This window comes from Leptonotus elevatus, chromosome 3 (genome assembly GCF_054856555.1).
Source record: "Leptonotus elevatus isolate MCC_2025b chromosome 3, RoL_Lele_1.0, whole genome shotgun sequence".
Taxonomy (NCBI): Eukaryota; Metazoa; Chordata; class Actinopteri; order Syngnathiformes; family Syngnathidae; genus Leptonotus; species Leptonotus elevatus.
In genome coordinates, this window is record NC_141241.1 from 10,219,175 (window position 1) to 10,363,353 (window position 144,179).

The following is a 144,179-nucleotide window of genomic DNA, read 5'->3' on the forward strand; positions in this document are numbered from 1 at the left end:
ACGATTCAAAAGGTGATTTCTGATAAAACTGTAAAGGGTATTTTTGCAGGTTGAGTATGGCTTTGACAACAATGGCATCTGGACGTGAACCTTTAGACTTTTGGCTCAACTATAGCTGATCATGGTCATAAAAAGTATGAAAAAAAATGATTGGCTTGTGACTAATTACCCGTTTAGTGTCGCTGAAAGTTGTTAAACAGACCGTTGGCTTTAAATAGCTGAAAGAAGGAGTGGGATTAATTAAGCAGAAACGTATTCTTCTAGCCTGCCAAGTGTCTTTCTTACAGTGTGTAAAAAGAGCGCGGGGCGATGGCGTCTGGGTACCTCCGGCGGGGAGACGCTAATGACCTGAGGAAAGGACGCTCTCCTTCACTCAACCCACTACTTCTTCTTGGCTGGATGATGATTGAGTGAAGGAGGAAATGGGGAGTTGCAGCAATAAAAAGAAGGCCAGTCAAAGTATTTATGAGTTGACGGTGGCTTCTTGGAAAAGCATCACCTTCCCCTGTGGAACATGACACAGTGTCAACTCTGATTAGCTGGGAGGAAAAAAAGCTCTGGAAAAACAGTGCCTGTGTGTCCGTTCACATACACAACAAATGTAAACATTTGTCTGCTGCATGTAACGCACGCACGCACGCACACATGATCTGTCTGCCCATTCTCAAGTATATAGAAATATCTGTCCATTCAACTTACACAATTACGTAAACTACCAGTCCACTCTCCACATACACATATTGGGCCCTATTTTTGTTCCCAGCACAAGTCAAGCATGGGTGGAGTTTAAGTTAAAGATTTCAATATCTTTATTATCTTTAAACCAAGAGCACCATCTACAGGAGTAAAAACATATCGCAAGTGATTCATGAAGCTTCATTTTCCCGTCACTAGAGTCCTATGTTGATGGCCTTGTGTCTATGGACCAAAACTGCCACAATTAAAAATAAAATGAATGAATAAATAAATAAATAAATGACTAAAAATGAAAATAAAAACAGATATACAAAAATAAAATAAATAAAATTAAATACAAAAAATAAATATAAATGGAATTAAAAAATACAATTATATATATATATATATATATATATTACATCCATAAATAAATAAAAGTAAAAATAAATACAAAAATAAAACGAGATTCAAAAGTAGATACAAAAATAAATATAAAGAAATTAAATATCAATCAATAAATAAAAATGTTCACATTTACAGTATTTATTTCATGCTGCACACGCTCTGTCAGGATGAAATGTTATTCAAATGAGGGGGAGGTCCTAAGCGTGTCTTGGATCGAACATGGGTGGAGTTTAAGTTAAAGATTTCAATATCTTTAAAGATTTCAATATCTTTATTATCTTGATTACATTTTTGAATCATATTTTTTTATATCCATTGTTATTTTCACTTTTAGTCATCTATTTGCAAACCACCATTGAGAACCGCACAGGAAAATCGTCTTTTAATCTACGTCGACATGTCGCGTGTTGGGTAAAAGTGGCGAGCGGCTCAATTACGAGCGCGTGTGTACGAGGCAATGCGTGATTCACCGCCATGACTGTGCTGCGACGTGCCCGCAGCCACGGGCCTAATGGCATGCTAATTAAAAGCACTGCGCTGCGGGCACTGACAGCCACACTGGCAGACAAGTGTGCTGGCTGCACAGGTTCCACTCGCCGTAATGAGGCCCACACACACACACTTACAGTGATACTGATAGTGATAGGCTGGACTAGTGTACCAGGAAGACAGCTGGAGAACAAGAAAAACATGGACAATTGAATATGAATCTGGTCCTCATTTACGATGGACAGTCTGTTCACATGTGGGAATAATGTAAACATGTCTGTCCATTCACATACATCTGTAAACATACTATAAACATATGTCTAGGCTAGTCCCATGCATTTTGTTTTGTTATATCTGGCCATCCATTCACACACCCACAGCAGATAATGTAAATTGATTTCTGAATGATATTCGATGGCATCTGCACACACATCTGCAGAGCTCGCAATCTGTCTGCTATTACACTACCTGTGCCAATCCTTAGACGTGGTTCAAGCTGGTTCAAAGTTTAGTCTACTTTCAGCCACCAAATTGTCAAGGTGGGGCAAGGGATGTCAAAGCAAATGTTCTCGGCACGCCGGAATGCCCAGCATGGCACAGAGCCATCTCCCGCGAATCCCCAACACGCTATACGAGGCTCGCACCGGCACGGAAATCAAGATGTGCCACTTTTTACACTGGAGCGCAGCTGCGCCGTCTCGGAATATATTGCCTCAGGTGTGTGCTTGTGAATAGCCTGTTTACATTATGCATGCATATTAATGCACAGACAAATGATCCTATTTAGTGGGATAGTTGTAATTATGAACGTCAATGGACAGTTTACATAATGCAAGTACGGGAATGGACGGACAGATGCCTCTATAGAGTGCGTCCTCATTGAGTTTCGCGTATTTACGGCATCGTGCTCCTTTTACCTCCTACCTTGTAAATGTGCTGCTGATCAGCCCCTCCGCTCGGCGCGCACCAGCCGCCGCCGTCACGACCGGAAGATTTACGCCCCGACACGCTCCTCGAATCCTGAGATGACGCGGCGGCTGCCAGGAAGTCCAGATTGTCGGACAAGAGCGCACCCATTTAACAGCCTTGTGGGCTTTAACGGCCCCCGCTGATGCACTGAGAACACAAGCAAAAGGAGAACATTGATTGACCACTTGGACGGGGCCGAGGCGCCATAACTTCAAAGTGTGGCCTGATTGCCTTTTATCCCAACTACATTAGGTGGGCCTTTGGCCGTGCAGCTATCCCGGCGAGTGGGGAAATCGAGGAGGTGATGCTGCTTGCTGGTGATGTGACGGACTTGGCACGCCACCAAACGTAATCCATCCCAATGCTAACCTCGCCTTAATGCTTCTGTTGGAGCAACTAAGCAATATGCTGAGTTTGGCACAGTCGATGCCTAAAGTGGAAAACAAAACCATCAGCGATCATTCATAAACCATAACAAGACATACAAGATGTGCATAACAATTGCTCTCATTTCTAATCCTCTCCGCCATTGGTGGGTGGTAGTTTTATTTTGTCCAATCACATTTTGTCCTATGTGTTACCATTGCTAAGGGCATTTAAGAATCGGTGGTGCTGGCTGATGTAACTTGAACTATATTAGCAACGAATCCCTTTCTGTTGCACCTCAACCATTCCTGTTTCTGTTCAAACTAAAATGAATAAAATGACAACTCATCTATTGTGAATTTCTTGCCAGCCATATTAGATCATCCTACTCGTATTGACATTAGCCACTGAATGGCCGAATCAACTCGAACGGGTTACTCACTATATTTCTGCTGAAAAAACATATCATAATCCAACAAATGAAAAATCCAATTGGATCAAAAATTGTGAATGCAGTGAATTCATATAATTTGTTTACAAAGCCATATTCACTTAAGTAGTATAGCGTGGTAGTATACATGGAAGCGTTCACGCAGTCGATCAACACATAAAAAGCTTAACCTTTTTTGTTTATTACAACTTATTTTAACCTCCAGGAACCCAGGCCGTACCCTGGCCAATGGCAGCACCCCTACTAACACCAAACGTTTAAAGAATGTCAGTAAGTTGGTTATTTAAAGGTTAGTTAGAACCAAACCAAAAAAACAAGAACGTTGATAACGTTGTATTCTCGTTATGTGGATACTCGGTTAAGCATAACGTACTCTAGACGTTGAGGGAACGATATATGTTTCAATGTTTTGCGCAATTGTAGTATTTAAATATTTTAAGGGCAGTTTACATGGATTTACAATATTTAGAAATAATAGATATTGCAGTTTTATAGTAGTGTTAGCTATTTAATTTAGCGAGATTGTTGGAGAGTAGAGAAAATGAGTGTCAACTGGTGCAAATCTAAGCACTACTAAGAATCTACAAGACAGTACGACATTTGTAGGGTGAAAATGTTATTGTAATTTTTTGTACAATAATTAATTTGTAAAAATTTGAGCTGTTTTAAAGTTTGTAGGGAATGTAAATAAAAAGAGAAACATTTAGAGAACGGTTAAGGAACGTTAGCGCAAACCAACACGTAACGTCCAGAGAGGTAAAGAAAAACTTTGCATGGAGCGTCCAAATCGCAGCCAAACGTAGCCTTCAGAAAACGTTCCCAGCAAACCAATAATTATTTGTAGGGTAAAGGATGTTTTTTTCCCTCTTTGATCAATTTTAAATCCATCTACGTTGCTATTAACCTCATCCTAGCTAACGCTAAGCAAGTTCATCAGGACCGGTGTCAAGTTTGAAAACTCTTTTCTTTTGTCGCTAGCAAGGCGTAAGCCGGCCAAATACTCCCATAACTACGTCTGCTCGAATGAACCGCATATATATACTTAGCTTTCACGACTCCCAATGTAGATGCGTCACGCGTAGGGAAACGTAATAAGGCCCAACTGAACAGTCCTCTCTGACAATAATGTGTTATGCCGCGTTCCGATTCAAATGGGAAAAGTCGGATTCAGTGTTCGTTTTCAACAGCCAATTCGCGACTCAATTCGAGTCACCACCCATCCGTGCGCTGCCCTAGCATATCAACTATAACTTAAAGAGATACTTGACTCATTGAGCCATTTTCAGTACTAATAAGGTCATATTTTGTCTAGAATTAATTTGATAACGTCATCAATTTTCATGGATAATTAATACCTTGAAAAACACATTTTTTCCACTTGAAGAGGACATCCCTGTGCTGAGGAAATAAGTAATGACCAATCATGGTGCACCTGTTTTGATTGGTCGTTACTTATTTCATCAGCACAGGTGATGTAATCAAATGAGCTTTTATAGGTATCGGTTGTTGTTGGCTTCTTCAAGCCGTGATCTCCAACTCTCACTGGAGCGGTTCGCGGCCGAGTGTGAAAATCAGCACCTCCAAATCTGAGACCATGGTTCTCAGTCGAAAAAGGGTGGAGTGCCCTCTCCGGCTCGGGAATGAGATCCTGCCCCAAGTGGAGGAGTTCAAGTATCTTGGGGTCTTGTTCACGAGTGAGGGTAGGTTGGAGCGCGAGATCGACAGGCGGATCGGTGCAGAAGGATCTGAGCCGAAAGGCAAAGCTCTCAATTTAATGGTCGATCTACGTTCCTACCCTCACCTATGGTCACGAGCTGCGGGTCGTGACCGAAAGAACAACATCCTGGATACAAGCGGCCGAAATGAGTTTCCTCCGCAGGGTATCCGGGCTCTCCCTGAGAGATAGGGTGAGAAGCTCGGTCCTCCGGGAGGGACTCCGTGTCGAGCCGCTACTCCTCCGCGTTGAGAGGAACCAGTTGAGGTGGCTCGGGCATCTGGTTCGGATGCCTCCCGGACGCCTCTCTGGAGAGGTGTTCCGGGCATGTCCCACCGGCGGGAAGCCCCGGGGACGACCCAGGACACGCTGGAGAGACTATGTCTCGCCTTGGGATCCCGTCGGAGGAGCTGGCTGAAGTGGCTGGGGAGAGGGAAGTCTGGGCTTCCCTGCTAAAGCTGCTGCCCCCGCGACCCGACCCCGGATAAGCGGTAGATGATGGATGAATGGATAGTATTAAGTTCTCACATTAATTATAGACCAAATATTATCTTCTTTCTGTTGAAAATAGCTTAATGAGTCAAGTATCCCTTTAAATTCCAAAGTCTGTCTGCATTTGATAAAAAAAATGAAATGTTTTTAGGCCTGGGCACGCACTGTGCTTTGTAGTTTGCACGCCACTGGTTCAGAAGGTAAAAACTCAGCGAACTCTTACCTGTCCTTGCACATTTCATCGTCTGATGAAGACGTCTGCGGTGTGCTGGAGTGTTTTGTTGATTCCAGAGTTGAGGGAGAGAGAGAGAGCGTGTAGGGGTGTGTGTGTGTGTGTGTGTGTGTGTGTGTGTGTCACAGAGTAGAGCACAAAGGCTGCGGAGGAGGTCATAAATATGAGTGATGGGGAAAGCCCTTTGTAAGGTGAAATAAGGGCCACTCAACTGTCTTATTATCATTCACTCCTCTGATGTGTAGCTCTTTCTTAAGTGTCAGCACTTCTGCGCTCTTTACAAGTAAAATGTTCAAAGTGCTGTCAAAGTACAAGCGCATATTAATTGCGCAGCACTTTTCTTTTTAATCAACACATTTGCTTGTCGCTCTCTACTTTTTATTTTTATTTCCATCCTGCGTGGATGTTTCATGTAATTGTGCATTTTTGGGGAGGATTCAATTATTGTTGGGAGTTTTCCTCGCTTGACCGAGCGTGTTATTGTTACACGCCAGCCATTTGTGTGCACTTTACGGCGCTGCGCAACGAGGTTACGCCACCGCGGTAATTTCCTCTGGCAATGATGCTCGTCGTATTACATGGCTCCGCCGGTAAAGATGTGTTTTTCCACGAGAGTGCTGGAAAATACAAATCTTAAACACAAGTGGTACTCGGTGGAGCGTACCGACCCCGAGACAAGCAGCGACAAATTGAATCCGTCTACTGTAAATACTAACGTACGTACATTCGACCAGGAAATGTGTGCTATTTAGAGGATGAAAACAACTAAAGAACACACAGGAGCGAGGAGACCTCCGCCAAGGCCAAGCTGTTACCAACAACAACAAAATATTCATGCTTGAAATTCGTTTGTTAGTAAGCCTTGTTTACTAAATAAATTCCTCATTCGACACATTTAACTAGAAATCCTCCCAAAGTCAAATGAATTCTGACACATTTGACATGTAAACTAAGTAAAGATTGAGTGGGAACTTTAATGGATTATTTATATTCACATTTCTGTTCGGTTGAGTTTGCTATTCCAGAAGAATTTGAACGTTTAACCGCGACAAGAATGGATTGTTTCTATTGTCATTATTTCTTCTAGTAAATAGTCCAAAAAAAAAAGAACAAATCAACGGTACACCATGAACAGATAATTATTCTATTATTTTCATATTTTGGAAGAAAAAAAGAAGAAAACAACTACTACTTCAATAAGAATACTTTTAAAAGGAGGACAAATTAGATGTTGAACGGGAACAGGTTAGTTGTATTTCCATTCATGCCTATGGGGAAAACATTGAGAACAAATTGGTTGAACAGCAACAGGAAGATTTTTTTCTATTTGAACAGGAACAAATTAGTTCCAATTCCATTAGTCCCTCTGTCCATGATTTCTCATATAGGGGAAACTGGAAATTAGAACTGAGTGAAGGTTGAACAGGAACAGGAATTAATTATTTTTATGTTCATAATTTCTCATGGAGGAAATTTTGAAATGAGAACAAGTTGATACTTAGCTGTATAAGACCAAGAACAGATTGTTTATGTTTAAACAGGAAGAGCAATGGATTATTTCTATTTTCATTACACCTGACTAGGTAACCTCAAAATGAGAGTCAAAGATACAACAGGAACAAGAACTGATTTTCTATTGGAAAAGAACAAGATCGAAATTGATAATTTTGTCATTATTTTTGCTGCACGTTTGAAAAGAAACAACAACAAATTGACGGTTGAACAGAAACAGGAAGATATTTACATTTAAACAGAAACAGTACAATGTTGTTGTTTTTTTAATGGGAAAATGTTAAAATTAGAACCAATCAACAAGAAGAACATGAATAGTCCAATTGCCATTAATTTTCAAAGGGCAAATGAAAATCATAATTATAATTTCAAAAATTTCGGACGAGAAAAAAAAAATCTAATTAACAGGATTGTTCTTTTTCCAACAGTTCTCATGGAGAAAATGAGAACAAACAAAGAGGTCAACAGAAACAGAAGATGTCTTTTTCAAAATTTTTCTTTGTCCAAAATTTTCCCGAGAGGTAATTTTTAAATAACAACATACAGTATGGCAGAACATGAATCGTGGGAGTGGTCCAGCTGCTTTATTAGGCTAACACAGAAAAAGTCATCCTCTCTTCTTTGCTTGACCTTCTCACTTGTGAAGCGCCTAAAACTGACCGTGACTCTCATTAGGTTTAAATAGAGAGTGCCAAGTAATACATAGCAGGAAGTGTTTTTATTTCAGGAAGTAAAAAGCAACCCCCGCAGTCACAGACACACGGTCCCCGTCCTTCATCAACCAGTGAAGGTCTCATCTTATCTGCGGCTGCTGCTTGCCTCTTCATTAATCACTCCCGGGCCCAATCCAATGGTGACTGATGGCTGACGCGGCCTTGTCCGGGCCATCCCTCAGCTACCGGGAGTCACTCTGGGCTTGAGGTAGAGGGTGGGGTTCAGTTAAAAAAAAAAAAAAAGGGGGGGGGGGGGTATGGATCGTGAAGGGGATGGGTGTGCCTGTATAAATAAAGGTGTGCCATATAAGGGCTGCTTTTTTTGAGGCAGCAACAACATCAACACATTCCGTTGACGAGGGGCGTGGCTACCTGCCGGACGGAATAACCTTGGCTCATGAACTTGAATCGTTCACTTGAATCATTCCAGATTGAATTGTTTGCAAATGGAAACAATAGTTGGGTTTCTATCCACCCATTTTTATACGAATTTTCAAGAAATGTAAAAATAAAACTGAATAAAAACGCTAGAAATTTGAAAAAGGGCCCAAAATCCGCAAAAAAGTTTTTACACTTAGAGGGGTGGATTTTGAAGCGTATCGAAAAAAAGGAAAATGTGAATTTTGGCTATGGAAACAGGTTTTGCGAATAACCGCTGGCAAGACCGGATACACGTCGCACGTTTTGACCGGATATTACGTCACACGTACGTTTGTAGTCCCAAAGCAATGTCGGATTATGATAAAGTAAGGTAGGATGACAAAACAGAAATCTTTTTGGAATTAATTAAAGAAACGAATATGTATGCTATTTTTGATGGAAAACAGCAAAGAAGCACTACGGTTTATCAAGAATTACAAAATAAAATTCATACGACGTCATCGCACGGCGCAGTTGCTTCTTGTTTTAAATTACTGGTAGATCACATCTTTGTGGTGTATACCGCCACCTACAGCGAGAGTCCCCTCTCAATATGGAAACGGACATAAGTCGCATGTCCGTTTTGCGCATTTTCAGTAAATTCGTTTAAAGAATTTGAAACAATTGGATGGAAACCTGACTACTGTTTCCTAATGAATGGAAATTGAAATCATCTGTTCCTCCAGAACAAAAATAAAAAATATATACAGTACAATATCGAGTTTTTGACCACTTGATCGGTATTTCTTTGCTTGCTATGCTGGATGGAGGTTGAGATGGGGAGGAAAGCTAAACTTGAAATGGAAAGACTGTTTTTTTTTTTTTACGTTGGCAATCAAATGTATCTATTCAAACACTCAATAAGCAATGGTTAAAAAACATTGTGTTGACCTCCAACATGGTGGCCGAAGACGAAATAAGTGAAAATACACTGTAGTTATGCAAAACTATAACAATGTGTTTGCTAGAAAATCACATCTTAGCTGTCAAATGAAGAGGCTATAGCTATCCTGTTAGGCTAACGCTATCAGGCTATCACCTGTATGGTCTTTATTTATCTACACCAATCATTTTCCTACCTCTCCTGAGGTCTTTGCTTCGTTAGAACAGTAATCAGCCATTTTTAATGCCTCTTTGTTTTTAACATTAGGCAAACGCAATAGAGGGACGATTTCTCCAAATCACAAACACAACAATTCTCATGCTTACCTTTTACTTCTTTTTTCTTTTCTTCTCCTTTTTCAATAGTATTAGCTTCCTAGTAACACTATTTCTTGATTCAGTTTCTTAGCGGCCATACTAAGCGCTAATTTACAGCAAAAAAAAAACAAAAAGCCTGACACACAAGCAGTACGAGAAAAAGCACAATTGAGCCTTCTACATACATGCCATAACTACTAGTAGAAGTAGAGTATGTGAACCTAGGCAATATTTTTTTATTTATTTTTTTCTTCTAGGCAATATTTCTTAGAAAATTTGCTCCATGAACCGGGGAGTTTATGAACAGCCTAAAGTGTTCCATTCCAAAAGAATGAAATAATAAATGCAAATCATGGCAGCAGGATCTGGCAAATGAATCGTTTGCTCTCGTTGATGCAGGATACAAATGGTCCCCCAAAAAGATGAAACAAATCAAGCTGAGGGAGCAAGTCAATCCATAGTAATCAGTGGCACCGCATTGAGTTCACCGCTTAACGAGCTTCACCAATCAGCAGCGCATTTGTTCTACTACCACGCACACACACACACACACACACACACACACACACACACACCCACACACGTATACAGCGATGATGGAGGCAATGAGACTGAAGTGTTGTAATTACATATGAAGGGTGGGCAAGGGGCTATTTTTGTGTCACACTCACCTGTTTGATGTCACCCTCCCTCCCCGTGATTGGCCCTCAACATTGCAATTATTTGACAAATCAAGCGGGTCAAAGTCGTTCCTTGTGGACGTGCTGCATACATAATGCGTACACCCACACAAGTGAGTCTGTTGGTTCCGGGTCCATTAAATCGAGGTTCCACAGTAGCCTACATGCTTTTCATTGGCCGCAAAATTTGAAGCCACATTGATCACGAGATTTGAGATATTTTTTCCTGTCACAAGATTCATTCTTTTAATTGGTCACAGCTTTAAAAGGAACCCCGACTGTAATGACAAGTTTGCTCTATATTATTTATTTGGTTTGGTTGTAAATTTTTCAAAAATCATTTACAGTTTAATCCATTTTGCAGAAACTTTATTTGGACGTACGCAGCCTTTGTTATTTATGCCAATCAGTGCGTAGTGATGTAGAATGGCGGCTGGCTCTCTGCCGAGCAAACCTCGTAGCGTTCCTAAAGAAACTATATGTGATCCGGAGAGTCACCCTCCCCCACACCGTGCTCTCGTCATTCACCAGACTTTTTCAAGAGTTGTGATCGTCCCTTTAGGAACGCTACAGAGGCTTACCTTGCTTTCTTGCTCGGCAGGGAACCAGCACTGAATGTGTTGCAACATAAATAACAATGGCGGTATGAAAACGTATTAAACTCGAAATGATTTTAGAAAAATGTATCTCATAGTGATGTTAGTAACAACCAAAAAAGTAATATAAAGCAAGCTTGCCATTCCAGTCGGCGTTCCTTTTAAAGATAAGTTATTCATTGGTCAGAAAATTTCAGTATAAAAAACTTAAATAAAAAAACAACATGCGGCATCTGCTTTTTATGTGCATGACAGTATTGCCGATGGCAGACCGTCGATGCAAATTCACCGCACTTAGACGCGAGGTGAGGACAGAGCTTCCTTTCCTAATGGAAATGAATAATGAGCCATTTGGCAAAAGAGACAGCGCTTTGCCCAAACATTTCAAATCTGCCCGTTCTATTAGTGATTCATAGCACAGATGACTTTTAAAATCTTTACCAACTAGGGAAACCCACACACGGGCTTCTGGCGTGCTGGCGTCTGGAGGCTGTTTGGGCATCACAATGAGGGCTTAGTTTGTTTTTGCTGTAATTGATGCTTTGCCCGTGTGGTGGCCCGGCATTGTTTGTTTATGCTAATGACTGCGATGACCTCTTTGCTCCGCAATCTCGCTGCAAAATGGCAGCCGCTGCTGTGGGGAAGAAGCAGCCGTTGCCTTCCCTTCAATGCTTCCTCGCTTTCTTTCGTCACAGGTCAGGAGGAAGCGATCAACAGCAAACAGAATGAATGATGGCCATCGTAATTGCTGGATAGAAGGTTGAACAGGAGCAGTTTAGTTCAATTTCCATGATTTCTTGGAAGGAAAATTGAAAATGAGGACAAATCAAAAGTTAAACAGGAACATAATGGAATATTTCTTCTTCAACTGGAACAATGACAGACTGTTTATATGTGAACTACAACAAAGACAAATGCTTTTTCTATTTCTGTTATCTCGTACGGGCAAAATTTGAGCCAGATTATTTGTACCTCATTGTGATGCAATGGCAATCATTGGAATATTGAAGAGGAATAGATTGTTTCTTTTTCCTTTGGTTGGAAACAAATCTAAGGTTGAATAGGAAGGGATTAATTCAATTTCTTTTGCTGATGATGGACAACATTTGACGTGAACTAGTGAAATGGTGAACAGAAACATGATTCAAAAAGGGAAGCAAAAGTGAATCTTGGAATCTCAGTAAAGCGACTCAGGACAGCAATCCAATCCCTCATGCTAATTTCTAAATATGACAATAATAAAAGCAATATATCCAATGGATCATTACAATAATAACCGGAAATCGCAATGGTTACAAACAAATCAACAGCATGGTGTCGGGGTCGTCATTCATTCAAATGGCTACGGCCGCTAATAGCTATTGAACAACTGCCGCTTGTTGCAGAGCCGCATTTGATTACACAGAATAAATCCGATCAAACGTCACATTCGGACGACACCATTGGCACTAAATGAACGTGAGAGGTGTGATACGATTTCATAGTAAAAATGTAGTGCTTTTCAAACTATGTGGGGGTTTGCAAACCCTAGCTTGGGGTTCCACATTATTATGTTGTATCATTTTTCAAAACAGTACTTACATAGTGGGACCAACAAAAAAACAAACATACTAAACCAATTACTCTTCCCCAAAATAGCTTTGACTTACTTAAAAGCTCTGATACGATTGCAAAATATCAATATTGCTAAATATTGAGTTCAATTTAATTTGATTAAATTCATTTTCTATTAAACAGATCATGAATATTTCAGTTAAACATGAAAAAAAATGTTCCTTGACATTTAGATGTATGAATAGTAATTATGTTTATTTAGAGTTAGGATTATAAAGGCAGGCCCTTAAAAAAATGTCAGGAGTCACAAAAAGGTCAACTTTGCAGGTGTCAGCGAACTTTTCACTCCAAGTCTACAATATTTTTCACTTTTCTTTTCATACTCAACAGGAAATTGGTTGGAAGCTAGCGTGTTGCCGGGGGTAGTAGCGGGCGTACAAAGCCGATCCACAGGGTGGATTATTGCCCGCGGACAGAAAGAAAAAAATCTTTCAACAGTAACATTCTCTTTTCAGCTCTCACTCTTGGATGCTTATTTTTTTGTAAATGTCACTTCTATAGGGCTGAAGTGCTTTTTAGTTTAAGTAAATGGTCTGACTGTGAGTTTTTTGTTTGCCGTTCCCTCCGGCAGCACCCTCCCTTGGACATATTGATCCGAAATGGCTATTGGCATTAGCCCTCTGTATAAACACTCTCCTACCGACTTCTATTCTCCACTGGGCCGCTCAATGGAGAGACAAAATCCTTAGCGGCTTTTTCTCTCTCCATCATTTAGCTCCGAGCCGACGCCTTTAATGACCACCGCCGCTGGGCGCACAGGAGGGGGAAACTAGGAAATGTTACGAATTGTATAAGGAATTTATATGTGCTTCTGTCGACTGCAGACTGAGAGGTGTGAGGGAATTATTGTTTGGGATTTGCTCCTGTAGTCTTGAAACTGAGAAAACCATGCTGCATTGAATGCATTAATCGGAAAGAGAGACGTTAAAAAACAAAAATGGAGGAGAAATAGCATTTCCTGTATTCATCTTTGGTATTCACTAAACACAAAGAAGACAAAGAATAAACATTTTCACTCAAATAGAAGTGTGCAATGGTCAACCTAGCTGGCTAATGCTAATGCTAACTGAGTATGAAAACTAGCATGAATAACGTGACTCACCTCCAGCTCACTTTTCTCCAAATTCTTCTCCGGCCGCCCCGCACTGAATCTTAGTTGGGTTCCTTGCTGTAGTGCTTGTTCACGTGGAGTTCCGGCGGATTTGTTTAACGTGTGAGAAGTGTTGTTCTAGACCTCAAGTGCCTTGAGTTTACTTCTGTTGTGACTTAGCACGATATAAATAAACCAGACTTGAAACCACAATAGCAAGTGTAACATTTTGTCCTCACCGTCGCCATAACAACAGCCTGAAGTGGAAAAACACAGATGCAATGATGCTGTTAGGATCAGGGGTTAAGGTTCAAATTATGTTAAAGGTTTGTGTTTGGGGTTACGGTTAGAATTAGAAGTTGCATTGCAGGGTAAGGTTTAATTTTGGGATGTAGGTAATGGAATGATAGTTGATATTATGGTTTGGAGGTTAGTGGTTAAAGGGTTGGAGTTTAGGTAAGGGATTTGCAGGGAAGTTATGGATTATGGGTTAGTGCTCGGGATCGGGGTTAGGTCCATGGAGTAAGGCACTGATTTAAAAAAAGACCTTTTATATAGTAAAAAGTCTAAAAACACAAAAATGAAGGGAGAGGTGGGGGGATAAAAAAAAGAAGGAAAACAGGGGGGGGGGTATTTATGGGTATTGGTTAGTGGTAGGGATTTGTATTAGGGTTAGGTTAGATTTAGGGTTTAGGGTTAAGGTTTAGGGATTAAAGCCAAATTTCACTCTTATAACCAAGATTCAATGCACGTTCCTAACCTGAGTTTTGGAATGAATTTAGGGAGCCCAGTGATTTTTTTCCCCATATATCATTTCTTTATTTAGTAATTGATTTATTTGTGTATTAATCTATTAGCTATGTATTTAATATTAAATAATGCACAGTTCTTGTGGTGAGCTGTATGATAAACGGAGGAAGGTTCCGGCTGGCTCAGTGCTCCTTTGTTTTCTGTTTGTTTGGAATATAGGGCAGTACAGTTTGGGTGCTCTTATCCGACACAGTTTGTGTGCTGCTGTTTCGCAGGAGTTTTTTACGGCAGCCGGGGTTCAGGAGGCCTTTCCTGGGTAACGTGTGTGCTCCCGTCATGCCTCTCGCCGACAGGGGTACATAAGAGGGGTCGAGGCAGTTGTGGAGGAGCGAGTGCTCGGATGAAGAACGTTTGGGGGGGAGTGGCTCGGCCAGGAGGCTCGGCTCGCTGTCGCTGTCAGGCGTGGCGCGGCCACTCTTGTCATCTGGTAGGTCCTCCTGCTCCTCTTCGTCGTCGTCGTCGCAGCACAGGGCGTGGTAGAGGATCTTGTCGCTGAATCGAACCCTCTCTCTCGTCTTGTGGCTGTGCGTGGAGCTGCTGGCCTCCTCGCTAGATGAATCCGGCGTGATGATCCGCGGGCCGTTGGGGATGGGAAGCCCGCCGTTCATTTGTGAGTAGACTGAAGCGGTGGCGGCGGGGCCTAGGGTGGGCGTCTGGGTGGGTATTGTCCCTCGGCCCGGGGGCGCTCGTGGGTAGTAGCCCATCGGCGGCTCGCTAGGCGTGCGGGCACAAGCCCCACTGGCCGACTCCAGGTAACCGCAAAACTCCCAGCTGTCGGACAGCACGTCGGCGTTGAGGAAGTCGAGGCGGAAAGCTTCCCCGAGGCCGCGCTCGCTGCTGGACGTACTGCTCGCCGTCGCCACCGTCCAGTCATCCGGATCCAGGTCAAAGTCAAAGTCTGACGTCAGTTTGTCGATCTGGCCCACCACCTGGAAAGACGAAGAGCAGAACAGGGAGTAAGGCATCGGAAGTTTTTAGCAAGTCTCAAGATACTGCGGCAAAAATGATGTCCTGTCGAGCTCCACAAATGACTTGCAAATCGAGTCAAGGAAATCAAAAAGCAAGTCATAGTATCTTGTTCAGTCATTATTGTAAATGACATTGGTGTTTAGTGGAGTTTACCATGGTAAATTACAGTACATGGTGATTAATTTAAGGTACCAAAATGATTATTTTGAGCTAAAGAGCAAATGCTAGTTCCGGCTATTCATTTTCTATATTGCTTAGCCTATTCAGGGTCCCTGTGAATTGGAACTTATCCCAACTAACGTTTGGGTAAGAGGTGGACTACAACGTGAACTGGTCACCAATCAATCATTGGGCACATATAGAAGCAGACTGCCATTCAAACACACAGTGTTATAGTCAAGACCACACCAACCAAAACTAAGACATTATCAAGACAAGAGTGTATCGTGACCAAGACAAGACCAAGACTGTAAATACCAAAGACAACTCAAGGAATTGATTAGACTAAGGTCACATATCTTGTCATTGTTGATGTAGCCGCCACTCTGGCCCGCACTGTGGTCAATCTGTGTTTACCCTCACATGGCTTCACAGCTTTGCACAGCTTGGCCCACCAGCAATCTGGCGCGCTAAAATTGTGCTATGTATGTTAAGCTACAATTTATTCCTTCGCTAATGTCCCAACACATTTACAAATGGCATGAACAGAGGACTCGCTCGGGGTGGTGGTGGTGGTGAGCAGGAACGGGTTCCCACTCGTGATAAATGAATCATAATAGCAGGTGGAGCTGAATATGAGAGAGAAGCACTCTTGTAATGACGTACCGCATGGAATCCATTTCCCAAATCACTACTCGAGCCGGGCAGGAGAAGCTCTCCGGAGACTTTTTACATTACTGACCATCACTCCGCGTCACGCCGTCATGTCAGAGACGAGGCAGCCGCGAGTGGCCTCTTTCATTCTGACCCTCAATTACACAGCCCAATCATCTCTGACAGGTGTCGAGGTACAGTAATAAACCCTCGGCTGACGCTGCTCGGCCTGCTTCTCCATTAAAGCGACTCTCTGAGAGTGGCGGAGTGACCTGACTCTGAGTTGATCAGGTGCATTGACCATGGTTGACTCTTGACAGTTGGCACTGGAGAGGGAAAAAAAAAATCACATCTGGCTTAACATCGAATGTGCTTGATGGAATTTTAATGATAATTCTCGCGCACAATCACGAATATTATTGTTCTCGGCGGCTTCCGCATCGACATAATTTACAGCAGAAAAGAATGTCATAAAAGATTATTGACTACCATTCTTTTACTATATTGCTTAACTGTGTTGCAAATGAAGTCTCTTCAGTCACCAGGAAATGCTGTCAATGCTTCATAAACTTTATAGAGTGACGGCTTCATAAAGTCCACGGGGGGAATATACAGAACACTGAACCCCAGCCTCCAGCTGCACGCCACAGATTTAGCATTGGGAGGTAAACAAAACGAATGACATGTCTACTTAGCTTGCTGGAGACATTTTAACCACTTGGCCCACCTTTAGTAACCCTTCGTTCCATTGAGGACTGTGGACATTTCAATTGAGACTGCTGCAGTAGGGTGTGTCTGGTTGCTTTCACAAATACAGTAGAAGATCAAGTCAGGTCAGAGTCAAAGCATTTTCAGAAAGTTTAGTTGTAGTGTCTTCGTTATCTTTACAAGCCCCATTTGGGTCTCCCCAATAAGCTGATTGTTTGACAAAAAGTCGTCCCATCTGTAGCCAAGCATTTTTCTCAGGGACTTGAAACAAAGGAGCCAGGTAAGCTAGTAAATGTAAAAAAAATTCACAGCCATAAATCAAGTATTGGACATTTGTCAAGACACACCTGACACTCTGGTTCACGTATTCGTTTGCGCCCCCTGGCTCTAATACATTATCTGTTGATGCCATTAGCACCATCACCAGAACAGTGTGATGTCTTTGCCAAGGGACGTGAACATACCGTTTTCCAAGCTTATACTGCCTATTAATACAAGGCTGGCAAACATTCAAATGCCTCTCATTGCCTTGATTTCGGTCTTCTAAGACACTCCACTGACTGCACACATATCATAGCATCGATTGATCGATATATTTGGCAGCCACAGTTAAAGTAAATATCTAAGAACCGACAGATGCACACACTTTCTGTGGGAACATCCTGACTTTCTAAAACATTTGGGAGGTCACATTCAATAGGGTAAATAAAATACTGATTAAAAAATAAGGGCTCTGTTAGCTTGCCATGCTAGTTAGCTAGCATAACTAACTAGGTGTGATTTGCCTGCCACTCGTCATCAAAAAGTAGTAGTAGTCAGTGTTTTAAGTGGGCCGGAACGCAACTTGCAAAGAACGCACTGTCAGCATTCAGGTACGCTTGACAATACATATTTTCTGATCAAAAAAAGCTGTTCTGGTGTGCGCCGCTCATCCACAAACTTACATATAGTACGGAAGTCCTGCGCTCATCACATCACCATGCGCACGCTTAATCCAGTTACCGTATATAGATAAGCGCATACGTCATTCAAGTCGGCCGCTGTAAACGTGATGCTAGCAGCTAGCCCAATGCTAGCAGACCCTAACGCGTGGGTACAACCATAACTCTTGCCTCTGGGGGGCCCTGAGGTGTTGCGCTTGCTCTGTTCCGGCGGGGGTCGACGGCTCCCCTCTTTGGTGGAGATTTTCATGCATGCCAGATCCACCACACCAGCATCTACCGAAACTCAGACACAATCTGTTTCCTCCTCAGGTTATTGAATCGGTGGAGGCTGGTGTCTGCGGATCTCACGCGGCTTCGTCTGTCCTTCCTTCCTTTTCTCGGTCTCTCCTTTGGTCTCTTGAGGCCTCCCTGATTTTATGTTTTTTGGATTTGTTGGGGTCTGGATGTTTCTTGGGCTGGGGAGGAGTTCTGGTGGGGGGTGTCTGGTCGGTGCTGGATTTCACCTTCCTTGGTTTTCTTCGGTCCCCTCGGGTCTCCTGGTGTTCGGTTTAGGTGAACGGTATGAGATTTTTTCTAATAGGTTTTCTGGTGAGCTAACAAATACACGCACGCACGCACGCACGCACGCACGCACATACACATACTCACCCACACACACACACACAAAAAAAAAAAAAAAAAAAAAATATATATATATATATATAAAAAAAAAAAAAAAAAAGCAATGATGATGACATTTCCGAATGAACAATACTGAGCTCTTAAAAAAAAAAAAAAAAAAAAAAATGAAAGCGAAGGACACAAGAAAAAACAACCGCTGTGAAATGTAAACTTCTGCAAGTCACGATTCACGATACTGGGATAATACTCGGAATGGTTGATGTAAACGATGAAGTTCGTTCTTTGCTAGGCACTCACTATCCCATACAGGGATCCTGGATTAAAACACCCACTGGTAAGTGTTTTAGGTGGAAACATTTGCATAATTTGTCAGTAACAGCCTAATTACGGAGCATTAGTGACCAGAATTGTCCCAAGCACAAGTCCTACCTCCATCATTTGTCAGAAAACTTGTTTCTCTCCCTGATCCAATGTGAAAATGAACAGATTGTGCACTTTTTTTTTGTACATGGAATACTTCAAATGCTTTAATTGCTGAGCAGAGATGCATAATTTACGACCACATGAACGCTGAGTGTTTTCATTTCGCGATGGATTGTCATTGAGAGCACAAGGCTGATTGAAGGTGCCAAAATGTCAAGTGTGTGTTGTGGCAAAGCGGTGCGATTCCAGTTCAAGTGCTCTATCGTCCTCAAACATCCAATGGATGCTGATCACAAAGGCAGAGGTTAACTCTTGTTTGAAATGCTTCGACATCATACGCTTCCCATGGAGCAGGCCAACAAAGGAGCGGCATCATGGACACTACAACGTCCGGTACGATTTTCGCTGGGGGCTTCTTTCGTTTGTCTTCCGAAGGCTTTTTCCGCAAAGGTTTTACCTATATGACATTTTAAAAACAGTAAGAAAAAAACTAAAATAAACTCCATTAAGGATTCATGGTTGCAAAGTGGTGTGATGGAAAAGCAAACGAAGATCTATTAGTAGCTGCGAAAAAGCAAATCTTTGCTTTTGTTAAAGCCTGCCTGAGGTGTCAAAACCACAGGATATTAAGCATGTGGAAATGTGATCACGTGTAATACTGCACAAGTCTATGAATATCATTATGGGGAAATCTTTACTATTATATATTATGAACGTGTGGATTCAATGGTTTGGAGTTGTTGTTGTTTTTGTCATGTCTGACTGGATTAAATGGCCGTACACTAAAATAATAATAACAATATAATAATAATAATAATAAAAGAAAACCCTCCTTTGGATTTACTTAATTCGAACATGCACATCAGTTGCAAATAATTCAAATGTAGTTAACTGACATTTCAACCTGACTGATATTTAGATTTTTAAATTTTATCACTGATTTCAAAAAGATTGAACACCCACCTGTCCAAATATGTGAATCCACCATTCGAGAATTGGGATTATGTGGGAAAACACTGTATATTTCCAGCTTTTCGTAGGCCAGAGAAATTGGCCCGACCTTCACAATAGTAGTTACAGCCTCCAGGCTAACCCCCAAGCAAAGCAAATTTGTATATAAAAAACAAAATGTGCATTGAGTTCTTCTTTTTAAACAGGCACAGCTTGTATAGTAACGTGTTATTTGCTTGGTCAACAAATGGCTTGTATTCCCTCCCTAAATGAAAAAAAAAAAAACTTCAACATGCTGTAGTGGATCCTTATGAAGCGAATATTACATTTCCCAAGTTAGGGCTTAATGTTGAATACTTGAGCATTTATCGGCAAATTAAATGGCCTCTGCTGGCAGCGCAGTTGGTACATGTGTAAATAAATCAGGTGTGAGTTGCCAGGATAAATGAAACGTAACGCCCTCGTTGAATGCTTCAGAAAAAAAACCACACCATAGGAGTGAACTTCATTACTGTGTTCGAGTGGCCCCGCGCCATCTGTTCCAGCACTACGCGTCATTTTCACAGATTCTGTAGTGCTCGCTTGTTAATTATAAAGCATCCGGCGTCTAGTGCCTTCTTTGTTTGGTTCCTGGGGAAGAAAATATGGAGAAAAATGCATTTGCTGGGGGCCATTCGAACACATCGGCATCATTATTTCTCGCTCGGTGTGTCGAAGGATGGGGCGCTGCACCTGCAGTTGATTTCCACCATGATTGCCTACAATTGTGAAAATATACTACAGTATTTGCAAACAGTAGTTAAGTACACTTCTATAGAAGCGATTTCTCAGGTGAAAGCAAGAAATTGTGGAGTGTAGTTCAAGCATCGTGGTCTGGAGTAGTGTGGAGCCAGAACACTAGTGGTGCAACGGATCATCATTGATCCGTGGTCGGTTCGGATCAGGCCCCACGGTTCGGATCACGCCATTGCACATTCACAGTCCATTTTGACATGTCAAGGAAGCTGAAACATACTCAACGGTAACTTCACATTAAAGTTGACCAAATGCAGTAATACATTGACGGCAAAGCAAGTAGTCTTAGTACACTTTTACTTTGAAGTTCGCCCACGTCGTGACGTGATGGCTAGCTTGACTTCCCTTTTAGACGCTACTTTATCATAGTTGATTGACATTGTAGTTGCGACCAACATCAACACAACGCTATCCCGAACTCATATTTATTTGCTAATTTAGGACGCTAAGAAACCACTAATTAATTACGCTGTAATTGTATGACACAACAGAAGTCTCCGACGTAAGTGGCTAGCGGCTAGCTGTTAGCATGACCAACGACTGTCTTGAGTGTCTGGCTGCCGCCTGATAAGTAAGTTTGCTTGTAAGCTTACTTGAATTCTTTTTCAATATTCTGGACCAAGGCTACTTTTTAATTCACTCTCCACGTTTAAAGGAAGCAAAGTGCCTTAAATTGCACGTTGAGGTCTTTTCATTATTATTATTATTATTTTGAAAAAGATAAATAGAACTTTGTCTTCATTTATTTTATAAAACACTTTTGCCCATTAAACAAAGAAAAACATTCAACTCAAAATGTCAAACGTAGCTGTTTAGATTATAGGAACACAATTTTCAGCCATTAATACCTTGTTATTTTACACACGAACCATTTAAAAATAAGAAAGTTTATGCCTTATATTGCACTTAAAAAATGTGTTGTGTTAAGGGAAAAGGCGTTTGACAAAATAAATGAAGACACTAAATCCTACACGGCTATATTTGACATTTTGAATTGATATTTTTTTTTTTTTATGGAAAAAGTGCTTTAAAAAATTGGTACTACTTACTTATTTTTTGGGGGGGAGTTTTGGCTGATCCGAAAAACTATCCAATCCGTGACTCAAATCCGTGATCCTATCCGAACCGTGACGCACCACGACAGAACACTGCTGTTAAATTTTGGCATACATTTTCAATGTATTTTTTATGTTCAGAGTTTAGCTTCCTGTCATTTTCTTCGGCCCCCCATTTTTTTTTATGAATAAGTAACAGTGCTTTGGAATTTAGGGGAGGGGCCAGCAGGGGTTTGAGAAGCAAGTGCAGCCTATAGTGTCTGTCAGTATATACAGCAATCTGACACTCCTATTTTTTCAACAATACAATGTAAAATGTACCCAGTTTTGATAGGGTCACAGGTGAGCTGGAGCCTCCCCAGCTGGCTTTGGGCGACAGGTGGGGTACACCCCCGGACGAGTCGCCAATCAATACCACAAGGGCACATATCAATAAACAACAATTCACAATCACATTCACACCCAAGGGCAATTTAAAGTCTTAAGTGAACTTAATATGCATGCTTTAAAATGTGAGAGGAAGCCGGAATAGCAGAATCCAATATGCAGTGTCACTTTTTTAAACACACTGCTGTATTCCCAACACAACCATAGGTCTCGGCTATCCTCATTCGCATTCTTGACATGTGAATAGAGCACTCACATAGTGCTGTTGTGATTTATCTCATCCCCCGGCAGCTCATTTATCATCCCCGACTTTTTCGCCACAAAAAACAAACAAACAACAAAAGACAAAAGTCCTCGCTTTTGAACACCTTTCTTTCCAACTGCATTTTGGGAGCGTTTTTGAGCGACAGATGATGTCATTGGATCTTATTGCATTCTCTTCTGTTGTGCGGGAGAGAAAACAAAACAAAAGAGACTGAATACAAAAAAAGACAGATTGTATTCACAGTTTGTTCTTTTTTATTTTCCAGCCACATGTAATGACAATAACTCAAACGTTTTGCAATTTAGCATCACCTATTTGTTCAGTACACAAGGTTCAAATGTGGTCTTACTGACAACAATCCCCAGCGAGTTAAGCAGTAAAATCCATCAGTTTTCATCCATCTCAGGGGGCGGCCATTTTGCCACTTGCTGTTGAGTGAAAATGACATCACAGTTGCTCAGGTGTTAATAATAACCAATCACAGCTCAGCTTTAGATTGGTCGTTTTGAGCAACTGTGATGTCATCTTAAGTTCACAGCAAGTAAGTGGCAAAATGGCCGCCCCCTGAGATGGATAAAGGCTGGATTTTGCTGCATAACTCATATTCCACAAATGTAATATTATTGTCAAGAAATGTTTAAGGTTGACTTCCCCTTTATGAATTGGTCGAACCCCGGAATCAAATCTCGTTGACTCCTTTGAGCATGAGTTAAGAAGCCCGTGACGTGATTTAAGTCATTTTAATGGTTTGCGATGCAGACGACGGGCGCGAGCACGTGTACGAGGTGTCCCTTTGAAGTGCTTAGGGTCGTAATGATCCTGTCACGAGCATCTTTTATAAGCCTTAAACTTCATTAGGACGTGTGCATGCTGCCCTTTTCATCTCCAAAAGCTCGTCTCGGGCTCAAAGTGTTAAACTGCGATGTGATGCCCGCGAGGACAAGTCGCTGATCAAAAGCATCATTAGGGAATCTCGCTGCTTAATGGGCCTCGTTTATCCCTCTGGGGGCTTTATAGGAAGGGAAGGTGGGCTTCTGGAGTCATTAAAGAAGCAACTTTTTAATAGCATTTTTGCCGAGAGGTTACGTTACTGCAATCGCAGAAGGAATAGAATTGGTCTTCTGGATGCGAGATGATCATTTATTCATGGTTCTCCTTCATTGCTTTTATCTAGGAATCACTAGGAAGGAAAAAAAAAAAGAAGAAGATCATGTCACGCTAGAGCATCGCTTCCTCCACATAGCCATGAGATTACACCTGAATCTTGTAAGGTCACATGCCGGGAGCAAAAGGACTGGTCTTCGTGGCCTCGCCTCTCAGTTTACCAACAGGATGTTTCCCAATAAAGCCAGGTGAGTCTGAAACCACGGTAGAAAATGATGAGGTGATTCTGTGCGCTTGGTGTACCTGCACTGGGAAGAATCTTTTCGGAAGGGGGAAAAACATTGCTAAATTCATAGAGTTGTCATAGAGTATCTAACGAACGCTAATGCAGTACTAAAGTCATAATTACAGTAAATATTTGTATGAAAAACACTCATAGCCTAAAATATTGTTTCCAGACTTATGCTAAGGAAGTTAAAGTATGTTATTCAGTAATACTTACATGAACTTGATTGGTAGTGTTTTAACCAATCAATTTTTAGAGTGTACCATCCATCCATCCATCCATTTTCTTTACCGCTTATCCATTTTAGGGTTAAAGGGATCTGAAGCCTGTCCCAACAGACTACATCCGGTTTAAAAAAACAAACAAAAAACATTGCTCGTACAGTTTGTCTGTATTCACTTTTGGTTACAGGTTGACTACTGAATTAATTCCATTTCCGTCGTTCCCTATGGGATCAGAGGTCGAGATGTTGAGGTCCAGTCTCGACTGCTAATAATATATTTAAGCTAGCCTCCAACAAGGTGAAGGTACCTTACCATATAGTCGTAATGCGATTTACTCGTATTTATATATTTATTTATTTTAGGGATGCACGATAATATCGGCCAATTCAACGTCAAACAGATAAACCAGATAACAGAAATCTGGCGATAATTAGCGGCAATTATCAACCACTTTGACGTCACACAGATAAACCAGATAATAAAGAAATCCGCCAATAATAATAGACATTCCACGTTGGACTATCTCTAGTGGTTGTCGCTCAAGTTGTGCCCTACTTCGCCTATTTTAGTGTCGCATACTTGTGACATCATAATGCGCGTAACCTTGTGTTGACAGACACCAGTCGCCAGTGTGGGTTTTTCTTTACTGTGTCTCCCTAAAATGTTACCCTCGCAGTTTTTTTGTTGCATTTTTAAAACATGACTGTTTTGTTTTGGCAAACTCAAAATGAGTTACCGGTTGTCATCTTGACAAGCAGCAAATACACACAGGGGAAGAAAAAGAGGGCAGGGCTCATGGGGAAGAGGCAGGAAATAATTGACAGCAAAAAATTATAATTTTAATTAATAATTATCGGCTGACTTAGCGGTTATCAACATTGGCACTTTCTAAATTATTGGTTTATCGGTATCGGTTGAAAATATCATTGCATCCCTAAATTTTTTTTTTCTATTTTAGAAAGCATGACTGTACAATTCAGAAGGATTTTATGCCGGTCAAACAGATTACTACGGGATCAGAGGTCCTTTGACGCAATGCTAGCAAAGCGCCGGAATGCGCCAGTGAAACCATTTTGCGTATCAGCGCAAGTTATTTATTCGTTTTGGGAAAGCCCGCAGTAAGTGAAACATTAGTGCGGGTTGGCTAGCTGACTCGACAGAGACCAGATAACGTGTGTGTGCTTCCAGGTCGTCACTAAAGGTCGAGTGATTTAGTGGCGTAGTAAAGCTGCTTTCATTACATCCAGGTCTACTGAGGGTGACTGATTGTTTGCAATGCAGCCACAGAGACGCCGATAACGCCAGCCACATTCGTTCTGTCGTTTGTGTGTGCGCTGACCCGCAATATGAACATTTTGTTTATTCCTGTTTTTTTTTTTTTTTTCGAGAGGCAGCTGTTTAATCCCAATATTGCTGGGCGCTCATTAACGTCACAGCCATGATGCACGGCCGTCGTGAAAGAGGAGTGAAAAGGAAGGACACCCTTGAGGGATTGTGCTAGTCCTGAACACTCACGACCATATCAAAAAAGAATAAGGATGACATTTTAACACACTTAAATGTTCAGCCTGCTTAGTGTCAAAATCGCCATTTTGAGCACTTTCGCATAGCTACAAATGTACTAAATTTCACTGGCATGTTCATGCTGGTGAAAATAGTTTGGTTCTCTCGAGGTATTACAAACAAACAAACAAATCAATATGCCCTCAATGGTAGTTTCACTTAGCATTCATGTCTACCATGAGTAAACCCACAAAAATCTCTCAAGAACTCCTGCCCGAAAACACACATTAAATCTGCCATTTTGGTTTGAGGCGGCCATTTTAAAGTCAATGATAGTCACTGGATAAAGTCATTGTCAGTGTTACCAAATTTCAACCATGTATAAACATCAGATGGGTGACCCTAAATTGTGAAAATTTTAGATTCAGTTTTGGTCTTATTGACGATGTTTGTCCTACAATAAAATATTCACCTTATTCAATTGGCTCAATAATACACCCCAGAATATTTAGAAAATTAAGACCAGCTGAAGCCAGTAGCAACATGACAGTTGGTATCATGAGCAGACTCACAAAAAAAAGTGAGTAGACCCACCAAAAAGTCTGAAAATCCCATCCAAGAAATGGGAGATACATTTTGTTGTGAGGATGTCATTTTAGACATTTTGTCCATTTCTAGGGGTCTCTTTAAAGCAAACTTGCCCTTCACATTTTGTCCGATTAGCACCATATTTAAACCATCTTTACTAGACGACAGATGGATAATGCTAAATTTTTTCATTGTGTTTACCTGGCGCGTTAAAGGTAAGTTGTCACAGAATTTTTTTTAAAAAAAGATGATCACAAAAATATTAATATAATTATTTATCTTAAAAAATAAATAAAAACGAAAATAGGAAGTGTGCCATTTTGATAAAGGGGCTTTTTTTTATTTTATTTTTTTTACAGTCAGTAGGACTCCTTCAAACGCGAACTTGCCCTTGAACTAAATCAACTTTGAACCACACCCTGAATTGCTCAACTTTTTTAGCTTTTTTCAGAGCATGACGACAAAGTTTGATGATGCAGTAACGCCTTCCCAACTCTCCCTACTCGCATCGGCTCCTCTATCCGGCCTGTTCATCGCTGCTCGCAGGTTTAATTTGAATTTTTTTTTCTTCCAGAGGGAAGGATTATGTGCAGATAGCGAGAAGGAGGTGGACAGCCCGGGCAGAAGGAGAGATTGGCGGCAACTTTTATGACTGAGGAAGGGAACTGCAAAACTCAGCAAAATATTTCCATTAGCCCACCCCTCTCCAGCCAAAAGCCAGTTCTATTTATAGACATTATCCGTGGCTAGGGTTACCATAGCGAAGCTTTCTTTTTTCTCTCTCCCCTAAGTCATTAATCCAGATTCAAGCTACGGCTTCTATTAGCGTCCATCCTTGGCGATGGACACGATACTTCCGTGCGGCGTGCTGTCATTCCAAGACCGTCTTGCCGAAGATAAATGACAGAATGAAGGATGAATGTGGCCATTTACCCTCATGGGACAGATGCCCCTCGAGCTAATGGGGTAATAACGAGAAAAGGAGGAGACGTTGAGGACAGAGGAGGTCAGATTCCAATTAGCTACTGATCCAATTTGCTAATTTAACCATGACTAAATGTTATGACAATGGAAGCGACCGGTGACAACCACCTGTAAAGTTGCACAAGCTTGAACTTGCATGATGTGAAGCGCGACCTCAGCACACTTTATAAGACCTCAGTTCAGCAAACATCGTAAATACACTTTCTATACACTATGCAACATTTATTACTTTAAGCAAGCCAGTGTTCCCCGCTACGATTTTTTTGTGGAACGTACAGTGGTGTCTTGAGATAGGAATTTAATTTCAAATTTTCTCGTTTTCAAAGCATGCATCTCAAATCATACTTCTTCACTGAAATTAATGAAAATGCCATTAATCTGTTCTTGCCACTCCCCCTCAAAAATAAACAACTCTCTATACCTCTCTCGCTCTATAATAATGAAAATATAATAAATATAATAGTAAAAAAAAATTATTATTATTAACAAGTGGACAGTATGTTCTGCTTTGAAGACCCCCTTTTTCTTTTATCGCTCAGTTCTTTAGACCCCAATATTAGATTAGGCATAGGCATATTTTGTTGAATTACAGTTATAATGATTTAATTTAAAAAAACGAATGGGTAAAGGGGAAAGTGACGAATGCCATAAAGCATTCAGCACATTTGTAGTTTTTTTTTGTGTGACAGTGTTCCTACCATCTTCCTCAAAGTTGTTTAGTGCCAGTAAAAATGATACAGACCGCTCAGGCCATGGCAAAGGTACCATTCAACTAGTTTTAAGTTGATGTTTCATCAGAAGAGTTATAAAAATATTTTATTAAGGTTTTAAAGTTCCTTAGTGTTACTTTAATGTGTTAAAAAAAATTGGGAAAAATAAAAAAAATATATATAATACTGGGATAATGTCGTTCTCTTTACATTCTTTCCAATGGGAACATTGTTGTGGAATTCCACGTGATTGACTAGCCACTAGTCCAGGGTCTACCCTGCCTCTCGTCCGTAATCAGCTGTGATAGCCCCATCTCACCAGTCTAATGAGGACAGGTACTTTGCAAAAAAGGAATGAATAGATGTCATGGAATCGGAACAACATATTTGAATTTCTTGGAAAGTTGTTTCCCAAAGAGCCTCAATTCTTACCACAGACGAATTTGCAAAACGACTGGCGCAAACATCTGGCATGTCCGATTCAGATGTGTAAAAAGCTTTTAAACTCCAGGAGGCGGTTGAAAAGCAAGTTGGCCAAAGTAGTTATCGCTCCCTACCTCGCAGTAACTCATAGATGATGATGCTAATTAACCAATATTGATGGCCCGGGGTGATGACTGAGCAGTAGTTAAAGTTAATAAATAATCACTGCACCTGCTCTAGTGCCGTCCTGATTGTGGGGGGGCTCTCATGCTACCTAGCAACATTCACTTACGATTTCACAGCAATCCACTGAAAAATGACTCTAACTTTCTTTTAATTTTTCTCTGCTTCGAGCTTAGTTTTCATTAGGATCGGTGCTGGGCCGTGACTTTGGGATAAGAAGTCCAGGCTGGGAGAGCAGCGGCTGGCCCCCTTCTATTAATACAGGCCACACAATCAATATGCTGCTGGCATTTCTGGGCTTCCTCTGGGCTGTGGCGCTTATCTTAATGGCAGTGTGCTCCAATTTTCTTTTCTTGTGTGGACCCATATATCATTACTTACAAAAAATATATATAACCTGATTTTAAATGAATTGGAGATATTGCGACTGAATAAAAGATAAACATTTTTACTTTTAACCCTGAGTAGGATAACAACTATTGCTGCATTATCTCAGGTCCATCTTTCTCAGGTTATGTGTATGTTTTTATAGGGAACTTTTCAATTGCTTGTATACACCTATTCGGGTCTCAGGGGTGTCTGCCCTCCCATTAAGTGTGAAGTTACACAACCAAGTTTTTTTTTTTTTACAAGCTCTTTTTTAGGCAATGTGTCTTTAAACAAGATTTTTACTTTTAGTGCTATCAAAATTTGGCTAATTTAATACTCTAATATACCTTTATTTTACACCGACCATTCACCCACATCCATGAATTGGAAGAGATGCAATATATATATATATATATATATATATATATATATATATATATATATATATATATATATATTTGACTTGATGAATTTTTTTCAGCGCTTCGGTTTTCGGTCAAGCGTTTCTCATTTTCCTTTTTTGTTGTTTCGGCCCAAAATTTTCATTTCGGTGAATTCCTAGTGTAAAGTCATAATTACAGTAAATATTTGGATGGAAAACATTTCTAGGCTATAAACAAGCCAACGAAAAACAGTAAGTAAGGTAGTAACTGGGCGTGCATTCTTGTGCCGGGTGACGGCACATTTTTACACCGCAAGGCAAAATAGCTCATTGTGTGCCGTTTGCAACCTACAAACATTGTATATTTTGCCAATGTACAGTAACATGAAAATAGCACTCCTATAATTAAGAAAGAAAATAGTAATATAAGAAGTAACTTAAAAAATAAATACAGACTTTTTTCGTTCGCGGACACCCTGCTTCTTTTTATGACTGGTGGTTGTCACATAATGTTTTCAGCAGTGATAATCCTCATGAAGCGTAGCATAGGAAAGAGATGGCGGGACGCATATTAAGGGGAGGCCGGGTGACGCGGGCAGAGACACAGATTTATGTGGACAGATTTCTTGAAATGATACGCTGTGCATCGGCGGGCTCAAAGACAAAAGCAACGGCGCGTCCGCTCGGCAACGATGACTCCGTGATGCGTTTTGGCATTTCAAATAAAAGTACGTCTGGCGCTGGCCCGCAGTGTCTGCCGAATATCAGCGCTCACTGTCGCTGCATTAGACACACTTGCACAATCTGTGGAGATCAAATATACAGCAGAATTGGATTCTGACAAGTGTACCCGAAGCCAGTATGGTTTACTGCTGTTGTCAAGAGTCACAAAGTTGCTGCACCAAGCACATACTTGTGACTTTGGTCTCCTTCAACTTGTCACCAACACCTTTTAAGCTAAGGCAAGTAAAAGAGAAGTGCTGTTTGTAATGATTCCCGCAAGAAAACAAAAATGGGATTGCTACTTAACTTTGTAGAGGGTGACAGATAGGCTAAAGAGGAACCCACTCACTACAGCATTATTGAAACTATCCTTAATGCCGCTGCCTATCTATTCGTTATCTTCAACTAACAAACAACAACAACAAACACAACTGCTGTTATAGTACTTCACAGCTATTGTCATTTTGAGAGTCACCCTCCCCCACGCCGTGCTCTCGTCGTTCACCAAACGCATTCATGAGTTTTGATCGCCCCTTTAGGAACGCTACAGAGACTTACCTTGCTTACTTTATAGGCGTTTCACATTGCTCGGCAGAGAGCCAGCCGGCATTCTACGTCACTACACACTGAATGCATTGCGACGTAACTAACAATGGCGGCGTACGTCCAAATAAAGTTTCTACAAAATGTATTAAACCTGAAATTATTTTTGAAAAATTAATCTCCTAGTTATGTTAGTAACAACTAAATAAATAATAAAGAGCAAACTTGTCATTACATTCGGGGTTCCTTTTAACATTAATTATTTGTGCTTAAATGCCACAATTAAGTAGTTGATAGCTACTGTAAACATGTCTTGTAAACCACCCATCCAACATTGGGAAAAATTACAACTCACAAAAACAATTGGATGGAACTGAACATAAGAATAACAGCTTTTAATAATCCAGAAGACAAAACTCAATTTCACTTTTAGCAAATTTTCAACGATTAAATTTTTAAAATGAGAATGAATCAAATTAGTTAGATTTATTGCCCAGTCCTACACCATACCAATGCAAATTAATATAGTGTTTTAGAATGGGAATCGTGTAAAGACAGTGAACAGAACAGAAGTGGACCAAGGACAGACCCTTGCGGGACGCCTTAACTTTCTGACATGTACAGACAGGAATGAAAACAACTCACGACAGATTCTGTAATGCCACCAACACATTAACAATATCTGTAATATCTGATCACCATGAAGACTCCACGGACAGCACCCTGCGGGATACAGGGCCAACCAGCAGGACTTAATACCGATCAAACATTTCATTTCATTTACTGTAATGTCATTTGATGATGGGTCTTCTGCGTGCTGTTTGTTTCTCCATGATTCCTCCCACATTCCAAAAACATGAATAGTTCACTTGAAGACTAAATTGTCTAGAGTGTGAATGTGATACGGAACGGCTGTTAGTTTATATGTGCCCTGCAACTGGCTGGCTACCAGCCCAGGGTGTACCTTGCCTCTTGCCCAAAATCAGCCGGGACAGGCTCCAGCTCACCCACCCTTAGAAAGGACATTCACTATAGAAAATGGATGGATAGAACTTTCTGGTTTCACATGAAGCTTTCTCTCACCGATGGATGGATTGATGGATGATTGTGATGGTCAATGGTGTCAAAGAACCCATTAATATCAGCACATAGATGCATCCTGACAGAGTACAGTACTCAAATAAAGCATTGTGTCTTACTGATGTCAGTCCTTTAAAAAAGTACTGTGAAACCACCCATTTAAATCACACTTTCCACGGTAACAAGGCTAGAAAGGCTCTATTCGTGTTGTTCTCATTCTTGGTGGCCTGATAGAACTCTCAGTCGGTGTTTGTGTGAATAAATGACTTCAACTTTGATCAAACCGGTGTCACGCATTTGACTCCATCTGACAAGAAGGAGAACTGTGAGTGAAGACGTAGACTCTCATGCTAGCAATCTGCCATATGCTCATCACTTATGAATAAAAAGTAGAGTGTTTGATGTATGTTTTTTTTCATCACATTAGGGGTTATTTCCATCTTGATCTTGTGTGACAGTTAAAAAACGAAACGTTTGATGTGCATCACCTTTATTCATATTTGAGAGTGTTTGAAGAGGATTTTCTCATTTTTAGCGCGGTCATATTAAAACGGTCGTTAAAAGACCTGTACAGTTCTAGTAATCAGGGCTTTATGAGAACGAATGCTTTGATTTTAGACAAATGTTGTTGTTTGAGATCCACAAAATTTGAATGAAGAAAACTGGGCTCTTGTTTGCTGAAGACATTTCATCTTTAATCCAAAAGGCGTCAACTTTAAGCTGTAGAAAAACTGCATTGCAATCCCTTACCGAAGTGTTTCCAAAACGTCTTCTTTTTGAGGGACTGACCTGATACCTGGAAGCTACGATATTCCTCCCTCTGCAGAGCTAGAACACGGATATTGGCAAGACTCGCTCTTCCCGCGTTTGCCTTTCCCAAAACAATTTGTCACTGCTTTTGCTGTTTCTATCTGTGACAACCTGTAGGCCGCTTGCCTCAGTGAGTGACAAAACCTGTCACCCTGTGTCACTTTCACTCTCTCCCTGGCTGGCGTTTGGACATACCCAGTGCCGTCTCCTTATAAGTCAATGCTAAAATGGGAGAGTCTGATGGAGACATGCCGGGCTGCATTTTTCTTAACGGAGAGACCTATTTGCAAACAAAATCACCAGGAGACATTCCCCCCACCAGGCACCATCTGGCTGCCTCATGCATGTACCTGCCTCCATCACCAGCGCCTCTATTTATAGACGCTCTCGTGTCCGCCACCCCCACGCTGCATCTTGTAAAAACAGCAACCAAAATCTACCTGAAGGATGCGCTGACGGGTGATCCGTCAACGCATCTTCCAATAATATTTTGAAACCTTACCGTCATACGCCAAAGATTGCATGTATGGTGAAACAACAAACATCCCCATTGGCAGCCTGATTCCGTTTTTTTCTTATTCTACTACAAAATAAATTCATACAAAAATGATAGAGTGATATAGCTTGATAGAAATTTAGATGATAGAACACAGAATAGAAGTGACTTTCGAGTTTGATGCTCAACTGGAGGTCCGAAATTTTAAACCAATGGTTGGTTGGTTTAAGCACAGAAAGGTCATGTGTATAAACATTTTTAATTTGCAACCATCATTCATTTTTATCTGTTTCATAATTGTCCTATAATGTATGTCGTATAGGGCCTGACCGATATGCATTTTTTGTCGATTATTTTTTGGAAATATATAATGCAATTGAATTCTATTAAAATAACTCATTTTTCACAGATTGGTGGGTAGGCCTATGTATTCCCACAGCATTTGTGTGTGACTATTCGTTATTTGAAGGAAAAACACTCCAGAAGTCGATGCTAAGGACCCCTTAGCATTTGAATGGGATCCTCCCTTCACTTTAGCATTAGCGCGAGGCAGCGATGTTTTAAAAACTAAGCATGTTTTGTATTTAACTATACAGTGGATGTAATTCTTATTGTCGAGTGTTTAGTTTTACAGTTAACTCCAACTTTGGTGTCATTAAACAGTTGACAGGGAGTTTAGGGACAACAGAATAACCAGAATTACATGTGTTATACACTTGCTAGTTGCTAATGCTACGCAAGCAAAAATGGTGCATTCAAGGTACTTTCACAGCGTCGGAAACTTCTGTTGTTTTTTTATTTTTTTCATTACAGTTTAACATTTTAAAAGGAAAACAATCAGTCATTTAGCCCAATTGGCCAATTATTTTGACTGATGTTTGAAGGGTAATAAACGGCAGCTGATTATTCGGTCAGGCCCTAATATTGTAAAACCAGCAAACAAAATCGATATGAAAAATCCGCTAAAAGGCGATTAATGCATTGTAGGACTATCAGAACGGGCCAACTCCTTGCCAGAGAAAAGCCGCCAGTGATATTGTTTGTCATCATTTGATGTATTTTTCGTGTTCGTTATGAAATCCAACCCATCCCCACTGACTTATATCGGCTCGCGAGGGCGGCAACGTTTTCGTATATTTCACGTCGACACCCGCAGAATGCGAGCTGATGTCAGCCGTGAACCGCAGCGGGTTATCGGGGTTATCAATAAAGTGATTAGAGTCTCATCTCAGAGAGGTGCTGACTGAATACTCATCACTCCTATTATGCTATTGAACGGGCACTCCCCAGCCAGGGGGAATGATATTGAGAGGCCCTAATAGAGACGTGCACTTGCAAGCTTGTTAGGCATTTGCTGCATTTTTGATAAGGTCCACAGCGGTTATAGTCGCTGTTGAAATCTTTCTTGAATTGCAATGCGGTAGGTTACGGTACGTGATACCTTGACTTATGCCTGCTCCAACTTACAAGTATTTTGAATCATGAGTTGTCGCTTGGTTGCTTTTGCATTGCGAGCCAAAATTTGACTAGAGTGGGCTCCAGATACGCCATTGCTCAAGTGAGGTGAAATATATCTTATATATAATGTATCAGTTAAATTAATGAATACCTTAGCAGTAAGCCACAAGGCCCATCTGTTTCTATTGACAATAATGGCTTACCGTTAATATCAACCGAGTGTAAACAATTCCATTCTCACATTCTTCTACACTTAATCGCCTTTGTTGAGGCTGGTCCTTCCTTGGGAATAAGTCTTGTGAAAAAGTAAAAACACGTAGAGCCTTCAAGCCTTTGCATGATATGCAGAGTTCTTGCATCATCCTTAAATGCAGTCCATATTTGGGAATGAATGTCAAAAAAGCAAAATGCACAAAGAGTTAAATGTTCTATAGTCGCTTAGCAGAGGTCTTTAATAAAGGATGATGTCATGCATAATAATAATAATAATAATAATAATAAAAATAAGTAAATAAATCACAATCATCTCAATCTCTGTAGCCCATTGCAGATGGTGGCAGCTTTTACCACGCATGTTAGTCAGTAAAAAAATAATGAATACCTTATCAGTGAGCCCATCTGCTACTGTTGAATATAATGGCTTATCATTAATATAATTGATTTCAACAATAAGCATGTCGTTCAGCATTATGATAAGATCATCTTTATTAGTCACACAATGAAATGAAAAGTAGTTGACACCAAACCTAGTGCTATTGGAACGTTACGTAAAAACACTGCCTGTGCACTTGTACTAAAAGCTGTATGATTTTAAACTGTTCCACATTTAATTAATCTCACTGGGACATTTTGTTTTGAACTATTTTAAATTGTTTTCAGCACAGCCCCATCACATTTTTGTCATCATTTTACGAAATAACTTCGTACTGAGGTGATATTGCGATATATCTTGACACAAATTCCCATGGAGACCATTTACCACAGGTGCCACAGTGCTCTTAATTGACGTTTGACATCAGTTTTGTTCATCTCTGTTGTGCTGCGAGTTGGTTAATACTGAATTTGAGGGGCTCTTTCAGTACAGTTTTCCTCATTGGATGTATATTAGTGTCAACATTTTCACCTTTCTTAGTTGTCTGTTATACACCATAAACATCACCAAAGAACAGAAATGTCCAACTTCCTTGTCGTCTAGACCGCACAATAAATTTTCAATGTAAAACAAACTAATAGACAAGATCAATCAAAGCAGCAAGCTTCCTAGTTGACTGGAACGCGCCATAAGTGTAACAAAAACGAAAGCACCTCAAGACAAAGCAAAATGCTGTCAGAGAAAATAAATTTCTGCCTTTACATTGACTGGAACTGTCAATAAAGTCTCAATATACATAAAAGAATGTCAAAGAAAAAGGAAAGTGTTAATCCTTTAGTTGTTTGATGCTCACAAAATGAAGTCTCACAAGATCCTTTGTGAAACTTTACAGCTGTACTTTAATGCTATATTTGTCAAATTCTTAATTGGACAACCTCAGGGACATTCAATTTAGTTGCTCGTGACTTATGATTGGTTAAGATGACAGCTATAAATGGGATAAAGCATTGGTTGATTGGTTGGTTCAAGCACAAAATACAGCCCGTCATAAATATGACGGTTTCTAAAAAGGGAAGCTGGGACATCATTCCTTTGCATCTTTGTTTCTGAATTCCTTACATTCGTTTGAAACTCTTCATATTGGAATTGAGAGTCTCACGTGCAGTCCCAAAGCAGGCGTCTTATCTTAACACCGCAGCATTCTTACGTCTCAATAAAGGACATCACCAGCAGAACAAAAGAAGTCGTCTCGTTTCATATACAAACGGTGGCCATAGCTGACTGCTGCTGGTGATGTCACGATTCCCCAAAGAATAATTGCAAAAAAAAATGAAAACGAAATATTCAGCTGCTTTTATAAACATGCCAAGGTTTCATCCAATTTAAAAATACAGCTTTTGATGAAGTGAAATCATCAGCAAGCAGATGTGCTGGCACACTTCTCTATTGAGGTGCTATAAAAGCCTCTCTCGCTCTCTTTTAGGGATGGATTTCACCAGTCATCCCAACGTGGGAACAATTAGTCAATGTGCATGGATCAGCACCTAAATAATTACATATTGAGTTATTACTCAAAAGCTCATAAACATATTGATTGCTTGCATATTCCCTGAAATATGCCGAAAACGCTTGTTCCCCCATTTAGATCAACCGTGCAGAACGTTTTCGCTCCTGACAAATCTCTTGATTTGTATTTTAGTGTGTGTTTGTGTGCGGTGATTATGGAGGGTGCGCAGTGTTGGCAGGGAAACACAGTGATGTGTGAGGAGAGGAGTGACCTCGCGCCTGAAAAAAAAAAAAAGCCCTTCCGACAAGAATAAGCAAGCTCACTAAAGCAAGTAATCAACATTGTATCCGCGAACAAGTCAGTTCCTCGCGGTGCTCCTCCAGAACCGAAGACAACCATTAGCATGCCAAAGTGGTGGGCAGGTGTGTTATTATGGTGCCGCATCTCTGCCTGGCTAACAGTTATTCAGACGCGCATACTGTATATACACACCGCCCACTCATCCCAGATTATCAGCAGTGTTAGTTGAGTAGTCTAAAAAGAGACAAACATCTTATTTCACATTGTCGAGCCTTGCAAGGCTCTGGTATTAAAACTAAATAAATCAGCAATGTTAAATTCCATAGAAAAATGTCATCTTCTTACCTTTTCTTGTTTTACATTATTTACAAAAAGGTTCTTATGGAATGGAGATGTACAATTTGGAATGTGAACATTTTCAGGAAAAAATGAGCTGGCTTTGGGTAGAGTACATACAGAACACTATAATATAAAAACAGACAAAAAATGTTCTCACTCACCGTCCAAACGTATGTTTATGCAACGTGGGAGGAAATCGGAGTACACAAAGAAAATCTATGCAAGCATGGGCACAATATGCAAATGCCACACAGAAAGGCTGGATTTGAACGTAGGACCTTAGAACTGTGAGCCGGACACACTGACTGTGCTGCCGCAGCTACTTTGGAGATTGAGGAACCGAGGCAAGTGGAAGTTGTAGATCGGCATGACTATCCGGACTGGTCAGTGCAAAAGAAAAACATCTGAAATTTAGCAGCATTTTCCATAATGACAAAAACGGGCCTTCACCGTGTGTGACCACAGTTAAGGAACACTGCACAAAGTTGGCTTGGTCACTGATGCGAATTAGCTCCGCTACTTGTCCTTTAATACATGCATCTCTGCTCAGTACAATATGACTAACTACATAAAAAACAAGTCAATCCAACCATCCATTCATTTTTTATGCTTATCTTGTCAGGGAGAGGCTCGGTCATATTTCGGAAAAACTAAGTTCAGCTGCTGCTCCAACTCATCGAGAGTAGCCAGTTGAAATGGTTAGGGCATCTGGTTAGGATGCCTTCTGGATGCCTCTGTGGTGAGGTGTTCCAGGCACATCTCATGGAGAGGAGGTCCCGGGGACGACCAAGAAAATAGAGAATAGTATATCAGTAACTCCCAGCTGGCCTCCTCCCCTGGAGGAGCTGGATGAAGAGGCTGGGGAGAGGGATGTCTGAGCTTCCCTGCTAAAGCTACAACTCCCGCGACTTGACCTCAGATAAAGGGAATAATCTCTGTGTGGCGTTTGCATGTTCTTGACGTGAAGGTAAGATGAATTGAAAACTCAAAATTGTTGATAGGCGTGAATGTGAGTATGATTGGTTGACTGTCTCTATGTGACCTGTGATTAAATTACCACTGTTTGTCACACCCACCTAGGTGAGACTAAATTCGTTCTCCGCATTTGACCCATCCCCTGAGGGAGCGGTGAGCAGCAGCAGGGGACGCGCTCAGGAATCATTTGGTGATCTAACCCCCTAATTCCAACCCTTAATGCTGAGTGTCAAGCAGGGAGGCAAATGGGTCCCGTTTTTATAGTCTTTGGGTATGACCTGGCCGGGGATTGAACCCACGACCTCCCAGTCTCAGGGCAGACGCTCTACCACTAGGCCACTGAACTGGTTGATTGGCGACCGGCTTCTTGGTCAGTTCCAGTTACCCACAACTGGAAGAAAGCGTGCTATAGAAAATTGATATGTGGTTGTAACAGCCTGACGATAATCAACGACTTGTGATGAGAACTATCCGTTAAAACTATGAATATGACCGGCTAACTCTAGGTTTCTCTATCATTCAAAATCCAAAGTACATACTATAATAAACCCTGGCCAAAGTTACAAAGGCAACCTATTATCAACATTCAGCTCGGCCGCCTTGTTACAAGCAAAACAATGAGGTTCTCTACCTACATCCTCCATGAGAATTAAAAGGTCTAATTAGCGCAGACAAACGAGCACCGCATAGTGAACGCCAACAACAAGACATTTTTTCCCAGCCTTATCTACGCTCCCTCCATCCCCTTACATTCTGGCCCCTAAATCATTGGCGGTTAAACTAGGGGCAAAATGAATAGTGTCGTTGTTACAATAGAAGCGGCTGAGCTATGAAGATGTATGGTTCTATGTAGTGCATATTCATCTTTTAGATAAAATGTAACATTAGGAGAGGAAGCACTATTGATACGGGTTTGAAAGCTTTCCACTATCAGGATTCTCTTTCAACCTACAACAGCAGTGAGGGTAGTGAATACAGGAGGTTCGTGAATACACAAGTCGAATGCAACTTTACCGTAGATTTGAACCCCGAACCTCAGAACTGTAGAAATGACAAGTGACCCCAAAGGCGACAATTATAACGTATTTCCTAAAATAGGCGCCAAAGTACTGTATTAAAGATGGCTTGCCCCGCAGTAGTAGACAAGTAGCAGCCTCTATGACTTCTTGCTTCTGTCCTTTCGATCCTGAAAGAATCTCAAATAGTTATTTTTAGCCGTTCACATCTGTTGACGAGTATACTTGTCAATTGTGCTTTTCAACGGGAATGTGCGGGGGAGCTCTCTGATGCTGCTCCAATGTCAATTTCAAACTTTAAAACAACTTTACTGATGCACAACCACCAGTAGATGGCAGCTATGCCCCATCTTAGATATGAGATCAACATACTGCAATTTGGGAGTTCACTGGGAGAAACGGTTGCATTTTGTTAAATCCGCCTTTGTTATCCTGCTCATTATAAAACAATGGAAAAAGGCATGAAGAAGAGAGTATTCTTTCATTTGGTAGATTCTGTATGAAAAAAAATGCTCTAAAATGGCTGTAAAATACTGTTTAAGTCTTGTGGTATATTGTGAGGTAGGCGTCAATTAATTATTTTTTTTGCAATTCACGGTATAGCTCTAGATGGCAGGAGGAACGATTAACCTCTGTGCCCACCTGTTATCATTCATGCAACATAATAATAGGTTCATGTTTTAATAAACAGGCATAGATTTATGACATTTGTGATTAAATGGAAGCAAGATCATCATTAATTCCATATTCATACTTTTTCTTTAGTGGTTTGCCATGAGATTATTCTAATGTGAAATATATGCCTTGGCTCTCTAAAGGTTGTGAAACAAGTGCAGTAGACCTGACACCAGGTCAATGTATAATGTTGTGGGCGTCCATTTCTATGATTTCCACGGGCAGTACTGTCGGTTCCTCAACCCTGCTCTAAAATGTTCAACAATGTTAATGTGGAAAAGTGTGTACCATATCAAGTTTGATTTCTTATTGGGTATTACGCTTCATCTGGTCAGCCTGCCAACAAATCACTTCCTCTGTCTGGATGATGCAATGTTTACAGAGGCAGTCGCCGCACTTTTCCTGGAAACATTTGAACAGGCGCGTCATTAATAATCCATGCGATACGTGTTCGCGCGTAAATGCGGCGCCGAGCTGTAAGTGCGTGTCCTCAGTCGGCCACAGTTTTTTTTTTCCCTGAGATCTTTTTTCGCGGGGCTAAGCTGTGATTGATGACACAAGGGCTGGATGGGGAGATAACGGGCCCGGGCCGAGAGAGTTCTGCTGTTAGCCAGGAGGAAGAGAGCGAGGGAGGACAGTGTTGGGTAATATAACAGTCAGTATATTTATATGGTCTGAGAGTGAATTGAATTACTAGGCTGGTCCCACAGAAACGGGTCTGTTATGATACATGTAAACACGTCAGTGCAACTAAAATTGTACCAGTGTTGGTCATTGTCGTGGTGGGTGGCAAGGTTGATTGTTTTTGGCCTAAAGCGGGGAACACACGTTCAGAAAATCAGGCCAAATTTGAGCATTTTTTGGAAGCTGTTTGACTGTTAAACTCAAAGAGTGCTCTGCAGCCTTGCCCCAAGCTGATTCATCGTTGAATGTTCAACACATTTTCCGCCTTTTTTTTCCCAATTAGAAAGACCCTGCAAATCTCATGCGCAATTTAAGTCTCTTGCATTTCTATTTCCTCTGCACCTTTACCTCGCTGCATTTGCATCATTGCACACATTCAAATGTTTATCGTATTGATTTTAGAGCTGCCAAACGATTATTATTTTTTTTTTATCAGATTAATCACATCTTAGAACTTTGATGAATCACTTAATTAACTCTTTGACTGCCAAGCATTTTCAGAAAAGAGGATATGTGGGTGCCAGCTGATTTAAGCATTTTGACTGACCTTTCAAGGTCCACAGAAAATGTTGTCTTTGGACTATGGAAACACAGATACTACCAAATGAAAGATTGAACTCTCATCTTTCATCAGAAAAAAAAGTTAGTTTCTACCTTATTCCGTTTTTCAGTAGGTTAGTTTCACCCAAATGCTCTGTTTTGGACCAAAATACGGAGAAATCAAGCTTTTTGTGAAACAATATTTTTTCATGCACTCTAGTGAATTTGACACCTTTTTTTCCCATGAATGATGCCACAAACACCTAAACAGTGCTTTACTTCTGCAAAACACTACCACCAACAATGAAAAAGTTTTTTTTGATAGCAAAATACATTTATTTACATTCCTCAGCCATTCTCCCCTCAATACTCTAGCTCCGCCTCACGTCTCCTACCCGATCTTGTCCAAAGAGAGTTATTGCTGCCATCTAGTGCCCAAAAATAGTCATTATACTAATTCGAGCTGCTTGATACTTTCAGCACATCTTGCCAAGGCTTTCCTCCACCCGTTTCCCCCCCAAAAAAAACAAAACATAGTGAACGTCTTTAACGTCTTTGGCAGCACTCATTTGGATTTTACTAAACGTTATTAAACGTTTTTGGCGGTCAAAGAGTTAAAAATGCTTTTTTATCAACATTTTTGCCCACCCAAATTTAAAGTGCACCTGTTATGTTTTTTTTTCCCGACATTTAATGTTATGAGGACGTCTTCAAAAGGTTTTATACACTGCACATGCTCATCCTCCTTTTTCTAATCGTCAATAACTTGCATAATGTATGCAAAAAAAAAAGACCCCTATAGTTTGACATGAACAAATATTCTGAATGTCATATGCAAACATTTATTAAATGCTTTATTTTAATGCATGTAGTTTATTGCTAAAAAATAACCTGTGCTACCTTTAACGTAACGATCCACTGTCAACTAAAGAATTATCTGCGGTCAAAATTAATAGTGTGATTATTCTGCGTTTATACATGATTAATGCAATATTTTTTGTGCTTAATTAATTAGTTAACGCTTTAACTTTGACAGCACTAATTTACTTTCTTATTTTATTGTTTTATTTTTAATTAACCAGGCATCACACAAAACATTTCATAATTGTTTTCCTCTTCACTGTGGTTCTAATACTCCTTTCTAGGTAATTTATTCATTATCCGAACGACAGTAAATAAACATTTTGTCATGTTTTTTTTCATAAGCATTTTTTTTTGTTTTTCCTCATAACAGTGTTTTTGCTCTTGTAATATTCCTACGTATATAGCGAACCTCTAAGATGGTGGCAAAGTACTTGTTTTGTATTAGGCAAAGCAATCTTATTAAAAGAAGCTCCTCCCATCAGATGGCACCAAAGTTTTTGCCTGAGCACAAAAACGCACTGGGAATAGGTGAGTTTTTCAGTGACTAACGGAATCGTTTCCTCCTCCTAAAATCCATGAAATCGCGAATTTATGAATGTCAAACTGCAAATATGTTTTCAGTTTTACTCTCTATATAAATGTTCAGTATAATAATTTTTTTCAGTACGTCCCTAATGCTCCTTGGTAGAAAATACCTTACATTAAGTATGCATGCAAAGGTATTGACTAGTGAGGGGGTTTGCTTGCAGTTTGCTAGCGCACACATCTCCACCTTCACGTACGGAAAGCAAACACAAGCTAATGTCATTTCATTTTCGATGTGCGACACCGCCGGCAGTCGGGAGCAATGTGAACGAAAACCCGCGGCGGGGCCACGCCGCTGGCATTCCATCAAATCAATCCGATGTGGGAGGCGTGCGCAAACAAAACGCACACTCGGGCGAGAACGCACTCACACCCACGGTAATCACCCACAGACGCTCAAACGCACACACTGTGTCTCCAGTCTCATATCATCTGGCTAGTACTCACTTAGCCCGTGCATGCATCAATCTCTTGCTCTTTTTTTAAATATTCATCCCTAACTCAAATATAAACAAAGTGTCATACACACAGCACGCGTATTCCCTCAAAATAGTTGCACGCAAGCTTTTCCTAAAACGCCTCCTTCATAACATAAATACGCCATTTTTGGTAACCCACTCATGTACAGTGGGGCTAATTTACACAATAACTGATGACTTAAATTAATCGAAATTTAACTCATTTGCTCCCAAAAACGTATAAATCCGTTCTATTTTAAATATTACCAGTGTCCCAAAGACGTATTTATATACGTTTTTTGTTTTTTTTATGCTAGAGCATACAGAAGGCTTTGATGCAGCGTCTGAACTGTAGAGAACGGTTGAAGCAATTGTAATTAATACAAAAAACGCCCAGCAGGTGGCAGCAGAGTATAAGAGATCAACCTTTTCTTCACAGTTTGAAACAGATTAGTGAAAAATGATGAGAAGATAAAAATAGAGACAGATAGAAATATACTTTTTTTCCTGATGAAAGAAGAGACTAATATTTCTTTTGGTAGGTTCCATGTTTTTATAGCAATAGAACACAATATTCTGTGGGCCTTGCAAAATCAGTCAAAATCCAGTAAATCAGCCGGGAGCGAAGGGGGTTGCTTCAGTGAACATAGCTAAGAGTCAATGAGTTAAAGGGGAAGACAACCCCCAAAAAATTTCTCGACAATAAAATGTTCTATGTAACCTCACGGGTCTAAATACGGTATTCTGGTTATATTATATTGTGTTAGTGGAATCTGAGTTAAGCAGTTTATATCAATATTAGAAGGTGGCCATTTTGCCACTTGCTGTCGAGTGAAAATGACACCATAGTTGCTCAGGTCTCAGGTAACAACCAATCACAGCGCAGCTTCAGAAAACAGGTGAGCTGTGATTGGTCGTTGCCTGAGCCCTAAGATGTCATCTTCAGTCGACAGCAAGTGAGATGGATAAAAAATGGCAGGATTTTGCTTCATAACTCATATCCCATAAATGTAATATTAATCAGAATGTCACGTTTAGACGAGTGAGGATACATATAACATTATTGTCAAGAAATGTTTAAGGTTGACTTCCCTTTAACTGTTATAACTGGTATTAGGAAACTCCCCTGAAACTCGCGTGACCTTCATCATAATGTACAGTATGCCTGTATTGGACACTCACATGGGGGGTAGGATGTTTAGCGCACTCTCTCCATCTCATCCACAGACAGCACTAGAGTTCTGACAGATCCGACCTGGCTTGCTGCTACCGCTAGGTGACACATTCTTTATTTATTTCTGCTCTCCTCCGCTTTGCTATTTACTCCATAGCGCTCTGGACCCTCCAGCTATTGTCAGTTCTGCTCGCCTCCCATGTTCGGAAAAAAAAAGAAAAAAAGAAATACTCAAATGGATTTACGCAAGGTTTACCATCAACCGCTCCTCGTTTTTCATTCCGACGCGAGCCATTCGTCAACGCTGACCCGGTCACTCTACTCCAATGGCTGCTTTCTGTCAAGTCCTTTGCAGAGGAGGCCGCAGCGCATCTTGACCCGCGTTCAATATTATTCCGCTGGAGACTTGCAACATCCTATAGCAGCAGACTTTAACTCAGTAGCTAAAGCGGGGCTTTTCAAACGTGCGTCCTTCGGGAGGGTGAAATAGTATAATAATGATACATTTGCACTGTTAAGTTCTTTGTATATCACATATTAAAACAGTACTTTCAAACATTAACTGTACAGTTAATAAAGGTTTATGATAGCGATAGAACAAATTAGCGGACTTGGCCATTATTTCCTATGGGAAATATTGCTTTGAAACTAGAAAAACTTACCAGTCTTCCACCTTTGGAGGTTATGAAGCAAAACGATTCTTTTAGGCCTAATTGCAAACAAGTGATCACACTTACAGCCAACCCTCGTAAGGCGGCGTTCCCACACGTGAGCTTGAATATAAACTCGGCGTTCCTTTGACAAGCTCGGAAATGAGCTACTATGTAACGCAGCTCAACATCGGCGCGCTCTATTCAGAATTCAGCAGACTTTGTGCAACTACGCGATTGACACCACGGCATCCATTCCGATGAGATACCCTCTCGCTCCATGCACAATTAATTTGATACAAGTGCTCCATCTCACCCCCCCAACATAAATCCTGGATGATTATGCCGTGTTCAGGACAAAAGGCTTGTGTGACTATTTCCATCTTCCCCGAGCTGGAGGGGAAAAAAATAGAGGAAGGGAAATTAGTTTTGTTGTATTATGTAGATGTGACGCATTCTGCTGCATAGACAGCATTCAGCAGTCAGCCTTTGAATGGGTCAAGGTTATTAAAGTAAAAAAAACAACATCATCTTCCTCCATTTGAATGACTTTGAAAATACAATTTTTCATTGAAATCTGTTATATTTGGAATAATCCATCTCGCCCAAAATGTCACTTTCATAAAACCTTTAACTGTACAGACAAGGTTTTAAACGACATTTTAACAGTTTTTGTAAGTAGTGAACCAGTCTAAAACAAAACATATGGGGCCCGAGGGTATAGTTAAAGTTATAGTTAGTAATGATAGAATGTTTTTTCAAGGCTGATCCCGATACCAATTATTAGTAGTCAAGGAGACCGATAACCAATATTTCATTTGCAGTAAAAGAGAACTAATTAGCGTCGGAATAAAAAAAACATTATATATATATATATATATATATATATATATATATATATATATATATATATATATAAACTTTTGCATTTAATTTTAATATATAAAGAATTTACAGCTGTGTTTAAAAATTATAACAAAAATTGCAGGGAGCTTCCAGGGTCATCAGCATGTGTTAAGTTAAATTAAAAACCTAAGTAAGTAAATAGTTCCCTAAGGTTTTCTACTGTAAATAAAGTTTTCCAAAATTTTCAACATAACATAATTAATTTCTTAATTGTATTAATTTTTTTATATTTAAATAAAAAGTATACAGTGGAAATTTTAATAAATCCATGAATAAAACGTTCCCTTTATATCACTGAGTGGCAAATGCTTGTGGCTGTAGCTAATTTGGGGTTTTCATAAGGGTTCATGAAAGGTTTTCAAAAGATCTTTGAAGACAGTGAAAAACTGAATATGTTCGAAACGTCTTTGCGACAAGTAAAAACTGCCTGTGAACATCTCACAAATCCTGATAAAAACCATAAATTTGCTACGTTCGCAAGGATTCCCCGCTCAGTGAGATACCAGCTTTATCGGCCTTCAGGTTCATACAAAGGCAGATATCGATATTTGTCAAAATGCCCAATATCAGCACCAATAATCGGCCCGTCCGATAATCGGTATAGTATAGCAGAGCATAGCATAGTATTAGTGATGCGACAGATCATCATTGATTTGTGGTCGGTATCGTGTACGATCCGCGGATTGGTTGCTGGGGAAAACAAAAACAAATTGCGCATTCACAGTTGATACCATTCTGACATGTCAAGGAAGCTGAAACATACTCAATGTAACACGTTAAGCCTAACTTCAAAATTAACATTTACCAAATACAGTAATACATTGACGCCAATGCAAATAGCCTTAGTACACTTTTACTTTGAAGTTGGCCCACGTCGTGGCGTGATGGCTAGCTTGACTTCCCTTTTGTGTATCATAGTTTATTGACATTGTAGTTGCGACCAACTTCAACACAACGCTATCCCGAACGTATGTTCAATCACTAATTTAGGACTCTAAGAAACCACTAATTAATTACGTCGTTGTTGTATGATACGGCAGAAGTAAGTAAGTGGCTTGCAGCTATCTGTTAGCATTACCAATGAGTGTCTGCCTGGTAAGTGAGTTTGACAGCTGGTACCTAGCTTACTTGAATTCTTTTTCAATATTCTGGACCAAGGCTACTTTGTAGTTCACTCTCCATGTTTAAAGGAAGAGAATGTGCCTTAATTTTTTATTATAAAAAAAAAAGAAGATAAATAGAACTTCATTTATTCTACAAAACACTTTTTGTCCATTAAAAAAGAAAAACATTCAACTCAAAATGTCAAACTTAGCTGTTTAGATTATAGGAACACAACTTTAAGCCATTAATTCCTTGTTATTTTACAAATGGACCATGTAAACATAAGAATGTTTCTGCCTCATATTGCACTTAAAGTAGTGTTCCTTATTTATTTATTTTCTGATCCTAAAAACGATCCGATTCGTGTCTCAAATCCGTGTTCCGATCCGAACTGTGTGATCCGTAGCACCACTATATAGTATAGTATAGTTAAAGTAACTGGGGAAAATCCCTTCTTTCCTGTTGCCCCCACCCCCGTACGAAAAACACAATTAAAAACCCGGCGGATGGGTCTGGAAACCGGCCAGCTCCTACGGGTTAATAGATGGGGTTTGGCCAGACGTCTGCGAGGTGACCGCTAGGCTGGCAACCGGCTGGGATAAGGTTGCACATCGTAAGTGGACATGCACTTCGCTTTCGCAGGCTGTGTAGTTGTCACGGGAGATGATAAAGCACCTTGACTCTCCCCTCCCCTCCCCTCCTCCTTTATCCTAACCTTCCTCACTCTCGACCAAGGCCAAAACAAGTACAGTGCTGACACGTGGCAGCGGCGGTGGTGGTGAGGGGGGGCGACTTGGCAGACTCCAGAGCCCCCCGAGTGAAGCGTCTCTATTGACTCAGGGGGGCTCCAGTGATCGAGGACAGAAAGAAGCTCTCTGGAAATAAACAAGAGGCTGCTTCTACCATGACGCTCGACTTCAATTTGAATCACCGCATAAGCACAGATATGAGCCATCCTGACCTAGAGTGACTTAGCACACTAAAACATACGCAGCGCGTTGCCCTAAATATCCTCCTAGAGTGTCCCGGTTACCGCTTCTTCTTATTTTAGATTTGGCTTTCAATTGGTTTCTGTCTCGCTTTTTAGAAAAGACATTGACCCACAGTCATCTGAAGACTCAACGAAGGAATCAAATACGTTGGCTTCTCAGTTTGCGATGCCTCTTCAGTGACCTCCTTTGAATTTGTAAGTAAGTTAGAATACGTAGTCGTTTATCACTCACATAAGTAGACTTGTGCTAAGGACTTTTGTTACAATAACTGCATCAAGCCTGTGACACATTGACATCGTTAAATATTTGCACCCAAGTCATTCTCCAGACATACACCCTATAGGGCATGCATTTTTCTGCTTAATGGGAGACTACCCAAACCAAAAAACAACTTAACAAGGATATGGTGAAAGCATCTCCAAGTAAGAATGTTTTTCCAAAAAATCCCTCTCTTGGATCAGAACAAATTCTTAAAAATGTGTTGGGAAACTGTAAGTCAGTACGAGCCACCATACAGCATGGTCTGATCAATATTTGATTGTCACACAGCTTCCTTATCTCCACGTAACCCAAATTTGTACAACAACAAACTAACTCAAAAACTTAGTTAAAGGAACAATACAATTCAGAGACAGATGCACTGTAAATCGTCTACAGTGGGTCATTAGTTTAAGACTTCCTACGTAAGTCAGAAAGTGCCGTAGTCTATCACTGACCTACGCAAATGCAGTAGTAAAATCATAATTACAGTAAAAAAAAATGGGGGGGGGGGGGTGGTGGCTTAAGGCCATATACAGTATATAATACAATCAAACCAAAAAGTACAACAGTAGCCTACCAATCAAGTAGAGGCTAGCTAACAGAAGCTAATGCTGATAATTCTGTTTCTAATGCTAATCGGTGTTAGCACTTAGCTCTTACCTTTCAGACATAGCGTCACAGTGCTTCCGCATTGTCTGGGTCAAAGAAACTCGATTTGATGGCGGTATTTCAGTGTGTACACTAAATTAGCCACTGATATGCCACAATCCGACAAAATTCAGCACATCTCACCCACACATATTTTCAGAAATAAGGAGGAAATAAAATATTTACTTGGTTGTGTAATTTCTCTTGATGGGTAGGGCAGGCAATCCAGAGACCCAACTATTGTATAAGCAATTAAAAAGTCAATTTTCCGTAATATGTCCCCTTCAGTGATAGCATCTATGACCTAATGTGATTGCAGTTACTGTTGGCTACTAGCTGATTCCTTCCTGAGGGTTTCTATTTGAGGGCCGACAAATATGGAGGAAATATGGCATTTTGTCATAGAAGCAAGGACAAAGTCCCTTGTAACAGCTCTGTACTACTTTACTGAAATATTTACTAATATGCTGTTTACTCATTCGGTAAGATTCTTCTACATGAGCAATCTTTATAAATAATGGCTCAAAATGTTCCCGAATGTGATTGATTGAGAGACACAAAATGCTGATTTTCCATCCGAAAGGCAAAAAGTCCTTAATTATGTATGTGAACAGTGCCTCTGCTCAATAATTTACTGTATGTAGCCAAACAAATGATGGATTGGGCCTCAAATGTATTCCCCCTCTTGAATGTAGAACGGAGGGAAAAGCGAGAAGGTAAGCAGGGCAATGAATTATAAGTAATACTTGCAGAGCCTAAAGTTAAAAGGCAATGCATGCTGTATTAATTTACTGGTCACGCTCGGTGAAAACCTGCATGGCATTAACGGACTTCAATCTGTCACAAAATGCCTTGGGTGTGTAAAACGCGGCTTAGAATGGCAGGAGAAGTTCCGGACACTGTAATGCGGTAGAACAGGGAAGGGGTGGGGGGTGAGGAAGTGGAAGTCTTGCAAAACTGGCTCCGCACTGGCCTGATTAATATTCTATTTACAGCACAGAGGACGCTGGTTTAAATTTATCCAGCAGAAGAGGGGGTAAAAAAAAAAGGAAAAAGGGGGTCACTCTTCCAACTTGGAAACAGAGTGGACCAGACCCAAACTGATGTCTTCTTATCAGGAGATGGAAATATGTGGCTTTTCATTTTTGCCTCGGGCCGCGATTCTGGCACTTGAGTCAAAGTCCTGCGTACGGGCTTCTAATGGCATGCCATGGAGCGGCTGGCAAAGAGGCCGTTCTTGGACGCTACATGAGTGATACTTTCGGGGCTTGTGTAGCGTTGCAAGGCCACTTTAATCGGCCGTATGAATAAACATGGAAATAAACACAAATCTCAAGAGCCCTCGTACCAAGAGCTGAAAATGTCTCTGTCGTTAGCTATGCAATTAGTTGTCCACTTATGTCGGGATGAATAGATCAGTGGTCAATGAGTGTTGTAAAAAGGTTTTGTTTTTTTGTATTCATTTACAAACAAACATGCACAAGTTAAGTCCTGCTTAGGAGAGGGAGTATTTTGTTGTTTGCAGATGTGTCTACTGTATGGACCACATGCACCACATACAGCAGGATTTACATACACTGCAGCCGCATATTAACGGTTTGGCATTTGCAAATTCACCCATTTGCTTACTTTTTTGGAACTTACACCCACTATTTGCTGTTTATAGCCAAAACAATATAATATTACTTTTGCGCCATCTTATGGACCTATGCTTAAGTTATTTGAAGAGTTTTATTTTGACAAATGTAATGCTCCACCGCCATCTTGTTGCATTCATAGGCAATAATAAATAATCAATAATATTGAGGGAATACTGTATCCTATACAGCTTGTGTTCGTGTTTCCCGAACGGCCGGTCAATTTTGGGTTATTATTATTATTATTATAATTATTATTACTACTATCATCATCATCTGTCAAGTTCACGTTGTGGTTGAGGACCCAAATGCGAGGAAGCAGAGCGAGGAGGCAGAGGTGGAGTCCAACCAAATTTATATTATTATATATATTTAATACAACAAAAATGAGGAAGTAAACAAGGTGCTGGCTGGGGAAACAAAAACAACGAAGTCCAATAAATAAATAAAAAGGCCAGAGAGGCGAGACGTGGTGGCACGACAGGGTAAACTAGCGGCAGCAGGACAAGAGGAAACAAAAATGGACCAACAAGAACAGACAAACACTAATTGAAAAAAACGAGACACACCTGGGCAAGACACAAGTGGCTGAGGGCACTGATTGGTTGACACTTGAGGAAGGGCCGGCAAACACAGGTGGACATGATCAAGCTTGACGAGACCGGGGCAGACACACCAGGATAACAAAACAAATCACAGATCATGACTAACTAAAGAGACTTGAGGACAAAATCAAACAAAAACCAAACTAAACCCAACCCATGACAGAAACAAAACAACAAAACTAACCAAAACCCAACCCAAACCATGACATCATCATCATTATTGTGCTGCAACAGTATTCAGTATGTATTTTAATTAAAGTATAGCACAGAAAATGTTATTAAGATATCTGAGAACTATTTTAAAGTGAAATAAATTCTGGAATCCCCTAAAACACAGGCGTCACCCCGTCTTTATTTCAATACTGTTTAGATATTGCCTCCGAAGCCGGGACACGGCCAAAGTTGACTTCATGCTCCAATTCTGTCTGCTGTTTATTCAGAACAGCCTCACTGCTTCTCCAGGCAGTGATAAAGGGGCTGCGGAGAACCGATCACTCAATAGTAGGGAGAAAAATGAGTTTTCTCTCCGACCATGACAAATAATCTCGAAAAGTTTGGCAGAAACATTGCGATGAGATATGACAACATGCACATGAAAATTCAGCGAGTGTTGTATTGTCCTGTGAAATGATGTCCATGCTTGACTATAAGACGGAAAAATCCCTGTAAATCTGCAGATTGCACACGCAAGGATCATGATTTGGGCAATGTGTGACTTTGTGACCTTAGCTCACATAGCCATCAGTGGCCAAATGGTTGTCCTGTTATAGAACATTAATCCCTAGAATTCCCGGGAAGATTGGCTGAAAATTGTGACCGAGGAGGGGTTGAAGCAAGAGCTTTGCGCTGACGTGACCCTTGGTCTTAGCTATCACAGTGTCAGATATAGCTACAAATGAATAAAGCCCAGGTTCCATCAAGCAACAGAGTTGTTTGATTCTCACTGTCAAAAGCTTTCAAATTTACTAAAACAACTGAGCCGTACAAGACTATTTGCCATCTATCCATACGTGTATTGACTTTTGTGGTTCGGTTGTAGCTACGAGGATGGTTGCTAGACAGTTGTCACTTCTGTAAGACATCAAAGTAATGTAAATTCCATTCTACTGTAAACCTGGGCAGTGCTATAGCGGTTAGTCGAGGGTGTATCACTCATCCCTTCTACACACTCAACAGTGGAAACAACAAGGATGTCATTCCAAACTCAAGTGACCAGCAGTCAGTGGCATTCTAGTTAGCGGCTAGCGCAAGAAGCTAATGTACTATTGGTTGGTCCCTATTTTTGTGTGTGTGTTTTTTTTTTAATTATTGACCAATAGAGTATTAAAAATGCTTGTTTGACGTTGTAGTATTAATGGCTCGATAAACGTGCCATTTTTTCCCCACTGAGGGTGATTAGTTGAACACAAAGCTAGTGTTGTGTCATATGAATGACAACAAATTTGGTAGGATGCACATTACACAGGTTAATTGTATCTACTGCCATCTAGTGGAAGAACATTTAATTGTTCTGCTTGTCACGACATACTTGTACCTGAGCAAAGACATATATTATTTGTAGCAAATAAATATAAATTTTCAGACCTTTAACTCTCTCTCACTGGGAACTGGTTGGGGATCACTACACTGGTACACTGTTCTGCCCAACTTAATCCAGTCGTCTCCAAATCTTAAGAATGATCTGAAATTCTACACATTGGTCATTTCAACAACGACAGTGTCTGCAGCCAATTAAGAGAATCTGACGGCCTATTTCTCCTCTCTTGCCGCAAATCATCGCTAAATAGTAGATGAAGGAAAGGGAAATCCAATAATGTCGAAAATGGATAAAGAATACTGCCAGTGGCTGTCACCAAAAGTTCACAGTGAGTTTATCATGAGAACATTTTCTCTCCTGCTCCAAAATGGAGTCTTGCTATCAAGGGCTGTTTAGGCCTACTGTGCGGCGGTGCACTCGGCGGGCAGCTCGCCGGAGTGCTTTTCCGTCAAGTAAATGAGATTTCTAAATTAAACGGCTATGCCAAATTGTTTCTTACTGTAGTTCTCTAATACTGTGAGCACACACCACCTCCCACAAAGTTCGACAAGTATTCTGGCGGTTTCTGAGGCACGTAGCAGCGGGACACTTATTTTAACAATGCGGCGTGAAAGGCAAGAGGAAGAGAGGAAGAAGACGAGGTGGAGCGGGGATGTGTCCTCAATTTCCCATCCACTTTTCAATTTTAATTGTCAATCCAACATGAAGACTGCGTGGATGTAGCTGAACTTCACAGGTGATGTTGCGTACACTTCTTCGGACAGCAAACTAGTTAAGAGTGAATCAACAACAATCTTAATCATTTTAATTCTGAAGAGGTCCTCATTTGTCCCTAGTGAAGCAGTTATTATTATTATTATGGTTGCGGGGTGCTTTGGGAATACGGGGAGCCCCCGTACGGGTTGTTCGGTCCCGATATGACCGGTGTTAGAGTTTGGTCCGCATTGCCGGCAGTAAGTCGGATTCGTTCTCAGTGAAGGTTGGCCAAGGCTGCCCTTTGCCACCGATTCTGTTCATAACTTTTATTGACAGAATTTCTAGGCAAAGCCGAAGCATTGACGGGGTCCGGTTTGGTGGCCTCAGTATCGCATCTCTGCTTTTTGCAGATGAAGTGGTGCTGTTGGCTTCATCAAGCCGTGATCTCCAACTCACTGGAACGGTTCGCAGCCAAGTGTGAAGCGGTTGGGATGAAGATCAGCACCTCCAAATCCGAGACCATGGTCCTCATTCGGAAAAGGGTGGAGATCCTGCCCCAAGTGGAGGAGTTCAAGTATCTTGGGGTCTTGTTCACGAGTGATGGCATGAGGGAGCGGGAGATTGACAGGCGGATCGGTGCAGCGTCTGCAGTGATGCGGGCTCTGTATCAGTCTTTTGTGGTTAAGAAGGAGCTGAGCCAAAAGGCGACGCACTCGATTTACCGGTTGATCTACGTTTGTTCCTACCCTCACCTATGGTCACAAGCTGTGGGTCGTGACCGAAAGAACAAGATCCCGGATACAAGCGGCCAAAATGAGTTTCCTCCGCAGGGCGTCCGGGCTTTCCCTTCGAGATAGGGTAAGACGCTCGGTCATCCGGGAGGGACTCAGGGTCGAGCCGCTACTCCTCCACATTAAGAGGAGCCAGTTCAGGTGGCTCGGGCATCTGGTTCGGATGCCTCCTGGACGCCTCCCTGGAGAGGTGTTCCGGGCATGTCTCATCGGCGAGAGGCCCCGGGGACGACCCAGGACACGCTGGAGAGATTATGTCTCTTGGCTGGCCTTGGATCCCGCTGGAGGAGCTGGTTGAAGTGGCTGGGGAGAAGTCGTAGTTTCCCTCCTACCTATTATTATATATAGGCCAGTTTGTGTTATACAACAGTAATTTGTTGTTGTTGTTATGGGCTAAAATGCATAATTATTTGGCAAAATACAAAATATATATATATATTTTTTCTTTTTTTATAATATATATATATATATATATACAAAATATATTTATAACTATTGTCAGCCACTGTAACATTATGCAGTTTTAGTATTGCACTTAAAGGTAGGGGAATTTTAAAAAGTATAGTACATAAATAATGATTCAATACCCTAACCCTTACAGATGAACTAAAAATGTATTGAACGTTTAAAATTTAATACAACTAACTGTACTTGAGCAGTGATTCTTTCATGTGACACTCGAGAGCGCCCACGTACACTTTGAGAACCTATAATTTAATGTCTGTTTTTTTTTTATGCCGTTGTCTCCTTCATAATTAAAAACAACTCACACTCGAGGGCCAAATGACAAAAATAATAATTTTCGCCCCTCATTTTAAATGAGTCTATATTTTAAAAGGACTTCATCTTAAAACATAAATAATAAATATTACACTAATAATTCCGTCAACCTCACCAAATGACGTGCATCTATATGATTTATGCCCTACCTTAATTACCGCATGGAGGAAAAAGCCTTAAATAATGTTTAAAACACAAAATAAACTGCAACTAAGGGCCATGCAGTTGTTGTAACCTGTCCGCCAGCCGAACAAACCCCTAGAGGGCAACAGACTGTGCTACCAAGCCAATAAACTTGAGAACTAATGAGGGCAATTAATACAGTATGCCACATGTTAGTTTAAGGGCACATTAGCTGGCAAATGATGTAAAATGGCCGCACATTGTAATTCATTACAAGAACCCAAATAGAAAAATGGCTTCTGTAGACTTTGGGCTGTTTCTGCTTCAGCAGCCCTAAACAGCACGCCGCTGCGTTTGTACCGCGTATGAGGCCGGACCACCAGCAGCCATATTCAAGTCAGACTTTCTCAAAACCTAAACTCATTTGGACTTTTTAAAATAAAAATAAAAATGGTTCAAAATACACTCGACTTTCTTTCCAATTTGTGTGCAATAAGTTTGCTGGCAAGTTCGACGTCTTGCTGAATTTCGCCATTGGGCAGTTAATTATCTGACTGCGCATGCCTTTACTGTCATTGTGTTTTTACTTAACCAGAGCTTGACAGATTTGACAACTCTTTGGCCACTCCGGCGAGATGATAATTTTCTCATAAAAAGTTGGTTTACTGCTAAAATGTGTCCTCCCTGCTTCTGAAATGATGGCTATGACCCTGGAGGAAGCCAGAGTCAATATGAATATCTGAGCAACTTAATGCAAGGTGTTCAGCTATTAGGTGTGGGTAAAGGATGCAACTCATGAAAAGTTGGTGAAGTCAAACAAGATGCTTGACTTTTCACTTCGCAATACCGACTCGTCAATCTTCGACTAATAATACAGTACTGCTGGAACCGCAGCATTGAATACATCTGTCGGAACGAGAAATGCTACCAAACAACAACAACAACAACAGGAGATAGAGTGAGTATACACTCTAAAAACATTTGGGTCAAAAGTAACCCAATTATGGATCAAAAATGGACCGATCCACTTTATGGGTCAATTTAAACTAACTTTCTGGGTTGTTTTATACAGAATTACCCTTTTTTTTTTACCCAAGTAAAGGATCTGACCAATATTTATGAGTTGTTTTACACTAAGACCAATGTCTTGACTCAAAATTGGGTAGAGGATCGGTCCATTTTTGACGCATAGTTGGGTTATTTTTGACCCAACTGTTGTTAGAGTGTACGTTTGCATGCAGTCAATATTCGGGTTAAGGTAAAAATTCCGGTTTCTGAAATAATCGAGGTAACACGTTTACATGCGTGGCGCAAAGAGTTATTCCCGTTTACATGCTCATTTGTGCTTGATTGGAGTAAGCCGTTCGGTTACTCACCACGCTATATAAAGTAGTCGGTTTCTTCCTCTCTCCAGAAGTGTGGTTCTTTGCTGCAAGCGTCATGTTTGTTGACAACGGTTTGAGTATTTCGAGTGGGTTACACGCCAAAAGCACCGACTTATATACTAGTATTTACTGAATGTGTATTTAGGCACAAACTGGCATTTTTGCCGTAGAGACACAAAATACGGGAAAACGCCGCGGAGTAATCAATGTATTCAAGGGAGGCTCCTTTAGCAAGTAGGACGGAGCTGCGCATACAAGTCGTGACTACATAGACCAAGATTCCTTGCGAGTCAAATAAGTGAAGAAGAAGAAAAGAAGACAAAGACGAATAGTGAGCATGCGCACACCAAAAAACATTGATCGATCGAGGTATTCCGAATGCGTTTATATGGGCAAGAATTCCGATAATGAAAGAGTAACCCAGGGGTCTTATTTGGGATTTTAAAAACCCAAATAAGAGCATATTCGGGTTATTGCGCTTGTTTACATGGCCTTACAAAACCCGAATATTGCCAATATTTGGGTTTTAAGAGGGTTATTGCCTCCATGTAAGCGTAGTCAGTGTCTCCTGTATTTAAATCTGTAAGGAGGCTGTTAGATTAGGCCAATAGGTGACTTCACTTGAGGTGGGCCACTGCATTGCTGTGACATTTCTAGTTGCTTGGCTTACTAGTTGAATCCAGTTAAGACTGTGGAGTCACGTATTATTACATGGGCAAAGCAATGTTAGTATAGGTGAGCGTTAAAAAGACGAATGGACCAACCAAAGTTCCCGTTTCTAGATTAATTGTATCCGAGAGAAAATGGTGGGCTCCTGCACACTCTATATAGTAATGTCTACCATTTGTGTACAGTGTTTTGAGGAAGGACCTGCAGTAGGTCAATGTAGTGCTTAATCCGCAGATGTAAAAAGAAAGCTCAAGTGAAGCCTCTAAATCGAAATGCCCCTGAGGAAAATGGCAAAAACCACACCACTTTGAACGCTTGAGTAGCAGACAACGGATGAGAACAAGGTCCTCCTTTATTTACTTCTCTAAGGAGACAAATTTTATTCGACAGGAAAATGTGGGGGCGGGATGGAAATGGACCAGTGCAGAAAAGTGGAGACTGTGGAGTCTAATACTGCAGCGTGTAGGGCGAAGGCATACGGTGAGCTAATTGTTTTCAACATTTCCAACAGTGTCTTCACACATTTAAAAATAATGTCTCGATGACATCTACTGCGTGGCATCTGAAAAAAAGAGCACTACATGTGGGGCACAATACTGTAGTAATTGTTCAATTTTGTACTGAGTTCAAACAATCTGCTGCTTATGTCAAAGTCGAGTACCAAAAACAGAGTTTCGTAGCCAAGAGGCAGTAAATGATATGTCACCGTGTTGATTAATGACACATCCCCTAATGAACACACCAATTTAGCCGACTTCTGGAAAGAGTAGCCAACACACAAAGAGTTGATCCGTGTTATTAAACCATCCATTCAGCACTGTGTGAATTTCTTAACACAGTTCACAAGGAAATGAAGCTTCGCTCAGATGAAATCCCCTCTCCATTTTATTTTTTGAAGGAATCAAAGTGGACCATCAGAATGGAAACAATTCACTGTGGGACATGACAGAGCGAAAAAGAGAGAGAGAGAGGGCGCCCTGATCCGAGAAAAGGCTTTTAATAGGAGGTTTTCATTTATGTAACACATGTCCAGAAATATATTCACAGGGATGTCTGGGATGTTGCCGCTTTGCAACATTTGAATAATGGGCATTAAGAAGCGTAAATGTCACCCCCATAGACGTCTATTCTTTTTCACAGTGAAAGTACCTAATAACTAGGCAATGGTGTATTGAGGCAGTCAGAAAATATGGACTTCATAATGTAAGAATATGAATTAATATGAAAGATAACAATGCATGATGGAAGATTCTGGCTGTGATGGACAGGCTTCGTTAAAGGTAGCATAAAAAACAGTGTGTGTTAATTTTGGGATGATTTCTTTAAACTTTAAAACAATATATATTTTACATGTATTGAAGTAAATGTACATGGTATGATACGTTTAATTTCAAAAGTAATTTTTCAAATTCATGTACACTAAATATATACATAAATAGTCAATGCAAATAGAAACTGTTAAAAAAATTACTTTTTATTTTTATTTATTTATTGCACCATAGTCACCAACCTCTTTGAAACTGAGAGCTAATTCTTGGGGTAGTAATTAATGCGACCGACTACCAGTTTGATACACACTTCTGAAATAACACATTTGCTCCAATTACCTTTAAATAAACAGTAACATTTATGTTAATTATCTTTCAATATTTAGGAAACATATACATATCAATATGCCAAACTTTATTTTATTGAAAGTCTGCCAGTGTTTACATTTTCAAATGATCACTTGATCACTCAAAATCACAATGTCCGATCACAGATGAGCTATTTTTGGAACAGGGCATCATGTTGGCGACCCCTGCCATAGTCATATTATTATAAAATTATATAGATATAAAGTATTATTATAAAGTACTATTCTCATTATTATTAATAATAAATATTACTAATATCATGATTCAGTACTACAATAAATGGGAGACACTTAAAAATTATATATATATGATACAATTTATTAGATTTGATAAATATTGTGTTAAAATATATATATATAACATACAATTTTAAAATTAAACACAAAAATATGAATAATAGCTTGAATTTTTTTTCCATTACTATTGATTATATACTGTATCTACCAAAATGTTCTAAAAATATCTACCGGTAATACAAAAATTAGAAAAATACTAAAAATAATCATTAGGTGTGACTTCTTCCTTCTCCTTTTTGGGCTAGCAGTACATGTTGTTTTCATTTGGAATATTCATAGATTTTTGTTATGTTTTTGTTTTTTCGGTTCTTGTTTTATAAATATACAGGTTCGAAATAGACTTCAAAGTCATCCAAAAAATATTGGCTTGTAAGCAGTTGATATCTTGACATTACATGAGGCTCTTCAGCATTGTGGGTCGTGTTCCCTTCAAGGAAAGCCGTTTCATTACTACAACTGACAGCCCATTTAATGATGCCTCAGTTTAGGCCATGGTGGTAATCGACTCCAACCTGGGCAAAGCTGGTCTTTTTTTCTTTTCTTTTTTACTGATACAAATGACTCCGCAAAGCAATATTGACACGGGACAGATGAATGTGGCCTTTCGTTGGGGCAAAAGACGCATATTGTGAAATAAAAAAATTGAAAAAACGTGAATGAGTGCACACAGATGGACGGACGAGGCTCAAACGTGAACCCTTGCGTATATACGGGCCTGGCCAGCGGGACCGCTCTCGTCACTCCCCCCTACACAAACGGCAAAGTGACAGGTGGTAAACAGCTAGACGTGCTTCTGGAACCGTTGCGCGTCTGCCATTGACTCGCGGCTATAAAGAATGACAGGGATGAACTGTTGACCTTGTGGCTCGCTCACCCCGAAGAGAAGTGCGCTTCCCTAAGGCACTCCGCGTTTAGGGGGACCCGGCTCCTGAAAAATAACGCTCGTCTGCATGCCCGCAGATAAGTCCTCTTTTCTTCTGTTGCTTTCATTTGATTTCCTCCCCCAATGAGGAGCACGTAGTCCAGTCCAAATGAGCGGAAAAGTCGTCTGTTACGACCCTCTGGGACATAAGCATTGCCGTTATGAATTAGTCTTGCAAACATAATTAGATTATACGCTTTGGACTGAGGTTAAGGTAAGGTTTGGTTTAGACACAAAAACATACAAATAACTAGAGCTGCGAGCAGCTATCAAGTGCTGACATGTAGTGATGGACCGATATGTTTTTTTCAAGGCCGATACTGAGTATTAGTAGTCAAGGAGGCCGCTAACCGATATTTCAAGTTGATATCCATTTGCAGTAAAAGAGACAATATAAGCGTCAATTTTTTTTTTTTATGTACTTTTCCTTTTCTAGCAACACTAAGGAACTTTCAGTTTATGTTGATTATGGCAGTGGTAGTATTATGCCTGAAGGAAGACCACATTTCCCATGAGGACAAGCACATTGCGTCGTTTTTCAGCTCACGCCAGCGAGCGAAAGCCAGGCCAATGTTGATCCGTGACTGTTCTTTTATCCGGGTTGATTCCTTTTTCTTTTTTGTCTCCTCAGACAAAACTTTACAGTTGTTTTGCAGCTTCAGCCAGGAAAGCAGTAATCGTGCGTTAACATTCAAAGTGACTTCTGTCTTTGTAACGAATGGGGAAAGTGGGAAGTGACGTATGCCATAAAGCAGTCAGCACATTTGTAGTTTTTTGTGTGGCAGTATTCCTACCATCCTCCTCAAAGTTGCTTAGTGCCAGTAAAAATGATACAGACCCCTTCAGGCCATGGCAAGGGTACCATTCAATTAGTTTTAAGTCGATGTTTTATCAGAAGAGTTAAGAAAATATTTTATTGAGGTTGAAAAGTTCCTTAGTGCTACTTTAATTTCAAACCTATAAAGAATTGACAGTTTTGTTTAAAAAATATAACAAAAATTGCAGGGAGCGTCCAGGGTCATCGGCATGTGTTAAGCTAAGTTAAAAAATAAGCAATAGTTCCATAAAAAATTCTACTGTAAATAAAGTTTTCTAAAAAGTAATTTATTTATTTTAATAAAAAGTGTAGGGAGTTCCCAGTGTCAACAAAACAATTTTTATTAAGTGGAAATGTAAATAAATCCATAAATGAAAAGTTCCCTGTATCTCATTGAGTGACAAATGCATGTAGCTGTAGTTTTTTTTTGTCAGGGTTCGTAAATGTGTTGCGTTCGCAAGCATTCACAGCTCGGTGGGATACCAGCTTTATCGGCCTTCGTATTGTCAAGGCCAATATTTGTCGAAATGCCAATGAATATCTGCACCGATAATAGGCCCGGCCGATAATCGGTCTATCCCTACTGGCTACGGCCATGATGAACAGGATTGTTTCTTAAATAACAAGTAACCCATCATTTTCATCAGATGACAGCAGCACAGTGGATTTGAGGATATTCCGGATTATTTCCACATTCCCAAAAAATGCACTTGAGGTTCACTGTAGACTAAATTGCCTATAAATTCTCTAGATGTGTATTTACGGCCTCGCAAAAGCCATTTTTGAATGTCATCGTTGAACTGAGTCGGTACCCCAACCTGATCCTATTTGCTTTAATGCTGACTAAAGCAGCCCCCTCTCAAACGTGACAGTGAATGACCGGGGAAGCGTCACCCTCGCCTGCCTCTCAAAGTCATGACAGTGTGCAGAGCATTCCATCACGCTGGCCTCTTTGCCAACGCCAAGAAGAAGAGCTGATTCAAGGACTCGTGATTGTGGCAACTTTGATAAGCAATCAGGAGGTCAGCAGTGCGGCGACAAACAGCTCGCTTTTCTCCCTTTTTCTAATCCGTGTCAGTGGCAACAAAGCCAAACAAGGACGCTGCAGATGAATCGTCACATCTTGTAGTTTGCTTGTGGCAAGTCACAGATGTACTCAGAATTGGTAATAAAGCCCAAAGTGCATCCTGGCCCGCTGTGATTTATGCTGCCGGGCTACAGTACAGAATAGAGCTGGCCAGTCTGGGTCATTGTAGTCATGATAAACTTGTGAGTCTCGGGTCGATACGCACTGTAGCACTTATTTCCTTTCATCGGGCCACCTTTTTTTTTTTATATTGATCAGCACATTACTCACTCACCCTGGGAACTTAAACTTTCTCTCGCTCGTATATTGGCTTCAATTCAAGTTGGATATATTCATGATGTTACTTTTCCACTTTTCAACCACTAATATACTTACTAGACAATATAGCTTGAGTGAAATGATTGTTGACCCTTAACTCAGTTGCTCCCAAAAACGTATATAAATGCGTTCTATTTTAAATTTTGCTATGGTCCCAAAAACGTATTCATGCGTTTTGTATGCTAGCGCATACAGAAAGCTTTGACCGGAAGAGGTCGCTTAAAACAATGGTAGTTATTACAAAAAATTACCAGCAGGTGGCAGCAGAATATAAGAGATCAAACATTAACCTGACTATGGACAATTTGAGTACATTTCAAACATGTCTGAAAATATACGGGAGACATGAAGAGACCAAAACAGCCACTTTTACAAGCCTCCTACCAGTTAGTGAGGGATTGCGCAATCTTAGATGAGGTTAGGCTTCAACCAAGTATTTAAACAGGAGACATGCTAATCCTGCAATTTTAACTATTAAATCATGGTCATTATTGAATTTAAGTAGACTATCATGATAAATCACAGACTACAGAACTCAAACAAAAAATAATTGTATTTTTATCATCAATTTTATAAATAATTTAGAATTTTATTTTTCATAATCAATTTTATAAATAATTTATAATCATAATTAAAACAATTTAGGATCAAAGGCTGGGCGGACGCCAACAACAAAAACATCTTGGCCGAAATTCCGTGAACTTCATCACATGCTAAATGCATGAATTTGTGCTTCGATTAGAAAAATGCACAGATTGAGATGTGTCTTGCCTTCCTATGATTCCTTTGGCGTTTAATATAGTGCACTATTCACAGATATTGTCTGCACCTTAATGTTGCATGCGCAGCGTTTGAAATAGAGGCACATAAACCGAGCTGCTAAGAGGCCGGCGGTTATTCGTCAGCTGCGAGCAATTTTCGGCCCTCCATCAAATCCATTTTTTAATGCCCGTACATTCATCTGACGAGAGGAACAACTTGACGCGCACCTCCCACATGCATTCGCTCGGGTCCGTGCTCAACCCTAAACTAGTAGCTATTAATCGTGGACATGATTTGCCCACTGACACTATTATATATATCAAACGCAGTATTTATGCAAATAGTGGCCAGGGGTGTTTAGAGACATCTTTTACAGGGGAGGGAGGCCTTTATGTGTGACACGTTGGAATGGATTTTCGAACAATATTAAACCATGTCACAATTTATCCCAAAGGAAAGTGAAGTTTAAAACAATACAAATTTAAACGGACTTATGGATAAATGCAGCAAAAGTCATCTATCTAAGATCATCCAGTGCAATTACTGTCGTTGCAAATGTGCAAACATGTGCTCATAAGTAACCCTTTTTTTTTTTTCAACTTGCTCTTTGCATAATTATATTCTGGATTCATTTTTCTCCACACTAATCAGAACCTGCAGAACATACTGTAGATTGCCGCAACCCACATCAACCTTGAGTGCCATCCCTGGTTAATATCCTTGGGAAGACAAAAAAAATAAAAAGTCTAATTACATTTTTCAGTATTGCGGCCCTTGCTGTATAATCTATTTTGCATACACGTCTGGAGCCTCATTTTTGTGACCATGAAGTGCACAGGTGATGGGGGGGAAAAATATTAATCACCAAACATTTTGTTGACACCGACTGCCCTCATCTGCTCTTTGCTGCGAGTCATAATAATAATTATCTTGCCTTTCATCCTGCCCCCCAACCAGCCTTGCATTACATGCTGTATTTTCCAATGACTGATGCTAAGTGCACATGCGAGCTAAAAAAAAAAGAAACAAATGAGGCGGAGGAAGCTTTACTGAGACTGTGAATACTCAAAATGGATGCATTAACAATGGAATAGGCCTGTGCGTCTCAAACCTTTTACACCAAGGACCACCTATAAAAATGCTTAGCTCTCCAAGAACTACCATCATGACCATCATTAAAACACAGTTGTAGGCCAATCAAAAATGAGTTTTTCACCCCTAAAAAGTATTTTTAATATTATTGCAAAGTACTCTTACACTATGAAAATGCATTGTACTGAATTAAATGTTGGATACAACAGAACTGTACCACTCGAGGACGCCGACTAGTGGTACGCGCACTAGGAGTGGGACGATACGGGTAACTCACGATTCGATACTGTGATGATATGTGGAAACTTGCCGAATGTTCTTCGCCAATAGTGTCTAGACACCAGTTCTTCGTGACTGCTTTTGCCTTCTTTACCACCATTTAGGGGATTGGCGCCCCCCCAAACAGGACAGGAGAGATTAAGTTCTGACGGTGACAATAGTTACGGTTCGGATTTGAGTCACAGATCGAATCGTTTTTGGGATCAGAAAACAAAACAAGCGATATTGATTTATTTTATAAAACACCTTTGCACATTAAATAATAATAATTTAAAAAATCAACTCAAAATGTCTAATTTGGACATTTAGGATTTAGGAACACAACTTTAAGTGCAATAAGAGGGTATTTATACCTGGTCCATGTATAAAAAAAAAAAAAAGGGTATTAATGGCTTAACGTTGTTTTCCTAAAATCTAAACGTCAATATTTGAAATTTTGAGTTGAATGTTTTTATTATTAGAAAAGATGTTTTATAAAATAAATGAAGGCAAATTTAAAAAATATCTTTTTTTTTTAAATAATGAAAATGACAAAGTGCGATTTAAAGCACTTTAAACATGGAGAGTGAATTACAAAGTAGCCTAGGAAAAAGTCAAGAAAAAGTCAAGACTGTTGCCAGCCCTTTTATGCACTTCAGGGCCATCGTACCAGCCAGGGACTAATGCTAACACTAGCTGCTAGCCACTAATGTCGGAGACAATGACAACATAATTAACTGGCGATATCTTAGCATTCTAAGTTAGCGATTAAATATACTTTCGGGATGGCATTGTGATAATGTTGGTCAAATATATGTAATTTAAATAAAAACTTCGATATGTAAGCCAACACGTCGAAAAAGGAAGTCAAGCTGGCGGTCATGTCGGCGCGCAGGCCGACTTCAAAGTAAAAGCCCACCAAGGCTATTGCATTGGCATTAATGTATCGTTCGTTAAAGCTTTATTTTTTAAGTTAGCCTTGGTGTAGGCGGCGTGTTACGTTGAGTATGTTTCCAACTTCATTGACAGGTCTGAATGATGGAGTAAATTCATTATGCGCTTTGCGCTGGTGTGCCGTCATAAAATATCGATACTGCCGTCAGTGTATCGATATATTTTTTGCAAAAGAGCACAACATGTTGCAATATCGAGGCGCACACTTTGCAAGGTGCCCTCTAACTGTATAGAATACTATAGAATAGAGAGATAAAATATAATCTGTCTAAATCGAAATTAGGTAACGTCAGTGTAACCTTGTGAGGCTCCAGTTTGTCATCTCAAAAGATTTATTACGTTTCAAATTTATACACATGTTGATGACACAGTCTTCTGAGTACATAAAGGCGGCAGCTCTCGATTTACGCGTCAGCTTTTATTGCATTGCGGTGACATTTGCTCATTAAAAGACGAATAAAGAATGACAGGTGACGTTTTCATTTCTGACTCCTGACTGGTTTCAAAAAGAGACGTTTGTCAAGCTTGCGCTGCGAAGCTTACTCTGCGCTCTGATTGGCCACTAATGCATGAGACACTCGGAGCCTTCATCCAGTCACAGTGTTGTTGTTTTATTGGCTCTTTCCTACATGGATTTGCGAAACAAACCATACAGTGCGTCGAATGCATGGCCCCGTAAACTGTACCAATCAATCACAAACACTATTGAATGAAGTCCGTCCACAAACCTGACAATTCTGTATAGTGTATGGCTGCCTAACCCTGATTCGCAAGAACTGGAACTGTGGTGCATTTTTTTGTCTCCCGTTTAAAAACAACTAGCAAATGCAATTAGAAGATAGAATTACACGAAATATAGGAAATGTAAATGTAAAAAAACCCCACTGAATTATAATGGGAATTGTTAAAAGCCCTATCCCGCTGAGCGGTGAATGTAGTGAATGTTGGATTTACCAACTATCTATGTCAGTAGCGACATTTTGACATGTTAGCAACCTTTGAGAGAACATGTGAATGTTTGGGAAAGTGTTCATGAAATACAGATGGCAACTTTAATCAATGAAAATTTTACATCTTGACCTTTTTTTAAGTACTTTTTTAAAATTGAGAATGGCTCAAAGGCTAGCATGCTAACAGTAGGCATGCTATAACATGCAGCTAAATAGTAACCTGAGAATGGGAAGCAAATTACCTGAATGAAGCTGGAATGAAATGTGGGACTAATAACTCAATGTTGTCTTGGAAACTGTGGAAAATTTTAAAAAGTGTGAATTTGGGAAAGGTGAAACAATTCTGTAGTCTTGAATGAGCTGAACAAGTTGAAGCTGGACTGGTTTTAACTGGTCGAGAAATGTGGACAAATGTTTACAATTGTGGAAAGTTACTTAATTTCCAATGTGTCACAAATGAGCTAAACAGTTTAAATTTGGAATTGATTTGAAAAATAATTGAATCCATAGACAAATTTGGAAGGAGTATTTGCATTTTGAAAAAATGTCCATTCATTCTAATGGTATTTTCTTAATAGAGCATAAAGGGCACACCCTCATCCCAATTTCATCTGTAAAGAAACGTGGAAGTTTAAGGACAAACAAGGGGCAAAATAACAATATTAATATTAATAATTAGAATAAGAATATAAAAATGTATTTGTGCAGAGCAATATTTTTCTTCAGCAGTTACACCATACGGTAGGATGGCCCGTATATCATTTACCGTATGCGATGTCTTTGTGTCTGCAGCTGGGAAGGAGATGATACTTTTCCCTCCAAAGCCTCCTGCGACTTCATTTGCAGGAGTAAAGAGCGGAAATTGACACGCAGTTGTAGCCACATGTGGCCCGTTAGAGCATACGGTGTGTACATTGTGATAACCAACCGAGTGACGGTGAGGAAACGTATAAACATTAACGCAGCTAAACAAAGATAATGCTTCCGGTAACTGTCATTTCAACTGCCGACATATGCTCTGCAAACATTAAGCAAGGTATAAACGACAACAACCGCGCAGACATTTACACAAAGTGAACCTGCAAAAAATACAAATAAAAAAACATCTGTAGACACTATAATGCAAGCACGACTTTGTAAAGATCCACTTGGCACGCAAAGCATTTTTCAATACCCTTCGTCTGTATGTGAATAAGGCTTTTGTTAAAAGCAACGACAACAAAAATAGAGAATAAAGAAAAATAACATATTTATTCAAGTGAACCACACACACACACACACATAGTAGAATCCCAAGTGGAAATAGGAGGCATCAATTTGAGGTGCGGTATTTTTTGCTTCAAGTGGACCACACCACGGGATGAAAATGAGACTTCAATTCAGGGTACCGTATTTTTCAAGTGATTTCTTTTCAAGAGGGGAAAGAGGAGTAAATTATAGGTGCAGCTTTTATTTATTCAATTGATCACACACTTGTTTATTTCCCAAAGGGAAAAAAGAAGGTGTTACTATGAGGTGCGGACTTAATTTATGCAAATTATTGTAATGACATACTTATTTCTTGCCTGAGGGGAAAACTGAGACGTGTGAGTTACGGCGTTATTTTGTTGAGGTGGATGACAGTTTATTTTCTGAGGGGAACTGGCAGTCATCATTTGAGGTGTGGGATTTATTTACTGAAGGTATTGTAACGGCACAATCTTATTATTATTTTTTCCTTCGGCGAAAAATGGAAGAACTCTCTTCGCAGTACAACCTTTAGTTATTCTATAGAAATTTTTCTCCTTAGGCATCACTTTGAGGTGAGGTATATTTATTTATTTGAACATTTACATATTACATTTGAATATACTGTATTTGTTATTCCTATTTCAAGGTATTTATGTGGATAACAGTTTTTTTTTTCTGATTGAAAAAAAGGAAAGCATCAATATGAGCTTGAGCTTTTATTTAGTGGTTTGCTATTTTTTTCTTCTCCTAATGGTATAAATGGAGTTGTCTATTCAAAGTATTTATTTAAGTTAGCTCTAAATACACATTCTTATTTTTTGCATTTATTTATACAAATGGCTGACACCCGGCGTATATTTGAGGTGAAGCATTTATTTATTCAAGTGGATGATACACTTTTGTTTCCTCAAGGAAAAAGGCAGACATATTTATATAGTTGTGGTTTTAAATGTTCAAATATTGTTGATGCCAGAACTTCTAAAAAAATAAAAATTAAAGCCATGGAGTGGGGTAGCACGGATCATTGTTAATAAGCATTTGTGTTGCCATTATACCCATAAAAGCTCATGGATAAACACACACAAAACTAAGTTTTGTATCATTACATCAACTCACATCCTCTTAGCTGATATCCAAAACAACAAGTGAAGGAAAAACTAAAATATGAATTCAATAATACACAAGCAAGAAGATTAGCCTTGAACCATCACAAACACTCCGCTCAGATATTCAGCCTTAAAGGCTCCTAACGGAGGCAAGTAATGAATGACATTTAAATGTTAAATAAATCTCTGTCTTATTGGCATTAATGAGGCGGATTAGAGGCAAATATCAGGAGGAGAATCCAATGTTTTTGGCATTTCTAGAGGTCTTGCAAATCATAGTGAGGTGCATTAGTCCTGCATTAGCCCATTACTCCTGACACACGAGCATAATCTCTTCAGTCACAATAATGGGATAATTGCAAATTTGACACCCCGAATAACTGTCCCCGTGTTTGCCAGGGCGCATAAATGCTGTGGCTTGCACTATTTGATGCATTTTGTGGGCCGCCGCCGCAATAATGCTGGCCTAAATGCCTTTAAAAAAATCTATTGGCCTATTTCAAGCCGGTTTATTTAGTCGTTCCAAAAAGCTCGACACAAGCACTCTTCACGTCAGTGCAGTGTAAACACGTGGGGGCGTCTCAATTCAAGTGCAGCCCCCTATATTATTGGAATAATAATAACAAACAATGTGACAGGTGATACATTACACATACTATTACCGAGAAATGGCAAAAAATGAGGCAGATTTTTGGCGGAAAGATCGAATGTGGTTTTATCTGTGCGCACATAGCAAAACAATCACAAGTCACTGTACTGCACTCTAAAAACAGTTGGGTCAAAAATAACCCAACTGTGGGTAAAAAATGGACAGATCCTCCACTTGGGTCAATCTGACCCAACTTTGAGTCAAGAAATGGGTATTTTAGTGTAAAACAACTCATAAATATTGGTCAGATCCTTAAATTGGGTCACAAAATTGGGTCATTTTCTATAAAACAACCCAGAAAGTTGGGTCAAATTGACCCATAAAGTGGATCGGTCCATTTTTGATCCATAATTGGGTTACTGTTTTTAGAGTGCGGAATGAGTTGAATACTCTGGTGCTGCTGTTTTGGTTAGCAACAATTTCGGACATGCTTAGAATTCAACATTTGTAAATAGTGGTCCATTTTTAGTCCGATTTTGGGAGATGACATTTATTAGCCTTTATTTGTCGAGTCCACTGAGTGATAATCGCCTACTTTGCCGTTGCTGTTTTGGTTAGTAACAAGTTCAAACAGGCTCACAAGTTCAGAGAGAGGAGCAAGCTTTGATTGGCGACGATTTAAGTCAGCTTTAAACACTCCCGCGGTGGCACAGCCCGCCCACCCACTGATCCACCGCGCCACGAAATTACCAACACCGGCCTCACCCGCTTTTGTCACAAAGTTGCACCCCACCCGCTGTGCCGGATTTACGTCGTTCACAAAAAGAGGGCCCTCTGTGTGAATGATTGCATCTATGAGATAATTATGGGTTCCTACCATTTTTTTCCTGATGGGAGGGGGAGGCATTTATATGTCTTTAGTGGGGGACAGTGACAGTGACATGGGCCCGACCAGTAGTGCAGGAAATATGGTGCGGCACTGTCACAATTTGAGTTCTTCTGAAACTTTTCTAAAGATGCAAAAAGAGACACGTTCATCCCGACAGCTGACTGCATGGATGTTATGCACAAGCGCATTTGATGAGCCGATTCACTCCCGTTGTTTGAATTAAGACGTGAATTCTTTTGCAGAGAGCATCTGTCGCAAATTGATACTTTACAGTGGCCTCAATAACACGGCAGCTGCTCTGATATCGGCTTGCAAAATACCTCGTTTAGAAGCTTTGAAACATTGTTAGCCTTGGCCTGTACAGCACTTTATCTCCGCCCTGTTATTCAAACTAAAACAAAGCCCTAACAGCCATTCAAACTACTTAAACAATTCATACAGCAGCCCTCGCGTCACTCGAATGTGAATGAATGTTCAGTTTTAATTGCCTCTTTTTTTTGTGTGCCGGATCTCCAACACAATCAATAAGCTGAGACTTAATGAAGATGGCCCAACCTGAGCAGATGTGCCAAAATTGATTGTGCCTTTAAAAATGACTTTTCCATGGCAATTTGTCTTTGTGTGTGTGTTGATTTGCAACTTAAGTATACTTGGGGGGGAAGTGGGGGGGGGGGGGCTCATTACCAGAGGGAAGGCTAATCTATACTCCCGACAACTTCTTTAAAGAATCATTGCGTATTTACCTTTGCCGAGATAAGATCGGCATTAATCATCAAACATGAGGCAATAGTTATTCTTCATTATGAAACTGGCAAAATGCTCAGTGACTTTAAAAACACAATTACCGCCATTTTGCTTGTTTATCTCTTTTCCCCACCAACGCTCTTCAACATTAGTATGCTCCACAGCGTACACTCAAAAGTAAGCCTCCATCCCTGTTTATTTCTTTCAAAGGATAACTTAATTAAAAACTATTATAGCCAACATCAGTCACTGAAAGCAGAACAAAGAAGTTTCTATTGAAACCACACTTCAGCTTTACAGATGTCATGTCTGCTCTGAGGATAATCTGTGTTGTGGTATCGATGTCTACTGCGACACAAGCCGGTGTCAGTCAAATTTACGGTAATTTCAGCGTTATGTTTGAGGTGCGGTGTTTATATATTCAAGTTGATGACACAATTGTATTTTTTTATGGGAGGAAAAATGACAAATCGTTATTGTATTTTCTGACGGGGAAAAGGGAGGCATGCTTTTGGTGTGGTATTACGTTTTTTCAAGTGGTTTCAAGAGGAGGGCTCTATTGGAGGTGGGTTTTATTTTTTGTTTTAATTTCCTAACGGGGGAAAGAGAGAGCTTTCTATTTGAGATGTGGCATTTTTCTATTCATGTTGTGGATGATGCCATTTTTTTTCCCATATGAGGAAAAAAGGGAGGCATACATTTGAGGTGTGGCATTAATTTTCCAAGTGCTCAGAACACTGTTGCTTTTTTTTTCTTGAGGAAAAAGACAGTGGCCTGTTTGAGGTGTGGCTTTGTAAATTCATTTAAGTGGATTTTTCTTTGGAAAGGGAGAACTGCTTATTTGAGGTGTGGCATTTCGCTATTCATGTGGATGATACACTTTAAAAAAAAGGGAGGCATCTACCTGAGATGTAGAATTTATTTAAAAACAATGTTATTGTATATCCTATGGGGGCATACCTTTGAGGTGTGGCATTCATTTTTTTCAAGCTTTTTTTTGTAACCTTTCCTAACTAAGGAAAGGACAGCTAGGTATTTACCTATTTATCTGGCATATACAATGTTACACTTTTTGTTTTGTTATTGTTGTTGGCAAAATGCAGACGTTGATTTTGAGGTGTGGCATTTACATGACTGAAATTGGATGACTCGAGTCATTCTGCTTTTTTTCCCCCCTCAGGGAAAAAAAATCAGGCTTTGATTTGAAATGTGGCATTTATTTATTGATATGGTTAACACTGTTATTTGAGGGGAAACCAGGAGGCATCTGCAGAGACTTCGCATATGGCTCTTCAAGCCGATGACATACAGTACATGCTGATTAATTGAAACGTGGCGTCGGTTAACAGCGGGAGCCACTTCACAGTAGGTAGACGAATCTGATGTGTCTAATGCTTAATGTGCAGGATTTGCAATGCATAAAATCTTTGAATCTCTTGTTTTATTATTTTGTATGTATTCTTATCTGTATTCTGTACTTCTGCTAGATAAATGTCTCCAACCTTTTCCATATTAAGTTTGATTTATGGTGCATCGCAGACTAGGGCTAAAAATAAAAGAAAGGACAAAAAAAAAAGCCTCCAGATGATCCCTCAGAATGAGACAGATGAAGATTGTAGCAAGACTAAGCTTCCCCACTAGAGAGTCGGTGGGCCCCGCGTTGCCCTGAGCGCCGCTCTGTACACGGGAAACATCACAAATCAGATCACATTTGTATTTGTAATTGCTTGAGCGACTATCCCACACCTGCTTAAAGTGCCTGATGGCAACTAATGGAGAGTCGGCCATTCATACGTGTACAGTACGCTTTGACACAATGAAAATGATGTAACTATTCTCGGCGGCTTCCTTGCGCACTTTGACAGGTGCCATTTTTCACACCATTACCTTACTGCCTACTAGCTTTATTCACAGCACAGTGATAGGCCCAAAAACAATTCTCAGCACGCCCACGAACCAGTGCGATTGCAACAAATGATCTAAAGCTTTTTCCACCCAGTCTGTGGCAAACTCTTTTTTCCATCCTCATCAACTGAAGCTGATGGAATTCCAAGTCCAAACATCCGCATATCGATATGAAAATATTACCATTCATTAACAAGGGTACCCTTCGGAAAGGTTAGGAAATGTTTGCTCTAAGTGAATAAATACAAACATGCTTTAATATATGAAGTGTGTCAGACAAGTTACGTGACTCTTGCGTAATAGAGGGCTCATTTACATAATCACCACCCCCACACCGAGTTTCTCCGCCAATGACGTGGCCGATATGCTTTCCGAAGTGCCAGTGGAAGAGCCACTTTTAAAAGGAACCCCCGACTGTCATGACAAGTTTGCTCTATATTACTTATTTGGTTGTTACTAACATAACTATGAGATTTATTTCTCAAAAATCATTTCCAGTTTAATACATTTTGTAGAAACTTTATTTGGACATACGCCGCCATTGTTATTTACATCACAATGCATGGAAAGTCTCCGTAGCGTTCCTAAAGGGACGATCAAAACTCTTGAATGCGTCTGGTGAATGACGAGAGCACGGCATGGGCGAGGGTGACTCTCCCGATTGCATGTTGTTTCTTTAGGAACGCTGCGGAGTCACAGACATCTTAAGACACCTAAGAACTGTTTTAAATGGAGAAAACATGTTTTCTTTATTGCTTTCTAACAACATATTGCATTGCTTTAGAGTAGTGAGCTAACACCAATTGTTGAAAGTCAGCTGTCAATAACTGGTTATAAAGCTTTTATGTGTTTATAACATCATGACAGAACACATGCTGTATATACAGTAAGTACCCTTATTGTAAATATATAATGAGCCAAAAAGCAAGATTGGCATTTTTTGTTGTTGTTGAGTGTTTACCTCAGCAGAGGTCGAAAGCAGAGTCCTCATTACAGTCTATGCTGAGTGCACGGTTCCTGGAGGGAGGCCCAGTGGGTCTTACAAGCATGATGGGCTGGTCAATATGTTGGGGCCACATCCCAAAAGCGAAAGCCTCACGGGAATGCAACACTCTTACTTTCTGCACAGCTCGCAACATTAGCCAGCCGTATACTCTACTTGCTGTTCAGACTGATAATCGAGTTTCAAAACACTCACACAGACACGCACACGAGTTGTATTTATATCTGCTTATCTACTAGTTGATCACGTCACTGTGATGGATTTGCACTAGAAAACATAAACTGGGTCCATCCTCGAATCCATTTGTTACAAGACACACACTCAGCATGGACGTTGGCTTTAAGGCTATTGTTAGGTTAATTCATTTGTTCCCAAAAACGTATGAATACGTTCTGTTTTAAATGTTTTACGTGTCCCAAAGACTGATTTATATGTTATTTAATGTTGTTGATTTTTTTTAATGCTAGAGCATACAGAAGGCTTTGATGCAGCCTCTCAACTGCAGAGAACGTTTGAGAAAATTAGTTGTTACAAAAACGGCCAGCAGATGACAGTAGAGCAAAATAGATCAACCAGGGCCATGTAAAAAAAAATATATATATTATTATTTACCCACACTTCTAAACAGATTTGTGAATAATGATTAAACTTAGCTATATTCTAATGCTAATTGCTGCAAAACGGAAACAGATAAAAATAAACTTTTTTTTCCTGATGAAAGAAGAGACTCTAATATTTCTTATTTGGTAGGTTCCATGTTTTTATAGCAATAGAACACAATATTCTGTGGGCCTTGCAAAAATCAGTCAAAATCCAGTAAAACAGCCGTGAGTGAAGGGTGTTGCTTCAGTGAAAATAGCTGGTAGTGAATGAGTTAAAGCCTTTATTTACTCAAATGGATAACACACTTATTATATTTCCGGAAAAAGCTAGCCGTCTATTCGAGACGTGACATTTAGCAGTTAAACAAAAAACAAACAAAGAATGAATCTTTTGATGCTTTGAAAAGTCTTCTATGATACGCTGACATTGAAAACAAAAACAATTGAAATGCAGACCACTTTAAAGACTTGTCGTTCTAAAATTTGGGTGGATTTCCGAATCGTACGACCTTGGGGACATTCAACCTTCGTTATTTCCGTACTTCTGTTGACACGAACACAGACAAAGCACAGCAAAAATAATTCTGTCTGAAGGCATGACTTCAACCAGTAGTTTGAATTAAATCCCAAACAAAGCGTGTGATTCGGGGCTGACGAGATGGCAGGCTTGTTTTGTATTCAGCTCGGAAAACATTTAAGGCTTAAGGTGCCTTGTTCTTGTTGTCTTTTTTTTCCCCCGTAGAAAAGAGAACTGCGCTGGAGGCGCGACACCAAGCTTTAATTTAGGAATTTAATTTCCATACACAAAATGGGGTCAGGCGATGAGGAGCAAATTGACAAGACACAGCAGGCAGGTACTTGTCATTCTTCTTCTCAAATGGCTTTTAATGAGAAGCAGCCCTTTTGCCCAGTTTTTGTGTTTTGGCTGAAAAAGCACTTTGATCGGTGCGTTGCCCGCGTTCGAGCGCCGACCCCCTCGACGAGTGCTCGGAGGCCTGTGAGATCTTAACACCATGAGACAAAACCAGAGAGCAACTCTCTTAAGACAAATTAGAATGCGGGGGGAAAAAAACTCAGCCATGGGAAGCATTAATGTTTCCCCTCAAATGGGTGAGGGGAATGGTTTACTTGGAGCAAGCTAACAAGCGCTCCTCAAGATACTGAGTCATTGTAGCGAGAAGTGCTAGCACAGCGCATACTCCTTAATGCCCCGAAGCTCTTAAAGTGTGTAGCTCAAACAAAAAAAATATGCCTTCATTGTACACATTTCGGTGCCCTGCGATTGTCCGCTGACCAGTCCAGGGTTGACCCTAATAAAGACAAGCACAAAAAAAAAAATGGATGAGTGTACAGAGCCGTCACCACACATTAGTAGACCTCATTTCAGCCAGCATCAAAGTTTTAACCTTGTCTTCTTGCAAAACTTTTTCTTGGAGGACAGTGGTAAGAGGAGTGTGTGAATAACATTCCCCAGAGGTTTCCTTGGAGCGGCAGGGTGGATTAGTGGTTAGCATGCCTGCCTAACAGTCAAGACGTGTTGGGTTTGGAAAAAAAAACAAAGCAATAGATGTGATTGTGAAGCGCTGCATACTTTTAGGGTGACCACACATCCACGTTTAAATGTGACAGTCCCAATTTTTTTAAGCCTAGTGCGCCACATCCTGGTGGATTTCGGCAAAATTGTTTGACTTTTTACGGCAATTGTTTGGGCCATGTGTATGTCAATCACACAGTTGTAATAGCGATTCTTACGAAAAAATCAATTAAATGTAAATAAATGTAACTGTTAAATTGCTTCCTAATTACTTTCACATTCACGTTTGAATTCTCATTTGCATCTTATCGCTAGCGTGTTTTCGTCATACCAGAACTAGAACTACTTCCAGCTTCCGTGTCTAAGAGTCATGGGAAATGTAGTCCTACGAGCCTAATGATGCGGTCGCCGCACAGCCAGCTATTGGAAGCCGGGACCAAGCAAAAAAGGTTGGATAACGGTGAGTGCATCGATGTGTTTAGCGCTGTTTAACTGTCAACCAAGATACCATTTAGCGTTAGCTAAAGTAATAACTCAACCATCTGTCACCAGATTGACTAACGATTGAATTTGTTATTGATGAGAATTTATCGTATAATTGATTTTCAGAGAAGTTGTAGTCTCGCAGTTTTGAATTTTGAAAATCTGGTCACCCTACATACTGTAGAAGCGGTTTGGAAATCTGCCTCACAGTTAGAAGATCTGAGTTCAAATTAACCTTGCCAGCAAACTGAATTCTCACTGTATTTGTGAGTTCACAAACTCCGGAGAATACATCTTGTACCGCTCCCGCTGATACGTTTGCAACTGAGAAACCAAGAAACACCGATGGCGGGGGGAAACAAACAAACCTAACAGACAAACAGATGCTGCAATTAATTCTGTTCTCGCAGAATTACTCACCATTCCTTGTGAATGTTGAACAGCGAGAGGCGCTTTGTGCATTTTTTATCTGGCAAAGATGTTTGTGCTTTTTTTTTTCTACCCCGAAGACAAGACCGAAGACGGTATTTTCATCCGTTGCCTTTTTTGGTCAAAACAAACATGCAAAGATGCCGCATCTTCCAATCGGCTCGAAGTATCGTACAGCAAGATCTGACGAGTGAAGTTCCAGATTGATAATGTGAAGAACACAATTATCAATCTGGCTTGTGAGTTTAAGTTAAGCAGAGTTAGCATGTTCTCACCATGCTTACCTGAGTTTTCGCCATACTCTGGCTTCCTCATACATTCCAAAACATGCATGTTAGGTTCATTGAAGACTTTAAATTGCCCGTAGGATTGAATACAAGTATGAATGCTAGACTGTCTACATGTACATGTTTGCTGTAAAATGTGGAGTTGGACCCAATATTTTAGGGGGGGAAATGTTATTACCTACAGTAAGACAATCCACCCTCAAGTATAACCGATCCAAGCAGCTGCCTTAAACAAATTTCCAAGGAAATATTTGACAGTGAGTGCGTATGGCATCTAAGCATTTATATGCATGCAGTTAATGATCTCTGACCTATATTCTCTTGAGTTTTAACGGGGAGATGGAACACAGTACTCAAGTCACGGTACGTTCCATACTCGCTAGGGAATGAAGCTCCAGACCACGCTGCGGGGAGAAAAACAATTTTAGCTGCGTCTCAATCTCCCAGTTGCTTGTTGCGAGTGCTGAATGTAAACAGACTGTAAATTGATTTGGGTTTACCTTTCAGTTCATGCTAAGGAAGTTAAGGTTTATTTCTCTCTCGTAATGCATGTGGACAACCTCGACGATTCATTCTGCCATGCAGCCGTGGCTACAAATTGTCAGTTCTAACTAAGAAGCAAATTGCAAAAGAGCAAGATCTTAATTGGATACCAATTTGTTTTTAGTTATTTAATTTGTTAGCACGAGTACACAATTATAAAACTTCTACGAAACTGGCTGTGATGAAAGGGCCAAATGTGTTTTGATCAACCATATCTGGCTCAAAACAAACTTTGGAAACAAGTAAACAGCATTCGTCACTGGATGACCAACTACAGAGCGGGGCATTTTTTTCACTGTCCTTATTAATAATGTTGAATATAGCCACGAGAATGTCTCTCACAGTGAGTCAGTGTTCAGCTCTGCCCTGCATATCGGAGGGAGGGCTTGGGTTGGAGCTTGAGAAGGAGAAGAAGAGTTCCCTGAAGATAGAAAGTGGCACTTTGATTTTGGTATCCCCAGGGCTATTTCTGGGTTCGGAACAAATTTGGTTTAGGACCGAGTGTGTTGGTTTCAGCAGGGATCTGCTAAACGTGGAAACGTGTGGTAACTGGTGTCAGTCTCAAACAGGAGGTGCTAGCTAGCTAGCTGGCTGGCTGGCTGGCTTGCTGGCGAACAGAACGACTGATGCTGGGCCAGCTGTTTGAACAACAATGCCGGCATTTAGCGGACCATCTGCACTTGGAGCAGATCAACTCATTTGACGAGATACCATTTTTTTGTATAAATCTCTTGATTTATGCTAACAGCTGCCAGTAGGATCATATGCCATTCAATTGTAATTAGTAAAAAACAAAATGGGAAACTCAATTTGGCTCAATGGAAATATATGACTTTTTTGCAACACTTATTTCAAGAAGAAGACCCTGTTTTAACGGGTGATAAGATAAGTATTTTAATACTTGCCAAATGCTGAGCATGTGCAGAATAGCTCTTTTAGAGAGCTACGCTATTTTTTTGTGCACAGTAAAGCTCTTAATTTATGCTAACGTTGGCCAACTATGGAGGACCAAAACTGCCAAAATTAAGAAATAAATAAATGACTAAAAGTGAAAATAAAAATAATATATTATTCAAAATAATAATGATATAATTCAAAAATGAAATACAAAAAAATAAATGGAAATGGAAATAAAACAACTATATATATATATATATATATATATATATATATATATATATATATATATATATATATATATATATATATATATATATACATAAATAAGAGTAAAAAAAAAACAAGATTAAAAATGTAATATAAAAATATATGTCGAAATAAATACACAAATATATAAATATAATTAAATATCAATCAATAAATAAAATCGCTCTGCTCTCACATTTATTTATTTCATGCTGCAGACGCTCTGTCAGATCGAAATGTTATTCAAATGAGGGGGCGGTCCTAATCTTTAAGATCGTGTACGTACTCGCACACACACCATGAACGAGCCTGACACAGATGTTGCAGTTACGCTTTGGGCCAGAGGTGGCAGTCTCGAGTAAAAAAGTGACAAACTGCAAAAAGATCCTTTAAGTATCTTGAGGCAGGACTTTTTTTGGGAATCAAAATATGGTCAACCTAATTTGACTGTAATGAAAAAAAACAAGACTAATGCTCACGTTTGTGTCATAATTGAAATACATTGAGAGCTAAACATTTTAAAGACCCGAATGTCATATAATTCGAAAACTCGAAAAGCCACGTGCAACGTCAGCTGGCGAGGCTCCAGCTCATTCGTGCCTCAAATGTGTCAAAGAAAATGGGTGGATAAAAAAAAAAAAACATACTACAAAAAACTAAATACAATTGAATCAAACATGGACTGGAGTCTTGCGATCAATTGTGTTTGTGCTTCCTTTGTACGGTAAGATTATAAGATTAGATTTATGGAACACGGAGGGTGGGTAAAATGGCCGCATCTGCTGCCACTCGCAAATGAATAACTATGGCTAGTTTTTGATTCACGACACACTTCCAAAGATTAATTAAATAATCCCCACCCTGCACGGTGGCCATTCTCATTTATAAAGCAGCAGGGTCTAGCGTAATGACAACTATTGAGAAAACTAGCCTCAATCTATCCTGAGGCCTCCTGTCAGGGGGCAATGTCCTCCAATGTGCTGCATTCAGCCAGTGATAATTGCTCTTTCTTTATCGTCTTTTGACCTCATCTCATTTGGAGCTTTATTGTATTTGAGGAGTCCTGATTGCCTGCCCCGTGTTCATTTGTCTTGCGCCCAACACAGATGTGCTCCATCGAATGCGTCTGCATAATGGCCGTCATAACAGTCCATCATCCCCGCTTCCTTCCCTACATTTTTTATTCTTTTTTAAATGCTTCATCTTGCATATCTTGACTACCCCACCCCCCACTCGGTGCTTCATCACATTATTTCAATTTGCCAGCCTGGACGTGCCCGATAAAGAGTATTGCCTTCCATCAGATGCCACCTATTCTGCCGAAGTTAGTTGGAGCAAATATCTAAATGTCACAACGCAACATTCATGTAAACGTTTCTTGTTTATCCTCTATCCAAGGTTGATGTTGCAACTCAATGACTGATTTCTCCAGCGGAGTCGCCTCTCCTGCCAGTGTGATTATTACAAATGGAGCGCTTTATCGTGGGGTATTACCGTCCAATGTCCTTCCTTTATGTCCTTCTCATTGGACTCGTCACGAAGACTGTCATGCGATTCACGACTACGAGGGGGCCGTACGTCACCCAAATTGACTTTCAACGACAGTCGCGGCGGAAAAACTTTCACAGGGCGTGAGATTTACTTAGACAGCAGCAACACCTTATAGTGAATATTAATGTCATGCAGAAAGTGCAAAGTAGGCATTTAGTTGTAAGAGATTACCGAGTTCTTTATTACGTACTTTAGATGGTTAGGTCAATGATTGGCCAGTTCAGGATGTTGTCAAAAATAGCGAATACTTTGAATAGCAAAAGTCAACAAGTAATTTACATCAAACCCTTAAAAAGTAAAAAAAAAAATGCCTATAGATGCCACACACACTTTTCAATTTGACAGTGACAAAACAGTGAAGAACTGAGTTTTTACGCAAATAACTCAAGGTTAAAAATAAGCAATCTGCAAATTTGAGCGAGAACAATGTAAAACCACCATCTGTTGATTATGTAAATCCGTAACAGATGCATGCCAAAAAATATATCATAAAACCCCCTGTCTCAAAGTGTTTTTGAGTGTTGGAAGTAAACTAGATGAGTAGTGGTTTCAGTAGTAGTTAGCATGTCTGTATCACATTGTGGTTTAAATCTAAGCTCAAAGTTGAATTTTATCCTAGAACAATTTAAGAGAAGTTTTACATTTTAGCAAACCGGGCCAATTGAACCGCAATATGAATTAATCAGTGGTTAAACTATGTCGCAAAATGCATGGTGCTTGCCTTTATATGTACTACTAATTAATAGCGGCGATGGACATTTTTTATAATTAGTACAACATCAAATCAATAATATTAGATGGAATCCACCATTCAGCAACATTTAGAAAACTGTTAAACAGCAAAGGGGTCAGAAGAAATCTACCCCAGGCACTATGAATCCGATATCGTGTTTCCTTCTGAATGTTGTAATCTCCCTTTGCCAGTGTCCTACTGTACAAAAAAATGCTGCCCTAAGGACTTTTTGCTACAGTGTGAATTAACTGTGGTTCAACTTGACATAGTTGACATTACTTTTTCCTTTTTTTAACAGGAAATTAGGACTCTGCACTCTATTTCGAGCCCAAAAGTATTAGAACGTGATTAATCCACATGCTATTCAACACAATCGACCAGCCTACTAATGGAACATTATCTAAAATTCCACACTAAACTGTTGTAGCGAAGGCTTTCTTATTTGAAATCTTTGGAGACCATGCTGGTTGCCAAGAATCAGATTTGAGTTTTCAACAGTCATCTAATTCAATAGCAAGGACAGAATAATAGTTTATATTCTCCTGCCAATCACTGATTTTTGGTCGTTGTGACGGCTGCATTCTATTGTATTCTATTCAGCGCGAGGCTATTATGTTATTGGCTTGTGCGGGATAGATTCAGCAGTCTATCCACATATCCACAGCCATACGTTGTACTGTCGTACCAGCATATTCAAATGAATGTTTGTACCACGGCCTCAGAATGATGCATGGTTTACATTTTATGGTTGAAAACTGTTATTGCAACAACGGAAAGCCAACAGAGGACCTCGCGAGCCAAGGATGTTGTGGATACGTGGCACACTTCCCATCGACAGGCTACTGGGGCGCACCAATGATTAATGTTTCATAGCAGACGACTCCGTAGGTTCGTCACAGAGCGCAGCTTGTAAGAGAATTAAGCTCTGCGGTTTGAACTTTGGAAAAATTTAGGGGGCACGCATTTGGCACGGACGGGGCTTTTACTAATGAGGCTGATGAATTCTGGCAAACAAGAAGGCAAGACCCTCTCCATGACCTCCTTTCAGACGATGAGGAGAGCAACCCCCTAAAGGGAAAAAGGATGGGGTGAGGTCAAGGTCTGGCGAGAAGGAAAATGACGGCATTAAAACTGTATTTTGGTCTAATGTGAACCGCAGCCAAAATAAGTTATTTGTTGAGCCATGTTCCCAGATTTTTTGTTGATGTTTGATCCATTAACAAATCAATTAGGTTTACATTATTTCATATGGGAATACTAGTTTTGAAAAACTCAGAAGTTAACCAGTAAGCGTAGTTACTAAAATTGCTTGTAGCTAAGAATTCATTAATATTACATTTTAGTTTGGAACTGTACCAAGTTAAAATATCACCAGAGAATGATTGTGAGCCTTCACCCCTACCCTAAAGTTGGTACAGTGCCCTGTAGACTCCAAAGGCAAGTTTGTGTTTTGTTACCCAATTATGGATCAAAAATCCACTTTATGGGCCAATTTGACCCAACTTTGAATCAATAAAAGGCTTTTTTATTGTAAAACAACTCATAAATATTGGTTCGGATCGGTCCATTTTTGACCCATAGTTGGGTTATTTTTGACCTAACTGTTTTTAGAGTGTATCTGTGTTTTTACTCCGAATCGTGTTTGATCAATAGGCAGGGCGCCGTCAAATTATTTTTCTGAATGAGTACACCTGTCAAAAATCCTTGTGTTCATATGTAAACTGCAATCTTTTCCACCTTGGGAGACTCTAAAAACAGTTGGGTCAAAAATAACCCAGCTATGGGTAAAAAATGGACCGATCCTTTACTTGGGTCAATTTGACCCAATTTTGAGTCAATTATTATTATTTTTTTCAGTGTAAAACAACTCATAAATATTAGTCAGATCCTTTACTTGGGTAAAAACATAGGGTCATTTTGTATAAAACAATGCAAAAACACCCATAAAGTGGATTGGTCCATTCTTGATCCATAATTGGGTTACTTTTGACCCAACTCTTTTTAGAGTGTACCAAATTATCTTCTGTGAGGTCTTATTATAGTGTTGAATAGATTTGCCTTGGCCCCATGTTATGTTAAAAGTGAAATAAAAATGGTCTGGACTTTGCTGAACCTTGAAATTCAATAAAAGTACAATGTACATTTGGAATTGCCTCTAAAATGTCTACAGAACATTTTGATTGCTTAGAGTTGATGTGCAAGGCTATTACAGCTGCAAGTTGTAACAACCCCCCCCCCCCCCCCACACACACACACACACACAAATCGAAAGCTCATATTTTCATTCGTGTTGAGGCTCCGACTAAATGGTTTGATTGAAGGTTGGAATAAGAAATGAGTGCACATTGATAAAACGGGAAACAAGCAAAGTATGTTTTGCAGGCAGATTGCTTTGCTGAATGGAATATTGATGTTGTTGGAATGAAGAGATTTTTTTTTAATGTTTGCTTTGCTGCACGTGCTATTTTGAGCATCGAAAATTGCCCGAGTCAGGAAGGCAAAAGAAGAAACTGGAAAGGCCGCATTTGTACAGTGCAGCATGTGATCTGGAATGTCATCTTCTGACTCCCGAGAACGCCGCAGTTCCACCAGCTCCCTAAAGACCTACTGGGTAATAATCAGTCATTACTGCTCCCTCACCGAATTATTTATTTCATTGCTTTCACGTGGCGATTCATCATTTATTTACGTGACGGTTGTTATCTATTATGTTGTTCCCTTCACAGTATGGGAGAGTATGGGCGATTTTACGCAACATTAGCCATCCAGCATCTGAGTGTGACTCTTGTGTTTCCTCGGCCAATCTGCAATTGCATGGCCGGTTAATTGCATGATATTGATACTGATAACATAGTGGCTAATAGGTGAAAATTGCAGTATGTCAAGATAGCAATTGTGTGATAGTCAATCATTGGGAAGAAAATCATTGGCATACATCACGATATCTAGGTAATTGAAGAAGCCAAGAGCCAAGAACATTGTGTATAAAAAACACTGAACATGAAACTACAGAATACGGTGAATTTCCGCTAAGCAGATGTTGCCTTTTTTATGGGGTGGGATTTATGTCTCTATTAAGCCATTACATGTAAAAGATGAAGAATAATGCCAAAGAAGAAGAAGAGTCATGGGAACTAGCTTTTGGTTTCCACTACAAGGATTCACTGCACCAAACGAGCATTAACCTACCAGGATTGTACCTTTGACTACATTGATTGCGATGCAAGATTCTGGTTTAGGTAAGCCATTTTGAACTAAAAAGAAAAACTTTAACGTAGTTATTAAGAGTATGTTTTGTCGGCGTCGTCTGCTACAGGAGGCAGAGCGAGCTCCGTTCAGATTCATTTCTCAACACAGCCTATAATCAACAATTCATGCTTCAGGTGTTTACTTTCCTTGTACTACCTGACACAAAGGGTTCGAGTACTCCGTATTCTGGGGGAACTCTGAATGACTGAATGACACAGGTGAACAATGTTCCCAGTATCCGAACAGTCTGAGTGATGTTTATGGTCTTAGTAGAACAAAAAGCCATGACATAGTGGGGTAAACCTGCACAACACGCAGTGATAGACTGAAGCCGCAAGAATCGAACCGTGAAGTAGCGAGGGAACACTATTACCTAATTGACAATTTTTCAGGCACAAACTCAGTGTTTTAAAAAAACACAACATAAATGACAGAATACCAGAAATTCTCAGTCATCGCTTTATGTTGTACTTTATGGTTACTAAGATGATTTCATTTAAAACTTTTTTTTTTAATTACAAGAATTCACTGTGTCTCCTTGTATTCATACAAAGTTACAGAACGAATGAATGAACGAGTTTACACAGCGGCGTAAGAATATGGTTCAACTCGGCAGAAGAAGCCATATTTTGACATTCCATCTTTGACACCTGTGTATGGATACTGGACTATAAAATCAACAAAGTGATCTTCCCGATACGTATGAAAAAAAGATGCATGTGCTGCTTTGACTCAAAATGTTCCCAAAAAACTGAGAACAACAGTACGACAGCAAAGTTGGTGATGGTGGAAGAGGTATTATTTATAATGGTATTAATTAAATTGCTCCCAAAAATGTATAAATATGTTTTATTTTAAATATTACCATGGTCCCAAAAATTTATTTATACGTTTTTTATGTTTTTTTTTAAATGCCAAAGTATACAGAATGCTCTAAACTCAGACTCTACTGAACTAAAGAGAATGCCTAAAGCAATGGTAGTTATTACAAAAACGGCCAGGAGGTGGTAGCAGAGTATGAGAGACCAACCAGGGCCATGTTGCAAAAATCTCTTTCCCCCACTGTTTTAAACAGATTTGTGAATAATGATGAAACGTAGCTATATTCTTATGCTAATTGCTGCAAAACGGAAACAGACAGAAATATACTTTTTTTTCCTGATGAAAGAAGAGACTCTAATGTTTAATTTGGTTGGTCCATGTTTTTATAGCAAGAGAACACAATATTCTGTGGGACTTGCAAAATCAGTCAAAATCCAATAAAACAGCCAGGAGCGAAGGGGGTTGCTTCAGTGAAAATGGCTGTGAGTGAATGAGTTAAGAAGAAGGCAAAATCGGAAGCAGCGTAGTAAGCAGTGAGGTGATTCAATAGCTCAATTAATTGTGATTTGTGAAAAATGATTCACTCGGAATGCCGACACTGCTTTTCACAGTTTCTGGTGGTACTGCTCCACTTGGTCTATATCCGTAAGCTTCCAGAGGTGAAAAATAGCAGAGGATAATTGAGGATGCAATACGTTGTGATATTTTCCCCCACTACAAGCGGCTAATATGAAGCCCAGCTGTCTATATGTGATTGAGACATTCTTGCAAAGTTACGTTCGAGTCATCGTGCTCCCTTAATGGGCGTTGAGACGAGAATGGTAATAGGCGTCAGGGGCTGGCAGTGGCACAAGGCGTGTGTTTGTTCATAAATATCTCCGGCCGGCATTACTCCACTTGCTGTAGCACCATAATCGTCAATCACGGCCGCTCCGTCCCACTTTAGAGGAGGCTCGCTGTGAGCCGTGCCCTTGCGCCTCCGAGTACATAAGAGGTGGGAGTCTGAAAGAATGTGCGCAAAGGGATTGTGATGTGATGGCCTGGCAGCTTCGAAACATCTATTTAAAACCTCCCCGCCTTGTCTTTTGGACATTCAGTGCACCAACATGGCCCTTTACAGCATGTTTAAAGCATGTTTCCCTTCCTCTGCTTCCCTGGAAACAGGTGGGAGGTTAATAACTGGAAGGACACGAGATGGGTTTAGCGGAGCTTCCATTCGTCTCTGTCTCCCCGGCTGCTGTTATCTCTCTCTTTAGGAGGAGCTGAACAAGACGGGCTCATAGCTGGGGGAAGATCCGGAAGAGATGACGAGAGCCATTGTGTACTCTCGGCTTCGATTATCAGACACAAGACACATTTTGTCTTCCACCTAGCGCCATTACTTCAAGTTGCTCAACCCGATAAATGCCAAACAATCTCTCTGTTGCTGACTCCTTTTCAAAAATCCTTGACACGCTGCATTTGCAAAAGTACAGGAATCTCGTTGATCCTGAACAAAATGCTTACATAACTGTTGCGGTGCTAAGTGTTGGATCTTATCTAAGCCCTTTTTCTCTCGCAGTCAGGCTTTGCTGCTTCTCATCGGGTTTTCAAACCAAGTTTACCCCCTTAACTTGAACACTCGAGCAGTGTTAGTAATTGCCTCATCTTTGATGAGGAGAACGGCACCCTCACTGCGGTACTAATCAACAATATTCTCCTGCTGCACAACAAAAAAGTCAGCTCCCGCGTTCAAATCTTAATCACAATCTCCACACTTTGAGGGGAATGTTACGCTTAATTAAATGAACTCTTCCTTGGTAGCACACCCACTTAGAACCCACTTTCTCCCACAACCTCTCAAAGCCCTAAAGCCGAACATGTGTGTAATTGTCAAGCTCACCTCCCGAAGTTCCTTGGCCACATCCTTGAGCTCTCTGAGAATTCCTTCCAGCTGGTCAATCACCATCTTCATGTGGCTGCGGATGAGTTCTCTCGGGCTGGGGGTCTCAGAGGTGTCCCGGGCCGGAGCTCTGCTGAGGGACATCCTTTACAAGGTGACGTGGGGCCAGTGGCCAACAGGCTGAGGGCGTGGGGGAGCCGAGTCGGGGTCCATGTCTTTGGCTACGAGGAGCCTCAGTGCTACTGATCCGAACAGGGGCCCCGGCCACGCAGGGAGACCTCAACATCTTAAAAGCACCTGGATGAACAAAACCCCTTTCCTTGCCCGCACGCTCGGCACAGGGTCACTCTCTGGCAGCCATGCCGTCCGCCCGAAAACGGGGACAAAGTGAGCGCAGGAGAAGTCAAACACGATAAATCCATGGAAAATTGAAGAGGGAAAAAAAAACTGAAAAAAACCATGTGCCAAAGCTGGAATAAAAAAAAAATCTTACATAATCACACTGAGCCAACTCATCTGATGTGTCAGTGTATACAATTCAAATGGTTCTAGAGATGCTATTTAAAACGCTGTTCTATACTTGGGAAAGAGCTTTTCTCTCTTGCACTTGAAAAACATAGTCATGCTACCATTACAAAAGTCGATACATACCCACTCTCCTATGGAGACAGAAAAATACAACTCCCCCAATTAGTGTCTTTTATGGATTTTGTAAGGGAGCTTACTGTTGGTTACAGAAAAAAAAGTGGATATTCCTTTTCTTCGGCGTCAGAGGTCATGTCAAAATAAACTTGAGATCTCCATTTCTTTGCAGATGATGACTTAATAATGACGTATTTCAGTTGTTGTCTGGGAGAAGGTAAATGTCCTGTTGGAGGTCTTTTCCTAGAGAATCCAATCTCTCTTCCCAAAAGAAGGATTTATTCCAGGTGGCGTAGGATCAGGATGAATTAATTCCTGACCCTACAATACGTGACTCGTGGGGAGAACTGGTTAAAAAAATCACATGGATGAGACACAGTTACGGGAGACTCTGGGGCAAAGGAGCGACTTCTTTGAGAATCTGGGTGGCACTTGATGCCGACGGCAGTCCACAGGGGTGCCCCTCCCCTCCCCCCCAACACAAAGAAACCCAAAAGAGCAAAAAGAGAAAGTGACTCTCCTCTATCTCCCTCAGTTGTTGCTAAGGGAACCGGGTCTGCCTCCCCTTGCAGTGATTGGATAATTATTTTACTTCTTATCCGTGCGGTGTGTGGTTTCCTATGCGGACTCTTCTTTCAGAGAGGCAAGGAGCTCACCGCCATCCAACAGGATGGGATAATTCCAAGAAAAGATTCCCGGCGGAGCCCCGGAGAATGAGCAAGGGGAAGCGCTTCCCACCAGATCCGGGGCAACGCCGCTGCCACGGGGCGCGCCGTCCAACCGCACATGACACCTGGACAGACAGAGATGGAGGGTGGGGATAAATAATCACTTATTCTCTCACTCTCCCTCATCACCTTCAACATGCGATAGAGTGAACAGGACAAAGAGCGGAAGGGATTAACTAGAAACTGGTGTCAGAAGGCATCATCACACATGTACCTACACACACACACACGCACACACAGACTTACCTTTTCCGCACATCACGTTACTGTTGCTGTGCCCGGAGCAAACTGTCCATGCACATCCTTGGCATTCAGAGCCACACACAACCTCTCTTCTTCTTCTTCTCTCTTGCACACTTTCTCTACCACTCTCTCTCTCTCACAGTTCCCTCCCTCCCCCTACTTACTGTCTTGACAGAGAGAAGCCTCTATCAGCAGGGGTCTTTCACTCTCAGGCTCATCAGGAAGAGGGAGATGAGGCTGTGTGGAGGACGGGCAGGAGGAGGCGAGAGAGAGCAATCGGCAGTCTGTTGACGGAGCCCGAAGTGGCCAGAGAAGACGCCGCCGCCTCCGATGCTGTCAGCGCCGCTGCGAGCGTCACTCCAATAACCGAGCCACTGAAAACCAGCCACCCGTCATCCCCCGCTGGCGTTCGCCTGCCGTCGCGAGGCAGCCGACAGACGGGGCAAAGCTGCGAAAGAAAGGGGAGCTGCGCGCAGATGACAGCTTCTCCTCGCTCGTCTGTCCGCCTCGTCTCATCGCTCTGACCACCAAGCCCCCCACCCCGACCACCCTAGTCTCTCTCTCTCTCTCTCTCTCTCTCGCTCTCTCTCTTTCAGTCACTCTCTCCCCCACCTTCTGTCACGCTTGCTCTTTCTACCGCCTCTCTGCCCCCTGCACACTAGCCGTGTCCTCTCTGGCTGCCGGATGAAGGCAAGCTGATGCCAGAGTTTATCATGTGGCTCAGACTCCTGCCAGCACCACTCGGCTCTTCGCTTCCACTCGGTGGAGGAGGAGTCTGGTGCTATTAAAGGCGCAGATCTTACACCCTCGCCCCTCTACCTGGCCCCTCTTTTGCCGGCATCTGAAGCTTGCCATGGAAGTTTTCCTTCTGCCTCCTGAATAGATCGGGATGAAGTCACACTGCAAGGCCTGGCGGGCACAATGTGTTGGGTGCGCAAAAGGCAGGTTCATGTTTGAGTACCTCATCTGGGAGACAAAATGTCCTCTTGATTAGAAAGTTTAACTTTCGCATCCTATGATCCACTACTACTGTTGTGGAAGTTTTATAGCGTATGTAGAGTGTTGCTTTACTAGACTTCCTTTACGAGGCTAGGCAATCTCAAGAAGGAGGATCTCCAAAATACATTGGTATACAAGATTGGTTGGTGTTTGTATACCTGGTAGAGATGAAGTCTTGATTTGGAAGATACACTTAAGTCAATCCGCAATAAGGCGGCCTAGTGTGTAAATCTTGGCTCGGACCTTTCTGTGTTGAGTTCCTATTTCTTTCCTTGCTTGGATGTCACCGGGTAGTCTGGTTTTCTGCCACATTCCAAAACCATGCACACTTGGCTAATCGAAGGCTCTTCTGTCAGCAATTCTCACTTCATTTGGGATGAAGACTTTCTACATCAGGACATATAGTGGTCTCAAGGTCCAGAGTACATCAAATCATTGTTGGTCTTTGATTACCCCATCCTGGAGACTGCCAATGTCCTCCTCATTCGAAAGTTTTACTCTCGCTAACACTCCTTATTACCTGTTGTTGATGAAGACTTCCAGTACTGCCAGGAATGGCAGAGGGTGCCCAAAATAATTGATATACAAAGAAGCTTGGTGTTTGAAGAGCTTGGAGAAAGAAAAGGTCTGCGTGTTCTCGATGAAGACGTTTCACAATCTAGTACGGCACTAAACTTGTGCTTTGAGCATCAGTTGAGTTCCTTTGTGTTTTCAGTAGGTATTCCGGTTTCCTCCAAAATCACTACCTGCTTAGACCATGTTTTCTTCAGTCTTCCTACCCAGCCAGGCGCAGGGCTATCAAGACGCAGATTGCCTTCACATCTTTTCTATTGAAGGCAGGTTTTGTGTTGGGTCCTCTTGATAAGTTTTCACTCTGCATGGATGCTCTAGAGGCTACTGTTAAAAAAGCTTTCTAACGGCTATTCGAATTAAGGAGGAATAGCGACACATGTGGCTCGCACTTGAGTTTGTCCGTTCTCCTTGCATTCATGTTGGGTTTTCACCGGATACTCTAGTTTTAGGTTCCGCTCCTATGAAACTTGTAACCAGAAGTTTGACATAATTTGGAACAGACTCTAGCGGACATTATGTTAACACAGTAGTGAAGTCAATAAGAAACGGTTACAAAAAAAAGAGAAGAATTCCTTAACTTTGCGACTGTGGTTGGCTTCCACAATGGTATGGTAGAGAATGTCAAGTTCTGCCTGGTGACCAGTCCAAGGGTGTACCCCACCTCTCGCCCAAGGTCAACTAGCATGGACTCCAAGATCACAAGTGACCCTGAAAGGGATTAGCAGTTTGCAAATGGATGGATGGAACATCCAATAATCACTTCTAGCGAAATACATGCTCCTTTCCAGCGGCCTTTTTGGGTTTGTTTGTTAGATAACCAAGCAGAACAGCCAGAGGCTGTGTGCATTCCTTAGCATAATTGTAAAGTGGGATTCAGGTTATGTGGATTTTCCATGCAGATTAGTTTGGTCTGATGACCTAGAATCGCAGATGCTGTGCTGATGCAGAAAGGTTAATTGGAGGGCATTGAATATTTAGCAATCAATCAAATCCCTATGTATCTTTCCTTTGACTATTAAATAACGAAGGCATCCTCACCAAAAAAAAAAAACTTACATTCAAAGTTAGGTTTGTTAAATACATACAAAGAGTGTGATCTATGAAGTATTGGTTTTCAAGTGGAACATTGCAGACAGGCTGCTCATGTGACTGCGAGAAACAGGTGTCCTTGAGCATTTTTTTCCTCCACCTTCACAGCATCAAACGAGGAGGCTCCGTTCTTTGGCACTTTTTATGACAACCGTTTTCTTTTTGCTCGACATTGCAAAACCTTTTTCTGGTGCTTTTTTTGCAAGTCGTGTTTAGCAGAGCAGCCCGTATTAGAGGGCGTTTACGACTAAACGACATCCCCGTGGAAAAGACCCAGGTGCACAGCGCAGATAGCTTCATGCCAGTGACGCCTTCATGGGGAAGGGAAATTGATTATTTCCCTCACGTAAAATCTTTTTCTTTTATGTTAAGGTCATACCGTCTGGTGTGTTTTCTTTATTACACGGAATCTGGAATGGGTCCAGAATAATATGGCGTGCACTTAATATTTCCTTGGAATGATTGCGCCATGCCTTTTTTTTTATGGAATGTAATTTTTCTAGTTGGGCACGGGTCTCATAAACAAGCATAAAAGTGTCAAAAAAGACATTAGAGCACAAACATTGGGAACTGCTTTACTGGGTACTGATATAAAGCGGGTTACCCACATATGAATTTTTAACATCTCAGTCGATTTTTCAAATCTCTGCACAACGAATAACAAAGCATGTGAACTCACTGCTCTTACTTATGTGTGGTCTACTCCAGATTACTAGTGATGGTGGTGATGGGCGATGGGGGGGGGGGTGTTGCAAAAGCTGGAATTTATGCATGTGGTTGCATGTGGTTGCACGCATGCACTTATTTAGTTTAATTTGTTTAAGGAACAAGTAATATTTTGTCATCTTATTTCATTTTCCACACACCCTATGAAAAAACTAATAAACTTGTTACTCCTACTACTACTTTATTTACAGCCACAAAATATTACTAATGTTATTAAATCCCCAATTTCTAGACTAAAAACGTTAGGGCATATATACTAAGTGTTAAGTATTATTAAAGCCGTTTTGTGTGTGATGTTTAAATATCTTATTTTGAAATATATGCTTTTAATTTGGAAGGCCGCTCCATACTTCTGTTTCCTGTTTCCCGTCTCAGTTCATCATTCAGCTCATGCATTAATTTTTGGCTTGTGCAAAACAACGTTAACTTATTGATGTCCGTCCAAAACGATCTATCTGAGACTGAACATAAAAGTTATTTAAATTTAAACAGTCAATTATGTCTCACGGGAAAACCAACATGACATTGCCAAAAACATGTAATCTTGATTGAACTCGGGAGATTATTCTTCTCCACAGGTAGATTACAACATTTTGAAGTAAATAGTGCCAGCTACTGTGCAGGAGGGGCATAACAATTAGTAGGCGTCTGATTGAAAAAAATGATGGCAGACTATATTGCAAGACGTGCGGCGCAGTGGTGCCGTGATATTACATTTGGCACGTCAGGGGTCCAATCACATTGGGGGGGGGGGGGGGTCAGTGCTACCCTAGCCTGGAAATCCAGACTCACTTGTGGCTTTGCCGAGGGAGAGTCTGGTCAACCGCCCTCTCGGTCGCATTTCTGAGGCGGGGCAAACCTGAGCTAACAGACAGCGGAATGAACCAATGAGCGAAGAGCGAACGTGGCGTCAGAAAAGTGACTCGTTGAAGTCTTTTTTTTTTTGGTGGAGTAAAAATCCAACATGGCTACTAGCCGAAGAGAGACAGTAGTGAATGACTTATGTCGTTGTTGCAGAAAAACTTGCAGAGTGAAGAGTGACGTTGCGCACGAAGACAACGTCACACAAATAGACACATTTTATAGGCCGGCCTGTTTTCGGTCGGTGCCGAATCTCTGTCTATGGACGCCTGTCCAGTGTGGCTTGCCAGGTTAGTGCCACCTTGGCCTCCGCCTCTAGCTCCGCCAGTGATAATACCTCCACTTTTAAATAGAGAATTGGATAAATAAAGAACTGAGGATCTTTATTTACATGATTGTTCTTTCACTTCCCTAAAGTCACCGGGTTGGCAGCCACTGTAACAAAATGTCCAGAGGATTTATTTTGTATTATAATGGAGACAGAGCGCGAGTGCCAGCAATCAATACAGATGTTCTTATTCCAACATGCAGCCTTTGATTACATGGGCAGACAGACTTTAAGTCCACACTTTCTAACAACATTGAAAAATAATACGTGTGAGTTTGGCCATTTCTTTGATGTATTATTATTTTGTTGTTGTTTTTCTAGGTAGGACTGTAATACAGGGAAAGCGTTAGGTCGGAAATAATCTGCGGCAGACGTTCAACTGATGTCAAAACAATTCTCCCATAGGCAAAAATGGAAATAGAAATGTTCCCGTGTCAAACTGTCCCCCATCAAGAAAACAATTTTCAAAAGTACTGGCAAAGTTAGCTTTTTCACATTATTTCCATATTCTGTTTAGAGTCTTATTTTCCTCTAAGATTTGGATTGAATTCCAAATCATGCAACCTTAAAGGTTCCACTGATATGTATTCATGTATTCACATGATAAGGCCGGTTTAAATCGCTGTACATATTGATTTATATGTGCAGAGCTTACAAACTATAGATCCTTACATCATACATGTATCCTTGTACAATGACTCTGAAACAAAAAAACAACAAAAAACAAAAAAAGGGGAGTGTGAAGTATCTCAGTCAGGGATCAGATTGTGGTTGCTTTAAGACCCACAGACCTAAAAGGTGGAAATTAGTACTGGTTGCTGTTGATGTGCCCTAAGGAAAAGAATTACACCCCCCCCCCCCCCCATCCCCCAAAGCTCAGGATGCGCCTTTTGTGTGCAGCCCCCTCGCGATGGCATATCTCCCATTGTTGTTGTTTTCTTCCACCCAAAGACTTGCGCATTTGTGGTCACATGTTCTAAATCGTAGCGACTGCGGCTCCATGCACAAAAGAAATGGTTTACTTACATAGTTGCGTGTGCACTTTCCCCAAACTTCATTGCCAAGTCCCAGTTGCCGTTCATTCGGTTCAAGTCGAACAATTGATTTATTTAGCAAAAAAGATGTATATAGAGTAATTTTAAGGGCAGCACTGTGGATGAGTGGTTAGTGTAAAGCTCTGAGGTTTGAATTTTGCAGACCATAATGAGGACAAATGAATTAGAAAATAGATGAAAGGTTGGCTAAGTAAAATGGAAGTTTCATTAAAACAGACTAGATTTCCCTTCTCGTGAACGGTCTTCACAATCACAGTCATACTCGTTTACTATTTTTCACCCACATTGTAGATGATCACGCTATTCAGCTGTGTTTATTGACACAGACTAGCAAAACACAGCAGTATTAGCCTATTTCTATATTTGTCAGTCATAAGTGAATGGAAAATTCAGTTTTGGTGTTAAAATGCACCCGTTTTATTCATCGAAACACAGACTTGCTTTTTAAACATTTTAAATGTATTTTAAAATATTAACTTCTTTCAGAAGATATAGCATGAATGTATTTACTTGTCTTCTTCAACTTTTGGTTTCAATCAATTTATTGAGGAATTTCACTTGTTAAAATATAAAACAAATCTAGCATTGCACTCACTGTTTTTTTGTTTTTTTTGGTACACAGCCAGCACAAAAAAAAATCCTCTAGCAATTCATCACTCTTGCCTTTAATGCTCAATATAATCAATTACCTCCCAAAAGACTATTGAAAGCCCTAGAAGCTCGGACCCTTCATTAAAAAAAAAAGTGTGCTCATCAGCTGATTCTCCAATGTCAACCACACACAGCAGTAGAAACATTGAAATGGTTGTAGCTTTAACCGTGGAAGTGTGTCCTAAAATCACAAAGAAGAGAAAAAATAGTTATTGTTAAGCTGTAGGCTACATTTTCAAAAGGATTGACTAGCATGGATGCTCGGGGACATTTTTTTGGGGGGGGGAAAGGATTTAGAATTTACCAGGTAAAGCAACTTTACATTTTTCATTTTTACATTTGTCATTTTCTTGACTTGACTTTTCTTGCCTTATTTCAAGGTGTCCGTACTAGCGACAGTGACATTTTATGATCAGGAACTAGAAATGAGAAATTAGAAGAATAGAAAATTGCCATTAATTTCAAGTACTTTAAATGAAAATGCAATATTGGGATATAGGTCTTTCTTTGAAATTATCTATAAGTATTATGTATTAAAAGTACTTATCGGTATTTGTCAGAGAAAAAAAAGTGCTATCAAACATTCCTGCTTAATAATTCTTTGTCCTCCGCTGCACTTGTAAACAAACAATGAAACCTCCAAATGTTCTGCTTGAAAAGTCAAGAAAACATTTCAGTATCACCAATCAAGTGTGATGAGGACCATCAAGTGGCACTTAACAATATGAATTTTACCAAGTAGATGCTAAGGTAAAGTACGCTAAACTATGCAAAGGTTTTATAATAATGACATTTTATTCTACATTATTTTCTATATACAAATTGTCTTAAAACCATAACAACTTGGAAGCCAACAGAACACATTATGTTCCACTTTGGAGAGATGCCATCATGTTATGGAAAGTCCAATAACAATATCAGATGCGTTGTCATTTTCTATGTGCCCTGTGATTGGCTGGCGACCAGGCCGAGGTAATCCGTGTATCAATCTAGGACAAGGGCAATAGAAAATGGATGGAGGGTTGTTCTTTCGTATTCAAGCAGAGTTCAGAAATGTTTATTGTTACAAGCCAACTGTTTGAGGAACCCCCAAGATAACATGATAAATGATCAAAGAAGGATTCATTTGCATTTTGAATGCATATGCAGTTCATGACTAAATGTGTCTAATTTCCACCGAGAGTACGCTCACAATCACACTTTTTTATTTTCATTGTCATGGTAATACACACACACACATATATATATATATATATTATTATTTATTATTATTATTATTATTTTATTATTATTATTATTTATTTTTTATTATTATTATTTTTTTAAATGTATTTTATTTTATTTATTTATTTTTACAAATCTTGGCTCGCTGAGAGTAGTGATTTACGAGGCTAAAGCACAGCTGGCATCTGCATGTTGCATGGCCAGATGTACTGAAACTGCCAGTGGATGGACAGATCGTTAAGGACACTTCTTGCATGCCTGCTGACCTTTTAATATTTCCACCTGGGATCCCGCATGTTTGCATTTTTTTGGCGGCGCTCGAGCCGCAGACTGCCTCCAACCATAACCCCCCCGTGATGGATCAGTTCTCTTACACAATGAAATGAGGCTTAAGTGTTTGATTGATTTCTCATTTAGTTCTCCAACCCAACGGTGGCGAATGATAGTCCCGGGGGATGTGCATGTTGATGGCCTGGGAGGGTCGGCGGCCTCATCATGAAGATTGGGGGTTTGTGTCATATTTTTTCCAGCTGAAATCACTCGATTGTGGATCAATGTGGGCCTCTGTAATTTATTACAGCTTTCCAATGCCATGTATGTAAAGCTTCAATAATAGTGATTGGTCTTAAACAGGCTACTGTACACACATACCGATTTTTAACATCTTAACTGATTTGAAAAACGGACACCACACATGATTAAAAAAAAAATCACCATGTACGTTCTTACTGCTCTCAAAGTGTGTGGTGTACTCGGCACACCAAAATGTGTGTTGTAGTATCAAGACTGACCTGTGAGAGGCAGCGTGGCGTTGGAGTGCATCCAGACTGAAAACATCAAGGTGAAGAAAGTCAAGAAGTAGAAGAAGAAACAGAAGAAGCTAGGCTAACTGTTAGCTTATCTGGTAACTACTGTGCGGTTGCAAACGCTTCTACTTGCCATTCTTATTCTGGTGAATGACTTTGAAGAAATCTCCCGTGATCCCATGTGATCTAACATAAACGAAGAACTTTAACTACCGTAAATGTTGTGCTGATTTTCCTGAGTAGTTCCGAAGGCACCGTAGGCCGGAGTGTTGTAGAATGATGTCATTAAAAAGAACTATCTCTGGAAAATATTTCTTGCCGACTGGGGAACCCATTTTTATACAAACAGGGCAGGAAAAGTTTTTTCTTTAATTATTATTTTGTTTTATGTATGGCCACTTCCTTGTTCCTCAGTCAGGACACTTCTTTGATTGGCTTGAATGTCACGATACGATAATTATCACGATATTGTGGCGAAGTTGGGGACATAAAAAAAAGTCACAATATTGTAAAAAAATTAGCTCATACTAATGCATGCACACATTGACTCGGTTCACGAGCATATTACGTTCCCCTTCATCTGACCATTAGCGTGGATTTTAAACATAGAAGGGCCAAAACATGCCTTGTGAAAATTAACAATTAAAAATTAGCCACCAGAAGGTGCTAGAACTGCACAAATGAAAATGTTAACAAATGTGCTGCTTTTAATATCGTGACATGACGATGACGTTATTGTGGCAGTTTTAATATCGTGATATCATGATATTGCCGTTATCGTTACATCCCTACCTTCCGTTCACGGCACAATTAATGGAGTCAAAGGCCAAAACCACACCAAAGAAAGCAACAGTCGTTAAAACCCTGATATATACGTACGATGTTTCATTACAATAATCCTAAATTGTGGATCAGATCATGATGTTAATATCTGTAAATAAAAGCTGACTTCAGAAATCTAACTTGGTTGCTTTGAGACGAAATTTGAGTTATGAGCAGACTTCAGATAGGCTGCCACTTGAGTGAAGTTGAAAAAAGAAGAGCGACACTCACTGATGCATTTTCAGCCATTTGTGCAAAGATATAGACAGTCAAACACACAAATACAAAATGAGAAAGCTCATTTTGTAGCTACAGTGGACCAAACTCACATCCTGACATCACTCATTTAGGCCACACACCCCTTAAAGGCACACATCCAACACTAAAGTTGTGTTTTTGTGACTAAATTTGTCCCAAACTACAGTAATGCATAAAATCAGTTCATTTCTTTATATTCTGTTTTAGGGGTGCTGGAACTGATTCATGGCATTTGAGTTATTTTCAATGACTAGCATTGATTGTAAATCATAGATAAGTAAATTGACTTACAAGCTTGGTCAAACAAATAAATCAAAATCATAAGTAAACCATAACATAATGAATCATTCTTCTAACTGCATGATATGGCATGCAAGCCATTGGATGAACCCTGTCTTCTCGGGCTTTTTAAAATATTTTCAAGAGTTATACGAAAGTTAAGTATTACTGAAGAAAAAGCCAAGAGGTTGAGGCCCTTCCAAAAGTGCCTGACAAACCAGACCGTCTCCACTGGGAGCATGTCACTGCGTATAACAAAAGGGCACTAATGGGGGCTCTTCCCGAATTCTAATTGCAGCGAGAGGTCATTGCGAGTCTTCTTGAGGCCATTTTCGTATTGACCCGCCAAGATAACTTGGAAGCATGGACAACACAATGTATTTTTGATGAGGTGAGCGCAAACCAGCCATTAGGCAAGCCCATCGCTCATTGGCAGTGATGAAAAAAAAAGCAATGACTGCGCTGACATTTCACCTCAGCTCCTTCAAGCACCTCGGGTCACTTTTAATATCTTCCGGCTTGGATGAAGAACAAACCCTAAAGGTCTGAAGAAGTGATAATGATGAGAATATTTTTTCGGTTTTACTTTGGCGATGATTTTTGACTTAATAAAGTGCAGTTGAACTTCAGTTTTTATGTTACCTAATTTTCGGTTTTCCATATTTTTTTCCCCGTCTAAATCTGACTCCTCCCTTTCTGCCCTGCATCGCTCAGGCAACATCTGCGTAACATCATGCCAAAATTCAGACCTTCAAAATCAAAGCATTCAGGATAATAAATCAACAATTACACACAATTGAGAGGATTTTTAACTCATTCACTCCCAGCCATTTTCACTGAAGCAACCCCCTTCGCTCCCGGCTGTTTTACTGGATTTGGACTGATTTTGCAAGATCCACGGAATATTGTATTCTATTGCTATAAAAACATGGAACCTACCAAAAGAAAGATTAAAGTCTCTTCTTTCATCAGGAAAAGAAGTATATTTCTATCTGTTTCTGTTTTGCAGCAATTAGCATTAGCATATAGCTAGGTTTCATCATTATTCACAAACCTGTGAAAAGAGCTCGGAGCAACATGACCCTGGCTGATCTCTTATACTCTGCTGCCACATGCTGGCTGTTTTCTGTAATAAATAGTAAACTAGACTTCTTCATGCTCTAGCATAAACAACTAAACAAACAAACAAACGACGTATAAGTGAAGGACAAAGTATTAAAAAAACGTATTTATACATTTTTGGGTTTGAATGAGTTAACAATCAATTAAAGGACTGTTATGCCGGTATTTAAAGAGGGCTTGAGTGATTTCAACGATTTGGCAGTTCAAAGCCATTGAGAATTTGTATGCCACTTAAGAGGAGTTTTTGTTGTTTTTAATATTTGTTCAAACTCAAGGGTATCCGACAGTAATTGTGACTCCAAAAAGAGCAGATGGGAAATCAGGGTTCTTGAAGACACGATTAATCAACAATTGCACATGATTGCAGTAATTCTTAATGATTAATTAATAGAATTGTTGTGCTCATGCCTCACACGCAGGTCTCCTTTTGTTGCCAAGCATTACGGTGGTTCAAACTCAAAATGTTCATGTGGTTTTGGAGACATAATATTTCCAAAAATATTGGTTGAGCTCCAATTTATTTTTTAAACTCGGGGTGATTAATTTTACGGATTCAGCTGTAATTGTGACTATTACAGCACTTCCTGGAAGCGACAGATGGGAAATTGGGTGTCCAACTATATGACTACATACCACTTATCGCATCCATTCACCAAGCATTTGCGCTACTTTTTCATTTGTATGACCACATGGTGCAGTGGTTTGTAGCCCGTGTTTTCAAAGTGTATTCTGGGATAAATATCCAGCTACTATATCATCCCAAATCAAAACGGGTTGAAAATGTAGGGTAATGAAATGGCCACAGGCCTCAATGACTAACATCCTGCTCAACACTGAAGGCTGTAGGCTCCCTATCTCATACGCTCGTGTGATATATCACCACAACCAATCCCCCGCTGAATTGCTCCATCTGTACTTTTTCATATGGAAGCCGTGGTGGCGGCTCATTAAAAGTGTATCACGGCCAATGTGGAAAACACTCACGGCACGCCACGAGAGAGTCGCGATGAAGCTCCTGTGTCCATCGCGACGGATGAGTGTCATGCTGCGTGACGTGGCTTTTAATGTGAGTTACTGCATGTCAACATTGTGCATGTAAACTTTTGGAGGGTCAGACATAGGTTAGCAAATAAATACAATGGTCTCTCCAAAGTCAAAGAGCGAAAGCTCTTTAAATGTAAGAGTTCTTGAGAAAAATAAGGCTTAATTGTCATTTGGATTGAACTGTCAAAATGTGTGATTTGCTTTGCAATACCTAATTTTAGCTGACATCAAAAGATTACTGCATTATTTTACTTTTGATTCTTTCTTCTTTTTTTGTGTGTGGCTTTTTTGGCCGACTCTTTTTCATATGACCACAACTCCGACATTGTTGTCGGATGTTGTGAGAGAAGTTGCTATGAAATATACCGTGTGTATTATTTAGCACCATATAGTGGTGAACTTAAAATGTATTTTAAAAATCCAATAGTATGCAAATAGTATTTTCTATCACATCAACCTACATTTTTTATACAATCGTAGGTCTAATAATTGCTAATTATATTACTTAGAAGAGGCTAACATGTTTGACCACCGTCTTTCCGCTACAGATACTTGAACTTTGTAAACATAGTTAGCCTCTGGTGGTGCTTTCAGCTAATATCGGATACAATGGGTTGACCGCCGCTTATCTTTCACAGCTGGGGCCTGCAGGTGTTCTGAGTTCTGTAATTCGGGCTCCCGCCGCTTGTCTCCCTCTGCTTTGCTCTTGCTATCTTCTCCCGCTAGCCACTCGTTAGCTGCTCTAGCTAGTTCTTGCTAGCCACTATTGCTCGCCGCTTCCTGCTTGCTACGCTGCTCACTCGCTTGACCACTCCAAATAATAATTGGTAGTGATTGTGGTAGCCCTACGAAGTGTGGTTTAAAAATATCCATCCATCCATTTTCTTAACCGCTTAATCCTACTAGGGTCGCGGGGGGGGGGGTTACTGGAGTCTATCCCCGCCGACTCACCCTGAACTGGTTGCCAGCCAATCGCTGGGCAAATAATAATTTGTAGTAATTGTGGTAGCCTTGCGAAGTGTGGTTTCAAAATAGTTGCATTCTATTATTTCACTACGAGATGGCACTAAATAAGCATATAGGGCCTAAATTCGTCATTTCACAAGCAATCCTCTGATGAGCAATGCAACGTGTACACGAATTTGCTCTGGATGTCATTATTTTACATGCAATTTAAAGTGAGTTTGTTTTAAAAATAAATCAAACACAAACGTGCTGAATAAGAGACACATTCAACTACACATATGAAAAGGATTAACGTCCTTATAACTTCATTAACGGCACCACACAATGCCTTCTGTGAAGAATGCAGAATAGGTAGATATAACACGCCCGGAACTCACATGGGCAAAGTGTTGCCGTGTTTCATTTGCATTCATGTTATTTTTTGGGACAATATATTGCACCACAATTTAGGACTGGCCCACAAATAGCAAAAATCTGTGTATAATTGACAGCATTTTGTTTTTAAATTATATACAATGATTTTACCGATCTGGTAATATATTTTCCTCCATTTGGCCCCTGAGCGAATATGAGTTTGACACCCCTGCCTTAGAGTCTTACTGCCAAAACAGTCTGGCCCATGTGTTTTGAACATGACATGTGACATAAAGGGTTGAGTTTTAAATTTGGAGGTGTAATAACAGAGCGAATAGGAATGGCAGCATCAACATACAGTATTCCCATTAATCCGCTGACTGATGCTGTTAATTTGTTTGTTTTTTCAAAGGACTGAAAATCCATGTTTGTGTTCTGTTTAATTCAAACTCTTGCTGGCAGATTTATTTTGTTGAATTTATTGAGTCATTAGCCTTGATTATACTTCTGCAATGAGCCGCAGAGAAATGTGGAAAGCAGACGATGGCGTCATGTTGAAATATAGGCCGTGATAATGTACAGTACGTGATGTCAAAGCTTTGATCTAAAACATGAAGAAGGGATGGAATCACGGAGAAATCCAAAGATGTAAAGGGATAGGAAATATATTCAATAGAAGGCTATTCATGTATAAATTATTCAGCGCTTGGCTATAAAATTAAAAACGGGTGAGCTCTGTTGTTATCGTGCAATAAACACAATTTCCCCTCTGTGATAAAGTGATTGGTCGCTTCAGTATTCAGTTTTTACAGGTCACACAATCAGCGATAAATACCCGCATATACAGCAAACCATTTGTCGTCGTTGGTGAATCCCGCAACTGAAAGGATGCGGTAATCTGAAAACATCCAAAGCAATTACATTTAAACGGAACTCCCACGCACACTGTAATTTACAGGCGCATCCATCATCTTCAGTCCGCTGAACAAAACGCATCGCAACTAGTAACCAGCTCAGAATTTACATTAGCGGCGACACGTTGCATATCTTCTAAAGTGGAACCACCTCTGAAGCCTCTTTTACGCCACAAAATGGCTGCTTCACAACTGTAATATAGTAATGACCTTATTTTATATTTGTGCAAAAGCATTTTAAGAATAAAACTGGTATATTACAATCAATGTAAAAGAAAGTGCAGTTGAAAACAAAATGAAAAGAACAATAATGGAAGAATTAAGTGAAAAAATGGAAAGAACTTCAAATACGTCTCATAGCTCCCTCGGAGAGCGTTCACATGTCAGAATCTACTGGAATGGTAATTGCTTTTCCACATAACATACAAACATCTTTAATATTCATTTCTACAACTGTTTAAAGGCTTCCATGCCTGCAGATACGATGACATCCAGCGCACATAACAACGGAGTGCAGTATCTATGCGCCTCAATCACCACGTGCGCCACACCTGGTTTACTCTTACTTTTGTCAGGTACTGCCAATTGTCAGGCGCTGTCTGTAATACGTCGTCGGTCCACCCAGCGAGGTGTAGCGTGGTCTGCTAAACTCCAAATTGCGGTAAACTAGACTTGCCCTGGCACAAAGACGTGCCACTTTTTACGCTGAGCGCATGTGCGCATGTGCGCCTGTCTACGGAAAACGGACCCTGCAATTTTATTACCAGATTCAAGAATTTGTTCTCAGCATTGTGTAATTTTGCTCCCCAAAATAAATAAATGCGTTCAATTTTTTTATGTTTTAAGTGTCCCAAAGACGTATTTATACATTTTTTATGCTAGAGCATACGGAAGGCTTTGATGCAGCCTCTCAACTACAAAGAACGGTTGAAGAAATGGTAGTTATTACACAAACGGCCAGCAGGTGGCAGCAGAGTATACGAGATCAACCAGGGCCATGTTGCAAACAAGCTGTTTTCCCCACAGTTTAAAACAGATGTGTGAATAATGATGAAACTTAACTATATTCTAATGCTAATTGCTGCAAAACGGAAACGGATAGAAATTTTCTTTTTTCTCTGATGAAAGAAAATACGCTAATCTTTCTTTTGGTAGGTTCCATGTTTTTATAGCAATAGAACACAATATTCTGTGGGCCTTGCAAAATCAGTCAAAATCCAGTAAAACAGCCAGGAGTGATTGCTTTTGTGAAAATGGCTGGGAGTGAATGAGCTAATAAATACAGTACAGTGGAACCTCGGCGTTTGAACGTCTTGGAACTCGTACAATTCGAATTTCAACAAAAAAATCTGAGTAAAAAATGCCTTGGAGTTTGAACTCATTTTCAGAGTTTGAACACCAAAGCAAAGCAAGCTTAGCTGAACATACCTTGAAAACGGGTAGCCGTGTGAAGCAGAGCGAAGCTGAGTAATGCCGAATGCTCACGTTGCGGTTTCAGTCAGATCGTGAATACCCCCGGAGGTGCTCCATACTCGCGAGTGCATTTTGATTTTTCCACCACAATTTTTTTCGCCATACGAACCACAGTGGAATTAGGAAGGAGATTATCGCGCAGTTGTAACTACCGTGACTACTTTTGTAAATACTGGCACGAGGACCTCCCTTGGCTTAATAGTCTAACAATATGCCCAGTGTAAAATACACAAACTCAGCACTGAACTAAAGCTAGCATAAACATAGCATTTATCGTCCACTGATGCCATCACACAACAACAAAAAAGGTAAGGTATTTTTATTGTTTAAATACTGTACTGTAAATGTAAAAAAACATGAATAGAAATTAAAATAGGAATTTTCAGTTTTTGGAGCTTCGGAACGGATTAATTGCATTTACTATGGAATATATATATATATATTTTACTTATGTTCAAACTCTGAGGTACCACTGTACGTCTAAAAGCGGAATTTTTTTGTGACCCAGAAGTGACTGCCTAATGTTACACTTCATACGTCCGTGCAAGAATGTCATTGATAACCTGTCCAGTGACGGAAAATTGCTGGATCAACTGTGTGACCCCCATTCCAGAACAAGCTTGCTTTTACAGGACATGTAAAAGAGTCTCTCAAATTATGTGAGGGTTCAAATTTCAACACAGATTATAAAACATAATCCATCACAACATTTAATCCCATGGTGTTTTTGTACTGTTAACATGCACTTGTAGTTTAACACGAATCTCTGTTTAATCACCAATCTCTTCTCCTCTTTACTTTGTTCAGGATGTCCTCTAAATTTTACCCTCCCCCCCCCCACCCTCCACCCTCTTCAACCTCTCTAAGAAGCTAGAGTACCTTTAAGTGTGCCGTTTGCCAAGCCCTATAAACAAGCGTAATAGAATTGCAGCGGGGTTGAGCCGCGACAGCTAACTGCATCTCCCATCGCCTTCCCCCCAGCCGAGCACTAACAAGCGCAGCAGCATCTTTGTGAATCCATAACGAGTCGCACCAATATGGGTCATCTCTGCTGTGTCTCGACACACCTCCTTTCCACTTATTTTTTTTTATCTTGATGCAATTCAGATTTTGGACAGCGCGCACCACATTCTATTACTGACCTACAGTGGTGACTTCAGGATGGTGAATATAGGCTACATCAGGAGGAAAAAAAAAATGTCTGAAAATGAGATTACATGTCAGGGTGCTCTGACACTACCACTCTTCAGTCTATTTAATTAATAGGGAGTGTTATATAAACAGGGTAATTGAACTTGGGTGTAGCCCTAACCAACAAGTATGGTTACAAGCAAACTAGCCGCACTTTGATTATGATAAGGAAATAATCCGGGTTTAACACCTAAATGTCATTATGGTGATGAAACTACAGGTACTACACAGATGAAGTTTAAAGAGTAGTTTCTGGTCTATAAGGCGTAACTGACTAAGTGACTATAAGCCGCGCTAGCTACATTTGGGGAATACTCGAGTTTGTGACGCATATAAGCCGCACCCGACTGTAAGACGCAGGTGTTTTAATGTTACCGCACCGGGTTCCCGCTACTTTCGCTTCCCTAATGAGGGTGCAAATGGTCTCACTCTTGTTCTGTCTCTCCTACTGCATTTGGGCTCACTTGGTTTGTTTTGCTCTGGCTGACGCTCCTGTGCTTCCTTTATAGTGTGCCCCTTGTGATCTGATGGATAAGATGCACCTTTGTATAAACCGCAGGGTCGAATGCACGTTAAAAAAGTAGTGGCTTATAGTCCAGAAATTACTGTACTTTGCTAGGTAAGTAGATTTAGCGTCTATGTAGCGACTTACTGCTGAGCAGCCAAGACGGCGACTTCCCCCGACAGTCCAAGCTAAGACAAATTCTTGGCCTTTATGGTTCGAGAACCATAGTGGTGAGCCCTAGTGCCTCACAAGCATTTTATAGTTCAACTCTTTGTTGGGTCATCGCTATGTTGTCATCATGCTTCTGGTCACTCAAAACTAAGTATACAGTATGTGTATATGTACGTCTTTTTCATTTTCAATTTAACGTTTTGAATTTTGTTTTGTAAACTTTTATTATTTTCATTTTTATGTAATGTTTGGGAGTAACACTAATCACGACTGATTGCCATTTTGTGCGATTCAACATTGCTGTTATTTTGGCTTTTTCCACAAATGTTAGCTGCTAAACTGGCCTCATCAGTGGGGTTTTACGAATTTACTGAAAATATGCAAAACGAACTTGCGACTTATGCTCGTTTTCATCTGTTCTTCTTTTGCGAATATTGAGAGGGGATTCCATCACTATTAGGTGGCGGTATACACCATAAAGATGGGATCCACCAGTAATTTAAAGGAAGAAGAAGAAGACCAGGAAGTGACTGCACCGTGCGATGACGTCGTATGAGTTTCCTTTTGAAATTCTTAATAAACCGTAGCGGGGTTTTTTCATTTTTCCATCTAAAATTGCATGAATATTCACTTTTTTAATTAAAAAAGATTTCTGTTTCGTTCCCCCCCCCCCCAAACATACCTTTACTTTATCGTCCGGCATTGCTTTGTGACTATAAACGTACGTGTGACGTAATATCCGGTCAAAACGTGAAACGTGTACCCGGTCAGCAATTATTTGCAAAAAAAAATCATTTTTTCTATACGCTTCAAACGGCCTTTTTTTTTTCTAGCATTTTCATTCATTTTTATTTTCTCCTTTCTTGAAAATTCAAATACAAATGGGTGGATGGAAACCTCACTATTGAGTTGGAACAAAAAGTTTGGGTAGATCTTTTTTTCTGATGCAGTTACCTGTGAACTTTTGAATAAATAGTATAAATCTGAGAGAGAGAGAGAGAGAGAGAGAGAGAGAGAGAGAGAGAGAGAGAGAGAGAGAGAGATGACCAAAGTCCAAAAGAAAGAAAGATAGTCCTGAGCATGGAGGGTAAGATTAACACATTTTCATTCAGGCCTCGGTTGTAACTTTTAGGACTTCACTGTGTACAAATAACCCCAGGAGGTACGTGGAAAAATGGTGACTTACAATTGAAGTATCTCTGAGTGCACTGACTGGTGTCCTCGTGTCCACTCAGCCTCATCCTTAAGAATCCCAGAATGTCATCAACGCAAATGAATAAGTCACAATTTAATTCTTTGTTGTCGAGTGACAGCTTTTACTGTGGCTTTTTAGAGAAGATTCCCGTCCAGCGAAGAGGCACTGATATTGGCATAAAGGACCGCGTGGCAGACGGCATTTTAATGTCCATTATGCAAATAGCACATGAGACCAATTAATTAAAAACATGACATCAAGTGGACAGGAGGAGGATCTTCCAGTGCATTTGCATATCGTTTAATAAAAATGACTTAACATTCATTGAGATGGCACGATGGCGCATTTGTTTCATTTCTTATTCATTAGATAGACATTAAGAAAGGAAACCATTTAATGTTATCTGGCAAAGAATTGGTGTCAATGAAGCATTGTCAACCTCACGATCAGAGAACACTCAGATCCAGTCTGATGATGTTTGTTTTTTTGTTGAACTCCTCAAGAGAAGTCGTTAGTGGTTTCACATATTTACGGAGGACTGGGGGTGGTGCGTGGGAGGGAGCTGAATTCTGGGCAAAGGAGAACGATGGAGGATTGTTGGGACGAAAGTGCCAGTGGAAGTATAAAAATGTCCTGTGATCTGAGGCTGAATTATTCAGCTCGACCCTGATGCCACTCATTTATCGCTTTGGGCAAAAGGTCTTGGCTCGGTTCTCCAGTTTGGAATCTTGAGGAAATGTTTTGATTAAATTTCCTTGCTCGATCACAGAGAGAATTAACAATGAATGTATCCATTTTTATTTTAATATTAGCATTTTTTTTATGAACAAACTATCAACACTCTAGTATTATTTCACAAGTAATATCTGTATATTGCTTATTTTGGTGTAGACAAAGGCTTGCCTGACAAGTTTTGACAGATTCATCTCAGAGAATAGCATAAAAGCATAAACAAAAAAAAAACGTTCTACTTTGCCAAACAGATAACTCCAAAAGGAAAATCATCAAAATGTATCACTAAATGCAGTTAAGTGTCAATTGTGGCTTTCAAATAAGTGCATTTTGCTTGCTGTGATCAATATCGACACATGGAGAGAGTGCTTGGGGCCATTATTGCCGCCCACTGCTTGTCACTGACTCATCACGCTCTGTGTCAAGGTAGCCAGCAGTCTCCATCCTTTCTTGCTCCACTAGAGACAGTCAGCCATGTCCAAAGGAGGGATACATTTAATTCAAGAGACAAAGTACGTAATGCCAGCTGAAAATGAGGACTTCATTCGGGGAATGGGGGTAGTCTAAATGCCCGGGAAACATGAATCTGGATTGGATGGCTGCGTAGGTGAAGATGGTGTTCAAGTATAATTAAAAAAAAGAACACCACAAGCACACACTTGTGTTTATATGCTTTATGCGTGTATAAATATCACACATGTAGGCGCGATAACCACATTATCATGAATAAATTATGCTTCCCATATATGGTAGCAAGGCATCTAAATGTGCCTCAAGATAATATACATGCATTAATGTAACACGAGATTTGTTTTTGCTTTGTCTTTTACAATGCGACCACAATACTGTAAATGTTTTTTTGGTTTTTTTTACAACCAATGCTCACCTGCAATTCTGTCGAATTGGTGAAGTACAATAAGACTACGTTGATAAAATATTGCAATGTAAAATTGAGCTACATAGAGCTATTAAGGAAATAGCAAGGTTTTGACAGAATGAGACCCCGCCTTTTCCCTCAATTAAGGAATGTGACACAAGGCTTGGCTTGTTTTGCAAATTAGCCCCATTGTTAATGCTGAGTACAATCTTGGTATCGCAATAATAGGCGGACAGTCATAACAATAATAAACAAATTACATTTAAAAATTGAGCAGTCTTCATTCGTGAAGTAAACAACTCCCTGCTTTTCTATGCCACAGTGGTTCTTGCTATGTCTCATTTATACAAATGAGCATTTCTACTTTTGTATGCATTTGTTATCTTTATAACAAATTAAAATTAGGTTGATGAAATGTAAAAATGAGCTGTGTTTATTTTTTATTTTATTTCTTATTTATTTATTTTATTTTAAGGCAACCACACACGTATGATCGACACCTTATGTGCCTTGTCTCTTATGCAAATTAACCTCATGGTTACTAGATCTGCACACAAACATGTTCAGGTTGCTCAGTTCAATCCGGCTAGGTCGATAATAAATCAACATCAATGATAAAAATGTTGACACATTTAACTAATTCACTCCCAGCCATTTTCACTGAACCAACCCCCTTTCGCTCCCGGCTGTTGTACTGGGTTTTGACTGATTTTGCAAGGATAAATCTGCTAAAACCAGTGGGGAAAAGAGCTTGTTGCAACATGGCCCTGGTTGATCTCTTATACTCTGCTGCCACCTGCCGGCCGTTTTTGTAATAACTACCATTGCTTCAAGCGTTCTCTTAAGTTCAGAGGCTCTATCAAAGCCTTTTGCATGCTCTAGCACAGTGGTGGGCAAACTCGGTCCTCAGGTTTTGGAGGTTTCCCTGCTGCAACACAGCTGATTCTAATCAACAGAATCGTTACCAAGCTTATGCAGAGCTTGCTGATGAGCTGATCATATATCAGCTGTGTTGGATACGGGAAACATCCAAAACCTGCAGGACCCCGGCCCTCGAGGGCCGAGTGTGCCCACCCCTGCTCTAGCATAAAAAAAACAACAACATATAAATATGTTTTTGGGACCATGGTAATATTTAAAATAAAACGTATTTATACGTTTTGGGGAGAAAATGAGTAAAAGAACAGAACATCAAATGTACTTGGTCTCATATAAATTAGTTTTGTATACATAAAAATGCAAGAATATAACAGTTGATCAGAGGCCGACAATAATAATTGTTTTTTAAAGCAATGGGTCATTTATGAAATGTTTTTCCACGATTAAGGAATGTGAAAAGTATTTGCTTTGTTGACATTTTTTCCCGAGTCATGAAAGGGTAAAAAGTACTTTTACTTTTCTTTAGTGTGATGTTATTTCACGTTAAAAACGTTTTTGAAGAATGCCTCTTTTTAAGTGAAGGGGAAAAAATGGACTAAAATTGGAAATCAGATTCTGTTTAACAAACTCGAGTGGAACCTTTTGCGGCATATTTTTTTCTTTTACTAGCACGCCTGTCCCCATAGGACGTGCTTCTTCTTTTAAAAGGACAACATCATTATTTCAAATGGCTGTTGCACACTCCCGTACATCCGGGAACCCATTTTGAGGACCACTGTTTGCAGAGAACACAATTTCCATGACTTTATCTCGTTCTCTTGTTCTCTATGGGAGAAATTGGTGTGATGAATTGAGAAACCAGGATAAAATCACAAATTACAATTTTTACAAAAGGAATCACCAACAATCCAAATTTACTCTTTTTTTTCTTTTCTTTTTTTTACCTTTCAACCTGTGTGTCATGTTAGTAAAAATAGACAAACACATCAGCGTTACCCCCCCAGTCTCTGTTTTGCACTGCATAGAGGACAGGCTGTTGTGATGTTGCAGCTTGATGTGGCGGCGGCGAAGTGTCCTCATTGACAGGCATAACAAAACAAAATGCACATTTGTGGCGTACGTCTGAGACTACAGGTGAGGAGTCAGCAGGGGAATTGGCAACTTGGGGGATGGGGCGCAAGTCAAACATTGGTTCATTTACATAGCCCACAAAGTTACACAAAGGTTGTCGGAGATGCCTTTAACGCACTTTGAAGAACTGCACGGCAGGCAGTTTTTATGAAAGCGAGCTTTCATGCCATTCTTTGCATGCAAGCGTAACATCTGCTACGTCTCGCTCGCTCTTCGTCACATGTCGGCAAAGCTAACAAGCTCCGCGGGTAGCCAAGAGTGCCTCACGGTGCGTGTTGTCTTTTTGAATGTGGTGTGTACAACACCTGAACGCACCGAGTAGACATGAGGGTCTCCCTGCGTGGTGCTAATGAGGGCGTAAATAATGCAAAGAATGGTAAAGGTGCAAAGGAGCATGTAACGGAAAAGTGCTGACTGGGTAGAGTTGGCTGAAATGTATTTCTTTGGAAAAGTGGAGGGGATCTAGTGGTCTATAGGGGGAAGGCTTTTATTTATGTGACATGTTCACAAATCAGACCTGGACACAGACAGCAGAAAGCCTAGGAAAACTATTATTATAAATGATTGCTTCTGAAATGGAATTGTCTTTAATCATAAGGTATTTTAAAGAGAAATGTTACTATTTTAGTTGGATATAGTTACGTTGCATATCTAGAAAAGTGCTATAGAATTTAGCAGCAGTAGTCGTGGTAGTAGTCATTGTTACGCAACCCCGCTCCCTTACCATCTTTTCAACACTCACACTTAATAGGCAGAGATGGGCACTTCCGTCGGCCCATAATTGACGGATGCCCACCTTACGGCAAGTGCTTACTCATTTTTGGCAAGTGCTTTATAAAGCAAAGCCTAAAAAAAACACACAGACTGAGAATGACCGTCTGTACTGACCCAGACTGATGAAAGTAAACCTGCTCAGTAGTGATGAACAAATGAAGCTTCATGAAAGTTTCATGAAGCACTTGTGATATTTTGTGTCTCCTCTAGATGGCACTGTTGGTTTAAAGATGCAGTGGAAATGTAATCAATTTCCATTGCGCTTGCCTTTATATTTAAACCAAGCGCAAAATATTGCAAGTGGTTCGTGAAGCTTAATTTTCCTATCACTGGTGCTCAGTCCGTGCATGTATTTGCGGCTTTGCAGCATAAATCACTTGGCATTGACGGGCCGACGTAATGACGGAAGTGCTCATCTCTGCCATTTGGGCTGGGTTAAGTGATTTATTTATTTATTTATATATTGTGGGCCGCTAAAAAAAACTGGTGGGCCACAAATGGCCCCCGCGCTGAAGTTTGGACACGATGATTTTATAATACTGTGCATCCTTTTTTTTTCTTTTTTCTTTTTAGCACTCTCTACAATAATTTCATGTATTAAAATATAGGTGGCTCTATCTGACAGTATATTTTGACCTACAAAAATAATATTTTTGTTTCACTTAAACAATTACAACATGCTTTTTCTTGGAGAATTACAAAACAAGAATTGCAATTTATTATTATCATCAGTCAGCTGTATTTATTTAGTTGAAGTCCACATATAAATGAGAAAGAAATACCTATGCACCCGATTATGACTTTTACTACTGTGTGTGCATGGCAACTGAACTCATCTTTCAAACTGAAATGTTGTCAATTTACAAAAAAATAACCTGACTGGTGAAAAAACAAACACACAAACAAACATTCAGTCATATGCAGCTGCTCTTATTCCAAGTCCAACTTCTTGTGACTGAAGTTTGCATTTTTAAATATAACTATGCTGCAGCACGAACATTAAGAAAGACTCATATTATTTTTCTGTCGAAGAAGAAGAAGAGGAGGAGGAAGGAAGAAAAAGTGAGGACAGAAGTGGTACAGAGTTCCATTATGCATGGTTGCTGCAGGCAGCCCGTGATGACTTGGAAGTGCATGAAGGCCACAGCTGCGAGGAATATCAATAGGGAGACAACAGTGTGATTGTTTGACAGTGCGCCGGTTTTTACGTGGGAGGCTGCGTTGTAGAGAAGTTGATTTCCGACGCCTAACGCACATGGGTACACTCCAACGCACCTACGTCCGCGACACGATACAGCCCCAGTCTCATTCCTCACCCTTTATTAACCCATTTGTGGCCAAACTCCCCCCTGTAAAAACGACAGCCAACACTAATAGTCGCCATCATCTGTCACTCAGTCCAGGCCTGTTGCATTGCTCAAATGCTGCCCGCAGCCCACATCTCATCCCCTGCAACCGCTCCCACCACCCACGCCTCCTGCCCAGCTGTCTCACTGAACGGCCAATGATGAGATGTGACAGCCAAGGACAGCCCAGCGCTCTAACAGCCTTGGAATTGAGTCACCATGCAAAGTAGCTGCAAAGCCACAAGGAAACAGACAAGTCCATCAGTGTCTGTATGCGCTCACACTTGCGTGTGGCAATAAACGCTTATGCGGGAAAATATGTATTTGTTTTATGCGCCTCAATCAATGTATGATGGCTAGATTTAATGAAAGAGTCAAGTAGCAGGTTATGTTAATAATAATAATAATAATAATAATCAAAAATTTCACAATTTAAATCAGCTCCCATGTGTCTTAAAGAGGATATATAATGGAAAATATATTTTTCAATGGCTTGGATACAAAAAGTTGAGTCTCCACAGTGCTTGCCGACGCATCTATTGTGGAATGAAGCAGTCTCACCAACAAAATCTATTAACTGCCTGTTCTGTCTCCTAAAGCGCGACATAGGCCTATTGTTTATTTGTGGTTAAAGTTACATTCTATTGTGAAAAGTTAACTGGATGTTGTACGTGTTGTATTGTCTGTGTTCTGTGTGAAATGTATAGTCACGATGTTGTTGGTTGTAAATTTGTATCAGAGAGATGATGAAGTATGCTTACTTGCGATTAGCATGGAGTTAGCAATTAGCATCTAAGCTAACGCGATTAGAACATTAGCTCATGAACGGCAAACCTTAGCATGCTAGCTTAGCCTATTGTTTATCATATCACAGGCAAGTGGAGCACAGTATTTTGTTGTTTTACACCTTTGAGAACCATCAACAGGTGTTATTAAAGAAGTTATCTGTCTAGCTAGCGGGGACATAGCATGGGCAGAATACTGCCAGAGTCTCCTGTGTGTGAAGTCAACAACACGACTCACTTTCCAAATGTTGCATTGCTGTGGAAACAGGCCACTTATCCACCCATCCAAGGTTACGCCATTTCCAGTTTGTCAATTGACAAGCCCGCATTGACAAAAACGTAGCTAGTGAAATTTTGTTTCAGTCTCTAGCAGCTAACCTCACTCATTGCTGTAAACTAACATCAAAAGTCAATACACACTTCCAAACAATTGAAAGGCAGGGACCCTCACAGTGAGTTTGCCGTTAAATGAGCATGTACATTTCAGTAATACTCATTCAATTTAGAACCCCGCCTATGCAGAAGCATGATGGATTGGTGAAAAGATTAAACTTGCACTTAGATTTAAAAATGAAAAACAACAGGTCACAAATGTAATCAAGGGGAAAATCAGACCACAAACTGGGACAATTTAATGCAAGTCCCCAATAGGAGGTGACATAACAGACAATCTGACAGAGAACGCAGTAAATTAAGCGGATAAGGACACAGACATTTGTTTGTTTCCCCGTGTCCTAATGGGATTTGGCGTTGAATTTGCACTTGCTCAATATAGTGAGATTGTGTTACTTTTAAGCTGGCACACACTGGGATGCAGGGGAATTGATGATGCAGAGTTAAATGGCTAAATCCGCAAACATTTGCATATGCTTTCAGGACAATTTAAGCGGGCGTTTTATGCGACACTTAATTGGAGCCATGCGGAATTTAAAGCGAGAAGGATAGAAATGCACATCGATGGAATAGTTGGAATTGAGGAGGGCGGGGGGGAGAAACTAAATGCAAAGCATCCTCAGGCGACCCTCCACAGATGCCTATGCTGAGATATCTCCGAGGCTGGGATACTTCCAGACACGTTGCATGTTTGGAAGGACTTCATAAACTTGGTGAGCTGACGGCAATTGCTAGCCCCGCGAGGCGAAAAAACAAAAGCATGAGGGCCAGGGATGCTTGGCCTCGGTCGAGGCACCGAGACCTTAAGGGCTGAAACACCAAGCAGCAGACAATGATGTCCTTTAACCATCGCTATTCTCAAAGCCGATTAGAGTACGAGGGTAGGCCTAGGAGGACTAACTATATCATCCCTGTCCATGTGGAGACTGATTTTCTCAGACAGACCTCCAAACACAAAGTGACAGAGCTCCGAGGGATGCTGCTAAAATTACACCTGGCGCAACACACTTTGGGCAACTTTGCGGCCGTATAGAGCGGTTACCCTTCGAGAGGCTTGCGACGGGGGGGGGGGGGATTGCTTTATTGCCTCGATCAATCAGTCCATATATTGACATGTAAAAATGGTTCCCAACAAAAGCGCAGGCAGTGTCGTTTTTGGGTCAAATTGTCGGCAGGAAACGACAAGTTATTTAAGTCCTTGTCACACAAAATGACAAATGTGCACAATCAAGAGAATCGCAACTGAGGTAATAGCCAAGTTTTATATTTGAGTGGGATGAACTCATTTTTCACTGACACCTCTACTTGACTGTCACTCACGGATATAGCCATCCTCAAACAAAGGCGCATGTGGAAATACCCACAAATTCTTTCTGGCTGTTCATTTTGCCCAGCTAGCTGTAAATTCTTGTGAGCGGATCTGTCTAACTGATTGTCTCGCTGTCTGTTTGTTTATCTCATTTGTCTGTTCAATGTACAGTATCCATCGGAAAATACCAAATGAAATTTGAAAAAGTGAGGAGTATGAAATCATTGGATTTTATCTTCCTAAAGCTCATTTATGCTCCCCTATTTGAATAAAAATAGCTCATGTCCTTGTGGTTATACTTCCATTGTGTGGGAGTGAGCGCTTAGCAATTAATCGGCATACATTTCGTGAGAACAAAAATAACAAAGGTGGAAGTGGTAGTATTAACATTTAAAAAGAAGAAGCCAGAAATAGAAGCAATCACACTAAGGAATGCCCGTTATGATTTTTTCCAACACTTCAAATACTTTCACAAATTTCTTTTCTTTTTTTTTTTTTTCTTAAGAGCTCAGTGTTTTGTTCATTCGGAAATGTCATCATCATTGCTCTTTTATTTATTTATTTTTTATTTTTTATTTAATTTTTTATTTTTTATTTTTTATTTTTGTGTGTGTGTGTGTGGGTGAGTATGTGTATGTGTGTGCGTGCGTGCGTGCGTGCGTGCGTGCGTGCGTGCGTGCGTGCGTGCGTGTATTTGTTAGCTCCCCAGAAAACCTATTAGAAAAAAATCTCATACCGTTCACCTAAACCGAACTTTCACAAATTTCAACACAATGCCGTTTACTTACCATCAGGAGAAGTGAAGCCACTGGCGGCCATCTTATGTTGCCACTGGATAAACCCGCCTAATTTGAATTTCTTTGCTGTGTTTTCACATTACTTCCTTTGTCTTCGGCAAAAATGCCACTGTGTATGCGTATGGTTGTACCAATAAGTCTGGGAAAAGTGCTACATAAACATTTCATCACTAAGAATATGAATTTAGGTTTTGGTAATATAACTCCGAGTGCTACTCAAAGGTTCGTATGCATTATGCTGTCAGAATGATCAACAATCAAATTAAAGCAAACCCCATCAAGAAAAAATAGAACATAGAAACAGAAGTTGTTAGGAAAAGTGGCAACATAAGATGGTTAATGGTAATTCATTTATGTAGTGCTTTTCCACCTTACAAGGCCCTCAAAGCGCTTTACATTTGACTACTCAGTCACCTACCTCTTGCTCAAGGATACTTCAAAATGGTCACAATGGCACACGCCGCCCAAGATGGCTGCTCTTTGGCTTCAACCACGAAAGGCCTATTGATAGTCCATTCATATATAAGTCCGTGTCCAAAGGCCGAATTTGTCGGCGACGTGAAGTAACTCGACCATACGACCGCACGCCGTTGTCCAAATACTCACGTCATTCAAATCTGGCCTTTGTCTCCATGGAGACGAGCACTGAGCAAAGGCTCACTAGTAGCCTCCATTGCTCCGCTCTTCTTTACGCCATTCTTTTTCTACACTTAAAACATAGAGGCACCCGAAGGCACCCCACATTCGGACTTGGCAAGGTTACTTTAAAATGTAAGTAATCTTATAAACAGAGCTGGGCAAAACTGTCGTTACACCATGTACAGTATTTCTATGAGGCTTCACGTCATGAAGAACTCGTCGACAATGCGGAAGCACTCGCCGACAGAGGTGGGAAAAGTACTGACGTTCTCTATTTGAGTAAAAGTAAGTAAGTTGCTTGTGTAAAAAATAACTTTGGTAAAAGTAAAAGTACTCACTCAAATAATTACTCAAGTAAAAGTACAGGCTCTGAAACGTACTTGACGAGTAGTAGTAAAAAGTATTTTACCGCATGTTTCCTTCTCAATTTTAAAAGATATTAGCGAATGGAGCAAAAATGACCCTCATATTTACAGGTTGTTCGAATCTAGCCAATTGCACGTCATGTGATCGCGTATCGTAGAGCCAATCACAGGCAGGGATGTATGGGACCACGTGAAATGCTTCATATGATTGGCAGAGCCAGGATAAGTATTTTAATCGTTTTCATGCATTGAAAAACAAAAGTAACGACCTTGTTTGGAAAATGTATCAAGTAAAAAGTACATGTTAAAATGTAACATGTAACGGATAAAAGTAAAAAGTAGTCTAAAAACTAAATACTCAGAAAAGTACTAAGTATTTGTAATTGGTTACTTCCCATCTCTGCTCGCCGAAAGGTGGGAATCTGTCAATGACGGGCCGATACAACAACGGTTTTGCCCAGCTCTGCACTTAAGGACCGTCCAAATTCGCCACAATTTGAGCAGTCCACGGAGGTTCCTCGAGGGAGTCGTAATCTTCGAAGGACCCAGTCTCCGAATTCCAACACAGCTATAGTAAAACCTTTATTGTGATCAAAAAGTCTTCCAACGGTTGGTTGACTCTCGTCTTGTTGGGAAGTCTGTGTTCAAAGGAGGTATGTTTGTGTGAAAATATATGTTCATTGGTTGCTGAGCTACATGGTTTGAACAGGAGAACAAGAATAATCTGGATTGAGTATGATGTCTTCGAACTGCAGCGAAAATGCAAGTCAATGACATTCTCTCATGTGGAAGTAATTCAACAACTGTACTTGTCTGCAAGAAATGTTGCCTCTCTCTTGACATAACACAAGCCTCAATGCCCTCCAGCCATGTTGCCCATCCAGTTATTTCAAGCTCAGACAGGGATGATATACTGTCTATAAATTCTCACTGCGGGTCACTATACAACCAATTGTTACAGTAAATGACTAGTGGCCAGGTGCTGAGAGAAGGGTCAAAGTCAATAAGAACTGGGAAAAGGCATTGCTCGCCTGATAGCAGGGTAGTCGTCGTTGAGTAAAATTCACTCAGACATATATTTGATCCCTGGCAAAGGTCCTATTAAAGTCAACGTGCGTCCTCCACATTATAATAATCCCCGTATTTGCCTCCTTTCTAGTTTGCGGCAAAGTTCGCTTTAGCGCGTTCATCTCTTGTGAGAAATGATTTGCCTACTGACTGAAATCTATGTAATAGCAGTAATGTGAGGTATTCATAATAAAGTGTGTTTTGTTTTTAGTATGCAGGGCTCGATCGAAACTGCGACCAATTCACCCGCAAATGCGGCCAACTGTACAGCCTGTGCTAGTAAAAAAATTTTTTAATCCAGGCGCATGGCGTGAGTACATATTTTAATGAGTGGTGCAACGGTTTATCTTTGCGGTTCGGGTCATACATATAGTCCGCGGAACGGCAACTTGAAATTGACCCATGCAGCGGCTCACGCGACTGTCGACTTCAACGCAACGCCACTTTCCAAATTATATTTAATTGCCAATGAAGGACACTAAGAATGTTAATTAGTCTGTCATTGCATGATACGGCACAAGTCTCCGCCGTTAGCAACTAGCCGCTAACAGGAGCGTAAACATTGTCAGCGTTCGGCGAGCTGCATTCAAATACTGTCGGACATTTCAAACTCAGACAGAAAAAAAGTCCATCAATGCATTAACCGTTAATAAATGCAAATATCTAAACAATGTAGGCTTTCTATCAATCTATAAAATCTAGCATACATTAAGAAGAATGATGGGTGTGAAATCACTTTTTTTTTTACTTAATTATAATCAATGGTCGAACTAGTCACTTCTGTTTGTAATACCTAATCATCTACTAGGCTTGCATCCTCCATTCTAGTTAGTGTTTCAATGAATCGAAAATAAAGAATAAACCTGACTTTCTTATATATAATTCTTATAACATTTACCATCAAAAATAGGTGCACCTTTACAATAGTCCCCTTTAAACAGGCATTAAAGAAACATTGAACAAAGTAATGTTCACAAAAACAAAATCCTTTCCCCCCAAAATTATTTTAAAGTAATAAAAAATAATTGACCTATTTTCTTGCTGACAAATTATTATTACAGCAAATATTTTGCAGCTATTTGTTGTCAATCTTTGTCATCGGAAACTACGCTCTGCAAATTGAGACAATTATACATCAGCAGAAAAAAAAATATTCCTCGTTGTAGTCATTGGGCAATCAATACGTTAATCATTATAGACCCCCTAGTGATTAGTTTCAATGTCACTCATTGTACGTCAATCACCCCATGCAGAAACCTTGAAAAAAATATAATACAAACTTACAAACTTTCTTAAAAATGCATTTAATTGACCGAATTTTAAAAACAAAAAATCCAAAACTATTATAACTATGATCTCCCACTTGAGTTCTAGCCCTGCTGCAATATGATTGGCTGTTGCATCCAAGAGGGTTAGGGTTGGAATTAGGGCACGTTTGCGTTAGTGGGAATCATAATAACGCCAGCAGCCAGCCTTATTGCAGCAGCGCATTTACTGCAGCCAATCATGATGTGGTGGGACCGAGGGGGCGTGTCCTGCCTCGAGCGTGAGTGGGATTCATAACATGGGTGGATGGTATGGATTTTTTTTTTAATCTTGTCAAAGGCCATACATGTATTAAAAATGATGTTATACAAATTTTAGCTCATTCAATTGTAAATAGTGTATAGAGCTTTTACGTTGAGGATTGAGGTTTATATAACTTAAGGCTATGTCGCCGCAAACAACAAATTCGTTACAGTCTTTTTTCGTTACAGTAATACCGTTTGTTGCGGTGCCACCGATTGCCCATTCAGCGGCGCATTATGCTAATCATCTTATTACGGTTAGAGTTTTAAAGCCCTGGGAAATAATACACGTAATGAGCTGAGTGCATGGTCAACAAAAGGGAGGCAAGCTGCTTAAAAAGCAGTGCAGAGGTTCCTCTGGGGGCTCGGAACTGGGCATTGTCTTCGACACAGGAATCCACCTGGCACAATCTTATAGAAAGAACAAGCACTCCGTCACACCAAGTCCACTGAGGTTGAATGTCTTCGCAGTCAGTCAAGCTTATTTCAAGCCAGCTTGACCAACGCACGTCAGGCAATTTCTCTTCTTACTAAAAATGTGCTTTCCTCAGGAGATTTCCCTTGCCAACCGAAGGGGAACGTGGCCATCGCGGCGTCCCCCCCCCTCCCCCTCCCCTCAGAGGAAGGCATTTAAATGAGGCGGACACATCTGTGTTTGCTCGGACACGGGGAGTTGATCTCGCTACGAGCCATGGAGCCCAAGGCCCGCATGATGAGCTTGTGAGGTCTCCGTTCAGCTCGGCCGCCTCCTCGCCGACTTCAATCAGATTCTCGGTTGGAGGAAAACAATTTGCATCTCGCGCCCCACCGCTCAAGTCTCCTATTTTGTTAAAGCTTTTTTTTTAAGGGCGTTGCCTTTACCGGTGGGGATATCGATATAGGAATAGTTGCAGCCCTCTTTTCAATACACATATCGATACGGAGGCATCTGGAGAATCAACATTGTCCATTCATTCATCAAGTTTCCCAGTGCGTCTCCTCACTGCAGTTTGCACAAATTTCGACAAGGCATGGCACAGCCGGTAAACCGGAAGTGCTGTTAAAAATACAAGACAATTTTTTTTTGCCATTCAGCATGATAAAAAATATTATTTGGATATACACTCAACAAAAATATAAACACAGCACTTTTGTTTTTTGCTCCCATTTTTTATGCACTCTAAAAACATTTGGGTAAAAAATGGACCGATTCTCTACTTGGGTCAATTTGACCCAACTTTGAGTCAAGATATTGGTCTTTTAGTGTAAAACTACTCTCAAATATTGGTCAGATCCTTTATTTGGGTCAAAAAATTGGGTCCCAGAAAGTTGGGTCAATTGACCCCTTAAAGTGGATCGGTCCATTTGGGTTACTTTTGAGCCAACTGTATGTGGAAGAAGTTACACACAGTAAATTTCTGTTGAGTAAATTTTACTCTATTTAGAGAGGGATCAAATTTGACTTTATTTGGAGAGGGACCAAATAAACTCAGTTTTAGAGTAGGTTTACACTAGGAAGAGAGTAAAATTAAAAAAATTGAGAGAAAAAAAATGAAATCCGTTTCTTGTTGAGGAACAAACTCACGACCTTCAGCTTGCGGGATGGACACGCTACCACCAGAGCTATGCCCCTCCTACTGTTTTCTTACCTCCAAGAGATCAAAGACATAGTTTTTGGTTTTGGAGACGATTCCATGGAATCAGCCAAAGCTGACACGAGCGATATACTAACAGAAAGCAGGACCTGCGTGGCTCAGGGAGTAGATCGTCTGTCTCCCAAGCTGAAGGTTGTGAGTTTGTTCCTCCACCCTTGAGTCACTTTTATTTATTATTTTTTCCATTTCTTTATTTTACTCTCTTCCAAGTGTAAGTATTACTCCAAAACTGATTCTATATGGTCCCACTCTAAATAGAGTAAAATGTATTCTACAGAAATTATTGTGCACAATATCAGCATTTATCTCAAATATTGTCCACAAATCTGTGATAGTGAGCACTTCTCCTTTGCCGAGATAATCCATCCCACCAAGTTTTAGATCCTTGAGTTCATCTCATTAAATTTTTTTGGTTTTCTGCTGTTTCCTGTTTCTGATTTCTCCCTTGCAGTTGCTGGGGAAACAGCTGGAGGGCGGATCCTGCCGACACACAGCTGCTGCCCGTTAGGTCATCAGGCCGAAATAAAAGCCTGGCAGCAACAGAGGGGAGTGCCGGGTTATTGCTCCGCGACGCTACTTGCTGTACCTGACGTTTCGATACTGCTACCTTTCTAGCGGCAATTTTTTTTGGTGTTGTGGACACCACTAGTAATTAGACTAGTAGCGTTTTCTCGTAAATCAACTTTGTGTGTTTCACTCCTCTCTGTTTTTTCCACCCTCCGGCGTGATTTCATGTTTTTACCCACGACGTACACCTTTTTGTCGTCGTCGCCTTTTGTTAAGCAACCTTTTGTCCACGTGTTGTGCGCTTTTTAATGTTTCATTAAAATTGAGTGACTTTCGCCCTGGCTGGGTCTGCCCTTTTCTTTTGGGGTCCAACAACCTTTTCTTTTGGGGTCCAACAAACACACAACCCAATCGTCACAAAATGTATGTAAAGTAATGTAAAATATCAGGATATGTATCGCCTTGAAGGCCTTGTATCGGAATTTGAGTTGAATTCTTTGGATGGCAAACTGAATCAAAATGTAGACTGACTCATCAGCGCCTCTTCTGGTCGCAGCCAAGTGGTGCACCATGAGTAAATACAGCGCAGTCGAAAAGAAGCGTAAGCCTGAGGTTTTACCCCCTGAGCCTCCAGCAGTATCAACTAACATTGAATGGCTAACGTAAATGAAATGGCTTTTGAATAGGTAGTGAAAAAGTAAGTGTGGATTATTGTCGCAGCTTGATGCCAAATCCTTCCTACTGTCTGTGCGCCACTCTGTTTATGAGCAAAATCCCAACTCCCCCCCCCTCGTCTCCTTCATGCTTTCATGAAGCGCTCATCAAGTGATGTACCAAAGAGGCAAGCGCTGGGTGATAGGCTAATTTCTTCTGTGTCCATTAGTTTGGAATAACTGCTGCAGTTGGTTTAAGGCTAAGGTCCAGTCAGCTGGAGAGAAGTGAACATAACGCAGCTGTCTCACGGCCTTACCGACTGCATTACCATTATAGCGGGGAGTCGTTGGCGCGAGGCTGCTCAAAGAAGACTCTCGACGCCTTGATGTTGAAAGGTCACATTTTTGCAGGTCTTGCCGGCTTCCAGTCAATCGTTTGTGCTGAGACGCCGTATAATGCTGCACTTTCAGTTGGAAATGTGGAGGTTGTATGAGGATAGGTTGAGTTCTTTCTTCTCAAGTGAGGTGATTCTGAGTGATGTCATTGTGATATCATGAACAACTAAAAATGAATTATTAATACCGCATACAGTATCTCACAAAGGCGAGTACACCCCTCACATGTTTATGTAAACTTGTGCGGCTCGGTGAACAAGGAAGTCTCACCGGCTTGCATTGGAGAACTATTTTGTCCACTGTCACCGCAACTTGCAACTTGAGTTGCTCGACAACAAGTCGAGGTGACAGTGGACAAGATGGTCGTCCATTGCTGGAGCTCTCCAATGCAAGCCGGCGAGACTTCCTTGTTCACGGAGCCGCTCACTTGGCCAATGAAAGGCAGTTTGCAATGTCCAACCCGAGACACGCTTAGGACCGCCCCCTCATTTGAATAACATTTCGTCCTGGCAGAGTGTCTGCAGCATGAAATAACTAAAGGTGGGAGCAGAGTGTTTTCATTTATTGATTGTTATTTAATTATATTTATATATTTATTTTTGTATTTATTTCAACATTTATTTTTATTTTTGTTTTTATTTATTTTTATCTCGTTTTTTATTTTTTGTATATATTTTTACTTTTATTTATTTATTTAAGGATATTTATTTTTATTTCCATTTACATATTTTGGGGGGATAAAAAAAATGTATTATATTTTTTTATATCTATTTTTATTTTCACTTTTGGTCATTTATTTATTTAGTCATTTATTTATTTTGAATTTTCGCAGTTTTGGTCCTCCAAAGAAGTTGGTATGAGTAGCGATGTGCATTTTGAATTATGTGAATTTTGGTGACGATTCATAGCATATTATGTCATTAAGTGAGTTTATCTTTTGTGCTTTTAAGCACAACTGTATTGTCTATTTTCCAAAAAAATTCTGCATGTGACGATGAGCATGTACGCTCAACTTCTTTGTCCGACCTTGGTGAGGTCTTTTCACAGTATCCGAACAAAATGAAACCCTACTTAAGTTTTGTGTAAACAGGACCAGATTTAATCTCATTCAAACTTTAAAATTCCTTTTATTTGACTAATATTCACGTTGATGTGTTACAGATTCAAATGTTTGATGTATTATCAAAATGGCCACTCACCATTTTGCCTCTATTGCCATTAAGGCTCAAAGAATTAACAATGCATAACACACGACCAAATTCGGTACTCACCATTCATTTATTAATCCAGTTTGACAAATTTAAGGCCCAATATTTGGGTTGTCTATCATCAGCGTTGTAATTTATTTTATCATCAATCAGGAGCAATTCTTGTCAAAGGGATTTTTGTTTAATGCACTTTCGTGGTAAATCAAATCCTCTGCGATATTTTCTGAATCGTTATTTTATGAAGTGTTACGTTAGTAGAGCAACATTTTTTAGTTGGCTCTCGATCGTCCATCCTTACTTCCTTTATGTATTCCTTTAACAAATAAAAATGATGTAGTCTGCAATTTCAAATACATCAGAAGGATCTTAAATGGGCCGATTTTTGCTAAGTTACCTAGATTTGATTTAAGGCATTTTTATTATCAAAGCCCAAGTGCTGTATTTTTCTTGCTGTCAAAACTTTATTCATGTTAAAAAAGAAAACGAAAAAAAAGCTTGATGTCAGGCAGCACAGTTTTTTTTTTTTTTGTGTTTAAACTCTCGGGTTTGAACTTCGCACACACGTACGCACGCACACACACAGAAGACAGCGGCTGTTCATTGAGAGCTGTGAACTAAATAAACGCAGCAGGCAGCCTGACGAGAATAATGGCTATATTTTCTGCTCCGAGCTTGTTATGGCAGAAACATTACAAAATCATTAGCTTCAGATACAATTTCTTCCCAAAAAGGCAACAAAAGTACAGCATTGGCCTTGACACTTCATTTCGCGTGGCAAGGCTCATTAAAATGACAAAAGACGTTCGGGGCTGAAATGCGATCACAGTCTGTTAATTATTATTATTATTTTTAAAGCAAAAAAAAGAGCCTCGTACCAAACAAACATAACAACAACAACAAGAAATCACTTGCTGTATATCACTACGGAACTCACCCGGAAATGTTGTAGCCAAGGCACCAGATTATTGTGGTTATCCATCCCAACAAAGAAAATTCTTGTTACATTTGTAGGCAACAAAAGAGCACAGATGACAAATTCATGACAATTAAAAATTATTTATACAAAACACGGGCTAATCTGTGTTACTATAATGACACAGCATGCTTTTATGCTACATTCCGCGTTATTATGAAAAATGTATGATTTATCCTGAACATGTTTTCTTTTTCCTTGAGCACAATGGCAGAACAGCAAAAAATTTACGTCATAAAAAAAAAGAAAAAAATACATTTATAATATACAATGAAATGGTAAGAATTCCATGATATAATCCTCGTAAGAGCAAAAAAAAAAAAAAAGGTCAATTTTCTACTCCTATGCAATGCATCTTCATGCACTGTAACAATGGATTGATCAAATTACAATTGTGATCGTCACCAAATTGGAACAATAAATCATACTCATTTCTAAATTAAAATGTATCGATCAGCCTCCAGTCATAACGACAGTGTACATTTAATTTATAGAAATGTTCTTCGGACATATTTATATATATTTTTTAATTCCACATTTTATGAGCTAAAAGATTGCTCTTAGCTGCTGGACTTGGACCCACACGCATTAGAGAAAATAGAATTGTATGAAGTTTTCAGTTGGTAAGTAAAAAAAAAAAAAAAAAGTAAGAAAGTAACAGCGTCCACCACATATGAGACTCCCATTACGATGCTTTGTCATTATTATCATACAGTAACAACAGTCGAAAATTATATTTAATATCACTAGCATGGATAAGTTCCTCCTGGCATTTAGTGTTGTAGTGATGCACTAGAATTGGGAGTAATTTAGTCGGAGGTAAACCGGCATAACATAATGCTATAAATAGCGGACACCAATGCTGTTGTACCTGATCAACCTCATATTTGCTCGAAAGAGGCCTTCATGATGGAGAAATAAAAAGTTTGTGATTTATTTTTGGGGTGAAATGCTGTTGCCGTGGCAACGCGCTGCATCCTCAACGTTTTGAGATTTTAACACAGTTTATTGCGAAACCATTTCACTTACTGTCCAATTCCAATGTACTGCCGATATCTGTTTTACCTGTACTTTAACTATGTATATTCAATTCATGGGGTTTTACCACATTTACACCGCTGTGATGCATATCCTAACTGGGACACATTAACTCATTCACCGCCATTGACAGCTATACAGCTAGACGTCAAAAAATCATATTAACTATTTTTATTAGTGTAACTTTTTAGAGTATGAAAACCTAGATTTTTTTTGGGTGAAGTCATGCGATTAATTACGATTACAAATTGTAATCGCCTGATGCCCCTAATTTTTAATAACCTTTTCTTAAAAAAAGTAATCTTTTTTTTTTTTATCTTTTTTTTTAAAGAAAAATTGATTAATAATTAGGGGCGTCGAGTGATTACAATTTTTAAACGTAATTAATCACATGACTTCACTAGTTAACTTACGATTAATCAAAAATTGTATATCTGTTCTAATACAAAAAAAATTATTCTAGGTTTTTATACATTTAACAAAAGTGGGAAAAATGTTAAACTAGAAATAGTTCAAATGATTTTTTTACGTCTATAGCCGTCAATGGCAGTGAATGAGTAAAAAAAACAACACACATACACAGTTGTACATACATTATATAAGGTCATAGAATACATGTGAGCAATGACGCACAATAATAGTTTCAGTTTTCTATTCTAATTTCATATTCACACACTGTCTGATTGAGCATCACTCTCAAATCTGATTGACAGTCACCATAATCCCTTGATGGATCAAACGCTTCTGGGTCATGATGATGCAATGCATGTGTGTGTGTGTGCGCGCGTGCTCGTGTGTCACTGCGTGTGTGTGTGTGAGTACTCCATGTGGACATCAGAGAGTGATGAGCCATAGAACGTATTAGACATGTAATCAGCGATGCTGTTCATATCTCCATTTGGGTGAGTGAAGTCCCGTGGGGCAAGTGTGGGCTGCGGATGACCCCCCCGGGGTCTCGAGTGCCAAAGCCTCTCATGCCAGCTTCTGCAGAGCCGAGTAACGCTTGTGCCAGAAAAAGAAAGAAGGTCTGATGAAATAAGGACGTCCCCCACAGAGGAGAGTCTCTGTCAAATCTCTCTTCACTGCATGCGTTCCGGACTGCAATCTTCCGCAGTCTCTTCCACTTTGCTCCAGTGCCTCTTCACTTACGGCTGCACTTTTTTTTAATTTTTTTTTATCCTGCTTTAATTGAACTCTTTTCAATTTAGACTTATTCTTGGTTCTTTTTAGTCAGGTGCGAACACGGTAATTGAACTCCGGTGCGGGCATAATAATAAAAAAAATGTAAGAAGTGAAGTTTAATTATGTGGTTGATTTTCCACATCATCGCTGTCCATTGAAATTTCTATATTTTTTTGTTTTTCTCTTCTTAAACTGGACATACAATGAATAACTGTCTTTTTAAATGTCTGTATTAAAATGCAGTCAACCTCCACCGATTTGCTATTTGCTAGCCACAAGCAGGGCTGGACTGGCCATCTGGCGTACTGGGTAGAAACCTGGTGGGCCGGCCGCTTTTTTAACTCTCTCAATACATATGACGCATCAACATGTCATAAACTTCTTCTTTTTTTGATGCAAGAGTGTACAGGAGGGTCTGGCGCAGCTTCTGACTGAAGAATTAGGCTTGATTGCAATGTCATTTAAAAGAAACGGCCAGCAGGTGGCAGCAAGTATAAGATCAGCCAGTATCACGCAAGGATCTTGTTGTAGAAGAAGAGAAGCAGCAAGTGTAGATCGGGACTGGGAGTGTCGTCTGTCTCTACTAGCATGTTGTAGAGCAGCAAGGAGCAGCGGAGAGGAAGTAGAAAATAGCGATCGCTCGTCACGGCACTTTTATCACTTTTATCACTTTTATCTCCCGTGTTCCTTGTGGTTTCTTCTTTCGCTGTTAAATAAAAATGCTCTATTTGTGACTATGGCTTTCCTTTTCCACATGCAAGGGTTTTAGATTCAGTACACTGTAAAAAATACAACAACAACATAAACAACGATTATTGTGAACCACAGACGTTTACTCCATTTTGCCTCAATTGTTTGAACACACGAAGAACCAACAACGGCCTCACCACAATCATCAGAATTGCTAATCTATACAAAACAACATCATGTGGTTTGGGTTTGTAAAAGCCTGAAATTGAAGCAACAAGGGAAACAAAGTACAAACCCAGATTACTTTTGAAAGTACCTTTCGAAATCCTTCCAACATCTTCCCTTCGGGCCATTTCATTGATCTCTTGCCGAATATACCGCAATCATTTGTGTTTAAGCAGTTGCTTTGCCATAATATGAAATCTGACCTCATCTAGCAGAGATCACATGCAATAAACACCTGACAAGAGGCCGGGCTTCAATATCTAATCTTCTCCGTTGCTCCGGTGTTAGCAAGGTCACCTCCCGTCCTCCCTCCCGGTGGTCAACTCCTCGCCATTTTTATTTCCAGCCGTCCGCCTCCCTCCCCTTAAGCGAGCCATCGGATTTATATTGATACTGACCTTTCGCCGAAATTAAGCATGCTGATCCTCGAGCGCTGAGAGCAAAGTTTAAACCAATTAACGAGCACTTCACCAATCAGCTGGGCGAGGCTCGCGTCGAAATAAAAAATGATTTGCGCTGCATCAAAAGTCGCTCACGGGGCAAAGAGTGTCAAAGTAATCTTATTAGGTGAGCCATATAAAAAAGAGCAAAGAAGCTCCTCGGGGTTCTAAATAATACAAGCGCAAAGACAATAAAGGCCCAAACGGTCCCTTTCGCTGACCTATACGAAGAGAAAATGGCGATGCCGCCAATGACAAATAAACGTGAGAATGACTGCATGCGTTATTGACTTCCTGTTGTTTAATCACGGCGAGGACTCACTGACATTTAAATTGTGTGACAAGACACCAAAACAAAGTGATAAAACTGCTATGAAATGTCCCAAGAAATAATAACAAGTGTAGTCATAGCTGACCCAGCAGAGTGGATGACATTATTTGCTGACATCCAACTCGGAGGAGTTAATGACCAGGGGGGGGGGGGGGGATTCTTCCACTTCATCCCCGACAAAGTCGCGGCTTTGACACGGAAAGGAGATGCAACTTTTGGGCATCGGGGCCGCCTGGATGTGATTATGTGCTCATCGCCGCCGCTTATTGGCGGCGTGAGAGGTCTGGAGACTGTCGCAGGATATTTGTATGAGAGGCCAACAAGTGGCCTCTGGATAAGTTGAACTCTGAGGAATATTACTAATGAATCAAACTGTGGATGAGTGTTATCATGACACCATAATTATGATTTTAATAAGATTATTCTATATTTGAATACATCTAATGCTACACAAAAATACATACAAACCTAAATTCCAATAAAGTTGCGACATTGCATAAAACTTAACAGTAAAATAAAAAACAACTTTTTAGGAGTTTTTAGCCATGTTAAAATGCTAATTCCTCACCAAATGTTTTCTTCCATTCGCCCCTCAATGTCTAGGGTTATTGTGCTCTCCGAGCACCAGCCCCCTCCCAACCCGAGAAAACGAGTGGGTACTCACACTATGACGTCATCAGGTGCGGACCCACCCCCGCGCCGCCTATGCGGACTAAACAAACGGCCTAGATATCCATGCTGCAGGATCGTGATTAAAAGTAGCCTTCGTGAGTCAAATGATGTCCAAATTAATTCAAAGCAATCTTATCCTTCACATTTGCAATGCCAAAATGAAATGGCAATTGGCCATCTTAAACTTGTGTATGGAAAGGAATGGTGAAGTGGTTAGTGTGCTCGCCATGTATGCAAATGATCCCTGGTTCGCGCCTCAAATTATTATGAACTCATTAGCCCCCAAAAACCTATTAATACATACTATTATATTACCATGCTCCCAAAGACGTATTTATAAGTTTTTTTAATGCTTTTTTTTATGCTAGAGCATACAGAAGGCTTTGATGCAGCCTCAGAACTGAAGAGAATGCTTGAAGCAATGGTAGTTATTACAAAAAAATGGCCAGCAGGTGGCAGCAGAGTATAAGAGATCAACCAGAGCCATGTTGTAAAAAGCTCTTTCCCCACCACCACCACAGATTTGTGAATAATGATTAAACTTAGCTATATTCTAATGCTAATTGCTGCAAAACAGAAACAGATACAGATATACAATTTTTTCCTGATGAAAGAAGAGACTCTAATCTTTGTTTTGATAGGTTCCATGTTTTTATAGCATTAGAACATAATATGGCCGGGAGTGAATGAGTTAAATAATTGAACATCCATCCAATTATCCACATTTAAAGAAGACTCTGTTGTATCAGGCACATACTATAATGGAAGGCTTACTACATTTTCTTTATAAATCAACAATGATGAAAATTCATTAATGTCAGGAGACATTATGAACGTCCCCAGCTCATCTGAGATGGACTGACTGAACGTGGAAAAGTGTGCTGTGGTCTGACGAGCCCACATTTCAAACTGGACAAAAAAAGTACCATCCAGATTGTTTACAGTTCAAAATAGAGCATCCATCCACACCAACCAAGAAATCAATACTACCTCCCCCACTACCAAAACAAAGCATTCAGCATAAAGCCGGAATATGACAATTCTCCAAACAGAAGCAGGGCATTTTGCAAGAATTGAGACCTAATAGAACTTTCAATCTGCTGTACACAACAGGATGCATTTGATGTCAGAAAAGGGAGCAGATGAAGAATAAAAAAGTGATGGAACATAAGAAACATATTCTTTCTGTAGTGCACATCAAATAAAGCAGATCAAAGTTAAACACTAAGAACAGAAATTCATCTCTTGAAGTTTTTCCCTTTCTGTCGGCGGGCGTGTGTGTACCAATCGTCTGTGTCTCTTTGTTCGCTGGCTGACTCTGACAAGGAAACGTGACAAAGAATTTGGTGTTTTTTGAAGATGTTATTTCTGTCGCATGAAAGCTGTCGCCTTGATTAGTGCTGGCCAGGCTTCCAGTTGGTCGACTTCTTTTAAGACATTTCCGATTGAGATCAATTATTATATTTGAGAGAGGAAAAAAGTGCCCTGCAATTGACTGGCAAGTCAGCTGGAAAGGTTCCTGCTCACTCAAAACCCTAATGGGTAAAAGCTTTAAAGAAAATGGATGGTTGGATAATTTTTTCCCACGTCGCCAACTTAAAGCTTTTGATTGCAAAGGTAATATTTGAAAGGAAATATACAGTGAACCCCAGCGTAATGGGGAAGAAGTGTAGAACGCTCGCAAACATATTTTCAGACAGGTAACAAAGCATTTACAGCGGTACCTTGACTTAGAAATGCCCAATTTATAAATTGTTCAAGTTACAAGTGATTGCTTGGTCTATTTTCTTTTTCTTGCCAGCAAAAAAAATCTGTATTACGATCAGGCTTTAGATTTGCAGAAAAAGCAGAAAGAATCAGAAATGCAAAATGAAAGCACTGGCAAGGAGCATTAAGCAGATACTAAAAACTCTTAACTAAAGGAAATTTAACATTTGACGGCTCGGCAATGTTGTTACAGTTATAAAAACCTTACAAATTAACGAAAACTAAAATTGAAAAATATATTTCAATTAAAATAAAACAAAAATGCATAAAAATTTAAACTAAAATCAAATAATTATATATATTGTCAATTTATATCATACATGGGTTTTCATCCAAGAGGTTCATTTTAAATGCATTTTTACTTTTTGGGGTAATGCTGTACGACTGTACAGAAGAAGGAATGTGAAACGTACATTAAAGAATTGCAGTTTATTACAAATGACTTAAGTGACCTTTTTTTTTTAAATCTTGCACTTGACAAATATTCCATATATAAAAAAAAAAAAACTAATACTAAAACTAATTAAAAAAAAAAATTAAAACTACGTATTTTTGAAAAAATAAAATCAAACATCAAATTAAATGTATTTAAAAGTCAAAACTGAATATAAACTAACTATAAGGAAAACCCCAAAACTATTATAACCCTGCAGGTGCTCAGAGACCAACTACTTTTACATAAACAATAATTAAAAAGCCAGTTTTCCATAAGATATCCCCTTTCAGGCCTTCAACACAGCACAGTACCCCCCCCAATAGTCAACAAACAGCCAGTGCTTTGCCGGTGTTGTTTTGTGCAATAGCAAATCTGTGACGGGGGCGGTGGATTCATCTCGATGTTTACAACCTTCTCATATGAGATTGATCGACGCAGCATGGCGGCACAGGAGGCTTAGCGTGCGCTCGGTATGCTCGGTAGTGGAAAGCGCCTGACCTTCTATTGACAGTCCTTACACTGGGTGTCACCTTGTGGATCAATTCCCTCTCGGCCATGGAAAAACTGAGTGAGACTCCACCACTGAGCCGCTGTGCAAGTCAGAATTTCATACGGATTATGAGGTGGGGGTGGAAATGAATCGAATAAATCTGCCCGCATTCTGCATTCTCCTAATCAGAAACATAATCTTCTAAATGTTTGTATTCATCTAGCCTGTCACCTCTCCTAATCCGTGCTTTTTTGCTTACTTCTCATTGGGCATAAATGCTGCTTTCCCCGCGTAAAAAAAATGCTAACATGAATATTTAACACTTGCACTGACTCAAAGGGGAGCAATACTGGCGCCAAAACCCAACAAAAGATTTCCATTTTTTCCATGTAAATATTGCCGAGACAATTACAAAAGCAAGCAAGGATTTTTTTCTTTTTTTCTTCTTTTTCTTTTTTATTCCAGCCGTGACTCACAAACCTAATCCAACCTCTCAGGCGATTTGTCCTCCCACTGGAGGAGATTGAAAATTTGACGTGTCTCGGGTCGCCATACGCTTTTCAAATGGTGTCATTTATTATTCCTGGCCCCGTGACAAATCGAGTTTAATATGATATGACTAATGTGCACCGGTTTAATGTGGATTGCATTCAGAATATGCGAAACGTTGCATGCATGTGTGTTCTTGTGGTGCATTTAGATCAAGGGCAAATGGAATGCGCCGCAAGTCATTCATTTCCGAATTTGAAATATCTGGAAAGATGCAAAACTTGGAATCTCAAGGATTTCCCTTGGTTGTTAGGATAGGAAAATGGAACTCTCCTAAATGTTCAGTGCAATTTCGCTGTAGGGTGAGTAGATTATCTAGTCGTCCATTTTCAATTCCGCTTAGGGATGAGCTGCAGTCCATCGCAGATGATCGTGTGGCGGGGTGCACCGTGGGCTGTTGCCAGCCAATTGCAGGGAATATACAGACAAACAACACGATCACATCTCAACCCACACAAGCATCGGGAGAGCACACAAAATGTTATAAAGTTACAGACATTTTGATAATACAACTTTAGCTCTCTGAGAATCAAATGAATGAATTCCTTTCCAAAGTATTATGCTTTTTCTTTTTTCTTTTTTCTTTTTTGCACCAATGATGGTAACGTGGATGTACGACGACAACCCAAAATAGAATCGGCAACATTTCCGGCAAGCGTTTCACTACTTTGCCCATTTCGTTGGCGTTGGCTGAATTGAACTTTTGGCGCCATTGCGTCAGCGACAGCCAATCTGTATCGAGGTAGTCCACGTCACCAAATACGTCACAGACAAAACACAGTAAGCGGTTGTGTGCAGAATGTGTAGCATAGCAATGGAGGATAGCTTAACTCATTTACTGCCATTGACGGCTATAGATGTCAAAAATTCATTTGAACTATTTCTATTAGTTTAACATTTTTCCCACTTTTGTTAACAAGAGTATGAAAACCTAGTTTTTTTTTATTGTTTTAGAACAGATATAACATTTTTGATTAATCGTGAGTTAACTAGTGAAGTCATGCGATTAATTACGATTAAAAATGGTAATCGCCTGACGCCCTTAATTTTTAGTAATCTTTTCATAAAAAATTAAAAAAAGATTATTTAAATTGGAAAAATAATCATTACAATTATTTTATTAAAAACAAATTTTTTTTTAAAGAAAAGATTATTAAAAAATAGGGGTGTCAGATGATAATTTTTTAAATCGTAATTAATTGCATAACTTCACTAGTTAACTCACGATTAATCACAAATGTTATATCTGTTCTAAATTTACCCCCCAAAAAATCTAGGTTTTCATACAAAAAAATGTTAAACTAATAGAAATAGTTCAAATGAATTTATGATGTCTATAGCCGTCAATGGCAGTGAATTAGTTAATCGTCGCGGTTCGCAGGCACCCGGAGCTGTACGACACGGCGAGCTACGTGTACTGGGACCGGGCCAAAAAAGGAGATTGCTTGGAGGAAGAAGCGTGGAGGTTGGCTTATCTGGTGAGTTTGTTTGTTTAATTGCCAAAGTGTGAAGCAAGCTAGCAATGCTACAATAAAGTTAGCACCACCTACCAAAAACGCGAACAAACACGCGCGAGACCAGCGTAGCGTCGCAATATTTTCGGTTCGATCTGAACGTAGCATTCTGTGCCTCTGATTATTATTATTTGCAAGAAACCTCCATGCCTGAGGAAAAACAACCAATCAGAGAAAGAAGGCAAGGTGTCATCTGGCATGCACTCGCAAACACACTCATAGCGGGCACATTCAAGCGGCCTCGCTAAAATAAAACCTCAAACCGATTATGTTAATATTACGATAACACTCCATTCATTATGAGTGAGGTGCTTTTCTGGGGTAATGAGGCAACAAGTCAGCAAAAGGTCGCGGGGGTCTGTCCGAGATGAGTGTTCCCACGAGTACACGACAAGTGATTGACACATTGTAAATCGCGCATTCTGTCTCTGATTGGTTGTTTTTTTGTCAGGTAATTTCCCTCAAATCAATTTAGAGGCATAAGACGGGGCCAGAGATGGCAGATTTTTGGACAGTTCATATTTATCATGTACTGCTGTCAAGTCACATTGACTGCGTCAAGCAATAGGACAGAAAGGCTTTTCTTGAAAATCGCAAATCAAAAGTTTCAAGACGGTGACAGAAAAAGATGAATTCAACGTCCGTTATTATGGGAAAATGTGTTCCCTAAAAGGGAGTTCAACCCAAAAAAATGTCTTAATAATAATGTGTTCTATGCTGCCCCGCTAGTGCAAACACGGTATTCTTATTATTATTGCATTTGTGGAATATGAATTAAGCAGCAAAATCCACCCAGTTTTATCCATCACTGGGGGCGGCCATTTTGCCACTCTCGATTGGAAATAACATTGCGGTTCAGGTAACGACCAGTCATAGCATAGCTTGGGAATGTCACATGACCAAACTTAGAAAACAAGCGAGGCGTGATTGGTCGTTACCTGAGCCCTTAGTCACTGTGAAGTCATTTTCAGTGGACACCAGGTGGCAAAATGGCTGCCCCCTGCGATGGATTGTATCCAGGTTCCACTGTACTGCTAGTGCAATTTTTATGTACACTGCGCTCGCTCACACTCCCCCAGCCACCTCCCACACCCCCATCCTCCTGTCTGCGTGCTCATTTTGGCAAAAGGGCAAAAGTTTTAGAGGCACAACCACTGGAGCGCTGCGCTGCCCACGGGAAGTGACTTTTGCAGCTTAAGGGGAAAGGTGACAGAGTGAGGCCAGGCTGAACCATCAAGCCGTGGCCTCTGTTCATTATCTAGAAGTGAGCCTCACTCCAGTCCCTTTGCTGGAAAGGCCCCGGAGGATGGTCGGATGATAGATCACCACGGGCGCTTTAAGCACATGCTCGTATGGCGTGTGACATCATACAGTATTATGGAGATGACTTGATTGTGTAAGTGACATATTGGTATCATGCAAACATCTAACACATAAAGACGGCGGTTCTTACTGTACATGGACATCTAGATTTTATTCCAGTTGACTTTGGGGGAAAGGTGGGATTTTTTTTTTTTTGTGATTGAAATAAAACCTATGGTAAGAACGTAAATTCCACACAGGAGGGCTTAAATTGAGATTTTAAGCCGAGAAGTCTCAACTGTGTGGCAGATGCACTAACCACTATTCCACATTGCTGCCTCAGAAAACAGTAGGCCACAGACGACTAAGATGGGTGCAAACCCGACATTCATGGAATTGGAGCGTTCTGAATCTTCTCTTTCATTTTGAGCAAAATAATGCTGCCTTATGTGCCATTGCAGAGTTCTGCGTGGATGTAGCTCAGATTCGGACCGGTTTTCACAACCTGTCAAATGCTGCTGATCATTGGTAAGCACGAGTATGCCTGCCGAGGCAAACGATGTTATTTTTGCAATTTGTCTCTGATATTGTTCAGTCCCACCTGGCCCAATTTTTGGGGATTGTGTTAAATGCTGACAAGTCAAGGAATAGGATTTTCTCAGACTTCCAGGCAACAGATCATTCTAAACTGCAGAAGGGATAGAAATTAAAAAGGTCCCCACTTACAAGTACTAAGTCGATGAGAATCTAACATTTAAGTATCAAATTGACAAACTTGTTTTGAAACTGAAGCTTAAACTTTTTTTTTTTCACACAGCAACAAGACAATACATAATGTGTGCTTTTAACTCATTCAAACTTAAAAACGTGCAAATATGTTGTGAAATACTTACCTATGGTTTTGTGTTTTTTTTGTATGCAAGAGCATACAGAAGGCTTTGATGCAGCTTCCGACATTAAGAGGTGGTTTAAAGCAATTTTACAACAAACGGCCAGCAGGTGGCAGCAGCGTATAAGAGATCAGTGAGGACCATGTTGCAACAAGCACTTTTTGACAGTATTTTCACCAAGAATGTGAAAATTGATTAAACTTAGCTGTATTCTAGTATTCAGATAGAAATATGCTTTTTTTTCCTGATGAAAGAAGAGACTAATATTTTTTTTGGGGGGGGGGGGGGTAGGTTCCATATTTTTATAGCAATAGAACACAATATTCTGTGGACCTTTCAAAATCAGTCAAAATCTTTGATGATCTTCGTTGCTTCAGTGAAAGTGGGTGGGAGTAAACGAGTTAATGCTAAAGTCATAACATCATGTCATCTTATACCTGCGTTACTTCTGTCCAAATGTAGTCTTTGTGTTTTGTCACCAAAATGAGCATTATTATTATTTCCCTCCCTTATCTTAGATCTGAACCAAGCCAACAATGAAACGCAGGCACAAATGTTCCCTCTCCATCTTCTTCTATTCTCCTTGTCTCTTCGTGCGAGCGGACAAATGCCAAGTGCGGTCTTACACGCACGTCCTCTAAATTGGGACACCGGGTCATTCAATAAAACGCAGAGATTGAGCTTTTCTCCGACTAACTTTGATTGGCAGAGCGGCTCATTCTCTCTCGCCCCTCCCTCTTTTCTCTTTCACCTGTCACAGCTCTGTTCATCCCCCTGACATACCATCAACTCTCCTTCCCCGGATCAAAGGGATTAAGTCTGAAAGGACAGCAATTGCTCTGCTCTACCTGGGCTTTAATACAGCAAATAACACACGTGTACACGAGATACTGTACTGAATGCTGATGATGGCAACAGGCAGATTGGCTTACGTCTGAATGCATTATATTGATGAATAGTTGTGCTTATCTAGCTAAGCTACTATAAGTATCCCAAATACCGAACACAGAAATGTGATAGTAGCACGTTACGGCAAAATTTAATGTGATACTTTTCCAGTCAAGTAGTCAGATTACAGTTACTTTTCAAATATCACTAAGCAAATAACTGCACATTATGGTGCATGTAAGAAAGTGAAATTCTGGTATATACAGCTTGAACATAGTGAGGCATTGTTTAAATCTTTAACGTCACATTCCCACCTGAGGGAATGACATCACAAATGCATCGCGCCTCATTAGCGGTAAATGGTGACCCCGTTGCCGTGTGGTGATGGTCAAGTTAGTGTCAGTCCACCAATGAAGTGGAACGTCAACCCCTGTACACTACCCATTCCTAACAGATGGGACACGTTTGGGGTGGTCAGTTTTCCATTTTAAAACAGCACAGCGGGAAACTGTGAAAACCGCGGCGCATCATGCTAATCTAGGACACGCTCACTAACAATCGAGGAGAAGGAGGTTCTCCTGTATTTACGCAGCTTTTATCAAGACAAGTTGGAGGGCAACAAGAAAAAAAGAATACTGCCACATCAAGACCAGAGGCACAGCAAACAGGTACGCTAGCTTTAGCATGTGTGTTCCATTGTTAGCTTATTATCTTAGGCCTGAGATTTAGCCAGACAGGCTTCGGAGTCAGCCAGGTTCCTAACATGGGAAATTGAGGTAGCCCGACAATTTTCCAGGTAGTCCGACCCTCATTCTTATCTAGTCGTATTGTCACAAAGAAAGAAAAATATCTAGTGCCCATAAAAAGTCGTGTGGTTATATAAGTTATTTTAAGGCAAGTGCAAGGAATTAAATGACATTCAATACAACAATGAGTGCTTCAAGAATGTTTAGTACAGTATCTCACATTTATCTGGAGTTTAACACAACCTGTGGTGTCGCAGTTTGAACACCAGGTGGCCCACTGGGTGCCACTCACCTAAAAACGTACTTCACTGAGACAGCCGAAGAAGAAAGTCACCGATGATGAATGGATTTTAGCATCGTGCACTGACTGATTAAATATGAATAGAAGACTTATTGCTCAGAATACTGTACAGATCGTCGAACCCAATGTCCGCTACAAGCACAGACAGCGACGCCCTCCCAATTTAAGACTATTTGCAGTGATCGAAGGCTTTTTTCATCTGCCGTGATTGGATCCCAACGAAGTTGCATGCTATGCTAAAAGCCACAGTGAACGCGAGCTAATAGCACACTCGTTGCACACTCGAATGGGAAAAGCGAAAGTATGGAAGAGGTCTCGCGATACTCGTCAGGAAATCATGGTGTCTGAGCATTGCTAAATGCTAACGGTCCCGTCTTCTTTCGATTCAGTACCAAATGAACGTGGTTTTATAGCGCGTGCTGTCACAAGTCCACTCTTAATAATTTTCAGGTCGCCATTCTGGCAAATGGTACCGTAAACTGAGTTCGCCCGACGCGGTTTTTAGTCGCCATTGGCGAGCGCTAAAGCTCAGCCCTGTTATCTTAAATGTTACAATGACGTGACTTTGACGAATACGCTAAAAAAAAAGAAGAAGCAGTTTTTCCGTCACTCAAGTATCGATCCGGAATTACGGACCCCCAACTGACCATACTACGGACTAGAAGTAGCTACTATTGCTACAGTGTCAATAGTTTAGCCATGCAGAGATGAGAAAAGGGGTAGAAAGGTCACAAAAACTGGTGAAGCAAGAGTCCGTTCAGCCATGTGTTGTTTGTTTTGTTGCAAGTTGGTAACTTTGGAAGTGTGCTTGTTCAAATGCAAATCATATCTTGTCACGTTCCTTGGCACAATGAGCAACGGCCTATTTTACATATGGGTTCATTTTTCTCTGTAATGAAGGCATGTTTGAATAATCTGCATTCTGCCGTATGCTCCGTTGCTAAAGTCAATATAAAGCAAAGATATGTTGCTACGACATACACTGAATACGGATTAGTATGTAGTTAAAAAGAACAATAATAATTCATGGCAAGATACGATCTCAGCCGGAATGGAAATGTTCCAGGAAGGATACCATTAATCATGTTTTCCACAGTCATTGAACCATGCATACATTTCTGCATGCACAGGAAATGATATTTACATATTGCTGAATGGTGCCATCAAGGCCTGTGAATGGGAACTGTTTCATCCGTGCCATCTTTGGTGGTCAACATTATTTAGTATTGGTGTGTACAACAAAAAAAGAAAAAAGAAAATCCATTTAAAATGAAATACAAGCAATAAAAAAATGTATAAAAAGAAATACAAGTGTATATGTAATAGCCTAATTCTTTGGTTTTTAGGAATGTGCAAAATCAATAGTTATTTTTTATTTTTGTTCCGGATCAGAGTAGCAGACTGTAAATGTGCTCACAGTTGGTTAAAAGATTAATACATCCTTTGCAACCCCTTATCTAAGCAAAACACAATGCAGGTTCATTCCTGGTAAGGTTTCAAAGCAAAAAATGTACTTATGGTTACTTATACATCTTAAGAAGCAGAAGCAAGTTTAGTGTCCTAAAGCAAGTTTGGTTGTTGTGGTTGTGATTTTTGTCTATTTTGATTGCAGTATTGACCAACACCCTTCTCTCTTCACCATGGCAGTGTGAGAGGGCGGGGCAGAGCTCTGCACACCTGCAGGACATCAGCAATCAGCCGGCTTCTTAAGACGGCTCCAAACGCTCCACCTACGCCAGACGATTTTTGCCCCGAGATCATTCAACCCTGCTTTCTAGTTGCTCTCCAGCCTGTTTCTCAAATTGAGATTTATGTAGATTTTTCCCTTGTGGTGATTTTGTGTTTTTAACCTCTTTGCAAGAAGAGTTTTTCCCTGAGAATGTTTATGTCTTCCCCTGCTATTCTTTCAGTGCAAGGCGAAAAAGTGTTTTTCTAAAAAAAAAAAAAAAAAAGTCAGCCTTTTTTAATATTTCCGGTCAGAAGCACCTCTCGGGTACATGCATTTGTGTGTGCTGATGAGATTCCTTCCGTGAATAGCAAATGCTGAGCAAAAAGGTCAGCATAGACACGGAAAAGGAGAAATTTCTGGTGACAAGTAAGGTAGATTACTTATTAAATCAGTGAGGTCTGAAAAGGAGGCTTGGTGAATTGGGGAAAAAAAGATTTAAATGCTAGTCCCATGTTTAAAATGAGCTCATTTGCCAATGCAAGAACTAGAGAAAAATCATCGCAGTTGGCTCTGTAGAGAAATGAAGAAATGCAGTCACCATTGAATAAATATAAGAGCACTTCATAAACTAAGCTTTATTTCATATTCAAATGTGTGCTTGTTTTTGCCAAATTGGACAAACCATTTAATGGAAGTCACCAACAGTTTTGTCCACGTTATTACATTGAGCTTCAACAATACACAAGTTGGGAAAAAAAAAAAGTTTGAAAATAACCTTATTTATAATTTACCAGGAACCCATTAGCCAGCACATTTTTCATTCAACTGTTTTTCATTGTGATGTAACGCTAATGTTGTGTCAACAGCAAACCGACAAACACTATTGCCGCCATGCTGTGTTGTGTAATATAGCATTAGGATCATTGTACAGTTCCATCGCTGCAATAACACACAAGGGAGCACGAGCAGTTCCGCTGTTGAAACAGAATACGGCTTTGTGGCCTTAGGTGCGGAAGCATGCTGGTGCATTTGCATTTCCGTCGCATCCGTATTTGAATAACTACGCCTGGCTCTTTGAAATATGCAGAGGGGGTGTTTGAATATAACAGTGGGGTTAAAAACCTGTGCCAAGATTGCGCATTAGTAACAGTAATAAGAATCGGCCAAAAGTGGCCGCAATATGTGACATGAATAAAGATTGATTTTTTTATTTTATTTTTTCATGTAAGTCTGGATTGATTTGCTACACTTTGATCGGTTGGGAAGTTTCAGGCAATTTTAAGGGATGCTGACTCAGTGTGTCGAGTGTGCAGCTCTGATGCGTGACCTAGTTATGTGTGAAATTCATCAGGATTTACAGTCGCAACCAGGACTGCGCAGTATTTATGATTTGACACTCCGCAACTACAATTTGCAGCCTTTTTTCAGCGCATGAGATCTGGATTTTTTTAAGAAAGATACTCTCCTCTAAGATCGTTCTCGGCCTTTGTGTTATCGCTAATTGCTAATGCTATCGACACAAGGGCATGAATAATGAAAGGTTACGTGATACCATTAATGTTTAACTGTGTACAAAACTAAAAAAGACAAGCTTATTACTCTTTCTCTTCTGTTTCTTAAACAAACGTGGCAACGTGTGAAATATTGTTCAGCCCAACTCTCACAATGATCAGAGCTAGCGATTCAACCAGAACCATTAAAAGATTTATAGTAAGTGGATAAGAGCATAAAAACAGAGCTGCTGAGAGTTTTCCGCATAGATATCAATACATAGATCCTCCCATCTGAGTGGCTGCCGCGTTAAGCAAGTCCCACCATGGTCTTAAAGCCCCCGATTATAAAATGACACATTTGTCTTGAATCATAGCTGCATATCTGATGTTTCTACCAAACTAATCTGCATCAAAATTGCTAAAAATCAAAAATCAATGATTTCTATTGAAGCCAAACATCTATCTATTGCTAATATATCTATCGTCTCTGCGACTACTACTAGTTATTATTTAGGTCAAATATTATTTATTTTTGGGGAAATAAGTCATAGGCCTACTCAATTACCAATACAACCGGAATTTGTTCACTGACGTCGGCTCGATTGGAGAATGACTATTTTAGAAGCAAGTCCAGCCCCACGGGGACGTATTGTGATACGTCACAATCAGAACAAAGGTTTTAATTGGCCAAAACTCAAGGTAGAGAGGAGTCATGTTTACTTTACAGATGCGCCAGTCCACATATGTACTTTACATATGCACGTTTTTAAATGAAATTACATTTGAAAACAATTTTGCAGAGATCCAGACGTTGACATCACGCGTCCCAAAATGGCCGTTAGCGCAACCATTTTGGTAGCATAGAAAATGCGTCTGCCACTTTGATTAAACGGCAAACGCCACACTTCAACACTGATTGACAGCTGCCACAATGAAAAGAGGCAACAAAAAGGATAAGGCATGCTCCAGGCTACCAAGAGATGAACCAATGCTTAACCAATGTTGCACTTTGTACATGATGGCTAAATCAGCAGATGCTAATTGTTAAATCATCAGTTTCTTTCATTTGTGCTACTATGGTTTAATGGATATTATACAGTTGAATTTAATAACTGACCAACACCATAAATAAGACTTTTTATGGTATAAATGACGGCGGCCGCGGCCGATTTAGCAGCTAAGTTGCTAACATACATAAATAACACTGCCAAGAAATGTGTGAAACTGCTAACTTGGATGGCATTTGGACCACACATAAAGGGCAAATAAATCCAGATTGTACAAATTTGTAAAGCCTTTGTATAATCAGATTTGAAAGCACTCACCGGCAAGAGAGGAGGTAATTCTACGTTAGCAGCGTCGCCAAATTGAAAAAAAAAAGAAACTCCTGACACTTCATCGGCAATCCTACTTGTCCGCCTTGCGCATATATATCATGTCCTTTGTGACTGTCAATGCTCTTGGGCGGAAAGTTGACGGATAAACGCTTTTGAACCTCCTCGCCGTTGTAGCCCATTAACGCGATGCCGCTACTTTCCTGCCACTTGTGGGTCCGGGATACCCAGAATGAGAACCACTGATATTGGATTCATATTTAGCATTAACATCAGCAAAATTCAACAAAGTTGAATGGGGGCAGAGGGAATATAGTTTGAGGCAGGGCTTGGATGTTGCTGCTGAGAAAACATTGATTTGTCAAAGATTACACTTTTTTTTTTGTTTTACAATAATCTTCTAAATAACACGTCCAGATACAGAACTTTGCTTCCAGTAATAGAAGGAGAATCTTCCATCAAAATTGCAACTAAGGAGAGATATGAAGAGTTCATAGTTATTTCACTATTATCTACAGAAAAAAGAAGGGCAATAAACTAAGTCTAAATTACAATGAACTTGAGCTCCATCGTGAGCTAAGCACATTTCCTTTAATGCTGCGTTTTAATGGAAAGTTCTGCCAAGACATTTTTGCTCAGTTTAAGTCTGATGAGCTTGCACATTTCCCCTTGAAAACATGTATGAATTGATTTGATGATTCTTCGCATCAGAGACTTTTATAACCGCTATCGTTTCACCCACCCCGTGTGGGGGAGGGGCAACTCAAAAGGAGCCATTTAGCCCAGAGACCCCATCTACTAGCCAATTATCTCATCAATTGAGTTTCCCAAAGCAAGGGAGGACTTAATTAAACGAGTGTCTATAGTAGTAAGATGCTGGAGTCCAAAGCTGTCAAGGCCACAAGTGATGATGCAGTCCAGTGTGTTCTTCACCCCCCATCCCAGAGGTCCGCATCACCATATTGCCCTAATGAAATCCTACTCCAAAGCCGCTGCTGTCCACCCCGCTGCTCAACTAAAGCCTCTCTATCAATGCGGATGATGCTCTGGAAATCTATTCACTATTTTTCAACGGGGCTTCTTCTTTACTGGAGAGCTTCCAGGTTGTGCTTGTCGGCCGAACCGGTTAGCTCGCGGACGGAATGCGTTATCACTTGAGAGGCACACGTGTCACAGCAAAGGAGATTTGGACGAGATATTGTTCTAAATATGTGATCAGCTGTAAAAGATTGATGTCTGGAAACTTTTTGAGGACATTTTCTTTCTCCGGTGTTTTAAGGCAAAGTACGTTTATTTGTGCAGCACCATTCAAGCGCGTTAAATCCAGTTTTCTATGTACATCCATTGTTCATGTTTTTTTTTATTCAAGACATAGATATATGGGGTTTAATGGTGAATAAAATGAACCTTTTCATCCAATTAGACTCT

The 144,179-nt window shown here is 40.2% G+C and overlaps 1 protein-coding gene across 2 annotated transcripts; it reads right to left on the bottom strand.

Moving 5' to 3' along the window:
• Positions 1–14,274: 14,274 nt before the first annotated feature.
• Positions 14,275–88,894, bottom strand: insyn1 (inhibitory synaptic factor 1). Of its 2 annotated transcripts, none has more exons than XM_086072073.1 (3): positions 88,319–88,894; positions 86,542–87,976; positions 14,275–15,360 (listed from the first exon to the last, which is right to left on the bottom strand). In XM_086072073.1, the coding sequence occupies exons 2-3, from the start codon at positions 86,683–86,685 to the stop codon at positions 14,554–14,556; spliced, it is 951 nt and encodes a 316-aa protein (XP_085928199.1). In that variant the 5' UTR covers positions 86,686–87,976; positions 88,319–88,894; the 3' UTR covers positions 14,275–14,553. The 2 variants fall into 2 exon arrangements, with proteins under 2 accessions (XP_085928199.1, XP_085928200.1); XM_086072074.1 differs by lacking the exon at positions 88,319–88,894 and adding an exon at positions 88,158–88,302.
• Positions 88,895–144,179: the final 55,285 nt, after the last annotated feature.

Bases quoted from the DNA above. Each gene is read 5' to 3' on its own strand.
- insyn1 (XM_086072073.1), bottom strand. From the start codon at position 86,685: ATGTCCCTCAGCAGAGCTCCGGCCCGGGACACCTCTGAGACCCCCAGC. The intron at 15,361-86,541 runs GTGAGCTTGACA...TCGTCTTTCCAG, and splicing joins TGGCCAAGGAACTTCGGGAG to GTGGTGGGCCAGATCGACAA.